At 41.5% G+C, this 144,179-nt stretch overlaps 6 protein-coding genes across 12 annotated transcripts; 3 read left to right on the forward strand and 3 right to left on the reverse strand.

Moving 5' to 3' along the window:
* Positions 1 to 3,304: 3,304 nt before the first annotated feature.
* LOC109866543 (clusterin) lies at positions 3,305 to 20,471 on the forward strand. Its single transcript, XM_020455258.2, has 9 exons — positions 3,305 to 3,512; positions 7,365 to 7,495; positions 7,611 to 7,759; positions 7,916 to 8,086; positions 8,284 to 8,731; positions 8,824 to 8,955; positions 19,490 to 19,716; positions 19,802 to 19,977; positions 20,115 to 20,471. The coding sequence occupies exons 2-9, from the start codon at positions 7,408 to 7,410 to the stop codon at positions 20,125 to 20,127; spliced, it is 1,404 nt and encodes a 467-aa protein (XP_020310847.1). The 5' UTR covers positions 3,305 to 3,512; positions 7,365 to 7,407; the 3' UTR covers positions 20,128 to 20,471.
* A 186-nt stretch (positions 20,472 to 20,657) lies between these two features.
* Positions 20,658 to 44,821, reverse strand: LOC109866405 (ralBP1-associated Eps domain-containing protein 1-like). Of its 5 annotated transcripts, none has more exons than XM_031800496.1 (19): positions 44,139 to 44,821; positions 42,457 to 42,580; positions 37,384 to 37,577; positions 37,051 to 37,213; positions 36,685 to 36,749; positions 34,740 to 34,905; positions 34,205 to 34,268; positions 33,828 to 33,982; positions 33,568 to 33,689; positions 33,062 to 33,142; positions 31,283 to 31,370; positions 30,997 to 31,095; positions 30,767 to 30,839; positions 30,471 to 30,669; positions 27,210 to 27,383; positions 27,011 to 27,097; positions 22,497 to 22,636; positions 22,259 to 22,364; positions 20,658 to 22,100 (listed from the first exon to the last, which is right to left on the reverse strand). In XM_031800496.1, the coding sequence occupies exons 1-19, from the start codon at positions 44,289 to 44,291 to the stop codon at positions 22,032 to 22,034; spliced, it is 2,322 nt and encodes a 773-aa protein (XP_031656356.1). In that variant the 5' UTR covers positions 44,292 to 44,821; the 3' UTR covers positions 20,658 to 22,031. The 5 variants fall into 5 exon arrangements, with proteins under 5 accessions (XP_031656356.1, XP_031656357.1, XP_031656355.1 ...); XM_031800497.1 differs by having other exon boundaries at positions 37,051 to 37,207; positions 44,139 to 44,812; XM_031800495.1 differs by having other exon boundaries at positions 36,616 to 36,749; positions 37,051 to 37,207; positions 44,139 to 44,810.
* A 689-nt stretch (positions 44,822 to 45,510) lies between these two features.
* On the forward strand, positions 45,511 to 59,021 carry LOC109866613 (costars family protein ABRACL). Of its 2 annotated transcripts, none has more exons than XM_031800500.1 (3): positions 45,511 to 45,676; positions 53,603 to 53,668; positions 57,614 to 58,812. In XM_031800500.1, exons 2-3 carry the CDS (start codon positions 53,608 to 53,610, stop codon positions 57,796 to 57,798), a joined length of 246 nt encoding a protein of 81 aa, XP_031656360.1. In that variant the 5' UTR covers positions 45,511 to 45,676; positions 53,603 to 53,607; the 3' UTR covers positions 57,799 to 58,812. The 2 variants fall into 2 exon arrangements, with proteins under 2 accessions (XP_031656360.1, XP_020310955.2); XM_020455366.2 differs by lacking the exon at positions 45,511 to 45,676 and adding an exon at positions 52,492 to 52,605 and having other exon boundaries at positions 57,614 to 59,021.
* A 116-nt stretch (positions 59,022 to 59,137) lies between these two features.
* LOC109866763 (headcase protein homolog) lies at positions 59,138 to 64,223 on the forward strand. Its single transcript, XM_031800499.1, has 4 exons — positions 59,138 to 59,782; positions 61,126 to 62,214; positions 63,301 to 63,455; positions 63,736 to 64,223. Exons 1-4 carry the CDS (start codon positions 59,620 to 59,622, stop codon positions 63,898 to 63,900), a joined length of 1,572 nt encoding a protein of 523 aa, XP_031656359.1. The 5' UTR covers positions 59,138 to 59,619; the 3' UTR covers positions 63,901 to 64,223.
* Positions 64,224 to 70,726: 6,503 nt separating this feature from the next.
* On the reverse strand, positions 70,727 to 92,802 carry LOC109866403 (beta-taxilin). 2 transcript variants are annotated; one of them, XM_031800502.1, is made up of 10 exons: positions 92,663 to 92,802; positions 91,111 to 91,452; positions 90,270 to 90,361; positions 89,444 to 89,614; positions 77,580 to 77,774; positions 75,084 to 75,203; positions 74,701 to 74,775; positions 72,630 to 72,722; positions 72,317 to 72,412; positions 70,727 to 72,105 (listed from the first exon to the last, which is right to left on the reverse strand). In XM_031800502.1, exons 1-10 carry the CDS (start codon positions 92,796 to 92,798, stop codon positions 71,092 to 71,094), a joined length of 2,334 nt encoding a protein of 777 aa, XP_031656362.1. In that variant the 5' UTR covers positions 92,799 to 92,802; the 3' UTR covers positions 70,727 to 71,091. The 2 variants fall into 2 exon arrangements, with proteins under 2 accessions (XP_031656362.1, XP_031656361.1); XM_031800501.1 differs by lacking the exon at positions 74,701 to 74,775 and adding an exon at positions 74,814 to 74,888.
* Positions 92,803 to 95,824: 3,022 nt separating this feature from the next.
* On the reverse strand, positions 95,825 to 98,631 carry LOC109866607 (cbp/p300-interacting transactivator 2-like). The gene is made up of 2 exons (XM_020455360.2): positions 98,470 to 98,631; positions 95,825 to 98,130 (listed from the first exon to the last, which is right to left on the reverse strand). Exon 2 carries the CDS (start codon positions 98,120 to 98,122, stop codon positions 97,418 to 97,420), a length of 705 nt encoding a protein of 234 aa, XP_020310949.1. The 5' UTR covers positions 98,123 to 98,130; positions 98,470 to 98,631; the 3' UTR covers positions 95,825 to 97,417.
* Between the last annotated feature and the right edge of the window lie 45,548 nt (positions 98,632 to 144,179).

The raw sequence follows: 144,179 nt of genomic DNA on the forward strand, positions 1-144,179 counted from the left end.
TCTGTGTCCATTGCCTGTGAATGTCAGTGGATATGTTGGAAAAACATTGACCAAGGCCATCATTTTACATCAAATGATATGTCTTTCATTGAGCATGATATTGGCCTGAAAAGTAACCTAACTGTACATCGTTGCCCCGAGGCACCAAAAAGAGAACTACATTTTTTGAATATATCTAAAAGAAAAATATGTTCATAACCTATCAAATATGCTTCTTAAGATGTTCCTACACAAGTGCATATGATTTTATTGTCACGTTCTTTATTTAAACATGCAAAGCAATCAAATGTATCTTACCCTTTGCTCACACCATGTGGTCGTGTCGCTCTGCGATTGATACATCACATCAACTTTTGCACCTCATTGGATTGTGTACAGACATGTCATCACATATTGTTTAAGCCATCTTTGATTGAGCTTTACAACAATGTTACTGGCGGCCATCCTGTAATAACCTAAATTCCAATCCAGTTTCATGACTTTAGAAACAGGGGCCATTTTGTTTCAATTCATAGCAGTTTTATGTTGATATAATCTGTTATCAAATAAATAGCCTGGCCACTGATTAATGGGAAGTTCATGACTGCTTTGGTTTTTCAGTGATGCAGAGAGATGCCATCTTTGGCTCTAGTTTAGAGGTCACTATTTTTAACACTTTCAGTGTTTACATCCATACAGATGTTGATGCCTGCATGTTTCTAATAGCAGCTGTGATTCAGCTGTTTGTAGAGAGATCTTTTAATGATGTGTCTAAAGGTCAAGAGCAATTACTGAAGTTACGTGATGTTAACTATGTAAATAGGACATTGACTTACTGTTAAGTAATGTTATGCAGCAGTATTGTAGGCTACATCAAAAAAGCGGTAGCTGGTAACACAATATTGAGCTAAACTGAGGGCATGTGGTTCTAAAGATTGAGAGTGAATATCAAGTTAGGATGTTGAGTCTTCCATTAGCAGATTAGGAAGCCCCAACATAATTCAATTTGTGGAGTTGTGATTTGGGATAGACTATAATGACTTCAAAGAGATTTTGATCTCGAAGCCAAACTTCAGAGACAGTGAAAACAATTGTCCCATGCAGTCATAAGGGACTAGGCTACAACCCAGAATGGTTTAAATGACTTGGAAGAAAAAACAGAACAATGATGAAACAATGAACACACTGAGAACATTGCTTTACTGAAAGCACTGAAGATGACATTTTTCACAATTTATTTTTGCATTTCAAACATTTTGTATCTGGACTGCATCTATTTATCACACTGCAAAGATAATTGATCTACGTTTTGACACACCCAACATGTCCAGTCCTTCGTTTATAGCAGCAGCTACTGAGAACGTACACATCTCAGCATTTCTTACGTCAGATCTACTGCCACCCAGTGGGCACTATGTGAAATTACTAGGAACCTTCTTGATTAATACTGCAGGAGGATACATTACATGATGCTGAGAATCAGCAGAAAATATAGATTACTGTCATTTTTCATTGTCCTAGAATATTTTTTTGCCTTACTGTACATATACCCTGATACTGATGGAAAGCATCCTTGCCAAAGGCACTTGTATCACACAGACACCAGCCATCATAATAATCTTACATCCACCAAACTTAAAGGCATTCCAAACCCACTGCTGTGGTCAGACACTGTATAACAAGGCATGAGCAATTAAAGTGATACAAATCAATAGCATGATTTGCAATCAGTGTTATTTTGGGAGTAACGCAATAGAACATTTCTCAGAGGTAGCAGCTGTTGTCATTCCCAGCAGCAGTTTATCACTGTGGGAGAGAGAGTGTCTACTGCATGTCTCAAGAGATCCCTGTGTTCTGTGGGAAGTGATAGTCACACGTCTGCCTGTGACTGTGTCTCAGTCTGTGAATGACCTTGACTGGTCACATGTACTTGGAAGGAAAGGAGGAGAGGAGGAGAAGGATGGAGGATGAAAGATGAAAGATGAGAGAAGGGAAGAATGGGAAGGGGAGAAGGGGGTGGAAAGGGAGGAGGTAGGAGAAGCTACAGGCCCAGGCACGTCTTGCTCTGCCCTGGTCTGGGCCTGCTGGAGAGTGGGAGAGAGGAGAAGTGGGGGAGAGAGGAGAAGTGAGGGGGAGAGAGAGAGGAGAGGGGGAGGAGACGTGTCTGCCCGCCTAAACACAACAGCATCTCTCACAAGGGCCAGACACCATCACAAATCAACCTTGAGCTCGTCTGGATGTGGATGACAAATCATGTCTGTGGACTTGAGCGTAGACACTAAACTTGGCTGAGTCCTTTTCTATTCTTCACAAAACCAAACATCAGGCCATGAGGACCGATGCCAAGGGCATTATTCAAGTTTGTTTATATATGATCTCATTTATATCCTTCAAACTGGTGTGTCAAGTGCATACCCACATTCGAAATCAAAATGTGTCTTTGCGTGAGAATAACAAAAATAGGAGAGAATTAATATTAAACTGGACCAATTGAGGTCTTGTTGCTAGGACGCTCCAGCTGTAATGTCCTGCACAAATGAACTTTCACCTTTCCTCTTATTTGAAACCACAAATCAGCCCCTGAAGACTGCTGACACAGTGCCAAGGTATGAGTGTGTGCATACAGTAAATATCACCCGAGCAGACATTCAACATTAGGGCCCAGAACTTGTTATTCTCTGTGTGTTTTAGGTGGAGTGTAGCCAGGAATCAACTTTTTCCATTTCCTCCTTTTATATCGTTTCATTTCTGAATGAGCTTATGTAATGATCTTGCGTCACAGGAAAAAATAAAGTGTACTCCTAACTGGAGACATCTGGCCACTGGCCTGGCTTTAGAGCTCAGCTTGGCAACAGGATGATGAGAGCATAAAGTAAGAGGTTTACATTTACAGGGCTCATTAAATAACCCTTTTATAACCTGTTGCATTCAGCACCAACACATCATCAACATTCCCGTACCTGTGCTTGGTCATGATTTTGTGTGAAGCTGGAGCCTGGGACAGTTGTGTTTTGAGCCAAGTGTGGAGTTCATGGATATGTTTTGAATTTGAGCTACAAGGTGTTACAGTAAATGTTTGCATTTGTTAGGCTGATAACATTATAATTTGAATTTGACTCCTTGTGGATGATCCATGTGTGTGTGCGTGTGTGTGTGTAATGATGCGCAGATGCACTGAGTCATGGGGATGTATATATAATATAAGGATCAATCATCTTGAAAGCCCCCTCCTCCATGTGCCCAGACCATGTTCACTGACCCACAAAGATGACACAATCCTCCCTCTATTGACATTGTCTCCCAGGAGCCAGAGAGTAGCCAGAAGGAGCTTAGTGACACACGGTGCAACAGTGCCCACTCCTGGCTGCTCCACATTTCTGAGCTGTGACTGGGAATTACACAACTTCTGGAAAAGTCCAAAGCCACAGGGCGTGAATCAGTGTCAACATCACTGCTAGGTCCTGTATAAATACCTAGCGGAAGACAGCCTCACTGCACTTCATCCGCTCTGAAGAGGCAAGATCAACAGGGAGGTGAGTGATCCTCTTCTGCCTGGCAGTCCCGGCTGGCTGGGAGGAAAACGCATATTGTGTGTCTTCAGGGTATCAGCCCTGTGCACAGCTGCCTTCTGCGGTGCTAGACAAAACTGCAGTAGGAGTATCCTTGAAATGCTTGATTTGTCTTTAGAATTGTACCTGGGGCTGATGCTACTATTTTTTGCCATGTGGTTTATTATGATAAATATTGTTTCTATTTGATTCTGCAGAAATTCTGCACAGTGATGTTACTGCTATTCCTCATTCTTACTCATGGGTGACCTCTGTTCAAAACTGCCGCTGCCTCTGCCTGTGAATGACCCAGATATGTACTGCGTATATCGCAACATTTTAAGGCTGCAAGCTTTATCCAATGCATTTGCTATAAAGACTCCACAATTGGATAATTAAATTCAACACCCTCAAAAGCACAAAGTCTCTCTGAGTTAGAGTGCTGTTATTGCGTTGATATTGTAGCTGCACAGGGCATGTTTGCGTGAGATGGACAAGCAGAGAGCAATTAAGTCTGGACGCTGCAGTTCTCAAGCCCCATTTTTTTCCCCTTGTAGGAGTATACTAGAATGTGCAAATCCCTTTTAATACAGAGCTCAGTCCATCTGCTGGATTGAGCAGAATTGTGGGTTCTACTTCTGGGTTCTATTAATGGTGTTCTACTTTTTCCTGCAAGTCATACAAGTGCTATTGGACCTTATTTATGAGTAGGACATTGTTTGAAACTTATTTTTCTCCCTTGATTATTTTCCCTTGTATCCACCCAGACCTGTAAAATATGTAAGGCTAGTCCTGTGTCTGAAAATGTCAACATTATGACTGTATCTTGCCATTTCCCTTAATGGCAAGATATTTCCTCCAATGGTGACATTTCAACTGAATATCTGGCACCACAATTGGAAGGATGTGCAATGTTTTCCAAATCTAAACATTGGGCTTTATTTTTTTTCCAACAATTCAGTGTTTTCTGGGAAGTTGTACAGTGAGCGTGTTCAATACACAAGGGATTATAGGGCTGCCTGGAATAATCACAGAGATTAGTGGAGAAGAATTTGTGTTTGTTTCGGCTCCATTCCAACAGGGAGATCTATCAGATAAACGCCCACTAGGGCTGGATTCAATCTCTAGCGCCGAAGATCAGCGTTGTAGCGTGATTACATTTTATAGGCAATGTTTCTGTGTTTGAGGAGACTGCATTCACAGTAAACACTGCATATGTCGACTCGATCGAAAATGACCTTTACATTTCAACCGCGCTACAACGCTGCTCTTCGGTGCTAAGGGTTGAATCCAGCCCCTAATCTCTGCATTGTATCTGTGTCACAGGGTTTATCTTGAGCCTAATGTCAATACTTTTATCAAATTAAAAAAGTATACAATAGGATAAATGTCTATGCTGCAATGCAGTATAAACACACTTTATCGTTTGGAACAAATCAGCAAATGTCAGCATTAAAGAAAAAGGTTTCAAATGATGCTGTGTCACAGTATTGTCATCGTTATATGGGCAACATTACCCTCTAGTGGGTAATATCAACATCACAACAACACCAAGGTCAGACGTGGACTATACAGGTATTCCCAAACTGGGGTAATACAGGTATTCCCAAACTGGGGTAATACAGGTATTCCCAAACTGGGGTAATACAGGTATTCCCAAACTGGGGTAATACAGGTATTCCCAAACTGGGGTAATACAGGTATTCCCAAACTGGGGTAATACAGGTATTCTCAAACTGGGGTAATACAGGTATTCCCAAACTGGGGTAATACAGGTATTCTCAAACTGGGGTAATACAGGTATTCCCAAACTGGGGTAATACAGGTATTCCCAAACTGGGGTAATACATGTATTCTCAAACGCGCAATTACGTCGGCGGTACGCCAAATAAAAATGTGATTCACATCTATTTTTCACATTTTGAAACAGTCCATTTATACGGGGCTACACATTTGGGTGTTTTTTCTCGCCTGAGTAGCCTCGTTTCACTTCCAAAAATAAAATGAAACCATCTAGTGTTCAGCGAAATAACAACACAATGTCAAATACAGGTAGCCTAGTCAAATAATTAACATCCAATCACATTAACCGTTACTCTCTCACTAACGGGCCCGTATGTATCCAAACTTAGCTGCTGCTCATTCAGTTTGCTTGAAAAAGGATAAATGGTTAAAGGAAAGTAAGGCCCGTATCCATAGAGAGACATACAGCTCTACTGGTAGTACTGCTACTGCCATCAGTACTCCACCTGCACCTGTCGACGACACAAGTTGATCTGCTTCCACAAGCACATCCATAGAGACACATACAGCTCTACTGGTAGTACTGCTACTGCCATCAGTACTCCACCTGCACCTGTCGACGACACAAGTTATTCTGCTTCCACAAGCACATCCAATGCTTAGCATCAGTATTTCTACGTGTTGTTGCTAGCCCAGCTAGCATGGACACTGACAGCTGTGAATCTGATGCAGCTACTGCCCCCTTACCCCGGAAAGCACCGAACAACAGACAGGGACGTTGGACCATCGAAGAGCAAATATGATGAGAACTACATTGATTTGGGGATATTGGGAGTAGTGCCAAAAGTACTATCTCACAACTCGATGAAACCTTCACTCTTGCGCAGACATTTAGAAACAAAACATGCCAATTTGAAAAATAAGCCATGGGAGTTTTTTGAGCAAGAATTAAGATGACTTTCAAATAGTAAGACATGTATAAAAGCAACAGATACCATTAACAAGGAGCTAGAAGTCATATATGGTGAGCTACCGAGTGGCTAGGACAGGTAAGCCCCATACTATTGTGGAGGACTTCATTCTCCCTGCTGCCGCGGATATGGCTGGGACAATGCTGGGGGGAAAGGCCAAAAGAATTATACAGACAATGTCTTCATCAAACAAAACTGTTTCACGACGCATCAGGGACACGGCAGGAGATGTTTTGAAACAATTACTGCTTTGCATACAAGCCTGTGAATTCTATGCGTTACAGCTGGATGAGTCAACAGACATGGCGACCTGGCACAGCTCCTGTTATATGTCTGTTACGTTTATGGGGGGTCAATTAAGGAAGACATCCTCTTCTGCAAACCACTGGTAACCAGGACAACAGGAGAGGATATTTTTAAAGTACTGGACAGCTTTGTGACATCAAATGGACTTTGGTGGTCAAGATGTGTTGGTATCTGTACTGATGGAGCAAAAGCCATGACAGGGAGACATAGTGGAGTGGTAACGATGTGCAAGCAGTTGCTCCCGACGACACTTGGGTACACTGCAGCTTCCACTGAGAGGCTCTTGGGTACACTGCAGAATCCACTTAGAGGCTCTTGCTGCCAAGGGAATGCCTGACAGCTTGAAAGGCGTTTTGGACACTACAGTGAAAATGGCTGACTTTGTTAAAGCAAGGCCCCTGTACTCTCGTGTATTTTCTGCACTATGCAATGATATGGGCAGCTTGTAACGCTTTTACAACATACAGAAGTGGGTTGGTTATCAAGGGGCAAAGTATTGACACATTGTTTTTTTTAAATTGAGAGACGAGCTTAAAGTTTTCTTTACTGACCATAATTGACACTCATTCTTATGTTTAATAAATGTATCGTATAGTGTGTGTGTGGCAGGCTTACAATGTTGGCAACAACAAAAAACATTTGAGAGTGCGCTGACCTTGGTGCTAGAGAGTGTGCGCAGCTGAAGGTTGAATGTTTGAAAGGGTATGGGACTATAAAAAGTTTGGGGACAACTGGACTATGAGGTCACTTTGCAGTGCTTTTCATAAGAGGCATTATGATTACAACCGAAATACCCTAAGCCCCCTCTGTTTTTCAGGTGTGTACTGCATCAGTCGCTTGGTATCTAAGAAACAGTAAAGATGAGAGTCTTTGGGTCACTAGTGGGCCTTGCTTTGCTTCTGGTATCTACTGAGTGTCTGCTGCCTCCATCAAAGGAGGATCTAAGCCGTAAGCCATCATATAACTAAATATCTTCAAATTGTTCAGAATAACCGTATACTGTATAATGCAGGATATTTTTAAGTCGCTGGGGAGATTTATTTTGAGCGATTGTTCTCTGCAGAGATTTCTCTCCTGGGGGTGAAGTACCTGGACAAGCAGATAGAGAATGCCATCAGTGGGGTGAAGGAGATGAAGACAGTAATGGAGAGGTCTGGAGATGATCACAATAAGTTCTTGAGTGCCCTGGAGAAAACTAAACAGCAAAAAGAGGTACAGTGCATTTGAGCAACGCACAGTACCATGAGCTTTCATCACTGTTTTGGACAAAAATAAGTTAAAGATCACACTACATTTCGTGTTCAATTCATCAGCATTAGTCACCTCGTTATTTAGACCACTGACTCAGTTGCTGTGCTTGTTTCCCAGGATGCTCTGAAGGCAGCTCAGGAGATGGAGACTAAACTGAGTGAGGAGCAGGAGGTGTGTAACGGCACCATGCAGTCTTTGTGGGAGGAGTGCAAGCCCTGTCTGAAGAACACCTGCATCAAATACTACTCCAGGACCTGCAGCAGTGGCGCCGGACTGATCGGCAGACAGGTATCGCCTCAACTACACAGAACTATCATCAATCAATCTCCACATTGGTTTGCAATTGTAGTTCAAATATGTTGTGTAAGCTAGACTTACACAGAGACATGCACAACCACTGATCAATGTGTTTAAGCTATTATACAATCCTTCCAAATAAAATAGGTCACTGTTGTACTAGCTGCTTTCTCCTGTTTCCCTCTCAGCTGGAGGAGGTTCTGAACAGGACCTCTCCATTCTCCATCTGGATCAACGGGGAGAACATGGATGTTCTGGAGAGGGAGGACCAGGAGCAGAGCCAGAGGTTCCAGAACCTGGAGGAGCGCTACTCCGACGTGGCCGATGGGGTGGACAGTATCTTCATGGACAGCTTGAGGGTGTTTGACCACATGCGCTCCCTCAACCCTCCCATGTTCTCCAGCCCCTTCCACATGCCCAGTATATGGGGTCATAGTGAGAGGGCCAATGAGAGAGCAGAGATGGCAGAGACGGGCGAGGTGCACTCCCGTATGGTGAGGTCCGCTTTGCAGGATCCAGACTTCCATGGGTTCCACAACATGTTCGCTCCTATGATGGACATGGCCCGGAATATCTTCGGCTCCATGGGGCCTGTCATGGACGCAGACGCTAACTTTGACATCAACCCCTCAGAGGGTATACCTCAGTCCTAATTAAACAACTGTTATTATACAATAACATGGTGTTAATGTTCACATAAATGATATTGGGCTTCTTTTTTTCCACAGAGGGGAGTGTGAATGAGGATGTTGTTGTGACAAAGCCTTCCGGTATGACCTGCAGAGAGATACGTCGCAATTCTGCTGGCTGCATTAAACTGCGAGGAGAGTGTGAAAAATGCGTAGCGATCCAGGATATTGGTAAAGCCCATCAGATTTTCTTTCTCTTTCTTACCACAAAGTCATGCCTTGGCTGAGTCAGGTATTTTTTAAATTGTTTTATTTAAGCTTTATTTAGCTAGGCAAGTCAGTTATGAACCAATTCTTATTTACAATGACGACCTAACAAAAGGCAAAAGGCCTCCTGCGAGGACTGGGATGGGATTAAAAAGAAAAATATAGGACAAAAAAACACATCACGACAGTAGAGACACCACAACACTACATAAAGAGAGACCGAAGACAACAACATAGCATGGCAGAAACACATGACAACACAGCATGGTAGCAGCACAAAACATGTGTTGTGACGTATTGATTTATGTGACGACTGCTGTTCACCTATTTATTAACTGTTTATAATTACGTCTTTCAATTAATCAGGTAATCATTAACTCAGTAACCTGGGGCACCATGGGAAAAGTTTGTTTTTTATTGAGTTTCCGTTTTCCCTCATTAATTATCAGAATATAGAATAGAATATAGATTTTACAGCAGTCGCTAATTAATTAATTTCCTCTACAGTCTCATCCTGAACGTCGCATAATTCGTGAATCTGCACAAACCCGAGTCTCACTAAATAATTCTGTACCACACCAATTGAGTTTATCATTTATTTACTAACATGCTAAATGATAACATAAGATACACATACACAAACAAACAGTCTAGGCTATTGATTAAAACTTAGTACAATGAAAAATGTTCCAGTTTCACCTGTTACACAAAATGGGGATTTAGAAAGAGAGAGAAAGAGAGAGTGCACGAGAGAAAAGCACACTTGAATACATTTGTAAACTATGCTTAGTTTAGCCCTTACACATTGCCCCGAACTGCTGCTCTTATGGGTTAGAATATAATGATGTAATTACTTGTCGAATGTCTCTTCTCTGATGGTGGCACTTCTTTCGTTACCGGGTGTAAGTCTTTGATTGTCCACACGATGTCAGTGTCCTTTCTCTTAGTAGTCTGTTTTCTTGCCCTCGTTATGAAAAGGGGTCTTCTCCGGACGACTAATTAGCCGTGTACAGTCGTGGCCAAAAGTTTTGAGAATGACACAAATATTAATTTTCACAAAGTCTGCTGCCTCAGTTTGTATGATGGCAATTTGCACATACTCCAGAATGGTATGAAGAGTGATCAGATGAATTGCAATTAATGGCAAAATCCCTATTTGCCATGCAAATGAACTGAATCCCCCAAAAACATTTCCACTGCATTTCAGCCCTGCCACAAAAGGACCAGCTGACATCATGTCAGTGATTCTCTCGTTAACGCAGGTGTGAGTGTTGACGAGGACAAGGCTGGAGATCACTCTGTCATTCTGATTTAGTTCAAATAACAGACTGGAAGCTTCAAAAGGAGGGTGGTGCTTGGAATCATTGTTCTTCCTCTGTCAACCATGGTTACCTGCAAGGAAACACGTGCCGTCAGCATTGCTTTGCACAAAAAGGGCTTCACAGGCAAGGATATTGCTGCCAGTAAGATTGCACTTAAATCAACCATTTATCAGATCATCAAGAACTTCAAGGAGAGCGGTTCAATTGTTGTGAAGAAGGCTTCAGGGTGCCCAAGCAAGTCCAGCAAGCGCCAGGACCGTCTCCTAAAGTTGATTCAGCTGCGGGATCGGGGCACCACCAGTACAGAGCTTGCTCAGGAATGTCAGTAGGCAGGTGTGAGTGCATCTGCACGCACAGTTAGGCGAAGACTTTTGGAGGATGGCTTGGTGTCAAGAAGGGCAGCAAAGAAGCCACTTCTCTCCAGGAAAAACATCAGGGACAGACTAATATTCTGCAAAAGGTACAGGGATTGGACTGTTGAGGACTGGGGTAAAGTCATTTTCTCTGATGAATCCCCTTTCCGATTGTTTGGGGCATCCGGAAAAAAGCTTGTCCGGAGAAGACAAGGTGAGCGCTACCTTCAGTCCTGTGTCATGCCAACAGTAAAGCATCCTGAGAACATTCATGTGTGGGGTTGCTTCTCAGCCAAGGGAGTGGGCTCACTCACAATTTTGCCCAAGAACAGCCATGAATAAAGAATGATACCAACACATCATTCTAGAGCAACTTCTCCCAACCATCCAGGAACAGTTTGGTGACGAACAATGCCTTTTCCAATATGATGGAGCACCTTTCCATAAGGCAGAAGGGATAACTAAGTGGCTCGGGGAACAAAACATCAATATGGGTCCATGGCCAGGAAACTCCCCAGACCTTAATCCCATCGAGAACTTGTGGTCAATCCTCAAGAGGCGGGTGGACAAACAAAAACCCACAAATTCTGACAAACTCCAAGCATTGATTATGCGAGAATGGGCTGCCATCAGTCAGGATGTGGCCCAGAAGTTAATTGACAGCATGCCAGGGTGGATTGCAGAGGTCTTGAAAAAGAAGGGTCAACACTGCAAATATTGACTCTTTGCATCAACGTCATGTAATTGTCAATAAAAGTCTTTGACACTTATGAAATGCCTGTAATTGTACTTCACTGTTCCATAGTAACATATGACAAAAATATCTAAAGACACTGAAGCAGCAAACTTTGTGAAAATGAATATTTTTGTCATTCTCAAAACTTTTGGCCACGACTATAGACGGTTCCAGTTTGGGAATGAAAGCAGTGTAGACACATGATTCCTTGGATAGAATGGTCCGTAGCATAAATTGTTAAGAGGTTCTTTTGTCTTCCTCAACCTCATGTTGCGTTTTGGGATTGCGACTACTCAGACCGTAGACAACTAGTTTCACAGTTCACTTTTCCAAAACATTCTTTTTGATCTGGACATTTTCCACACAACATACAATATGTATACATCATGTGCATATTATGGAAACTCTTGTCGTCATTTAACCCTTAATAAACATCACAAAAACTACATTCATTTTCATATTCCATCTATCGTTATTACCACCATTTTTGCTGATGAAATATATTTACCTAAGTCCATTTATTGCATGTATCGTTCTGAGTTAGATTCTCCATAGGGCCCACTCACACATTCCAAACCTCCACACCGAGTTGACAAAGGATTTTGTCTGCTGCCTTAAGATTTACAATGGGCATGAGGTGTCATAAAACCCCTCATCTCCCCCCTGTGGTGGGTGTGAGAGATATATCTGTAGGACTGTGGTCCATGGTAACCTGACCCGAACAGGACCAGTCATGACACATGGTACAAACATTATTGGGCACAGACAATAGCACAAAGGCAAGAAGGTAGAGACAACAATACACATGTGAAGCATCCACAACTGTCAGTAAGAGTGTCCATGATTGAGTCTTTGAATGAAGAGATAAAGAGAGAAAACTGTCCAGTTTGATTGTTTTTTTGCAGCTCGTTCCAGTTGCGAACTGAAAAGAGGAGCGACCCAGGGATGTGTGTGGTTTGGGGACGTTCAACAGAATGTGACTGGCAGAACAGGTGTTGTATGTGGAGGATGAGGGCTGCAGTAGGTATCTCATATAGGGGGGAATGAGGCCTATAAATAAGCATCAACCAGTGGGTCTTGCTATGGGTATACAGAGATCACCAGTTTACGGAGGAGTATAATGTGCAGTGATGTGTCCTATAAGAAGCATTGGTGGCAAATCTGATGGCCGAATGGTAAAAGACATCTAGCCGCTCGAGAGCACCCTTACCTGCCAATCTATAAATTACGTCTTCGTAATCTAGCATGGGTAGGATGGTAATCTGAATCAGGGTTAGTTTGGCAGCTGGAGTGAAAGAGGAATGATTACGATAGAGGAAATCAAGTCTAGATTTAACCTTATAGCCTACAGCTTTGATATTTTCTGAGAGAAGGACAGTGTACCGTCTAGCCATACTCCCAAGTACTTGTATGAGGTGACTAACTCAAGCTCTAAAGCCTCAGAGGTTGTAATCGTACCGTTGGAGAGAGGGGCATTCTTCTTACCAAGCCACATTACCTTTGTTTTGGAGGTGTTCAGAACAAGGTTAAGGGCAGAGAAAGCTTGTTGGACACTAAGAAATCTTTGTTGTAGAGCATTTAACAAAAAATCAGATGAGGGCCCAGCTGAGTATAAAACTGCATATATCATCTGTATCATCTGCATATAAATGGATGAGAGAGCTTACTGCCGAGCTATGTTGTTGATGTAAATTGAAAAGAGTGTGGGGCCTAGGATCGAGTCCTTGGTGACAGGCAGTGGCTGAGACAGCAGATGTTCTGACTTTATTCACTGCACTCTTTGAGAGAGGTAGTTAGCAAACCAGGCCAAAGACCCCTCAGAGACACCAATACTCCTCCCACAAGTATGGAATGGTCTAGCATATCAAAAGCTTTGGACAAGTCAAAATAATAGCAACACAACATTGCTTAGAATCAAGGGCAATGGTGACATAATTTAGGACCTTTAAGGTGGCAGTGACACATCCATATCCTGGGCAGAAACCAGATTGCATATGAGAGAATACTATAGACATCAAGAAAGCCAGTCAGTTGATTATTGATAACTTTTTCCAACACTTCTGAACGCGGAATGAGGGAGAGCTCGGATTTGTTGTTTTTAAAAGTTTGTTGTTTTTAAAGTGTATTAGTAGCTAGCTAACCTTTTTAGTTTGGATTCTGCAACGTAGTTGTTGGGACAGCTAGTCTCTGTCCAGTGATCCTGCCGAACAAGGGCGGGTCTGAGGAGCTATTTGGCATAGCAGCTAGCCTATTCATACGAAATGGCACTGACAGAGAGGGCTGCCATGCTTCTAGCTCTTAGGAAACTTCGCAGTATTTAGTTTAAGTATTATTTCTTACATTATTAGCCCAGAAAATGTTTTGTGTTATTACATACAGCCGGGAAGAACTATTGGATATCAGAGTGGCGGTAAATTTCCAGCATCAGCAGCATTACGACCAGGAATACGACTTTCCGAAGCGGATCCTTTGTTTGCACCCCCCAGGGCAATTGAACTGATTCCAAAGGCCGACCCAAAACACCGCCGGCGGAGGAGAGGTACTCGGAGTGGTCTTCTAGTCCGACTTAGTAGGCATGCATACCATCCACCGCTTTGGAGTATATTACTCGCTAATGTTCAGTCTCTGGATGATAATGTTGATGAGCTTAGGGCGAGGGTTTCTTTCCAGACAGACATCAGGTATTGTAACATACTCTGTTTCAAGGAAACATGGCTCTCTCGGGATATACTGTCTAAGTCGGTCCAGCCAGTTGGGTTCTCAGTTCATCGCACAGACAGGAATAAATATCTCTCCGGGAAGAAGAAGGGCGGGGTCGTATGTTTCATGATTAACGACTCATGGTATGATTGTGATAACATACAGGAACTCAAGTCCTTTTGATCCCCCGACCTAGAATGCCTCACAATGAAATGCAGACCATATTATCTCCTAAGATAATTATTTTTGGTTATTGTCACAGCCCTGTATATCCCCCCTCAAGCCGATACCACGATGGCCCTCAAAGAATTTTACTGGACTTTATGCAAACTGGAAAAAACATATCCTGAGGCTGCATTTATTGTATCTGGGGATTTTAACAAAGCAAATTTGAGAAAAAGGCTGCCAAAGTTCTATCAACACATCGACTGTAGTACTCGCACTGCTAAAACACTCGACCACTGCTACTCCAACTTCCGGGATGACTACAAGGCCCTCCCCCGTCCTCCTTTCGGCAAATCTGACCACGACTCCAGTTTGCTCCCCCCTTCCTATAGGCAGAAATTCAAACAGGAAGTAGCCGTGCTAAGGACTATTCAATGCAGGTCAATCGGAATCCACGCTTCAAGATTGTTTTGATCACGCGGCCTGGGATATGTTCCGGGTAGCTTCAGAGATTAATATTAAAGAATATACTGATACGGTGACTGAGTTTATCAGGAAGTGTATAGGAGATGTTGTACTAACTGTGACTATTAAACTAGAAACCGTGAATAGATGGCAGCATTCGCGCAAAACTGAAGCGCGAACCACCGCATTTAACCATGGCAAGGTGACTAGGAATATGGCAGAATACAAACAATGTAGCTATTCCCTCCACAAGGCAATCAAACAGGCAAAACGTAAGTATAGAGACAAAGTGGAGTCGCAATTCAACAGCTCAGACACGAGAGGTATGTGCAGGGTCTACAGACAATCACGGACTACTAAAGGAAAACTAGCCATGTTGAGGACACTGACGTCTTACTTCTGGCCAAGCTAACCACCTTCTTCGCCCGCTTTGAGGATAACACAGTGCCACTGACACGGCCCGCTACCAAAGACTGTGGGCTCTCCTTCTCCGTGGTAAGACATTTAAGAGTGTTAACCCTTGCAAGGCTGCCGGCCCAGACGGTATCCCTAGCCACGTCATCAGAGCATGTGCAGACCAGCTGGCTGGTGTGTTTACGGACATATTCAATCTCTCCCTATGCCAGTCTGCCATCCCCACATGCTTCAAGATGCCCACCATTGTTCCTGTGCCCAAGAAAGCAAAGGTAACTGAACTACATACATGACTATCACCCCGTAGCACTCACTTCTGTCATCATGAAGGGCTTTGAGACTAGTCAAGAATCATATCATGTCACCCTAGACCCACTTCAATTTGCTTACCACCCCAACAGATCCAGAGACGATGCAATCTCCATCGCACTGCCCTATCCCATCTGTACAAGAGGAATACCTATGCAAGAATGTTGTTCATTGACTATAGCTCAGCATTCAACACCATAGTACCCTCCAAGCACATCATTAAGCTCATGGCCCTGGGTCTGAACCCCGCCCTGTACAACTAGGTCCTGGACTTCCTGATGGGCAACCCCCAGGTGGTGAAGGTAGGAAACAACACCTCCACTTCGCTGATCCTCAACACTGGGGCCCCACAAGGGTGCATGCTCAGCCCCCTCCTGTACTTCCTGTTCACCCATGACTGTGTGCCCAAGCACACCTCCAACTCAATTATCAAGTTTGCAGATGACACAACAGTAGAAGGCTTGATTACCAACAATGACGTGACAGCCTACAGGGAGGAAGTGAGGGCACTGGGAGTGGGATGCCAGGGAATTAAATTCTCATTCAAGGTCAACAAAACCAAGGAGATGAATCGTGGACTTCAGGAAACAGCAGAGGGAGCACCCCTCTATCCACATTGACGGTACCGCAGTGGAGAAGGTCCTCTGCGTACACATCACTGACAAACTGAAAGGGTCTACCCACACAGACTGTGTGGTGAAGAAGGTGCAACAGTGCCTCTTCAACCTCAGTGAGCTGAAGAAATTTAGCTTGGTACCCTCACAAACTTTTACAGATGCACAATTGAGAGCATCCTGTCGGGATGTATCACCGTATGGAACAGTAACTGCACCGCCCGCAACCGCTGGGCTCTCCAGAGGGTGGTACAGTCTGCCCAACACATCATCAGGGGCAAACTACCTGCCCTCCAGGACACCTACAGTACCCGATGTCATAGGAAGGCCAAAAAGATCATCAAGGACAACAACCACCCGAGCCACTGCCTGCTCACACCGCTATCATCCAGAAGGCAAGGTCAGTACAGGTTCATCAAAGCTGGGACTGAGAGACTGAAAACAGAAAACAGCTCAAGGCCATCAGACTTTTAAATAGCCATCACTAGCACATTAGAGTCAGCTGCCTATATACATAGACTTGAAATCACATGCCACTTTAATAATGGAACACCAGTCACTTTAATAATGTTTACATGTTTTGCATTACTCATCTCATATGTACAGTGGAAGTTTGAAGTTTACATACACTTAGGTTGGAGTCATTAAAACTAGTTTTTCAAGCACTCCACACATTTCTTGTTAACAAACTATACCCTTGGCAAGTCAGTTAGGACATCTACCTTGTGCGTGACACAAGTAATTTTTCCAACAATTGTTTACAGACAGATTATTTCTCTTATAACTTAGTGTATCGCAATTCCAGTGGGTCCACTGTGCTTTTAAACAGCTTGGAAAATTCCAGAAAATTATGTCATGACTTTAGAAGCTACTGATAGGCTAATTGACATAATTTGAGTCAATTGGAGGTGTACCTGTGGATGTATTTCAAGGCCTACCTTCAAACTCAGTGCCTCTTTGCTTGACATCATGTGAAAATCAAAAGAAATCAGCCAAGACCTCAGAAAAATAATTGTAGACCTCCACAAGTCTGGTTCATCCTTGGGAGCAATTTCCAAACGCCTGTAGGTACCATGTTCATCTGTACAAATAATAGTACGCAAGTATAAACACCATGAGACCACGCAGCCATCATACTGCTCAGAAAGGAGACGCGTTCCGTCTCCTAGAGATGAATGTACTTTGGTGCGAAAAGTGCAAATCAATCCCAGAACAACAGCAAGGGACCTTGTGAAGATGCTGGAGGAAACAGGTACAGAAGTATCTATATCCACAGTAAAACGAGTCCTGTATCGACATAACCTGAAAAGCCACTCAGCAAGGAAGAAGCCACTGCTCCAAAACCGCCATAAAAAAGCCAGACTATGGTTTGCAACTGCACATGGGGACGAAGATTGTACTTTTTGGAGAAATGTCCTCTGGTGTGATGAAACAAAAATAGAACTGTTTGGCCATAATGACCATTGTTATGTTTGAAAGTAAAAGGGGGAGGCTTGCAAGCCGATAAACACCATCCCAACCGTGAAGCACGGGGCTGGGCAACATCATGTTGTGGGGGTGCTTTGCTGCAGGAGGGACTGGTGCACTTCACAAAATAGATGGCATCATGAGGTTAGAAAATTATGTGGATATATTGAAGCAACGTCTCAAGACATCAGTCAGGAAGTTAAAAGCTTGGTCGCAAATGGGTCTTCCAAATGGACAATTACCCCAAGCATACTTCCAAAGTTGTGGCAAAATGGCTTAAGGACAACAAAGTCAAGGTATTGGATTGGCCATCACAAAGCAATAATCTCAATCCTATCGAAAATTTGTGGGCAGAACTGAAAAAACGAGTGAGCAAGGAGGCCTACAAACCTGACTCACTTACACCAGCTCTGTCAGGAGGAATGGGCCAAAATTCACCCAACTTATTGTGGGAAGCTTGTGGAAGGCTACCTGAAACATTTCACCCAAGTTAAACAATTTAAAGGCAATGCTACCAAATACTTATTTAGGGTATGTAAACTAATGACACACCTGGGAATGTGAAAGAAATAAAAGCTGAAATAAATCACTCTACTATTATTCTGACATTTCACATTCTTACAATAAAGAGGTGATCCTAACTGACCTAAAACAGGGAATTCTTACTCGGATTAAATGTCAGGAATTGTAAAAAACAGAGTTTAAATGTATTTCGCTAAGGTTTATGTAAACTTCCGACTTCAACTGTAGTTAAGCTGCAGCAGGCTCAGAACAGAGCTATAAATACTTTGCATGCCAGTCTCTCTTGGCTAAGAGTTGAGGAGAGACTGACTGCATCACTTCTCTTAATAAGAAACATGAATGTTTTGAAAATCCCAAATTGTTTGCATAGTCAATTAACACACAGCTCTGACACACACACACTTACCCCACCAGAGGTCTTTTCACAGTCCCCAAATCCAGAACAATTTCAAGAAAGCGTACATTATTATATAGCATGGAACTCCATTCCATATCGTATTGCTCAAATTAACAGCAAACCTGGTTTTAAAAATCAGATAAAGCAACACCTCACGGCACAACGCCTTTCCCCTATTTGATCTAGATAGGCACACAAACTATCTGTGTAGTTCTGTCCTTTCGCTGTTCTGTCTATTCATGTTCTATATTATGTCATGTTTCATGTTTTGTGTGGACCCCAGGAAGAGTAGCTGCTGCTTTTGCAACAGCTAATGAGGATCCTAATAAAATACCAAAAATACTTTTGATAAACAGGGAAAAATAGAAATTGGCCTATAACAGTTAGGATCAGCTTGATCTCCGCCTTTAAATAAAGGACGCACCGTGGCTACCTTCCAAGCAACGGGAACCACCCCAAAGAGGAGAGACAGGTTAAAAAGGTCAGAGATAAGCTTGGTGATGATAGAGGCTGGAACCTTAAAGCAGAAAGGATTTAAACCATCTGACTCAGATGTTTTTTGGGGGTCAAGTATAAGGAGCTCCTTTAGCACCTTAGACTCAGCGACAGCCTGCAAGGAGACACTTTGTAGGGGGGCAGGGTAAAAAGAGGAGCATCGGGGCTAGTTGCATTAGAAGTGGTGGGAGATGAGGAAATGTTGTACAGGCAATGAGGGATGGCCGAGTCAAATAGGAATCCTGACTTAATGTAGTGGTGATTAAAGAGCTCAGCCATGTGCTCCTTGTCAGTAACAACCAATTCAACACGGGCAGCTGTGAGTAGGGTTTATTCTTCAGTTCTTCAACAGTTTTCCAGAACTTCTTGGGATTAGACCCAGAGAGAACTGCTCCTTAAGCTAACTTTGGCCTTCCGAATAGGTCAAACAAGTTGCTAGTACATCACACCAAAAGTTGCTGATATGGAGCTAAAGGGACACCAGTGACTCTGTTGACTATAGAGTTGTGTATTACATGAAATGTGGTTCTCTCCTCCAGACTGCTCAGGGAAGAAGCCTCTGGCTGGTCCTCTGAAGAAGGACCTAGAGCAGGCCCTGGCCATGGCAGAGAAGTTCACTCAGGAGTACAGCAAGCAGCTGAGGAAGTTTGAGGAGCAGATGTCCAACACTTCCAGCCTGCTAGACCTTTTCAGCAAGCAGTTTGGCTGGGTGTCTGCCCTGGCCAACAACACCAACAACAAGGATGAAATCTTCAAGATCGAAACGGTGAGACTCCATAGGCTGCAATGCGTTGTATCCTATTTCTTTTTAACATGGTCTTATGAAGACTTACGTCTTGAATTCCTCCAAGGTCATGTCTAAGGACACAGAGGACCCTGAGAAGCCAGGGGACACCAATGTGTCTGTCCAGTTGTTTGACAACCCTGCCATGACATTCAGTGTGCCTGGAGACATCCCCTGGAATGACCCCAAGTTCTCTGAAATGGTGGCACAGCAGGCCCTAGACCTCTACAAACAGACCACTGTGTGAGTGCTTCTGTGTCATTGGACCAATAATAATCTTACTAATCACACCAGGCTTTATAGCAAGTACATTTTAAAGTGAGATAGGAGACAAATGTCCTGAAGTGATTTCGATTTTTTAATTATCTTTTCCTTTCCAGAGTGGTGAAGTAGAAATCGGAGGACACCCCACCGTGCACCACTACACAAAGCAGAATGTTCAGGATGACTTCACACTGTCAACTAGAAAAAGTGAAACCTGTACTCATTGTTGATCATATTTTAAGTAATTGTATATTCCTGTGTAACTAGAGCTCGTCCTGCTGTAAGAACCGAATACATAAACACACCAAGTCCTGTTGTCTTGAGGAGAAAGAATATAGTACTGCTGTTGCCCTAGAGTAAAACCTGGTCACAGCTCTTCACTTCATGTTAATTGCTACTGTTCCTTTTGTAGTTCTGTGCTCTTCTGCACAGCAACGTGCAATATAAATAAATGAGACCTGACAAAAACACCACCACTGTATCTCTGATTATTTACTTTCCTAAGTTCTATTAAAAATGTCACATCAGCTGATAAAGGATCTTATTAGACTGGAATGCATCATATTTTACTATCAAGTGTTCAAAATTTAGCAATACAAGGTATTCCTTGGGAGTGCTTGAGTCAGTCACATCAACAATAACATTTGAACCAGAAAAAAGGTGGTTAAAATATTGTCATTTTATTTTGTGTAAAAATCACACAGCTGCTAGTTCATTCTGCAGAGATACATCCATGCAGTCATCATCCCACAGCCATAATAAGCAATTAAATAGAATATTTGCTGTTAGTCAGCAATTAATGCAAATGTACATATGAGATCAAAAGGTGTGTATCATATACAATATACAACATAACCCTTTTACAGTACATCAACCTGAACAGCAGGGAAAAGAAGGTTCACCTAGGGAGAATACAGGGAGAATAGAATCAAGTGGAAACCTGAACGCCAGGAGTAAGGCATTTGAGGACAGGTTGAGAAAAGAAACAGGAAATTCCAGGAAAACAAAGACAGTTATACAATGTTTAGGTACCACCACAATGTCATACTAGGTAAGATATACAGGTAGAAATCAAGTGGTCTATTTTTAAGCGCAGTCTTCATACTAGATAAGAACATGAACAACATGCAGGTAAAAATAAAAATGGTGTCAGAGGGGAAACAAAAAGAAAAACAGGGGGGGTGCAGTCTTTTCAGTCAGGTCTCACTTCCATAGTTGGTATCTCACAAGGACCTCTCTCACAGGCAGCGGCAGCATGAGCAACTACAGAGCCAGGAGCGAAACTTAAAGGTGTCCCGTCATCTGGGGGTCGATCACTTCACAAGGTAATACAGCTCACTGTGTTAAGGATCAAATCGCAGAAGACTAGTGAAAAAAACTAAGAGAACACATACATACACTTGTTGCATTGTGCAGTTTGTAACCGTTGCCTGCCCACATACATCCACACACACAGTAATAAACTGGAACATTAATAAATTCCTGTCACATGATCAGTCCAAGGTGCTCCAGGATAGAGCATCATCTCCCATAGACTCCTCCCCTCTCCTCACCCAATGCCCTCGCTGGTATGATTATCTGTCCTTGACAGGGCCCGGGCGGCCAGGCCCACTCACACTACAGACAGACCACAGTGTGCTCCTCTCATTCAGTGAACTGGACACTTGTCATCACGGGGAAGAATGGGGAGGGAACTTGGCCTTCAGTACCGCATGACTCAAGTTCCAGTTCTATGCGTGCCTGGCTAGCCTCGGGGGCCTGTCCTGTTATAAGGGATTGACGTCTACAATAATCTTTATTTCTTTGATAAATAAAAGTGCCAATATTTGTAACATTCCCATCCCAGCCGCTCTGGTAAGACTGTACTCTGTCTGATGAGGGCGACTCAGGGTGTGTTGTTGCAGTCAGTCAGCCGGTGACAGAGTCTGTTTCCCACAGTAGAGACAGCAGAACACAGAGGGAGTGGACATCGGGAGAACAACATGTGCATCTCTCCTATCTGCTCTCATGGACTTATCCTCCTCACAAACAGGTTACAAATGGGAAAATGGTCTAAGCTGTTCCAGTTGAACCTCCAAAGATATCCTCTCTTCTAGCAAGTCCTATGAATGAAAAACAACAAGATAAAATTAGGAATGAAGTTCAACCTTTGTAAAGGCTTAGATTTTTTTTTATGCCAAAATGTTCAAAATCAAGCCTCAGGTTCAGTTCAATAACAAATCGGTTAGTATGCATGTACTGTGTTTAAACACTCCCCTACCTTTAGCTGTTGCTGTAATTCACTGTTGAGCCTGGCCAAGACTGTGTTGGTCTCCTTGTTTCTTCTGATAGAGGCTTGAATTGCTTTTTTATCCTTCCCAACCGACCTGCAATTATTTTATTTTTTTTACTTTTAAAACTTACATTTCATTTCAATGCCAATTAAGTGATCGAAGATATATAAATCAACAATGAAAGACCAGTCACTATTCAGATTCATATGGAGCCACTGTTCCTACCTGGGAATGGATGGCTGTGCAGCTAAAACAGTGGCTATGACGTTAGACTTCAGGGGGAGGGCCTCTTCCTGGAGTTCATCCTCAGACTTTAGTCTCCGGCGGACAGGCTTAGGTGGGGGGGCCATGATGGACCCTTTGGCCTGACAGGGAAAAAAATAAAACACTGTATAAATCTGAAAATAACCATTTGCAAGTACAAACAATAGTACGCAAGTATTAACACCATGGGACCACGCAGCCGTTATACCGCTCAGGAAGGAGACGCGTTCCGTCTCCTAGAGATGAATGTACTTTGGTGCGAAAAGTTCAAATCAATCCCAGAACAGCAACAAAGGACCTTGTGAAGATGCTGGAGGAAACCGGTACAAAAGTATATCCACAGTAAAACGAGTCCTATAGGGGGAGGCTTGCAAGCTGAAGAACATCATCCCAACCGTGAAGCACGGGGGTGACAGCATCATGTTGTGGGGGTGCTTTGCTGCAGGATGGACTGGTGTACTTCACAAAATAGATGGCTTCATGAGGAAGGATAGTTATGTGGATATATTGAAGCAACATCTCAAGACATCAGTCAGGCAGTTAAAGCTTCCAAATACTAATTGACTGTATGTAAACTAATGACCCACTGGGAATGTGATGAAAGAAATAAAAGCTGAAATAAAATCACTATTATTCTGACATTTCACCCTTAAAATAAAGTGGTGATCCTAACTAGCCTAAGACAGGGAATTTTTACTAGGATTAAATGTCAGGAATTGTGAAAAACTGAGTTTAAATGTATTTCGCTAAGGTGTATGTAAACTGTATATATTCACCCCCTTTGCTATGACACCATTCTGTATACTTCCGGCCCTTCTTTGGACACTGTGTTAACAACCCTCCAGGCAAGCTTCAAAGCCATACAACTCTCCTTCCGTGGCCTCCAATTGCTCTTAAATACAAGTAAAACTAAATGCATGCTCTTCAACCGATCGCTACCTGCACCTACCCGCCTGTCCAACATCACTACTCTGGACGGCTCTGACTTAGAATACGTGGACAACTACAAATACTTAGGAGTCTGGTTAGACTGTAAACTCTCCTTCCAGACCCATATCAAACATCTCCAATCCAAAGTTAAATCTAGAATTGGCTTCCTATTTCGCAACAAAGCATCCTTCACTCATGCTGCCAAACATACCCTTGTAAAACTGACCATCCTACCAATCCTCGACTTTGGCGATGTCATTTACAAAATAGCCTCAAATACCCTACTCAACAAATTGGATGCAGTCTATCACAGTGCAATCCGTTTTATCACCAAAGCCCCATATACTACCCACCATTGCGACCTGTACGCTCTCGTTGGCTGGCCCTCGCTTCATACTCGTCGCCAAACCCACTGGCTCCATGTCATCTACAAGACCCTGCTAGGTAAAGTCCCCCCTTATCTCAGCTCGCTGGTCACCATAGCATCTCCCACCTGTAGCACACGCTCCAGCAGGTATATCTCTCTAGTCACCCCCAAAACCAATTCTTTCTTTGGCCGCCTCTCCTTCCAGTTCTCTGCTGCCAATGACTGGAACGAACTACAAAAATCTCTGAAACTGGAAACACTTATCTCCCTCACTAGCTTTAAGCACCAACTGTCAGAGCAGCTCACAGATTACTGCACATGTACATAGCCCACCTATAATTTAGCCCAAACAACTACCTCTTTCCCAACTGTATTTAATTTTTATTTATTTATTTATTTTGCTCCTTTGCACCCCATTATTTTTATTTATACTTTGCACATTCTTCCATTGCAAAACTACCATTCCAGTTTTTTACTTGCTATACTGTATTTACTTTGCCATCATGGCCTTTTTTGCCTTTACCTCCCTTCTCACCTCATTTGCTCACATTGTATATAGACTTGTTTATACTGCATTATTGACTGTATGTTTGTTTTTACTCCATGTGTAACTCGGTGTCGTTTTATCTGTCGAACTGCTTTGCTTTATCTTGGCCAGGTCGCAATTGTAAATGAGAATTTGTTCTCAACTTGCCTACCTGGTTAAATAAAGGTAAAATAAATAAAAAAATAAATAAATGAAGCTCCTAAATAAGATCTGGTGCAACCAATTACCTTCAGAACTCAAATAAAGTTAAATAAAGTCCACCTGTGTGCAATCTAAGTGTCATATGATCTCAGTATATATAAATATGTAGCCGTTCAAAAGGCACAAGAGTCTGCAACACCACCAAGCAAGTCGCACTATGAAGACCATGGAGCTCTTATAACCCAACAGATCAGGGTTGGGTTATAAAAAATATCCGAAACATTGAACATCCCACGGAGCACCATTTAATCCATACATTTTTTTTTAAATAATATGGCACCACAACAAGTCTGCCAAGAGAGAGCTGCCCACCAAGGCTCACGGACCAGGCAAGGAGGGCATGAATCAGAGAGGCAACAAAGAGACAAAAGATAACCCTGAAGAAGCTGCAAAGCTCCACAGTAGAGATTGGAGTATCTCTCATACACTCCACAGAACTGGGCTTTACGGAAGAGTGGCCAGAAAAAAAGCCATTGCTTAAAACCTCTCTGGGATATGTGGGACGCTAGCGTCCCACCTGGCCAAAAGCCTGTGAAAATGCAGAGCACCAAATTCAAATAAATTACTATAAAAATCAAACTTTCATGAACACACACATTTAAGATACCAAATTAAAAGCTACACTTGTTGTGAATCCAGCCAACGTCAGATTTCAAAAAGGCTTTTTGGCGAAAGCTAACGATGCTATTATCTGAGGATAGCACCTCCCTAAACAAAGAGAGAAAAGCATATTTCAACCCTGCAGGCGCGACACAAAACGCAGAAATAAAAATATAATTCATGCCTTACCTTTGATGAGCTTCTTTTGTTGGCACTCCAATATGTCCCATAAACATCACAAATGGTCCTTTTGTTCGATTAATTACGTCGATACATATCCATGGCGCGTTTGATCCAGAAAAACACTGGTTACAACTTGCGCAACTTGACTACAAAATATCTCAAAAGTTACCTGTAAACCTTGCCAAAACATTTCAAACTACTTTTGTAATACAACTTTAGGTCTTTTTTTACGTAAATAATCGATAAAATTGAAGACGGGATGATCTGTATTCAATACAGGAGGAAAACAAACTGTAGCTAGCTTTCTGGTCATGCCCCTCTATCTAACAGTACACTACAAGTGACCCTCGTTCTGAACAGGGCTACTTCTTCATTACACAAAGGAAAGACTTCAATCAATTTCTAAAGACTGGTGACATCCAGTGGAAGTGGTAGGAACTGCAAGAAGGTCCCTTAGAAATCTGGATTCCCAATGAAACCCCATTGAAAAGAGTGACCTCAAAAAAAATCTGAATGGTTTGTCCTCGGGGTTTCGCCTGCGACATAAGTTCTGTTATACTCACAGACATAATTCAAACAGTTTTAGAAACTTCAGAGTGTTTTCTATCCAAATCCACTAATAATATGCATATCTTATCTTCTGGGGATGAGTAGCAAGCAGTTGAATCTGGGCATGCATTTCATCCGGACGTGAAAATACTGCCCGGCAGTAAATTAGCAAACAGGTTTGGTGTTCGCCAAAAGGCATGTGAGAGACTCCCCAAACATGTGGAAAAAGGTACTCTGGTCAGATGACATAAAATGTAGCTTTTTGGCCATCAAGGAAAACACTGTCTGGAGCAAACCAAACACCTCTCATCACCCCGAGAACACCATTCCCACAGCGAAGCATGGTAGTGGCAGCATCATGCCGTGGGGATGTTTTTCATCAGCAGAGACTGGGAAACTGGTCAGAATTGAAGGATGGATGGCGCTAAATACAGGGAAATTCTTGAGGGAAACCTTTTTTTAAAATCTTACAGAGATTTGAGACTGGGACGGAGGTTCACCTTCCAGCAGGACAATGACCCTAAGCATACTGCTAAAGCAACACTCGAGTGGTTTAAGGGGAAACATTTAAATGTCTTAGAATGATCTAGTAAAACACCAGACCACAATCCAATTGAGAATCTGTGGTATGACTCAAAGATTGCTGTACACCAGCAGAACCCATCCTACTTGAAGGAGCTGGAGCAGTTTTGCCTTGAAGAATGGGAACAAATCCAAGTGTCTAGATGTGCCAAGCTTACAGAGACATACCCCAAGAGACTTGCAGCTGTAATTGCTGCAAAAGGTGGCTCTACAAAGTATTGACTTTGGGAGGGGGTGGATAGTTATGCACACTCAAGTTCTGTTTTTGTCTTATTTCTTGTTTGTTTCACAAAAAATATTATGCATCTTCAAAGTGGTAGGCATGTGTAAATCAAATGATACAAACCCCCTCCCTAAAAAAATACATTTTAATTCCAGGTTGTAAGGCAACAAAATAGGAAAAATGCCAATATTTTCACAAGCCACTGTATAGGTATCAAGACAGTGTACTGAGTTACGAGGTAGTTGGAGTGATTGATTGAGGTGCATCATGGTCTAAATAAGTCAATTACTTACAGAGTTCACAGTAGCTGCAGCTCGCTCTTCCTGGTTGTCACTCTTCACAGTTCTCAAAGGCCCAGCACCTTCTAAAGACTTCTCTACCTGTGAACGGAGAACGAACAGTCTGTCTTATTATAACAGGAGTACAGATGATATAACCGGGTTAGGTTCACCAACTGCAAGGTGGTTCTGTATTTTACGGTGTTTGACTTACCGGCAGACTCTCTGGGTGCTTCTCCCCGTCATCGCTGGGCTCTTCTGAGGCAGCAAACACCTGGAACTGACTGAAGTCAGCAAAGTTGGGCTGCTCCGGGATCTGCTGGGGCGAGGTAGTGGAATGAGCTGCCAGGCCCTCATCTGAGCGATGCCCACTGTGGGGACCCGAGGTCTGGGGAAAAAACACAGGGTTCAGACTAAACACTGCATATTGAAAAACGGAACACAACCTTGAATAGGAGATTACTTAGTCAATGACTTAGATGTGGATTGAAATTTACTGCATAGGTACCTGGAGAAAATTGGGGGAGGGTCATGTTTTTTCAATTTCAGTCAAGGGGAGTGTTGAGTATTTTTTAAAGTTAATTTGTGGAATTTCTTTCCTTCTTAGCATTTGAGCCAATCAGTTGTGTTGTGACAAGGTTGGGGTGGTATACAGAAGACAGTCCTATTTGGTAAAAGACCAAGTCCATATTATGGCAAGAACAGCTCAAATAAGCAAAGAGAAACAACAGTCCATCATTACTTTGAGACATGGTCAGTCAATACGGAAAATCAATAACTTTTCTTCAAGCGCAGTCACAAAAAACATCAAGCACTATGATGAAACTGTCTCTGATGAGGACCGACACAGGAAAGGAAGACCCGGAGTTATCATCAACTGTTCAGAGGAGACTGTGTGAATCAGGCATTCATGGTTGAATTGCTGCAAAGAAACCACTACTAAAAGGACACCGATAATAATAAGAAACTTGCTTGGGCCAAGAAACACAAGCAATGGACATTAAACCTGTGGAAAATTGTCCTTTGGTCTGATGTCCAAATTTGACCTTGTCCACCATGTCTTTGTGAGACGCAGAGTAGGTTAACGGATGATCACAGTGGGAACCACACATGCGGCAAAGGATGGAAGTGATGCATTGCTGGTGACAATGTCTGTGACTTATTTAGAATTCAAGGCATGCTTAACTAGCATGGCTACCACAGCATTCTGCAGCAATTCACCATCCGATCTGGTTTGCACTTAGTGGGGCTATCATTTTTTTTTCAACAAGACAATGACCCAAAACACACCTCCAGGCTGTGTAAGTGTTATTTGGCCAAGGAGGAGAGGCCAAATAATGACCAGGCCTCCACAATCACCCGACCTCAACCCAATTGAGAAGGTTTGGGATGAGTTGGACCGCAGAGTGAAGGAAAAGCAGCCAACAAGTACTCAGCATATGTGGGAACTCCTTCAAGAGTGTTGGAAAAGCATTCCTCGTGAAGCTGGTTAAGAGAATGCCAAGAGTGTACAAAGCTATCAAGGCAAACTGTGGCTACTTTGAAGAATGAAATATATTTTGTTTAACACTTTTTTCATTACTACATGATTCCATATTTGTTATTTCATCGTTTTGAAGTCTTCACTGCAATGTAGAAAATAGTAAAAATAAAGAAAAACCCTTGAATGGTTTGATCTGTCCAAACTTTTGACTGGTACAGTGTGTGTGTGTGTGTGCGCACGCCTGATGCCGCCCCTCATCGCTGATTCTCCGCCTGGCATGCAATATCAAGTGAGCCGCCTACAGGCTATTTAGTGTAGTCTCAATCAAATTATCCATAGCTTATAGGCTACGAAGTGCATGGTCGGAGAAGCACAGATCAAAGTTATATTACAAAGATAGCTGCTGGGATGGTATAAATAAAACTAGGCTGCATTACACACTGCAATGGATATTCCAACCCTGAGCCCCGGGCTGCTCTGCTCTTGCTGATCAAAACCTTTTTTGTGTGTCGTCTCACCAATGCTGTGCAGGCCTACAGTGGCTGCAGTTCAGGAGGTGAGTCAAAAGCTTCTTCCAAACATTACTTCCGATTAGGCCTAGTCCAAATCTTGTGCGCGGAATAGCCTATAACCTATGTTCCGTTATTGAGTTATTGATTCGAGTAACATTGTGGTGCTGAAATTTGAAGCAGCAGCACAACCAATGGACAGTAGGCATCATTAATATAAAGTTTTAATTCGACTTTAGTAACAACAAGAGGACTTTGTGTTGGAGCCTATTTCTTCCTATTTAAGAAAGAGGTAGGCCTACCTGTTTGACAAATAAAATTAGGCTATTTGGCTGCTATATCCATAGATTTGCCATAGGCCTACCTTTTATTAAAGAAAATGGCAAAAAGCACATTGTTATCTTAAGATTTAGAGGGGGAAAAAAATTACAGAGCCATTATATAAAGTAAACTATAACAGTGGTTAGGTCCGTGACGCTTTATGATAGAAACAAGCGGTAAAATACCCGGGATATCATTTAGTTTCTACAGCTGAGACAAAAATGTACTTTGCTTGGGAGGTAATCAAATTCTGTCACTATCAATTGATTAAGCTATTCACTTTCTGTACAATAGAAGATATTTAAACCCAAGACAGCTTTTAGGGAAACACTTGTGACCTTCTCTCGTTGGGTTAAGCCACAGAAGCAGAGTAGCCAGTAGTTAAAAGCTTTCATTTTTATGCATCGGTAGGACTACCCTGTTTGGGGTGGAAAGGTAGGCTTAACTTTTGAAAGAACCATTCTCAGATTCCTAATGATTGTTTGCAGACATGAACAGTTTTGTTGAAAACAAAACACACTGATTTGGCATTGAAGAAATGTGACAAGATGAACACACATCTGTCCATTCTTAGCCTGTAATTTATGTGGTATTAAAAAATATTCTGCTAATAAGTAACATTATGTAGAATTGCATGAAATGTTTCTATAAGGCCATTTTTCTCTCTGACCTGCAAATATGATAGATTTTACTATAAAGGACATCTGTCCACAGTAGTCTCTGAACTCACAACCTTCTGGCCCGCAGCCCTGTGCCCAAAAAAATATTTAAAAATCCTGCGTTGCCATGTAATGCTTACAGAAGAAAGAACAGTTTCTAAAACTGCATATCTAAGGCTTTGGTGTGTCCAAGAAGTGAGGTTAAACATGTTCTCTGCTATCCACTTCGTTTTAATTATTATTTTGGGTGTGTGTATATCACTTTTTTTCCAAGGGAAGGCGATCCATTTTCATTTCAGAGAGGTTCTCTTTTCTCCATGTAACCCTTATTATAAATGACGTTCACTCCCTTGGTAGTAGTAGTAGTAGTAATAGTCTGTGTAGAGTGAATAGAACATAAAGAAAGGAGATTTCTTGATTTTCAATATGTACATTTCCTATTAAAGACTACACAGAGGCGGCAACATTTTGATAAGTCTTCAGGTCTGTGCTGATAGTTCTACCTGTGTGGGTAGTGGTCTAGGAGGCACGGCTGGAGGGTAGGCCACGACTCCAGCCGACTGTGGCCCGGGGGGGACAGCCGCAAAGCTTCTGTTCATGTCTAGAGAGGAGGAGCGGGAGTGGGAGGCGTGTGGTCTGGGGGGTGGCGGTGGGGGAGCAGTCACCACCTTCAGTCCTTCAGGAGACGTCCCAGAATGAGACCTACAACACAGCTAGTGAGCTTACCATTCAAAAACTCTTCAATTAACAAAGCATGTGTTTTGACATCGAATATCTCTAGATATTGAGACCAACTTACCTTTGTCTTGTTACAACACTTGTAATTGGGTCTTGATCTGAAGTATAGGAATCTGAACTGCTATAACCATCACCTTTAGGAGAGAAATATGAGTATTGTATCTTGAACCATGTCTCAAGGAAATGCAATATAATTATGGTCACAGATTTATTATAGGAAATATGGCCTACCTAAAAATTGCAACTGTCCTAAATTCTTTGTGATAATGGCACATCCCTTGAGACACATACCAGAGTTAGCAGTTACAAACTTCATAGAGGGGGCAAGCTTGGTTTCTTCAGAGAGGTCAGGTGGTTTAGCCATCAGGGGACTTGTAGGATGTGTGTGGTCTTCAGGAATGAGAAAGACGGTCAATTCCCTTAACAGTATTTAGAAAGAGGTACAGTGCATCCCTTCATTACTTCTCAGTAAAATTCTTGAGAGTTGCTAGTCTCTCCAGTCTCCACTGCTTTAGAAGACAGAGCTCGGTCTTCTGATATGTTTACATGCTCTTATCATATGGGGAAAGTATCTTACCACTTCCGGTTCTCTTCAGCTCCATCTCTTGCATATGGATCTTGCTTGGGGTCATGCGGATGGGGACAGGGTGGACAATGGCTGTATCCTGTAAGGACAGAGGTGTTTGATGATCATAAGCCCATATACTGCCATTAGGATAGAAATATTTCATATAGTGTCAGAACAGTTTGTAAAAGGCTAGAAAAGGCTTCCATTCATGGCAATTATGCAGATTGAGAAAACTGAAGCTCTACAGTACCAGTCAAAAGTTTGGACACGTACTCAAAGGTTTTTCTTTATTTAAAAAAAAAAAAAAAGTGTTAAACAAATCAAAATATATTTAACATTTGAGATTCTTCAAAGTAGCCACCTTTTGCCTTGACAGCTTTGCACACTTGGCATTCTCTCAACCAGATTCATGCTTTTTCAACAGTCTTGGAGTTCCCACATATGCCGAGCACTGCTTTTCCTTCACGCTGCGGTCCAACTCATCCCAAACCATCTCAATTGGGTTGAGGTCAGGTGGTTGTGGAGGCCTGGTCATCTGATGCAGCACTCCATCACTCTTCATCTTGGTCAAATAGCCTATACACAGCCTGGAGGTGTCCTTTTGAAAAACAAATGATAGCCCCACTAAGCGCAAACCAGATGGGAAGGCGTATCGCTGCAGAATGCTGTGGTAGCCATGCTGGTTAAGTGTAACTTGAATTCTAAATAAATCACAGACAAGTGTCACCAGCAAAGCACCCCCACACCATCTCCTCCATGCTTCACGACGGGAACCACACACACGGAGAACATTCGTTCACCTACTCTGCGTCTCAAAAAGACATGACAGATTTCCACCAGTCTAATGTACATTGCTCATGTTTCTTGGCCCAAGCAAGTCTCTTCTTATTGGTGTTCTTTAGTGGTTTCCTTGCAGCAATTTGACCATGAAGGCCTGATTCACGCAGTCTCATCTGAACAGTTGATGTTGAGATGTGTCTGTTACTTGAACTCTGAAGCATTTATTTGGGCTGCAATTTGAGGTGCAGTTAACTCTAAAGAACGTATCCTCTGCAGCAGAGGTAACTCTGGGTCTTCCTTTCCTGTGGCAGTCCTCATGAGAGCCAGTTTCATCATAGCGCTTGATGGGTTTTTGCAACTTTACTTAAAAACTTTTAAAGTTCTTGAAATTGTATGGATTGACTGACCTTCATGTCTTAAAGTAATGGACTGTCATTTCTCTTTGCTTATTTGAGCTGTTATTGCCATAATATGGACTTAGCCCTATTTGGTAAAAGGCCACCTGTTTACCAACCCTACTTTGTCACAACACAACCGATTGGCTCAAACAAGGCACACCTGTTAATTGAAATGCATTCCAGGTGGCTACCTCAAAGCTGGTTGAGAGAATGCAAAGCTGTCATTAAAGGCAAAGGGTGGCTATTTTGATTTGTTTACCACTTTTCTGGTTACATATGATTCCATGTGTTATTTCATAGTTTTGATGTCTTCACTATTATTCTACAATGTAGAAAAGAGTTTAAAAAAAAAATTACCAAAAAAAAAAAAAACATGAAGACATTAAATATTGCTAACATTTAAAATATCCCAGGAACTTATAGGGCCCACAATGTCATTCTTAATCATAGTATGGGACAAAAAAAGCTAAGCAAGCAAAAATCACATGGGTACTGCTGTTATGGTAAATTCAGTAGCACTAAGTACATGCACTCAGAGCGAGATCTTAATTAGCCCTTGGGTTAATTTCATAATTTATACTGAAATAGGCAAACTAAGCGATGGACTTACAGGGTCAGCTGGCGCAATGTTAGAATCAAATTGGGTCAGAGTTTGTGAGCTGGAGGAGCGCTCACTAAAAGTCTCCCACTGCTAGAGAGACAAAGCAGAAACACATCAGCACACAGGATGATTCCCCACCCAGTTACAAACCCCACTGCTCTCACACAGGCGGGGTGAGGAACTGCATTTACTATCACTTATCCATTCATTATAGTGAGGAAGGGATGGATATTGACTGGAACCATGATAACTAACTTAACAGAAATGGAGCAAACTGACTGATTGAGAATTGTAGCTTTTGTAGGTTTCTTTAAGTACTAATCTGTGTTTCTTAAAAATGGATAAGAAAGATACTGAATTAGGAAATTACTGCAAGAGGACAGCTACTAAAACCGAGCAATGGAAAGATCCTTATCGATCACTTAATTGAGAAGTAATTTGCAAAATGCTGGAATGGCAAAAGTTCAACGATGACCTATTTTACAGTGACTACATGTGGTGGTTCGGTGTCCAACCTCGTTGCCCTGGTTGAGATCAGGCCAGGTCTGGTTGAGTGAGGGCATGGAGGGGGACTTGTTGGGTGTCACCTCCACGGGGGATCCCGAGTAGCCCACGTCAGGTGCCTGGTCTGGAACCTCTGGAACATGGAACATTTATATCAGGATGACGATTCCATTTCTCTCTGTGTTTCATAAATCAACTGTCTGCAGCAGACAGTCCCAAGGCCAGGTTTGGACAGATTCTGATTATATAGCAGGAGAGCGCCAGCTTTTACCTGCTGAGTCATCCAAGTCAATAAGCTTTGGCATAAGACTCTCCGGCAGCTTTTCGGGAAGATCATAGCTGTTTTTCCGAGCAACAACCAGATGAAATGCAGCACAGAACTCATCCAGTGTCAACGCCCCGTCTTTATCGAAGTCTGACAGCTCCCTGTAATGCAAAAAATGTGAGTCAGCGAAAAATACTAAACATACTTGTGAATGGAAAACTGCTCGAATCCCTTGTGAATTCAATAACTGAAGAGTTATTTATTCCATTCTTTGGTATTACTTCCTGGATTAAGAATAAATCAGGTGGTTCATAACACAATTCCATCATTACATATGGGGAGCATCTCAACTAAAGCCAATAGCCCTCTTTCTAATAACTTACCAAATGTGGGACAGTTCAAGAATAGGTAGCTTTGATTTTGTGAAAAATTCTTTTGCGGCAGAACCTGAAATATAGACGAAGGGAAAAACTGTTTGTGCTGGGTCAATCACTGTAGCATAACAGCCAGTCCCTGTAACCTTTAAAGGGCCAATCCTTAATTGAAACAAAGTAGTTCCCTGCCTATATTTTGGTAAAAAGCTGAGTGATATGCCTGGAGAAATGTAACCACTAAAATTGAATGGGCAGAGCTATGAATACAAGGACTGACCAGCCAATATATTAAAGATAGTTTTTAACATGTTGAGAGGCTATAAAATGTTTGTTTACATGTACAATGTTTACAACCATTGGTGTAAAAAAAAAAATGTGGGTCCTGATGGAGTATGACAGTTAAACTAAGCTCATTAGGCATTTCTAATGTATATACCCTTTGATTCTTGAATAACATTAATTTATTAGTCCAAAAATGGATGAAGCAACTGCAGATTGAAGGTAAATGTGTAAAAGCTGGTTTCACACAAAGCTCACTACTCACCAGGAATGAAACCATTGAGGTCTGGTTGGATGGTCTTGAACTGATTTATGTAATACTGTCTCTGCTCGTCTGTGATTTTCCAGGGGTCGTCATAACCACCACTGGACTGTCTTTGGGTTTCATTGGCTGTTGTCGCAGATGCAACCGTTCGTATCGAAGAGTTCTCCTAAAGCCAGTCATGTGAAACATTTAGAGAGAAAATAACCATTCCTGACTTATCACAGTAGCTACAGTGCATTCAGAAAGTATTCAGACCCCTTGACTTTTTCAACATTTTGTTACGTTACAGCTTTATTCTAAAAAGGATCAAATATTTTATCAAGCTACACACAAAACCCATAATGACAAAGCGAAAACAGGTTTATTTTTTTAAATACATTTGCAAAAATGTGTAAAGTATTCAGACCCTTTGATATGAGACTCGAAATTGAGCTCAGGTGCATCCTGTTTGCATTGATCATCCTTGAGATGTTTCAACCGGTGGTAAATTCAATTGATTGGACATGATTTGGAAAGGCACACACCGGTCTATATAAGGTCCCACAGTTGTCAGTGCATGTCAAAGTAAAAACCAAGCCATTAGGTTGAAGGAATTGTCGAGCTCTAAGACAAGATTGTGTTGAGGTACAGATCTGGGGAAGGTTACCAAAACATTTCTGCAGCATTGAAGGTCCCCAAGAACACAGTGGCCTCCATCATTCTTAAATGGAAGACGTTTGGAACCACCATGACTCTTCCTAGAGCTGGCCATTCAGCCAAACTGAGCAATCGGTGGAGAAGGGCCTTGGTCGGGGAGGTGACCAAGAACCCGATGGTCACTCTGAAAGATCTCCAGAGTTCCTCTGTGGAGATGGGAGAACCTCCCAGAAGGACAACCATCTCTGCATCACTCCACCAATCAGGCCTTTATCGTAGAGTGTGCAGACGGAAGCCACTCAGTAAAACGCACGACAGCCCGCTTGGAGTTTTCCCAAAAGGCACCTAAAGGACTCTCAGATCATGAGAAACAAGAGTCTCTGGTCTGATGAAATCAAGATTGAACTCTTTGGCTTGAATGCCTAGGGTCTCGTCAGGAGGAAACCTGGCACCATCCCTACGGTGAAGCATGGTGGTGGCAGCATCATGCTGTGGGGATGTTTTTCAGCAGCAGTCTCTGGGAGACTAGTCAGTGTCGAGGGAAAGATGAACAGAGCAAAGTACAGAGAGGTCCTTGTTGAAAACTTGCTACAGAGTGCTCAGGACGTCAGACTGGGGAAAAGGTTCACCGTCCAACAGGACAATGACCCTAAGCACACAGCCAAGTCAACGCAGGAATGGCTGCGGGACAAGTCTCTGAATGTCTTTGAGTGGCCCAGCCAGAGCCTGGACTTGAACCTAATCGAACATCTCCGGAGAGACTTGAAAATAGCTGTGCAGCAATGCGCCCCATCCAACCTGACAGCTTGAAAGGAACTTCAGAGAAGAATGGGGAAACTCCCCAAATACAAGTGTACCAAGATTTTAGCGTCATACCTAAGAAGATGACTGTAATAGCTACCAAAGATGCTTCAACAAAGTACTGAGTAAAGGATCTGAATACTTATGTAAATGTGTCTTTATTTTTACAAATGTGCAAACATTTATAAAAACCTGTTTTCGTTTCGTCATTATGGGGTAATGTGTGTAGATTTAGGGGGAAAAACACAATTTTATACATTTTAGAATAAGGCTGTAATGTAACAAAATGTAGAAAAAGTCAAAGGGTCTGAATACTTTCAGTTTGTGGGGGAAACAGCCAATGAAATAGAGCATCTAGTGAAATAGGCCATCTCCATCTCTATGCCTTCAAGCCATTACAAGAAATATGACAGGTCCATGGAAGCATTTGCTGCACTACCTGGACCGGTGAGGAATGTATTGCTGGGAGTGTGCTGGAGGAGGGGGGATGAGCATCTTTCAAACTGACCCAGCTTTCCTGAACAGGGGGAGGAGAGTTGGCAGACCACATCCCATCACCTGACACCACAGGTCCTGTAGAGAGAGGAGAGTTACACAGCCTCAGGACAGGGCAATTAGATTACACAGGGCTCCTTCTCGCTGATGCAGTGAGCATACTCAAGCATTCAGTGAGTGGATTAAAGACACTTATCAATATTCCTATTATCAATAATCATGTTGAACCTCACTTATCTAGCAAGCTATGTAATAGTTGTATGACTGGTGAAAGCCAAAACGATGCATGACAACTGTGTACAGATATTAATACACATCTACAACTGAAACTGTAAACAGACTAACATTGAGGATACAGGTTGTTGTGTGGAGTGTGTACCTGCTTGTGGTTCTCTGAAAGGTGTCCAGACAGCACCTGCCACAACCACAGGTTGTCTCTCTACGTTCCCCCCGCTGGCCTGACGTTTGTGCTTTCTCCAGTGGGGCGAGGTGGGAGGGGACTGGTGCGGAGACACCACAGGGGACGTGGTGTCAGGCTGCAGCTTCAAAAAGTGGCAAATAACATCAGATTAAAACCTAAATGTCTATCAAAGTTTGAATTGTAATTCTGACAGATCAATCTGTCAAGAAACTAGCTCATTCAAATAGTTGATCAAATATATTTCTCCACTAGAGATCTCTTAATAAGAGAAACGCTCAGAGGGGCAATGACCTGTGGTTCTACTGTGGGCACGCAGGGCTGGATGACCTCATGGGCAGACAACTTCTTGACATGCCCTCGGCCTGGGGGTCGTGGGATTACGCCCTGGTAAGACCCCTGGTTCTCAGAGTCTGGGTACATGGCTGTGTGTCTGGCCTCCTGTTCATTCTTGGCCACAACAAAGCGAGGCAGAGGCAAGTCCTTGACTGTAGATGAGAAACTGTTAGATTATAGCACTGCCTCAAATCCCTTCTAGCTAGCTAGTTGTTTCAACTAGCAGGACTTAACTAGTCAGTTGTTGTCGTCTAGTATGGCCTATTACAACATGGCCTACAAAAGTGTTGAAAATGATAACCACAACATTTGTTTGCAGCTGCATTATTAACCACATCTAGTTAAAGTGTTACCCAATTTACTTAAGTGATGTATCAAAAGGTGCTTTACAAAGCCTAATGTTCAGGTTTTAAAGAGGTACTTTGAGTCTTTTCCTCCAATAGCTCTGGCCCAGCTTCCTGTTTAGGCTGTGCAATTTCCTGTTGAATTTGTTCTCTATTCTTCGCTTGTACACTACATTACCAAAAGTATGTGGACACATGCTCATCGAACATCTCATTCAAAAATCATGGTCATTAATATAGAGTTGGTCCCCCATTTCTTACTATAAGAGCTTCCACTCTTCTGGGTTGGCTTTCCACTAGATGTTAAAACATCGCTGCAGGGACTTGCTTTCATCAGCCACAAGATCATTTAGCGATGTTGGGCAATTAGGCCTGGATTCGCAGTCAGCGGTCCAATTCATTCCAAAGGTGTTCGATGGGGTTGAGGTCAGAGCTCTGTGCAGGCAGTCAAGTTCTTCCACACTGATCTCGCCAACCCATTTATGTCTGGACCTCAACTTCTGCACAGGGGCACAGCCACGCTGAAACAGGAAAGGGCCTTCCCCAAACTGTTGCCACAAAGTTAGAAGCACAGAATTGTCTAGAATGTCATTGTATGCTGTAGCTTTAAGATTTCCCCTTCACTGGAATTAAGGGGCCCGAACCATGAATACAGCCCCAGACCATTATTCCTCCTCCATCAAACTTCCCATTTGGCATTATGCTTTGGGGCAGGTAGCTTTCTCCTGGAATCCGCCAAACCCAGATTCGTACGTCGTACTGTAAGATGGTAAAGCGTGATTCAACACTCCAGTTTCCACTGCTCCAGAGTCCAAAGGCGGCAAGCTTTACACCACTCCAGCTGGCGTTTGGCATAGCACATTGTGATCTTAGGTTGGTGTGCGGCTGCTCTGCCAAGGAAGCCCATTTCATGAAACTCCCGTCGAACAATTATTGTGCTGACGTTTTCAGAAGCAGTTTGGAACTCGATAATGAATGTTGCAACCAAGGACAGGCAATTTTTACACGCTGCGCACTTCAGCACTTGGCGGTCCCGTTCTGAGAGCTTGTGTGGCCTACCACTTCGCGGCTGAGCCGTTGTTGCTCATAGACGTTTCCACTTCACAATAACACTTAGTTGACCGGGGCAGGTTTAGCAGGGCATTATTTTTTTATTTTTATAAAAAGACTTGTTGAAAAGGTAGCATCCTATGATGGTGCCACATTGAAAGTCACTGAGCTCTTCAGTATGGCCATTCTGCTGCCAATGTTTGTCTATGGAAATTGTATGGCTGTGTGCTCAATTTTATACACCGGTCAGCAACGAGTGTGACTGAAGCAGCCAAATCCACTGATTTGAAGAGGTGTCCACATGCTTTTGTATATACAGTACCAGTCAAACATCTAGACACACCTACTCATTCAAGGGTTTTTATTTGTACTATTTTCTACATTGTACTATTTTCTACATTGTACTATTTTCTACATTGTAGAATAATAGTGAAGACATGAAAACTATGAAATAACACATATGGAATCATCTAGTAGCCAAAAAAAGTGATACATAAATCTAAATATATTTGAGATTTGAGATTCTTCAAAGTAGCCACCCTTCCCGTGACAGCTTTGCACTCTTGGCATTCTCTCAACCAGATTCATAGAGGTAGTCACCTGGAAGGAATTTCAATTAACAGGTGTGCCTTGTTAAATTTGTGGAATTTCAGTTGTGTTGTGACAAGGTAGGGTATACAGAAGATAGGGCTATTTGGTAAAAGATCAAGTCCATATTTTGGCAAGAACAGCTCAAATAAGCAAAGAGAAATGACAGGTCATCATTACTTTAAGACATGAAGTTAAGGGTAAGTCAATATGGAAAAAAAAACTTTGAAAAGTGTTGTCACGTGCAATCGCAAAAACCCTTCAAGTGCAATGATGAAACTGGCTCTCATGAGGACCGCCACAGGTAAAGAAGTCCCAGAGTTACCTCTGCTGCAGAGGATAAGTTCATTAGAGTTACCAACCTCAGTTTCCCGTCAAATGCTTCCCAGAGTGAGACACATCAACTGTTCAGAGAAGACTGCATCAACCAGGCCTTCATGGGTTGAATTGCTGCAAAGAAACCTCTACTAAAAGTACACCAATAAGAAGAAGAAACTTGCTTAGGCCAAGAAACATGAGCAATGGACATTAGGCCGGTGGAAATCTGCCGTGTCTTTGTGAGACGCAGAGTAGGTGAACGGATGATCTCCACATGTGTGGTTCCCACTGTGAAGCATGCGAGGTGGTGGTGTGATGGTACTTTGCTGGTGACAATGCCTGTGATTTATTTAGAATTAAAGGCACACTTAACCAGCATGGTTACCACAGCATTCTGCAGCGATACACCTTCCCATCTGGTTTGCCCTTAGTAGGACTATCATTTTGCTTTTCAACAGGACAATGACCTCAAATACCTCTGGGCTGTGTATAGGCTATTTGACCAAGAAGGAGTGATGGAGGGCTGCATCAGATGACCAGGCCTCCACAATCACCCGACCTCAAACCCAATTGAGATGGTTTGGGATTAGTTGGACCGCAGAGTGAAGGAAAAGCAGCCAACAAGTGCTCAGCATATGTGGGAACTCCAAGACCATTGGAAAAGCATTCCAGGTGACTACTTCATGAAGCTGGTTGAGAGAATGCCAAGCTGTCAAGGCAAAGGGTGGCTACTTTGAAGAATCTCAAATATATATTTTTTCTTGATTTGTTTCACTTTTTTGATTACTACATGATTCCATATGTGATATTTAATAGTTTGTACAATGTAGAAAATAGTAAAAATAAAGAAACACCCTTGAATGAGTAAGTGTGTCCAAACTTTTGACTGGTACTTTATAGTGGTCTTCATTTCCTGCAAAATCACACTCCAGCTCTGATCCATCCATATCTCTGCATCCTGCTACTTATTAAATGGACGGACTCAGATATGAAACTTGGGTGACGTATCCTCTATGTTGACAGTATATGCATTTGAAAACAGCTCATCTCTAGGGAGCACACATGGCATTAGGAAAGTATTCAGACCCCTTCCCTTTTTCCAGGTTTTTAGACATTTTGGGAAATGTATAAAAAACAGAAATACCTGATTGACATAAGTATTCAGACCCTTTGCTCTGTGACAAAAAATTGAGCTCAGGTGCATCCTGTTTCCAATGAGCATCCTTGAAAAGTTCATACATCTTGATTGGAGTCCACCCGCAGTAAAGTCAATTGATTGGACAAGATTTGGAAAGGCACACACCTGTCTATATAAAAAAAAAAACGTCTCACAGTTGACAGTGCATGTAAGAGCAAGCACCAAGCAAAGAGGTTAAAGGAATTGTCCGTAGACAGGATTGTGTCGAGGCACAGATCCGGGAAAGGGTACCAACAAATTTCTGCAGCATTGAAGATCCCCAAAAACACTGTGGCCTCTATCATACTTAAATGGAAAAAGTTTGGAACCATTAAGTCTCTTCCTAGAGCGGGCCTTGGTCAGGGAGGTGACCAAGAACCCAAGGGTCACTCTGACAGAGCTCTATAGGCCCTCTGTGGAGATTTGAGAACCTTCCAGAAGGATATCCATCTCTGCAGGACTCTAGCAATCAGGCCTTTATGGTAGAGCGGCCAGACGGAAGCCACTCAGTAAAAGGCATGACATGTAAAAGGCATGACATACCAAAAGGCACCTAAAGGACTCTCAGACCATGAGAAACAAGATTCTCTGGTCTGATGAAATCAAGATTGAACTCTTAGGCCTGAATTCCAAGTTTCACATCTTGGGTATACCTGGCACCATCCCTACGGTGAAGCATGGTAGTGGCAGCATCATGCTGTGGGGATGTTCTTCCAGTGGCAGGGACTGGGAGACTAGTCAGGGTCGATGAACAGAGCAAAGTACAGAGAGGTCCTTGATGAAAACTTGCTACAGAGTGCTCAGGATCTCAGACTTGGGAGAAGGTTCACCTTCCAACAGGACAACGACCCTAAGCACACAGCCAAGACAACGCAGGAGTCGCTTCGGGACAAGTCTCTTAATGTCCTCGATTGGCACAGCCAGAGCCTGGACTTGAACCCGATCGAACATCTCTGGAGAGACCTTTAAATAGATGTGCAGCGACACTCCCCATCCAACCTGACAGAGCTTGAGAGCATCTGCAAAGAAGAATGGGAGAACCTCCCCAAATACAAGTGTGCCAAGCTTGTAAAATCATACCCAAGAAGACCCGTGGCTGTAATCACTGCCAAAGGTGCGTCAACAAAGTACTGACTAAAGGGTCTAAATAAATACATAAGTAAGTAAATGTAATCCGTTTTTTTTATTTAAATAAAAACTGTTTTTGCTTTGTCATTATGGTTGTGTGTAGATTGATGAGGGAAAACCACAATTGTATTTATTTTAGAATATGGCTGTAACATAACAAAATGTGTTAAAAGTCAAGGGGTCTAAATACTTTCCGAATGCACTGTAATCAGTTTTGTTTTGAAGTCAAATGTGTGCCATTGTGAAAAACACATGACTATGATACTCTCCCTTCAATATAGGCGACTGAATTTAACTAAAACCGCACCAAAGGCAAACATAAAAAGATGTAAACATTGTCCAGTGTGCCCCCAGGTGCTAATACCCTCTCTCATACATTAGTGGTGAATTCCTAATAGATGGAGCATTCCAGACATGTTTACTAACCAGAATTGAGGCTCTCTACTCGGAGAGGCAGTCCGGACTGGGCTACAGCGATGAGTTTCAGTGCAATGTAAAACTGGCTCCTTCCAAAATGGCCCAGGCGAGTGGCTCCACAGAGCTCTGTGATCTGAGACAACAAATTTACATTTCAGTCTTTTTGAGGAGGGGGATTATTTAAGATACTCTTTGAAGAGGTAGGGTTTCAGACGCTTTCAGAAGATGGGCAGGGACTCTGCTGTCCTAGCATCAGGAAGCTGGTTCCATCCTTGGGATACAAGGACAGAGAAGAGCTTGGACTGGGTTGAGCAGGAGCTGCCGTCTCGTAAGGGTCAAGAGACCAGAGGTGGTTGGGGTGTAGGGTTTGACCATAGCCTGAAGGTACGGAGGGGCAGTTCACCTTATTATCAACATACTGTAGAGTGATATAAACTCACTATTGTGTTCACACATCACTGTTATGTGCCAAATAGTTGATCATGGGAGGGAATGTTGCATTTTCTCACAGAGAAAGTTCCAAGGACATTGCTTCCTAACTAACACAGGAAGACAGATGTTGCTTTGTGTGCTCACTGAGCAATGTGACTTGTGTCGTCATAAAAGAAAATGGTCTGACATTTCTACAAGGATGCATCAGAATTAGATGTATACGGCAAGTTGGCGACCTATTCCCTGAGACTTTGCCATTGCGTTGGTAAGAAGTATAACTACCAGCCAAGGCCTAGTGAGTCTGCATCATTTCAATGGGAAATAGGCCACAGACAGACCCAGGCAACATTTCACATCTCAGATTTATGGATCATGGATTAGGCCCATTCTTCAATATAATGAACAACCAAAACAGAAACCTTTAGTCCTGTGTTTTTGCATTAGGGAGGAAATAAAAGCACATCATGGCCCACAAAAGAGCACAGTAACTGTTGAAACAAAAGTCTGAGTCACACCCCTTCCTAGCACATGAATTCTATAGCCTACACCAGGACAAGTGGCCTAGGAATTAGACTGAGCAGGTCAATAAATGACACATTGAAAGAAAGACAGCAAACCTTCAACCGCAACAGAAATGTTGGCGTCAGCCCACAAATTGATAACAGCACGAATATACAAAGAAATAGCTAAACATGACTATGTTCAAGTAACACAGTCGTTGCTACAATGCACATTCTACTGGCTTCACATCTTGGATTGGATTCATGTTAATCAGTCAAATGAGCACTATGACCTTCGAATAGTATCAAGGCGATACAAATAAGATTATCTTATACTGTACATTTTGTATCCAGTCCAGCAAGCAACAAAGTATTAAATACACAAGAGAGGAAGTGGGCTGTCGACTTAAACTGGTTAGCTCCAAAAACAAGTGGGGATAATTAAGCTAGTTTATGATTGAAATTGCAAGAATATCAAGCAGAAAGACAGCTAGAAAAACATTGAAAATAAATAGATGTGGTGTTGAGAGAACATGTATAAAATGTAATGCTAGCAACTTAACTATATTCTTGGTAGCATGCTTTGCTAGTTAGCCTGCTGCAGGAAATACCTTTCTCAATTTGCTAACTGGCAAGTATTAAGGTGTGTCTCGTCACGTTAACCACTGTCAACATGAACGCCACATACATGTCAAACACACCCCTATCACGTTTGACAGATTGATACGTTTAGCTGGCTAGTTAATTTAGGTAGCCCACCTGCAGGACAACCTCGCTGGGTAGCTGGGCCGCCCGGAAAAGGTCAAGAACTCTGCCATTGGAAGCCACTTTCTTTGTGTTGTCCGTATCGCAATAAACGAACAAATCAGAGTAATACTTCTGCTCTCCATCAGTTAATGTTAAACTTTCCATTATGGCATAAAAAGTACCCGTTTAGCGAACTAGCTGTTTCGTTATCCTTACTTGCCTGAACTGGACCCAAAAAGTGCGAAAGAGCGACGTTGCTGGTTAGCTTTGCTAAATAGCTTAGCGAAATGCTGGTTATGGCAAGAAGGGGTCTTGTATGTCCCCAGAAACTAAACCAGTCGCAATATTACGTACCGACTGCTTAGAACAATTGACTATTTCGGGTAATTACTTTGCTATTTATCAATGGATAAAGTTAGACTTTCTGGCCTCGCTACTAACGTTACAAGCTGTTAGCAGCTAGCTAACGTAGCTGGCTAGCCAGGTAGAAAACCAGCCTCAAGTCAGCAATAGTCAACTTCCGAGACTGGGTGTCGGTATTCAACGGTAAATGAAACGGAGTTCTTCCGGTTCTATTCCGTTGCCGTATGTTTCAATCAAGTCTGAATAATTCAAAATTATATTAGACGTGAAGTTTTAGGGTCTTCTGGCTCTTTTCTCCACCAGTCCTATGCCCCGTGATGTCATCAACAGACGTTGTGAGTGAGCGGCGCCCGGATCACAAAAAAAATGCCATAGTTAATGTATATTTGTTTGTCATATCTGATGCACTAGTAGAATGCCATGGCTGTGATTTACCAGGCATAGGAGGTCCATTGCGGAAGGTTTTGCCTTTATAAACGGCTGTTGTTTCCCTCGTGTATGATGAGAGGGGACAACCAGAACCTGGCCTTACAGGAGACATTGATACAGGGACTTCACAGAAAGTATTCATACCCCTTGATTTATTCCACATTTTGTTGTGTTACAGCCTGAATTCAAAATGGATTCAAAATCTCTCACCCATCAACACACCACCATTATGACAAAGTGAAAACATATTTTTTGAAATGTTTGCAAGTGTATCGGAAATTGAGTACAGACACTCCAAATTGAGCTCAGGTACATCCAATTTCCTTTGATCATCCTTGAGACGTTGATCAGATCAAATGTTATTTGGAACATGCACCGAATATAACAGGTGTAGTAGAACTTACAGTATATTGCTTACTTACAAGCCCTTAACCAACAATGCAGTTTTAAGAAAAATAAGTATTAAGATAAACTGAAAATGTTTTAATTTAAAAAAAAATCAAACAAAAATAACAAACAATTAAAGAGCAACAATAAAATAACAGACCCGAGGCTATATACAGGGGGTACAGGTGCAGAGTCAATGTGTCGGGGAACAGGTTAGTCAAGGTCGATACAACTTGATTAGAGTCCACCTGTGGCCAATTCAATTGTTAGGACATGATTTAGAAAGAAACCCACCTGTCCCACAATGTCAGTGGGTTGAGAGGTCTTGGAACACTAATCGTAAAGAAGGTTGAGTTTGCTTCGTTTATTGCGTAAGTAATTCATTGTACAGGACAAACTAACCAAACATCAAAGAAACTGGAAATCCTTGAGAAAGTGATTAAAAGGTTATTGGATCTCCAGGACTTCACAGTCAGAAGTCCTGGCAAATCTAATAGGAGTGACTTACTATTGGAGGCATTAATGTTATTATGGTGAATTGAGGGACTGGGTGTACTGTAGTAGTGAGCTTATGTTGGGTCCCAGCCCATTTGGGTGTGGAAGGGAATGGCCATTGGTTCTACAACTTTTAAATGGGCTTTAAAATGACGTGATCATTTTCCACTGGGTAGAGGTGAGGCCAAATGTAACATCGGAGCCATTTTGATAGCTGTGTGGTAGAAGAGATGGGACTCTGAGCCCAAGGTCTGGCATTTATATGCCCTCAAAAGAAAAGGTTGGTGGACCAAGATTCAAAGGTCAGATTATGGAGGTGTTGGTGTTTGCTTGATTGCACCTACATTGAACTCGTCATTACATCTGGTTGGTAAACATGTATGGTCGATGAAACGGTGGCTCATGTTATATTGTTGAAGAGAGGGAAAGATTTAAGTGTAGGGGGGTTGGAAGGGATTTGGGGGTGGGTCTGTTAGTAGGACTCTTATTTTCTCAATGTAGAGAGTTAGGTAGAAGGATTTAGAAATGTGGAGATAATGTTTTAAACTGTGATTGACACACAGTCCAGCACAGGTGGTGGCATGTACCTTTTAATATTTTGTTTGCAGACTGCCATTATATAATCAGATTTCGCAGTTGAAACATTGCAGGGAATACTGTCTGAAGATGCTCCCCCTCTCAGGCCCCAGAGCCTGTGTGGGAGCTGAGTACATTTGACCAAGTGAAGGAGTACATTTTTGTTTTGTGAGAATAATAGCGCTCTGTTTGAATACCCGTATGGTATACTATTAGTTCATTTTAGTATACTGTTGTTGAATGGCGTCTTTTCAGTTGCGTGTACTAGCGCTTTGCCTGTGTACTGGAAGTTGATGCTGTTGTTATGCAATCTTTTGTTAGCATAACAAATTACTAGCTAGACATGTTTGTAAATTCAATATGGAGTGCTTTAGCTGAGGAGTAGAGTTGATCCGAGAGAGTCAGAACGTTTGACTCGCAACGGCACTGTAAATAAGAATTTGTTCTTAACTGACTTGGCAATTTTAAATAAAGGTAAAATAAAGTAAATTGTAGCACCCAAGATAACTTGCAAGCTACTTCCAGACACAAATGAGAACCTCACTCGTGACTATTTTACTCACCCTAGCAGAGCTGTTTTCATGTTATCCAGAGCGTTGGTGACTAACTATGCTGCTGGCAACAATTTAATTAGGCTTTTTTTGCTGAGGTTTACTGACAATTGCAACATTCAATGAGTGAGCATTTGTAAATTCATCAGTTATTCTGAGCTCTGGCACCGTTAGAGGAGAGTGCTCTGAAATCTGACTAGATGGCCAGAGTGAATTTACAAACACGCCTGAACCACTATACCACTTAGCAAAGCTATGAATTACGTGAATAATCAAGTCAATAAATGTTGGGTAGATTGCATGAAGTAAATATACTGGTAAGTTCGATGTATTAGTAGCCAACTAATGTTAGTAGGTTGCTAACATACCTGGTACATACTGCTGTAATGCTATGTGTAAGGATAGCGTAGCTAACATTGTCTGCCAAGACAACTTATTTGAAAAGTCATTACTTTATTACATTGCTCAACATTTTCTTAACATTTGTCATAATTAGTTAAAGCAATACATTTGAATCCGCTCTCATCAGACTTCTGTTGCATATTTTCCGCCATTTTCTTCAAATCTGAAAATGTTGTGAAGCCATGCCCATTTCTGAAGAATTCAAATCAAATTTTATTTGTCACATACACATGGTTAGCAGATGTTAATGCGAGTGCGGCAAAATACAAAAGCGCGGAAATGGTGTCCATTGCTTGTATACTTCGTATTTTGGCGACTGTAGTACAACATCCGGGAACTTTGTCATACTAACTATATCCACACTCTGACCACTAAGCATACTACATACTCAATTTACATCAGACATAGTATGATTAGTGAGGTTAGTATGAGTATTAGAACCCAGCTTATGAGGTTTATTTCATTACCCTATTTTTTTTTTTTGTTAAACTATGTTTTCATCCCACCAAGCGGTGGCAATACACCTCTTTGGATATAGTCTGCCAATAAAATCTTGAAGAACCACCTAGGTCCAACAGTGCATGTCAAAGCAGAAACAATTAAGTCCAAGGAATTGTCCGTAGATCTCCGAGATATAATTGTATTAAGGTATATCTGGGGAAGGGTATAAAAAATGTATAGAGTGTTGAATGTTTCCAAGAGCACAGTGGTCTCCATCTTTTGAGAAATTTAAGAAATATGGAACTACCCAGACTCTGCCTCGAGCTGACCTAACTGGGCAAGAAGACCTTTAGTCAGGGAGGAGACCAAGAACCCAATGACCACTCTGACAGGACGATAGACTTCCTTGGCTAAGATGGGAGAACCTACCGGGAAGGACAATGGTCTCTACAGCACTTTACCAATCTGGCCTTTATGGGAGGATGGCCAGATGCAAGCCACTCATGAGAAAAAGGCACATGACCACATGCCTGGAGTTTGCAAAAAGGCACATGAAAGACTTCAAGCATAAGGCAAAAGATTCAGTGGTCTAATGAGACAAATGTATCTCTTTGACCTGAATGCAAAACGCTATGTCTGGAGAACCAGGCACAGCTCATCACCCGTCTAACACCATCCCTACTGTGAAGCATGGTGGTGGCAGCATCATGCAATTGGGGATGCTTTTCAGCAGCAGGGACTGCGAGACTGGAAGGGATGTACTATTGTCATTTACTGCTGTCATTGCTGGAAGTCTACAACAGCTCAATACATTGGAGATGCCAATGAGGCATTAAAAAAAAACTTTTTATTTAGACTTTTTGGAAGTACATACAGGCCCTGACGGCAGTAAATGGCGATAGTTGCTATTCAAAACTCCATATTTGGTGAGTAATGAACGTATTTTAACATTACGTTTTAAGCTGGCCAATGGCAAGTTGAATGGATGCTTCCTGGGCTTAAAGGTGATTCACCTTATCCACATCTCCTGCAAGGCCAGATTCTGGTTCAAGAGACTAACCAAGAACAGGAAGTGGGTATTTTGAGTCCTGCTGCTAATTCTGCCAGCTGGGATAGGTGTGTGATTGTCAGGTAGGCTACAGTGACCAAAGAGAAACCGGGGACACTGGTCAGAGAATATTTCATAAGCCTAACTTACCTGACCAGTTTATAACATTTTGGTCAATCTGCATGACCACCTGTTCTTAAGAGCCAGTTTGGGCAGAGCCCTCTGGCCCTCAGGGTTGTCCTGCTGAGTATCAAATATTTTAAAAACCCTTCGACATGATTGGAAGGAAGACTCAAAACCAGTACCCTGTTCTGTAGTTATCTTTGAGGTAGCAATGTGACCCCCAAAAATGAGTTTGCCAATAAATAAAAAGATATGGGTTGAAACACAACCTTAGTTCAAACACACTCAGATGCCAGTAGCCTTTTTAAAAGCTTTTTTTTCTATATGTTTTTTAAATGAATGGCTTTGTTTGCAGTAGTTAATGGCTAAACCAAGCACATGCATCAACATAGACGATAGAGCCACCGTGCATATTAGTGCAGTGGAAAAGGCAAAATGTAGATATGCTAATCGTGTCCAACAGCGACGCTCAACCTCTTATTTTTTTCATAATACCAAATTATCAATTTACATCCCTACATCAAACATGTCTAACAAAACACAGATACAGACAAAATGCATACACCACCGTTCAAAAGTTTGGGGTCTCTTAGAAATGTCCTTGTTTTTGAAAGGAAAGCACTTTTGTCCATTTTTAAAATAACAAAATTGATCAGAAATACAGTGTAGACATTGTTAAATGGTGTAAATTACTTTTGTAGCTGGAAAGGCTTTTATTTTTATGGAATAGCTACATAGGCGTACAGAGGCCGTTTGTCAGCAACCTTCACTCCTGTGTTCCAATGGCACGTTGTGTTAGCTAATCCAAGTTTATAATTTTAAAAGGCTAATTGATTAGAAAACCCTTTTGCAATTGTTAGCACAGCTGAGAACTGTTGTGCTGCTTGAATCTGGAGCATTTGTGGTTTCGATTTACAGGCTCAAAATGTCCAGAGATAATGAACCTTCATCTGAAACTCATTAGTCTATTCTTGTTCTGAGAAAAGGGAGGCTAATTCCATGCGAGAAAATGCCCAAAAATTGAAGATCTCGTACAACGCTGTGTATTACTCCCTTACAGAACAGCGCAAACTGGCTCTAACCAGAATAGAAAGGAGTGGGAGGCCCTGGTGCACAACTGAAGAAGGCCAGCATCCCGGAGTTGCCTCTTCACTTTTGATGTTGAGACTGGTGTTTTGCGGGTACTATTTAATTGCCAGTTGTGGATGTATGTTTCTCAAACTAGACACTAATGTACTTGTCCTCTTACTCAGTTGTGCACTAGGGCCTCCCAGTCCTCTTTCTATTCTGGTTAGAACCAGGTTGCGCTGTTCTGTGAAGGGCGTAGTACCCAGCGTTGTACGAGATCTTACGTTTGGCATTTTCTTGCATGGAATAGCCTTCATTTCTCAGAATAAGAATAGACTGTTTGAGAATAAAGTTCTTTGTTTCTGGCCATTTTGAGCCTGTAATTGAACCCACAAACGCTGATGCCCAACTAGTCTAAAGAAGGCTAGTTTTATAGCTTTTTCTTTTTTTAATTGGCTCAAGTTTTCAGCTGTGCTAACATAATTGCAAAAGGGTTTTCTAATGATCAATTAGTGACTTAAAATTATAAACTTGGATTAGCTAACACAACATTCCATTGGAACACAGGAGTGATGGTTGCTGACAATGGGCCTATGTAGATATTCCATTAAAGTCTGTTTTCAGCTACAATAGTTATTTACAACATTAACAATGTCTACACTGTATTTCTGATCATTTTTATGTTTTTTTTTTTTTTTTTTAAGCATTTAAATGACCCCAAACTTTTGACTGGTAGTGTACACCCAGAAAAAGAAAGTCCTCTCACTGTCAATTGCGTTTATTTTCGGCAAACTTACAGAAATTGAATGTGTCCCTGAACAAAGGAGGGGTCAAAGGTAACAGTCAGTATCTGGTGTGGCCACCAGCTGCATTAAGTACTGCAGTGCATCTCCTCATGGACTGCACCAGATTTGTCAGTTCTTGCTGTGAGATGTTACCCAACTCTTCCACCAAGGCACCTGCAAGTTCCTGGACATTTCTGGGGGGGAATGGCCCTAGCCCTCACCCTCCGATCTAACAGGTTCCAGACGTGCTCAATGGGATTGAGATCTGGGCTCTTCGATAGCCGTGGCAGAACACTTTTTGCCAGTCCTGTCTGGTCCAGTGACGGTGGGTTTGTGCCCATAGGTGATGTTGTTGCCGGTGATGTCTGGTGAGGACCTACCTTACAACATGTCTACAAGCCCTCAGTCCAGCCTCTCTCAGCCTATTGTGGACAGTCTGAGCACTGATGGGGAGATTGTGAGTTCCTGTTGTAACTCGGGCAGTTGTTGTTACCATCCTGTCCCGCAGGTGTGATGTTCAGATGTACCAATCCTGTGCAAGTGTTGTTACACGTGGTCTGCCACTGTGAGGACGATCAGCTGTCCGTCCAGTCTCCCTGTAGCGCTGTCTTAGGCATCTCACAGTACGGACATTGCAATTTATTGCCCTGGCCACATCTGCAGTCCCCATGCCTCCTTGCAGCATTCCTAAGGCACATTCACACAGATGAGCAGAGACCCTGGGCATCTTTCTTTTGGTGTTTTTCAGAGTCCATAGAAAGGCCTCTTTAGTGTCCAAAGTTTTCATAACTATGACCTTAATTGCCTACCGTCTGTAAGCTGCCAGTGTCTTAACGACCGTTCCACAGGTGCATGTTCATTCATTGTTTGGTTCATTGAACAAGCATGGGAAACAGTGTTTTATACTCTTTACAATAAAGATCTGAAGTTATTTGGATTTTTACAAATGATCTTTGAAAGGGTCCCGAAAGGGCTGTTTTTATTTTATTGCTGAGTTTTATATACAAAAAAATACAATTCTAGTGCAATTTGTATTCACTCAGAATATCTCCCTGAATCATTGAGATTTTTATCTTAATCTTAAAGATGATTCAATCAAAAATATTTGCTATTTTGGTGTAGAATTCTGGAATTTGTCTTGTTTAAAGCAACAAGAATAAAAAATAAGTCACAATAATTTAGATGGTCTTGTTATCATTGCAATAGTAACACATCATTTGTCAACAACATGGGTGGTGTTCAAAAAGGTAAATAAGTATTCTGCAAGGTTTTTCCCAAAAATCTATCATAGATATATGTTACTATTGCATTGATAACAAGACCATTCACATTCATAGAACAAGTGAGTCAAACGTTCACTTTTTCGCAGATGTCATCATTATTCACAAATTTGGACAACACAGAATTACATGGATATATCTTATGTACAATCTTAAAGAGCACTTCCTTAAAAAATTTTGCTATACAATATTTTGTAATGCATCAACCAAGCTTTTTTTTCCAGACAATGTCAGGAGTAAGCATGTTCCAGAACATTTTTTCCTCTAGGCGTAAATTGGTTCCGGAACATTTGCCTTATGTACGTATTAAAACAAGATTTTTCACGTAAGCCTATGCCTTCCAAACTGAGCTCTGTATAAACTAGCTAAAAGGAGTTTTAAGCTCCCCCTCCCTGTAGCCAAAGAAGGAGTGGTCTTGACGTCGGCAATACTGCCTTTTATGGTACAGTTTTAATTTGCTTCGTCCCTCTTTCTCTTCCTGTTGAATTCTACTCAGGCATCGTGTTATATCGGGATATCGCTCTTACTCAGGTAAATACCGCAACATAATAACAATTAAATGTGAAATAGAACATGCGCATAGTCTGTTGGGTTATTAGCCTACATTTAAACTCTATCATCACTTTAGCCGGCAGCCTCTCGCATTTCCTTCCATTGTCTGCCATAGCCGTGTTTATGTAGTCTATAATCAAATGATTTTATTTTATTTTTTAAAGGATCGAAATAGTCATGCTGGACAGGGGTCAAGTAATGGGTCTCGAAACGGATTCACCGTCTATTTCAACGTGATTGATTCTAAATTCCCTTAGGTAGTGATCGGTCGTCACTAGTTATCACAGCAACAAAGTCATATCTCGCCTATTTCTACAATTTCTCTTCTTAAAATGTGACTGTAACCCAAACCACACTTCTAATTTTTGCTTAAACTTTATATGTAGACAAAGGGTGTGTTTTTTTTTGTCACGATACAGCCCATTTTGACTTTGCGGCTGTGGTAAATAGGTTAAACCCTACTGAGCCCAGCTAGCCTACTTCCGCATTGATAGTCTTTTTTTTTTCTTCCCTTTTTATTTAACTAGGCAAGTTAAGAACAAATTCTTATTTACAATGACTGCCTAGAAACAGTGGGTTAACTGCCTTGTTCAGGAGCAGAACGAAAGATTTGTACCTTTTCAGCTTGGGGATTAGATCTAGCAACCTTTCATTTACTTGGCCCAATGCTCTAACCACTAGGCTACCTGCCGCCCCACTTTTCATATGGAAGGCAATTTTGTTGCAGCTTGTCACAATGTGAAACTGACTTGTTTCTGCTGCTGCGTAGGCTACATTTTTGCGAAACGGACCATCTTTATAATACTGTGATGGTGTATCCTGTCTTAATCAGGAGCCCATTTACCCTATAATACATTACAAGGGATGTTATGACACATGTTTACATTATGACACCCCCTCTCCCTTGCTGCTTTTGGTTTCTGGGAATGCCCATATAATATTGGCATGTGACACTTACATTTTGTTACACTTCTAGTTGCAATGAACGTCCAACATGAAGTATCTCTGCTTGTTGGAGAGATCCAACGGCTTGGCAGTAAAAGTAAGTATAGTTTTGTTTTACAGTGCACTTTGCTTATAACAAATAACCAATGCAATGGGGGTTGCCCTATTGACCGGGGCAAGTGACCCGAGTTGTAATAATTCCAGTAGTCTGGTCCTTCTAGTTCCGTATGTGAAGATGAAAATAGATACTTAATTCAGGCAAGTGATCATAATCTTCAGGCGTCCTTTCAGACCTCAATGTCAATCCCAAGGATGAAACCAACTGGATGAAGTGCTTAATCAATGTACTTTGCAAGACCATCTGTTTTATAATAATCAAATCAGCAGGGATAGGTGGTGTGATTCCTGTAATAGAGGTTGTGCTGTAATCTGAAACTTCTACAATTCTCTCCAAATAGGGTGTGTAGACTTTTTTTTCTTTTTTTTTTCTCTTCTTTTTTTCCCCCCCTCCCAGCTAAATTCTAACTAATGCTGAGCCATTAACCATATTTTCAGGGGGTTTTCGGTTATTAAACACATTTCCAACTTCGGTTCAATTACTTGAATTCCATTTAGTTTCTCTAGAGAGAAATCAAATCATGAGAAATTAAGTCAGTATATGGGATGCTGGTCCAAAGGGAGTCGTAGTTTTTATTAAGCAACATTTCAACCTATACTGAACAAAAATATAAATGCAACAATTTTAAAAGATTTTACTGAGTTATAGTTCATATATGGAAATCAGTCAATGGAAATAAATTCATTAGGCCCTAATCTATGGATTTCAGATGTCTGGGCAGGGGTGGAGCCAGGGTTGGCTCTGGGAGCCAGTAGGTCCAGCCACTGGGGAGCAAGGCCAAGCCATTCTGAATTGCCCCCCCCCCCCCCCCCCCCCCCCCACACACACACACACACAGGACTGGTGGTTATTTCTGCAGTAAGCATGCCAATTGCATGCTCCCTCCACTTCAGACATCTGTGTCATTGTGTGACACAACTGCACATTTTAGTGCACAAGGTGCACCTGTGTAATGTTTATGCTGTTTAAACAGCTTCTTGATATACCACACCTGTCAGGTGGCTGGATTACCTTGGCAAAGAAGAAATGCTCATTAAAAGAGTAAACTAATTTTCTGCACAAAATTTGAGAGAAATAAGCTTGTGCATATGGAGAATTTCTGATATTTTATTTCAGCTCATGAAACATGGGACCAACACCTTACATGTTGCGTTTTATATTTTTGTTCAGTATATGTTCTTTACCGGCTCAGACACAGATGCAGTTGTTGTTAAACTACCCAATTGTCATACTTGAGTAAAAGTAAAGATACTTTAATAGAAAATGACTCCAGTGAAAGTCACGCAGTAAAATACTAGTGTCAAAGTATTTGGTTTAAATATACTAAAGTATAAATCATTTCAAATTTGTATAGCCAAAACTCAGACATAATTTACAAATTAAGCATGTATGTTTAGTGAGTCCACCAGATCAGAGGCAGTAGGGAGGACCAGGGATGTTCTTTTGATAAGTGTGTGAATTGGACAATTTTCCTGTCAAAATGTAACGAGTACTTTTGGGTGTCAGGAGTAAAAAATACATTTTCTTTAGGAATGTGGTAAAGTAAAAGTTACCCCAAAAATGACTTGTAGTATTTTTACTTAAGTACTTTACACCACTCATTTTATGCCTGTTTGTTTAGATGCACACAGTCCCCATATGCCACCGTATGAGAGAGAGACAACATAAAGAATGATAGGGATAGAGTTATTGAAAGTATGCCTGATCTACTTTGAAGAACTAGTCAAATAATATCTTCAGAGAGCAGCCTACTTAGGCAGGCTTGCCTAGCTACAGTAGCCTACAGTATGGGAAGAACAGAAATGTCTGGCTGCCTGAGATGAGATGATGACTTTAAGTAAAATTATAAAGCCATGTAAGATAAAACTATCTTAAAATAGTTAATTACTATGTGGACCTGACTGAGATGATGGAATATTTTCAATGGATCTCATTGAACCCTAATTGCATGTTTTTGGCTTTGGCATTTCCATTAAAACTCTACTAATTTTAATGTCAGTATTTCATAATGCAGTTGTTTTAATAAAATGTATCAAATCGAAATCCATGATTTTGTTTTCAAATAAGCATAACTGAACCGACCTCAGCATTAATTGCTCAGCACTAGTTCCAACAAACAAACGTTGCGTAGAGGCATGTTTGTTCTATATAACATTTATATCCAAAATGTTGTCCTGCTGAATGCTCCCCTGGTTCAAGGGCTTGGTGGATAGTTGAGTTCATTAGCACTGGGGTGGAACCAAAGTCTGCATACCATGTGGATCCCCAACACCATCATGCAATTAATGTGATCCATAATTAATTGGTGCACTGAAAGTAAGCCTGTTTTGTCTTCATTTGGACACCAACTTTATCCTCCGGCAGTGGAGCATCCAGTTTGAACTCCTCTCAGACTTTTCCAAATAACCACCCCATATTAGCTCCACTACCTCCATGCTCTCTCCTGCTGTTAAAAATCCCCTGGCTTTAATTCCTTGTTTACAGAGCCATGCAGCCCCCTTATTTGCTCCTCAGCTGCCGCAGCCTATTTGGGACTGGATAGTTTCAGTGTCATCCCCTGCCAATACTGTGCAGTGCTAGAGGAAACACTAAACGTGGTACCAGTCAAAAGTTTGGACACACCTACTCAAGGGTTTTTCTTTATTTTGACTTATCTACATTGTAGAATAATTGTGATGACATCAAAACTATGAAATAACATGGAATCATGTACTAACCAAAAAAGTGTTAAATCAAAATATATTTTAGATTCTTCAAAGTAGCCACCCTCTGCCTTGACAGCTCTGCACATTTGGCATTCTCTCTACCAGATTCACTTGGAATGCTTTTCCAACAGCCTTGAAGGAGTTCCCACATATGCTGAGCACTTGTTGGCTGCTTTTCTTTCACGCTGCGGTCCAACTCATCACAACGAATCTCAATTGGTGAGATTCATTTGAAATAAATCAGACAAGTGTCACCAGCAAAGCGCCCCCACACGATCACACTTCCTCCATGTTTCACGGTGGGAACCACACATGCGGAGGGCATCTGATCACCTACTATGCGTCTCACAAAGACACCAAAAATCTCAGATTTGGACTCATCAGACTAAAAGACAGATTTCCACCGGTCTAATCTCCATTGCTTGTGTTTCTTGGCCCAAGCAAGTTTCTTCTTCTTATTGGTTTCCTTTTGTGGTTTCTTTGCAGCAATTTGACCATGAAGGCCTGATTTGACACTGTCTCCTCTGAACAGTTGATGTTGATATGTCTGTTACTTGAACGCTGAAGCATTTATTTGGGCTGCAATTTCTGAGGTGCAGTTCATTCTAATTAACTCATCCTCTGCAGCAGAGGTAACTCTTTCCAGATTGACTGACCTTCATGTCTTCAAATAATGATGGACTGTTGTTTCTCTTTGCTTATTTGAGCTGCTCTTGCCATAATATTGACTTGGGATTTAGCCCTATTTGGTTATCTTCTGTATACCAACCCTACCTTATCACAACACAACTGATTGGCTGAAACGCATTAACAAGGATATACATTCCACAAATGAACTTTTAACAAGGCACACCTGTTACTTGAAATGTAATCCAGGTGACTACCTCATGAACCTGGTTGAGAGTGTGCCATGGGTGGCAAATTTGAAGAATCTCAAATATTTAGATATTAACACTTTTTGGGGGGGGGGGGGGGGGGGGGGGGGTTTACTACATGACCCCATATGTTATTTCATAGTTTTGATGTTTTCGCCAATATTATTCTACATTGTAGAATATGAAGAAACCCTTGAATGAGTAGGTGTGTCCAAACATTTGACGAGTATTGTTTATGTGATAGACATTTTCAGGTGTTTCAGGAACGTTTCGTTTTCTTTTTTTTTCCTTATTGAAGGAATACAGGATTGTATTTTTTAATACTACCTTGCCTTGTTTTACAGATGCAGATGGACAAACTTGTGTAAAATTTGGTGTCCTCTTCAATGACGATAGGTGCGCAAATATCTTTGAGGCTTTGGTTGGGACTCTGAGGGCTGCCAAGAGGAAGAAGATCATCGCATTTGAAGGGGAGCTGCTCCTGCAAGGTGTCCATGACAATGTTGACATCACACTCCTACAAGAATGAAACTGACGGCTATCGTTATTCAGATGCAAAGTCCAGTTTCTTTGAGGCGTTACTATTACATCTACCAACCAGGGATCACAAATCAACATTTTGATACATTTTTAGGACTACAAATGTACAGGCTGAGAATGTAACACTTTGTATACCACATTAGGAGAATATTGTTCATAACGAGTATATTCTAGGGGACGAAATACACCTAGATGTTTTAGGAAACAAATTACCTTACAGGAATCACCAAATGGCAACTTCATTTATTGTTTACATGGTCATTTTGGTACCTCTTGTGGACTTCCTTAGAAAAACTAAGATGGCAGTGTTTCAAGAGAGGCTTTTGCACATATTGATTTTTATTTTATTCATGCTAATGTTAAGCATTTGAGTATGTATTATTCAAGCTTTTATATGTTCGCATGACTGTCTTTTCTCTATCGACCACTCGCAAACCTTTTGCCTTCGCTATAACCAAGGGGGATTAAGCCAATGGATTTCCTGTGTGATTCTTAGTAGTATTTAATGACAGGGTGATTTGTGCCAAATAAAAATTAGGTTTTGTAATGTTCCTCAGGACCAAATGTTAAACTGACCTTTGAAATTAGACTCGTTTATTTAGAATACAAGTTTGCCTCATTCCAGATACAGTGTTGTATATTATGCAAGCATAGAATAGTCTTAATAAGAGACATATTGATAAAGTACTCAAATGTTGTAGATGGATAGAAATTATGTATAAGATGTTCTCTATTTTACAGGCTAGGGAGTTGTTGATCACATTTCTATACCTGCAACATGTATGTTGTGGCTTACTTAATGTGCCCCATATCACGAATAAGACTCTGTCATCAAATTCTGTGGGTTACCATGAACTGTGAATATAGGCTTATCATGCATGGTGTTAATGTTCAAAGAAGATACACGATGCTTAGTATTGTGTCCTGGTAGGAAATACATTTGAAACTTGACATGGGAAGCAATAGTAACTCTTCAAAAAAAAAAAAAAAAAAATAGGTTTAACAAGAAAAATAAACAAATGACAAATTGAGCACAATACATGTATGATCATCAAAGTGCAGTTCCTTTCCAAAGTCCAATAATTTCCAAATTATTGACAATAATGTATTCCAAAGAAAGTGTTCTGAGGATGAAATACTCAGTTAATAAAGAACAAACCTTCACTTTTCGGCCTGATTTAAAAAAGAAATAAATCTATAGGCTCCATACTACAGAAGGGTCATGTGTGCGTATATATATTTTTGTAACCTTATGCTGTGCTATATAACATCGCATTCTTGAAGAAAATGTGAATATATGTATTGTGAAAAGAATAGTAGGCTATAGTACCACCAGTCTATTAAGTCTGCACTTTTAGAAGTAATCATTAGATAGCTGACAATGCGATAGAGTATGACTTCAATTGTTGCCACAGATAACCCAAAGAAAGCATTGACTTGTACCTGAGGAATTACTTGAGTTTTCCTTTCCTACCAGGACCCTTTACGTGGGACTCCCTTGTGAATTCGAATAATTTACAGCAAGGTTCGGGGGGCGGAGCCGTGTTTCGTCATGGCGGCAGGAGGAAAACAGAACAGCGCCTGACGGATCTACATTCAGAGCAGGAATCAAAACAAGAAACGGACACGCCTTCTTCGTAGGTTACCTTTGCTGTCACAACTGCATAAACCTGGATGGAGATAATATAGCTGTAAACAGTACCACCTGCAATCAGAATCATTGCATCTCTCAAGTAGGATTCAAATGGAATCCGCAGAAATGTCAGCCAGCCGTTGATGGGTTGAAAGTATTCATATCTGGATCAGTAAAATGCCCAACCAGAAAAGCAACAAGGGGAAGAGAAATAAAAGGACTAATAGTAGTGGAGATGAACAAGAAAATGGAGCCAGTGCTGCCGCAACAGGAGGAGCACCAGGGATAACAGCAACATTATTAGGGGCTACAGCCGCACCGTTCAACGAGCATAGAAGTGGTAAGAGTGAAATTGTGTCAAAACATGCGTGACCGAAGTTATTGCAATGGATTTTATTTTATTATTGCCTATGAGCCAACGTACGCTTTACGGTGCTTCACATTTTTGTTGTTATCGACTGTAGGCTTCATAACTCACGCGTTATAGTGTAATTGCCAACGAGCATTATGCATTGATCATTTAATGATGCGTCGACATGGAGCTCTATGCACTGTCATATCACGACGCACACATGTACAGTGTCAGTTGTGGCCTTGTTCATGGGTAGTGCTGGCACCTCGCCGCTTGCCTGCTCAAGTTCAACTTAATTTGATACATTGTCGGTATTGCAACGTCTGTTTCCTGAGTCAGATAAAGTAACACAGAAACGATATAAGTAGGCTGTGCATATAGGCTGCATATACATTATAGTTGGCATCAAAGTTATACCAGGCCTAACTTACTATCTGAATGAAACATATTCCGGTCGGCTCTTTATAAACAAAATATTACCAATTAATAAAATGTGCTGGGGTAGGCAAATAGCTGAACAATGATGGAATTCATTGTACAGAGCCTCAGGTTTATGTTTGAATCACCCTGGCAGCCTGAAGTTGGTGACTCATAATCATGTTGCAGAGGCATAGACTAGTCCTGTTCTTGTTATTTATTTTTAACTGAACTGAGTTTTGATGCAGGTATAGTTAGGCACATTACAGTGCATGCATGGGATTGTTTCTTGATACACTGTGTAGAAACTATGAGGGCTGAGAGATGACAATGAAATACAGGAAATGAAAGGAGGAAATTGATCTACCATACAGACACACACACACACACACACACACACACACACACACACACACACACACACACACACACACACACACACACACACACACACACACACACACACAGACAGAGAGAGAGAGAGAGACAGACACTGAGGGTTTCCCTATCTGACGGGTATTCAGGCACCACTTCTCAGTGATCCATACTCAATAATGATGGCTCTTATGTTGCAAGATAACACAGATCCCACTAGCCTTCTTCTTCTTATTGAATGTTCACACAGTCCATTACCGTTTTAAAGTTAAATTCCAGACAGGCTGTGCATTGATGTTTGAGTCCTGAATCGTTCAGTAACAGCATAGAATTTTGTCAACATTGCAGTCCAAGGAGCTAGTCCTGATAGCATGAACACAAATCTATTCTGTTTAATATTGTTTTGTTGCTCTGTAATATGTCCAAAGTGAATGTTGAGCATCAAAGCATGTTTGTTTTTTATTTTCAAGTCATATTTCGTATGGAGATGTTATAATATATTTATGAGTGATATAGTAACTCTGTTTTGTGTGCTGCAGAGGCCCCCTGTGCTACCCCTCTTGTGTGCAGTCTGGCCAGAGACATTGACCTTGACAAGGATGACTATCAACGTGTGGTGTGTAACAGTGATAGCTGCCCTTATGGCAACTGGATGCACTTGCAGTGCTTCTACGAGTGGGAGAGTAGCATCCTGGTCCAGTTCAACTGCATTGGAAGGGCCCGCAGCTGGAACGAGAAGCAGTGCCGGCAGAACATGTGGACTAAGAAGGGATACGACCTGGCCTTCCGCTTCTGCTCCTGCCGCTGTGGCCAGGGCCACCTTAAGAAAGACACGGACTGGTACCAGGTGAAGCGCATGACAGAGGTGAAGAAGAAGGTGCCTCTGGAGAAGAGTCTAGGGAAGTTGAGCAGCTCAGCTGGAGGGGGTGCATGTGGAGGTGGGCTGGATCCCCCTGATGATCCTAAAAGGGGCAAGCTGCCTGGGGGCAGTAAGCTGGCTCACAGAGCATCCAGTCAGGAGCTGCCTCGCCGACAGTCAGTGGATCGGCAGAACTCTCAGGAGAGGGGTCACGGAGGCCTATTCTGTGGAAGCAGCCTGGGGCCCCGCTCACCATGTGACTCCCCGGGTCAGTCCCCTCCGTCAGGCTTCTCCTTCTTCTCCCCGCCTGCATTCACAGGGCCCCGCAGCTCCCGGCACCTGGGGGAGTTCCTGAAGAATGCGGTGCACATGGAGAGTCACCGGAAGCACATGCTGGCAAGCGGCATGCTGGGTCGCGGAGGCCACCTCGATCACACCATCCTGCCCCTGCCCAGACTCACACCAGGGGACAACCCAGTGCAGTTCTTGCGGAGGCTGGACCTCACAGAGCTGCTGACCCACATACCCAGACACAAGCTGAACACCTACCATGTCCGTATGGAAGATGATGCCCAGGCGGGCCAGGGAGAGGACCTGAGGAGGTACATCCTGTCGGCTCTGAGCGCCAGCCACAGGAACATGGTCAACTGTGCCCTGTGCCACCGCACCCTGCCTGTCTTTGAGCAGTTCCCCCTGGTGGACGGAACCCTGTTCCTGAGCCCCTCCAGACACGATGAGATTGAGTACGATGTGCCGTGCCATCTGCAAGGTAGGTCTTTGGAACAATGTCCATCTCTGAGAAACAGAATTTGAAACACTTAGGCTATCAAAACCAGCAGACTGCCGCAACCATTGCGCATGCATGCATGTATGTATGTTGTGATTGGGTACAAACTCAAATATTGCAAACTGGAAATTACATAATTATTTTTTAAATATTCTATGGACATATTTTCCCACAAACAATCTGATGACCTGTAATTAAACATTTGAAAATGATTGTCTTGAACCCGAGTTTAAGAGAAAGATCACTTTATTGGTGAATTGCACACGTTCCATCTGACGTTTGACTATGAACCCAACCCTGCAGAAAAACACATGCATACAGATTTTGTAGAGGTGCTGCCACACTGGACCCCCAAGAGCTGTTGTTGTTGGGGGGTTAAGTGCCTTGCTCAAGTGCACAACGGCAGGCAATGTCATCTAGGATTTGGTTCCGACAGCAACCCTCTGGTTGCCAGCTCACTTCCCAACAGATTGTTCCTCGTCGAACCTGGGTCGGACATGCTAGCTCGCCTCTTTAACCTCTAGGCTACCTGACACCGATATGCTGGTTCCTGTTGTGGTAGAAGAAATGTGGACAGTGAAATGTTCAGGCTTACTGTTGACAGCTGATCAGGCCCCAGGAGTTACAGTATGTTGCTGCAAGCAAATGATTTGGACCACAGCTGTTTCCAGATATGCATGTTTTAGTGTATTTCAGAATAACTCGTTTGGTTGTGAATTTTCATAATTGTTATTTTGGTCAGCAAGGGTGTTATCCCTTGCATATATTTGAGATAAGAACACACCATAATAAACCTGGCACAATATAATTCATTACTTTCATTGAGAACTAAACAAAATTATTATGGCACATGAATGTGATCAAGCATGACATGCATATCAATCAAGTCAATCTATACTGTTTTCCACAAACAGGTTCTTAGTAGCTATTCACCACATGGATAAGAATTAAATCCGTGGCTGAATGCTGTTGCTTTGATCTTCAGGCTTTGTAATGCATGATTATTTTTCACGCTTTAGGGATTATTTGTGGAATCTATTAAACAACCCTATTGTCTCTCTTGTAAAGGGAGGCTGATGCATCTGTATGCAATATGTGTTGACTGTCTGGAGGGAGTCCACAAAATTGTCTGTATCAAGTGCAAGTCCAGGTGGGATGGGAGCTGGCACCAGTTGGGGACGATGTACACCTACGATATACTGGCCGCCACACCATGTTGTCAGGTGAGTAGGCTATTAGTATTTATCAATATATCTTTTTTTTTCTCCTCACGATGAGTTTGAAAGTCATATTTGAGTTAGCATCCAGATGGTTCAGGGGTGTCATTTAAATATGGCAGGCTGCCTGCCATAAGGTAGCTTCATGGGCCAAAGTCAGTTAAAAAAAAAAATCTGGTTTTGTGTTGGGGCTAGATCTCCTCCTATCAAATCGTCTCAATGACATTATGCATGGCAAAGTCAACTACTGCGGATCCTTAGCCATTTCCTCCATTTGTACCCTTAGGCCCGTCTGAACTGCAAGCACTGTGGCAAGCCAGTCATAGATGTCAGGGTGGGGATGCAGTACTTCTCAGAGTACAGCAACGTGCAGCAGTGCCCCCACTGTGGGAACCTCGACTACCACTTTGTCAAGCCATTCTCCTCCTTCAAAGTCTTGGAAGCTTATTGACAAATGTGCATGCATGCTAGTGCTGTTTCTGTTTTTTATCTAGGCAACTTTATTTTTGTCCCTTAAATACTTTTTTCTGGGCTTTAGTTATTGTTTTATTTTGTATGTATAGAAAGAATATGACTCGACTAAAAATGTCCAAGACAGCATCTATATGATTTCAGAAAAAGTTATATTCATAAGACCTACAACGGTTGGAATTGTCTGGCACTTAAAAAGATGAAACACATATACTGTGACAACAAGTGAATGTATCTGTATGCCAAATTTGCTTTTTTACAAAAGGATGACAAATATATAATAAAGGAGAGAAAGAAATGTTGCATGCTCTTGTTCATCATAATTGCCAAACAGCAAAGAGTAGGCAGAAATTAGTCAATATAAATGACACTATGAATCTTTTCACCAGTTATGTTGACTGAGAACACATTCTCATTTACAGCAACAACCTGGGGAATAGTTATAGGCGAGAGGAAGGGGGATGAATAAGCCAACTATAAGCTGGGGATGATTAGGTGGCCATGATGGTATGAAGGCCAGATTGGGTATTTAGCCAGGACACCAGGGTTAACACCCCTGCTCTTACGATAAGTGCCATGGGATCTTTAGTGACCACAGCGAGTCAGGACACTCATTTAACATCCCATCTGAAAGATGGCACCCTACACAGGGCACTGTCCCCAATCACTGCCCTGGGGCATTGGGATATTTTTTTTAGACCAGAGGAAAGAGTGCCTCCTCCAACACCACTTCCAGAAGCATCTGGTCTCCTATCCAGGGACTGACCAGGACCAACCCTGCTTAGCTTCAAAGCAGGCCATCAGTAGGATGCTTTAAACATTTTTAGGGTGCTGGACAATGTGACCAGGAAGATTTTAAATGACCAGAAATTTACTGACCGCCCATATCCATTCACATTGGACTAAATGAGGGATATTGGCCAAAACATTATAGCCAATTAATTTGTATTTTTTGGGGGCTGCTTTCCTAAAATAATAATTGTCCACCTCACGATTCAGCTGTTGGAGATGTGAGCACTAAATGCATCAGGGCATTGCATGCATAGGCCTATAGGCTTAGGTGTCCACTGTATGATATTAATATATATAAATATAGCCTATATAATGGAAGAGAATGTTAGGCCTAGCCCCAGAAAGATAGAGATATGCCCGGCAGGATGCTAGGACACCAACATGCATTTCTTTGAGTGATGGTTATAGAGATATAGATGTACAGAAGGAGGCTAATTCATTCATTTTCAATCAGAATATGCTGTATAAAGATAAGCGTTATAGTGTAAGATTATATGAGTAACTCTAATAGGCCTGAAACATTCTTGCTCACCTCAAGTTCAACTGTTGGAGTTGTTTGGAACGCCAGTGCACACTGCCTTCATATCATAGGCTTGCAGTAGCTAAAGCTTAATAATAGCCACAACAAACCTTCACAAAAGTTCCTAAACTTTTTTTAGGGTAATATGAAAAGTAAGTCAAGCCATTGTTTATAGGAAAAATAAGAGCAGGCTATTATATTGCTGCAAACACAGCATTACAGTTTGAACTTTTTAATTTGTTTAACCTTTATTTAACTAGGCAAGTCAGTTAAGAACAAATTCATATTTACAATGATGACCTACCGCGGCCAAACCCTTACCCGGACAACACTGGGCCAATTGTGCGCCGCCCTATGGACATCCCAATCACGGTCAGTTGTGATACAGCCTGGAATCGAACCAGCGTCTGTAGTGACTCCTCTGGCACTGAGATGTCATGCCTTAGAATGCTGCACCATTCAGGAGCTAATTTAATTTGGCCAAAGACAATGGCTCAACAGAATGGAGCAGAACACTTCCAAACTGGTTTAAACCTTTTGAACAGGCTATATTGCAGCAATTTCCAACAAAGGCAGGTGCCTACCATACCCAACAAATTACAGATATAGGCTAAAGGCTAATTATATTTATTTTACACCTACCTATAACCTATCTTAAACTAAATACAGAGCACACAATTAAAAAGACAGATCAAAGTTAATTTAGCCAATAAATATGTCTCGAGTTAAACAAAACAGGTGTTGCATGTTTAAAGAACTGGTTTAAACATGCAGTCTCTCATGGATCAAAGCGGAAGAGAGATTGACTTCCTCATTACTTGCTTTTGTAAGAGGTGTTGACAAGCTGAAGGTACCGAGCTGTCTTTTTAAAATACCAGCACACAGCTCATGCACACATGTATACCCCACAAGACATGCCACCAGAGGTCTCTTCACAGTCCCAGAGTCCAGAACAGACTATGGGAGACACACAGTACTACATAGAGCCATGACTAGATGGAACTCTATTCCTCATCAGGTAACTGATGCAAGCAGTAGAATCAGATTTAAAAATCAGGTAAAAATATACCTTATGGAACAGCGGGGACTGTGAAATAACACCAACATAGGCACAGACACATGCATACACACACATGATAACATACGCACTATACACACATGTACACATGGATTTTGTGTTGTAGATATGTGGCAGTGGAGTATGGGCCTGAGGGCACACACTTAGTGTATTGTGAATTCTGTAAAGAATGTATTGTAATGTTTTTAAACGCTGTGTACTACTCCCTTCACAGAACAGCGCAAACTGTCTCTAACCAGAATAGGAGTGGGAGGCCCCTGTGCACAACTGAGCAAGAGGACAGTTTGCGCTGTTCCGTCTCCGGGATGCTGGCCTTCTAGGCAGAGTTCCTCTGTCCAATGTCAATGTTCTTTTGCCCATCTTAATATTTTATTTTTATTGGCCAGTCTGATATATGGCTTTTTCTTTGCAACTCTGCCTAGAAGGCCAGCTTTCCGGAGTTGCCTCTTCACTGTTGACGTTGAGACTGGTGTTTTGTGGGTACTATTTAATGAAGCTGCCAGTTGAGGACTTGTGAGGCATCTGTTTCTGAAACTAGACACTCTAATGTACTTGTCCTCTTACTCAGTTGTGCACTAGGGCCTCCCAGTCGTCTTTCTATTCTGGTTAGAGCCAGTTTGCGCTGCTCTGTGAAGGGAGTAGTACACAGCGTTGTACGAGATCTTCAGTTTCTTGGCATTATCTCGCATGAAATAGCCTTAATTTCTCAGAACAAGAATCGACTGATGAGTTTCAGAAGAAAGTTATTTGTTTCTGGCCATTTTGAGCCTGTAATCGAACCCACAAATGCTGATGTTCCAGATACTCAACTAGTCTAAAGAAGGCCAGTTTTATTGCTTCTTTAATCAGAACAATAGTTTTCAGCTGTGCTAACATAATTGCAAAATGGTTTTCTAATGATCAATTTGCATTGTAAAACGATAAACTTGGATTAGCTAACACAACGTGCCATTCGGAACACAGGAGTGATGGTTGCTGATAATGGGCCTCTGTACGCCTATGTAGGTATTCCATAAAAAACCTGCCATTTCCAGCTACAATAGTCATTTACAACATTAACAATGTCTACACTGTATTTCTGATAACATTTTAATGGATAAAAAACACTGATATTTCTAAGTGACCCCAAACTTTTGAACAGTAGTGTGTATTACATTTCACTATAGGCATACTCTTTTTCATCTAACTTGTGTTTTACTTCAATGAAAAAGGACTCAATGTTCGCAATCAACAGTAGACTAGGCTGAGGCTCTTTGGTTGCTCTCTCTCTCTTCAGCAGCAGGTGCATTTGCACACAAGGTGTGAGAGAATGGGTCAGAACAGCGTCTCCTGGACAATCTGGCTTGCTGCAATTTTATTTATTGGCTTTTTATTTTTTCAATTACCAGCTGAGGTAAACCCTGGACCATTTTCTCATCAGAGTTTGTGTTTCCATCAAATTCATAAGTTTGTGCGGTAAATATGTAGTGCACATAAAAAATACCTTTTGAGGTTAAATTCCCATGTACTGAATAAAAAATACAAGTTAAATGCGCATTTTCAACTCTAAGCATACTGATGGTTTTGTCACAGAAAATGTTGCATAGCTATAGCGAATATGCCCACTCTGGTATTGGCACGTGCGCTCTAGCCAGCGGCTTGCAGATACAGTGCAGGTATATTGTAGCCTACTACATGATGAGATATTATGGACAAAAGTGCAAGATTATTTTTATTTGTCAAATAGCAGCCAAGCATCGATCATCATGTCACCAGAATAAGACCCTTGATATTTATTGAAAGGAGCATGAAGTAAGTTATGATGAAATAAGTTATGATGAAATAAGTTATGATGACTTTCACAAGGTGGTGAAAGTGCACAGTGATGAGGTTCATCACCCTGCACTTTCACCACCCTGTGAAGATCATCATAACTTATTTAATCTGTAGCCTAATAAACTGCATGCTTTCCTATGATGGGGTGACATTATTTTATTATACCCCCTTTTTCTCCCCAATTTTGCCATATCCAATTACGATCTTGTCTCATCGCTGCAATTCCCGAACGGGCTCGGGAGAGGCAGAGGTCGGGTCATGCATTCTTCGAAACATGACCCCACAATCCGCGCTCCTTAACACCCGCCCGCTTAACCCTGATGCCAGCCAACACAACACCATTCAACTGACAACCGAAGTCAACCTGCAGGCGCACGGCCCGCCACAAGGAGTCTCTAGAGCGCGATGAGTCAAGTGAAGCCCCCCGGCCAAACCCTCCCCTAACCCGGACAACGCTGGGCCAATTGTGCGCCGCCCTATGGGACTCCCGGTTACGGCCGGTTGTGACACAGCCTGGGTCTGTAGTGACGCTTCAAGCACTGCGATGCAGAAATCTGGTTATTGTCAAACAATTTTGAGGATGCTGGAATTATATTTTGGAGGAATGTGCACATGCCTACAGGAGACTTTTGAAGTAGCCTAATCAGATTAAAACATTGTGACTGTTTGTGTTTATGCCACATATTATGGTAATTCCTTTTAAAAAGTTAAATGATAAATATTTTGACTGTATTGAAGCATTAGGTTCTAGGTGTCAAAGGAATAGCCGCTCAGATTGGAGAGGAGGCAGAGCATGTGTTAAGCTTTCCTGAATAACTGGGCCTGCGGGGAGTATGTGGTCACATTATTATAGGATGACTTGGGAGAGTGATGATCTGCAACAGACAGCGCATTCAGTATCAGAAGTAAAAATACAGCTAGACTGGAGTGCTTCTGTGCCTTTCTCGACCTTATAAACTGTCGAGAGTCGACCCACAACTGATCCAAATCGAATGAAGCATTGAAATCACAGGGCTTTTGCGTCGTTATTCAAATTACATTTTCACTGCAGAATTTTGCACTCATTATTCATTGCAATTATTCATTGCATTGTGGTGATGTAGGCTAGTCTATGTCGGATAATTGTATTTCCCCTAAACACGATCAATAAGGGAGAATTTTGAGCTGTGTGTCTCATGTCTTCACTGTTCTTTCATGTGCATTGATGCACCTGGCCTCTCCGCTGCCTATCAGCTATTTGTTCTTGAGATTCATATGAACAATTAAGGCAGATTTTAATATTTTTATGTGTGGTATGATTACTAGTTAGCCTATTGCAGGTCTGGACAAATGACCCATCTACTACTATTTTATTCGTAAATCTCACTCAGATATCATATTCAAAACTGCACATTTTTCTCTCTGCCCCATGGCAAAATTAGTAGAATTGCAGCAAACTTTCTCTAAAACAAACATTTTCTCTACGCCCCATAGCAAAATGTGTAGAATTAAATGAACTCCAAAATGTACATGTTTCCTCTCCGCTGTCAAGAGGGGGACAGCTAAAATGTTATGCTCGCAACAACATTTCGTTTAGGCCCCTCAAAAGGCTGATTGCATGACATACTGTACAAATCCACAGTAATGTGCATGGGAATGCAAAGGAGAGGGAAGTCCGTGTGGAGGTTTCGGTGGAATTGTGAATGGTTTCAAAGGCCTCATCTGGTGGTCACAACCATGAAGTAAAAGCCTTGAAGCTTTGTCATCCTCTTGGTGAAACTGAATATACTCACGTCACTTGGAGGTTTGCGGAGGCTATTTCAGGCATCAAGATGACTTCCATAGGTTGGTGTAGATATGATCATAAAGTGGGGCATTGGATAGGACTCGAGTTTGTCCTACTTTTGTCAGTATCTTTATTGAGTGACAACTAGGTGCTTTTGTCCTAACAGAAGATATTGTATACAATTTGTGTGCGGTGTGCAATCTGCTGAAGCAGTACTACAATCCAGAACATAAACATGATATTCACAGTGGTCTAATTTGTTTTCCCTGGGGCACTCAACACGGATCTGTATTTATTAAAAACCCAGGGTCCTCTGCACTATTATATTATCATGCACACCTTAATGGTCCTCCTCAACGAATAAGCAGATGGCGTTGCCGTGGCGACTTGGTGCCTGTCATTCTAATGTTGTGTCCTTGGTGGAGGAGAGTTTGTGTAACTTTGTTACTTTCCCAGAACACAGACAGACCACGGCCTGGCCAAAACAACCCACTCTGGGGATAGAGACTGTCTGATACAGATTATATTTAAAAAAAATGGATGTGCACTGTCCGCTTGGCTTTTTTTGGTTGGGTTGCCATGGAAACTACAGTAAGGATCCATCCCTAAATTATCGTGAAAGAGTGTCTTCTGAGACGTTTTTGATGTCCAGTTAACAATTCATACAGAGAGAGAGAGAGACTGGTCCAAATAAAAGGGACATGAAAGCATTGTAGTGCATTTATCTAGCTACTTTGCATCTTCCAATATTTGGTCATATTAGATATGAGTTTTTATTGTGTAAACCAGAGAAGTGGGCCTATAAAAACATTCCAAAGAGCACCAACATGTCTACATAAATTTCAATCAGATATTTATTGAAGTTACATTATAGGGTTCAGATGGAAAAAAAGACAGTGGCTTTTATGATGCTGTTTTGCAAACCACATTTGGCATTGAAAGGTTTTTAGGCTGCAATGTCCTGAATAACCTTGCTGCCCATTCTTTGGTTATGCCAGTGTATTTCTAAATGGTAAAAAACAGTAAATCTCTGTCGTCATCTGATATACAATTTAAACAAACTTCTACTGCACGCCATGACTTTGGATAGACTTTGGATACACCAGTATATAGACAAACCAAGCTGGATTAGATATCTCAACTATAACACCAGGCACAGGGACTACAGTCCTAACGATCACACAATGACACATTTGTCGGTTCAGCTGGTCTTCCTTGCATTCTTCTTCTTTGGTGTCTGCTTTTTGGCAGAGGGCTCTGGCTGTTTTGGGGGCTCTGGCTGGACTGGTGCTTCTACTTGAGCTGGAACCTGTGCTGGTTCTTCTACCGGTGAGGGAGCCTGTACTGGTGCTTCTACCTGTGAGGGAGCCTGTACTGGTTCTTCTACCAGTGAGGGAGCCTGTGCTGGTTTTTCTACCTGTGAGAGAGCCTGTGCTAGTGCTTCTACCTGTGAGGGAGCCTGTGCTGGTGCTTCTACCTGTGAGAGAGCCTGAGCTAGTGCTTCTACCTGTGAGGGAGCCTGTGCTGGTGCCTCTACTTGTGCTGGAGCCTGTGCTGGTGCTTCTACCTGTGAGGGAGCCTGTGCTGGTGCTTCTACCTGTGAGGGAGCCTGTGCTGGTGCTTCTACCTGTGAGGGAGCCTGTGCTGGTTCTTCTACCTGTGAGGGAGCCTGTGCTGGTGCTTCTACCTGTGAGGGAGCCTTTCCTGGTTCTTCTACCTGTGAGAGAGCCTGTGCTGGTGCTTCTATCTGTGATGGAGCTGGTGCCTTTGCATGTGCTGGTTCCTCTGCCTTTGCTGGTGCCTCTACCTGTACTTGTGCTGAGGCCTGTGTTGGTTCAGAGATGTTCTGGGTCTCAGCCGGTTCTGTAGACTCTGGCTCTTCCTCGCTGTCAGAGTCATCGTCATCATTGTCTCCTGTTGACGGGGACAGTAGAGAGGCGGCGAACTCCGCCAGCCTGTTCTGCTCAGCTCTCAGACGGGCCATCTCCTCTGTCATCTCTGGCTCCTCAACAATATCCATGAGGCTGTGGACTGGTTCAGGGGCCTGCTCCTGTGTCTCGTCCTTGGGTGTCCCCTCGGGGGCATTAGGGGTTTGACGGATGCCTTTGATCTTGGAATACAGAATCTTCCTCTCATCCTGGAGTGCTCGGCAGAGCCTCTCCAGCTTGTCAATCTTCACAACGAACATCTCATACTCATTCTCCTTCAGAGTCCTCTGTGGGAAAAGAGAGTGAATCAGAGAGTCAGGGACACTGTTGTTCATGCAGTTAAACTGTAGGCCGCCATTGTAAAAAAGAATTTGTTTTTAACTTACTTGCCTAGTTAAATAAAGGTAAAATACATTTTTACAAATTCAATTAAATAAACTTGTTGTAGCTCATTTGAATAAAGGCTCTCTTTTTTATGTGTTTCAGATAAGTAGTTACCTCTTCAATCATCTCAGAGAGAGCCTTGTTAGTGCTCTCAAATCTGGTCTTCCAAACAGTTGACTCTTTGTCTAGTTTCTTCATCTTCTTTGTCATCTATGAAGCAAAATATTTGTTGGGTTAAAACGTATCTGAAAATAAATGTAGCCTTCATCGTCTTGAACATGTTTGATAGAAGCTTCTATCCCTCCAGAAAATAGTTGTTTTCTCATTTCAGGATGATGCTGACCTTATATCACCTCCGAGCACTTGGCCCTAAAAATACACTGTATATTGTAAGGAACAATGATTTTATTTTAAGGATGCCAAATACCTTCTCCATTTCATTTTTGAAGCTGGCATACACATCGTTGCTCTTAGACAACGTAGTCTGGAACTCTTCAAACTTCTGGGAGTACAGAACAAGCTGCATAGAAACAGAGAAATTGATTTCAGGAGATTGCATGTTGACTTCACATGTAGCAATAATATGCATCTATTCACCCCGGGAACAATCAGATCTATGATTTTAACATAATGTCACACCAGAAACAAATGTTCTGAACTTTAGAGGGAGATGAGAGAGAGAGAGAAAGAGCCAGGGGGGTTCAGCAAACATTTGGTAATTCATGAGGAGGCTGACAATTTTTTTCCTCTGTGTATATTTTCCACGGGAACAAATAAGCACTTCCAATAAGGTCACTTATTGTTGGTATGCCTTGCCAGGCAGTCTGTCCAGCTAGAGTTAACAGGCTAATCTCTGGAGGCCCTCAGGGGAAAGCAGTATTGCAGACACAGTCAGTCTCCAATATTCAAACATGTCTCTGTAAGCCACCCTGTTCAACTGAGATCAACTGTCTATATTTTGAAGCTACTGGTTTGGCACAAAAGCAAAACAAATGACTTGACACACTTTATAAAAGAGGAAAGGCTTTTTGATTGAATGTGTTTTGTATATCAGATCAGTTTCTGTCTGAAGGCTGTTTGTGTGATCTAAATCTGTCTGTTACTGGACAGAGAAATTCAGTTTGACATTCCCCGTAAATTAGATTGGAAATGTGACATGGCTTGGTACCCATATGTAATGAATCGTATGGGTACTGAAATGCAATATTAACTTCATTGATGTTTTAATATGACTTTGTCATTTGATTTAGTTGGGAGCCAGGCTAAGGTTTCTATTGTGACAACCCAAGGCTTTACATAATGGCAAGGTTTCTCTGCAATTAATTATAACCATATGAACTGTCAGCGATAAATGCTTTTCCGATGGATTCATAAATTATTTTTGTATGATTTATCATTTATTAACATGGTGTGTGTCAACCCAACTAATTTCATTGTATAATTTGCTTGCACCCAAACAATGATTGTACCACATCCAATAAACATAGCAATTGTAATTTTATCATAATTTTCAAATGGAATAATCAATGGTACTGGAGTATGCACTCAATGTTCCAACAGAAAAACAGTGCTGCATTGCATTGATGCAATCATCACCTTTATCGACTCCATGTCACATTAATTGCAAAGCAAGAGTTTTTTTTCGTATCCCCATGATGCAGTGGGTCATGCTGCTGGTTCAGGGAAACGAAGTTGCTCTTGCCTTGCCTGCTGCTATCATGGGAATTATGACTGCTCTCTTTGCTGGTTTGACCGTGTACAAAAAAAAAATGCGTACAGTAGCTCAGCTAACAGGTGTTCCTTCCTTTCATATTAAATGCTATGTACATTAAGCCATATAGTTATAAGAGAGGAGAAATACGATTTGGGATTACTCTCAAATGAGGGGGTCACTTTGCCAATGTTTGGGGTGATATTGAAGGGCTTTAGATCCCAATGGACAAATACACAGAAATAGATTAGTTGTCTTTTAAAGGCCCAGTGCAGTCGAACATCTGTTTCCCTGTGTTTTGTATCATATTGTACAACAGCTGATGAAACTAACACTGTAAAAGTGTAAAAATATGTTAGCAGCGTTATTTCCTAATAGTTGCTGGTTGAAAATACAATCTACACAGGACCTTCTAATCAACAGGTTTTTGCATAGGTGGAGTTTTTGCTTGCCTGGTGACATCGCCAGGTGCTTTAAGTTAATAAAGACAAATAACAGAGAGATCCAAAACCCTCCGCCAACAACCGCTAGTTTTCAGATTACATATGCCTCCCATGCCCTACGCAGATCACTCCCAAAAATTCTTGCTTGAGATTTTACCATTTTAATGGAAAAGTTTTACAGTAAGGTACTTAACTGTAACCGAGAAATTGTTTGATATTGAGATAAAAATGTATGCATTGGGCCTTTAAAACACCTTAATGGGACTGTGCTTGCCTTTGGTAGGCTTGGACCTGAAAGAAAAGGTTTGAATAAGAGTGCTTGGCACCATATTGGATATATTCACCTGAGCCTGCATGACTGTCTCCTGCTCTCTCAGAAGTTTAGCTTGTAGTTTCCACTCAGCTGCGTGTACCAGTAACTGGTTAAAAACAAAACACACGCAAAGCACAAATGTACCTTTTTCTTCAACTGCAACTCTTGCTCCTTCAATGTGTAGCATTTCTTTGTTTTGTCAATTGCCTCCCTAAGCAGCTAACAACAGAGACAGTGAATGGTTACAATACTCATTTGTGTGAGCATCACATGCACAGTAAGACTTATTGGTTGTATACTTGAAAGTAAACCAGAATTAAAATGTAAGGCAAATGATTCTCAACTATATTGGCATTGCTTTACAGTACGTTGTGGGTAAGGTCAGTAAAAGTTGGTTAAAGTATAGTAACTCACGTATTCCTTCTCTCTCTTGTGCTTCTCATCAGCCTCCTGCAGCTGTGCGTGGGCTTGCTCCAGTTTGGCATCAGACAGTTTCTGCTGCAGGTCGTGGTGCTTGAAGATCTTCTCCAAGCTCTGGGTGATAGACAAGGTGAGATTGGACACTTTGGTTTGAGAAGGGCCTCTGAGACATTCTGTACAGGTTATGACTCATCAATTAGGATACATTTCACACTTTTTTATCTAGCTAAAAACCACCACCGCTACCCTATGTCTGTCTATGAGAAATGGTCATAAATGTGTGCCTTGATAAGTAATTAAGACCATTGTTGTTTGCCTACAGTATTTCATTGGGAAGTTCAGACACTTTTTATGATGCCAAGGAGAACAGACAAAATAGTGGGTGGAGAACCAATTAAAACCGGTGACTTACTGAATTACTGTTTCACATTTATCAGGAGAGTAAATGGTTTAAAGTATTGTCTTTATCGGGATTTTTATTATTATTATTATTATCATCATCAGGGCACACATTCTGATGAGAATACTGACCCAAGATGAGTTCAATTGCGGAAAATAATTGTTTCTATACATATTGTTTATTTTGCGCGTAAGACTCATCTATTTTGTTTACTATGGGAAATAGCCATATGCATAAACAGTGTGGCATAATTCACAAGTTTTCTGCCAAAAAGAGCAGAGTTCATTTATGTCCATCAGCATTTAGCCAACTATCAAAGGTCAACTTGTATCCATTTTATGTCATAATTGCAATGTATGGATCTAATCACATATTTTAATAAGACACTTTAGATGTTATTTGGATATCAAATAATCATGTCTTTTTGACACTTAAGTGTGGTGTCAGGAAAATAACCCCTCACTCAACGTCAACAAAACAAAGGAGATGATCGAGGACTTCAGGAAACAGCAGATGGAGCACCCCCCTATCCACATCGAAGGGACAGCAGTGGAGAAGGTGGAAAGTTCCTGAGCATACACATCACAGACAAACTGAAATGGTCCACCCACACAGACAGTGTGGTGAAGAAGGCGCCAGTGCGCCTCTTCAACCTCAGGAGACTGAAGAAATGTAGCTTGTCATCCAAAACTCTGATACAATTTTACAGATGCACTATCGAGAGCATCCTGTCGGGCTCCGCAAGGCTCTCCAGAGGGTGGTGCGGTCTGCACAACGCATCACCGGGGGCAAACTACCTGCCCTCCATGACACCTACAGAACCTGATGTCACAGGAAGGCCAAAAAGATCAACAAGGACAACAACCACCCGAGCCATTGCCTGTTCACACCGCTATCATCCAGAAAGCGAGGTCAGTACAGGTGCATCAAAGCTGGGACCGAGAGATTGAAAAACAGCTTCTATCTCAAGGCCATCAGACTGCTAAACAGCAATCACTAACTCAGAGAGGCTGCTGCCTGCATTGAGACCCAGACACTTTAATAAATGGATCACTAGTCATATTAAACAATTCCACTTTAAATAATGCCACTTTAATAATGTTTACATATCTTTCATTACTCATATCACATGTATATACTGTATTTTATACCATCTATTTTACTGTGCCTATGCACTTTTCCTATGCCGCTCGGCCATTGCTCATCTATATGCTATATGTACATATTCTCATTCATTGTGTATTAGGTAGTTGTTGGGGAATTGTTAGATTACTTGTTAGATAGCACGGCACCGTCAAACTAGTAGCACAAGCATTTCGCTACACTCGCACCAACCATGTGTTTGTAACCAATACAATTTGATTTGAAGTGTTTATACTGACTACAACCAGCAGATGGCACTCAAGACAAATTATTAGAAACTCACAAGTAAAAAAAAAAAGTTAAAAATAAGAAATTGAAATCTTCTTCTGTTTTACCACACCAGCTGCAGCTGTGTGTGGGCAGCAGAAGTGGTGCAACAGCCTCAGTGGCAACCAACTGCATGACAGATCCTGTTTTTCGTGCGTCACTTTAGGCTTGTCATTTTCCTGGTGTATTGTTGTGTGATTACATATGACATGCTATAGTGTTATTCAATGAGCGCCCTTGGCTGGCTATATCTCTGACTGTTGATGTGCGTAGGGAGCAATAATACCTCTAAGTGTCTCTGAGTGTCTTTATTCAATGATCTGACTCAATTCTTTTGTCACAGCTATCTCACTAAACATGACGTACAAGTGTCTACTTCCTGTATAGACTTTTGTTCCTTTTGGGGACAGATGAATTATGATCAATAACAGCTTTGGTTATCAAATGACTCCATGACTGGAGCCTGCATGCATGGTGTTAGTAGGCCAGGGATTTTATTTAACCTTTATTTAACTCGGCAAGACAGTTAAGAACAAATTCTTATTTACATTGACAGCCTAGGAACAGTGGGTTAACACTGTTACTGGCCCAACACTCTTACCACTAGGCGGCCTGCCACCCCAATGAGAGTGTACAGACATATAACAGTGAGGTTAAGGTTACGTATTCCTGTTGTGTACCTCCTCTCTCTGCTCGTACTGGCTGATGATGTGTTTGAGTTTGTCTGCTAGGTTGGCGTTCTCCAAACACAGCTTGTTGTTGCGGTTACTGTGCTGCTCGATCTGAGCCTGGATGTCTGTCAGTGTGCTCTGGAAGTGAGTGGTGATCTCCCTGCGCTTCTCCTCGTCCTCACAACAACGAGCTAGGGTCTCCTCCTGAGAGATTAAGGGAGATAGAGAGGGACAAGGAAGGGAGAGAGAGAGAAACAGAGTGGGAGAAGGTGGGAGAGTGGGGGAGAGAGCGGGAGAGAGAGAGAGACATTCAGAAGCAGGGGCTTATTGGCCATCTGGCATTTCGGGCAAATGCCAGGTGGGCTGGTTCATTTCTGTCCCAGTGGGCCTGTCTAACTTGGTTTTTTTTTTGCGCAAAATGATAATTATCTGGCTAATAATGGTGGCCTCAAGGAAAATAATTGGTCAGTTTGGTGCCTCAGGGAAAATAATGGGCTGGTGTGTTAGAAATGCCAATGCCAATATTTGGTCCCATACTGCGCATAGTATAGAGCACATACATGCTTACAGAAAAACCACCCAAAGAATTCCTTTAATATACAAATTGAGGGTATGTGATGTTTAGGGTAATTTAGACCATATTGCTAATGATAATGGATCAGGAGCTATTGCTCCCACAGACATCCTGTTTGACTGTTTAGGCTTGTATTTCTGTTTTGCCTACTTTTTTTCCCCTTATCTCTCCTTTTTTTCTTCATTAGCCACCCTAATTCATCAAGTCTGCAAACCTAAATGTAAAGGTCTGAAGGGGTAAATGGTTATTTATTTATTTCTCAATACCTTAAAACTTCTAGGGTTAGGCGTCCCGTCAGCGGGACACCTGTCGACAACTTCCGGTGAAATTGGAGGGCGCGCAATTCAAATAAATAATCAAAGAAATTATGGATATTAAACATCTAGGTACATACAAGTGTCTTATATCAGTTAAAAGTTTAAATGATTGATAATCTAACCGCATTGTCCGATTTACAATAGGCTTTACAGCGAAAGCATGCCATGTGATTGTTTGAGGACGGCGCCCCACATCAAAATATTTTTCAAACAGCACAGGCTTCGTAAAATCACAAATAACGATTAAATATTCACTTCTATTCAATATTCAATCGTTATTTATATCCCCAAAAAATCAGTTTAGTTGGCGCCATAGATTTGAGTAATCCACTCATTCAACATGCAGAGAAAGGAATCCAAAAATCTACCGCTACACTTTGTTGAAACAAGTCAATCTATGTTTCTATTTAATTTTAGGTACCCTAAAATGTCATTAAACTATAATATTTCATACGGAAAGAAGTATGTTCAATAGAAAACATACGTCACATGCCAACAGACTGATTTCCAACTCTGACTCCCAGTACCAAAACTCAAAATTCTTCCTCATTTGGGAACAAACAAGCCTGAAACCTTGAACAAAGACGGTTGACATCTAGTAGAAGACATAGGAATTGCAATCTGGGAGATGGAATTGCATAGGACTCATAACTTTCCATTGAAAGAGCATGGGCTCTCTTTGGATTTTCCCCTACCACATCAATTGTGTTATAGTCCCATACATTATTTTAAAATTTCGACAAACTTTAGTGTTTTCTATCCAATTTTACCAATTATATGCACATCCTGGCTTCTGGGCCTGAGTAACAGGCAGTTTACTTTGGGCACGTCAGTCAGACAGGAAGTGGAGAAAAATAGACCCTAGCCTGAAGAAGTTTTGAGACCAAAAAATATGTTGCTTAAGAGATTTCATAGGTATGCTGCAATACTGTAAAGGCATTAGCATGCTTCGGTTCGGCTGTTGCCTAGCCAAACTCGGCTAGCCAAACCGAACAAGTGTGCTTGCATACTCCCTTAAAAAACCCTCGCTTGAAAAATAAGAAAAAAGCGGCAATGGTACTGTTTGTCCATTTTGAGACGCCATAGCCAGTATATGCTTGCTGAAAATAGTTTGAATTAATCTAACATAACTCAAGAAATATGTCATTAATTTTGACGTTTTTGCTAAATAGATCTTAGTCGCGTTTGGTGCAGTATTTTTCAATTTAAAAAATTGCATGAAAACAAGTAATCTCTCATTGAATGACAACAAAGACTTTATTGAGGAATCCTTACTGTTGACCAATCACCGACGAAGGGGCGTAAAACTTCGGTTCCAAACTTCAGCTTGCCTCCAGAAAAATGTTGTGTGCCACCAAAACCCGCTTTTTTTTCACATCCATGGGCTTATTAACACTAAATAAAACAATTACATTATTAATAAAACATTACTTTTGTTTAAACAATGGCAACGCTAGCTTTTCTCTATTGGAATTTGAAAGGCCGAAACTGTCCTATTAAACATTCCAGTTTTCTTGATATCCTAGCAAGAAATCAGGTTAATACAGCAATGCAACACACTTGATTCAAAAGGACGGACATAGAAAAGAGAACAATTTTTTCAAACTGACTGATTTTTCACAAGCCCCAAACATAACTAAAGGTGTAATCATTATGATACATAAGAAACTAAAAAGGATCATCTTGGTTAAAGGCGGAGATCAAGAATGCATTATCCCTTTATTTATGGATAGAAAATGGCCTTTATTAATGTGTACGCTCCAAATTCATATCATCCTATGATTTTTGATTCTCTGAACAGCATATTGTTAGAATTTAACTTAATTCCATCTGGTTATTGGGACAGACATGAATGCCATTTTGGACATGTGGGACAACTTTAATAAAACCAAATATACAATCCATATGAAACCAAGGCTCTCCAGCATATACTCTCTGATTAGAATCTCATTGATGTCTGGAAAGTACATCATTTTAAAACAAAAGAGTACAATTCAGAGGGGATGGGTTAAATGCGAATGACAAATTTCAGTTGTACAACGGACTAGGTACCCTTTCCTTTTTCCTTTCCTTTCTACTGAAACAGGCATAAATCATTCTCACAAATCGATTTCATACAATTATCTGCACCTGTAATTTCTTTAATTAAGAAAATGGACATTAGACATATGCGCTTGTCTGACCACCACGCTTACTACTGCCAACTTCAAATTTCTGAATCCGCTAAAAGAGCCACAAGATGGAGTTTCAACATTTCATTACTACAAAAGCCTACATTCTGTGATCAATTTGAAATTGAACAAGATTCTATGGGATGCCACCAAAGGTTTTATTAAAAGAATGCAACCACATTTGTATCTGGGTTAAATAAATCACAATTAAAGGAAATATATTTGGAAATGTTGTGTTAGAATGTTTTCAACAAACACTCTTTTCAGACCAGGTAGCTATTACACTTTCCAAAGTCAAGACAAAACTTCATTTATTGATACGACGGAGAGCAGAATTTGCCATCCATCAAATAAGACTCAACCATTACTTCCATGGTAATCATCCCAGTCGTTTACTGGCCAACAAGCTACGCAGTCATGATCAATTAGCTGATATAGCAACTATTGCATCTAAAACAGGGGAATTATGATCAGAACTCAGATTAATCCATCACAGATTCTCCCGCTTCTATAAAGAACTGTACACAACTGATTTTAAATCTACACCAAGCAAGACTAAGTCATTTATAAAATAATGAAGAACTCTTCTTCTCTCATCAGAGGAAACCACCTCACTGGGAGCACAAATCTCTATCAATGAACTCAAAGGGGCATTGGATATCATGAATAAAGGCTTAATCACCTGGATGGGACAGTATTCCTCCTGAGGTCTATTTAAAATGTTGGAATCAATTAGGTCCACTATTGCTCATAATTATTTATACAGCCATTCACGAAGGTTAATTTGGGAGAAATGTGTATACAGGACTAATTTAGCTTTTATTTAAAAAAGGTGTTCTCACTATTGCTCCCTTTCTTTGATACACACATATATTAAACTGTTTTCTAAAATGTTGTCCCATCTCGAGACTTACCCAAATTGGTTCAAAGCGAGTTTGTTAAAAAGTGTTTATCCTCAGATAACCTCTGTCGACTATTAAATCTTAGATGCTTCATCAGAAATAACAGCTCCTTGGGCTGTTTTATCTCTCGACGCAGAAAAAGCTTTTGATAGACTAGAATGGTCATATCTCTGGTCTGTCTTGGAACATATGGGAATTGGCTCCAATTTCATTAATATGATTGAAATACTATATGCCAATCCCTCAGCCATAGTTATAACAGACAATATCTGTTCTGCTTCGTTCAGAATCATTAGAAGAAGCAGACAAGGCGATCCAATTTTGCCTCTGTTATTCTTACTATCCATGGAACACTTGGCCCAGGCAATTCGTCTATCAACGGAAAATAACACAAATGTCCTTAATATCTGATCACTTCATCTCATTATGCGCAGACAATATTTTTTACTTTATCCAGCCAATGTATCTCAATTGTCCCAAAACAAATTGAAACTCATGGATAAATTCAGCTTAATCTCAAGCTATAAAATGTCTCTACCCAAATCATCCCTACTGCCTCTCAAGACTCCAATGGATGACTCCATTTCTACTTATGGAATCCCAATTGTTTTAAATATTTGGGAAAATATACATTTCCTTCCTTAGATAAAACCATTGCCAGAACTTTAACAGAACGCTCAAATCAATTCAATCCAACCTCAGTAGATGGAATAATATCCCAGTTTCTTTAACTGACAGAATATCTATTGTCAAAATGAATATATTGCCAAGGCTGAATTTCTGTTGTTCAATGCTTCCCATGGCTTCTCCTTCTGGCTATTGGGATAAAATTCACAGTGCTGTTTCAAAATGTATATGGGAAGGTAAATGGTCCCGGATACAATTAACACATTTACATAGATGGAAATAAGTAGGAGGACTATCCGTACAAACTGTAAATTGTATTTCCAGGGACTAGCATTTCACCCCATCTGCAAAATAAAAAAATAAAAAAATGTAACTGGAATCAAAATGTCATGCCCATACTCTAATATGTTACAATAATGCCTTGCGATCTGGAGGGTGGCCTTTTGCATCCCCCCAATGGTCCAAATATGGAATTCGTACCCTTATCAATATCATGGATGGTAATGGTTTGAGATCATTCTAAGATTTGAACGACACACACATTACCAGGCAACTCCTTCTTTTCTATATTTACAACTATGGAAAGCCAACTACCATCCAATGATGGGATTTATAAATAAAGTATCTGTGCTCCCGAAAGGACTGATCTCCATAATATGTATCATTATGTATTATTATTATTCTGAGCTAGCCATTACAAAACCGTAGTCCACAAATCTCATTGAATCTCAACCACCTTTTAACTGGAACAGAGTATGGAGAAATATTAACTTGGCATCCCGTAATCTGAACCAACAATTTATACATTTTAAGTTTGTTCACAGACTGTATTTAACACCAAGGAAACATTTTACGATGAAATTGGCACCAACTCCCTATCTGTTCCCTGCATCCCCTACATCAGGTAGGCACATTCCTTCATATGATGTGGGAGTGCCCTGCAGTTGAATGCTTCTGGGGCAAAGTTACAAAATGAATTTCGAAGTGCATGAATTTAAATATTCAATGCTTTGCTTCTATTATGTTACTTAACGATGATAGTCCCTTGAATCTCTCCATCAATCAGAGAAGATTACTGCTGGCAGACAGCACTCACTCTCTCCCATTTAACCAGTGGATACAGTTACTACTAGATGTTATAATATCAGAATTATCGACAGAGAAAATAAATGGTGCTAGTCAAGGAACAACTGAAGCCTGGACAAATATACGCGACTCTGTAAAGAACAATATAATGCGCTGGGGTTTTATATGTAGGCATTTCTTTGATTGTTTTTTGTACCTGTAAACCCCACTCAGAAAAAATAAACTAAATAAAAAATGTGTCAAAAAAAACATTCAGTTGCTGGGGTCAGGATTGTGAAATGCCAGTTTCCAGACTTAGCTTACTGAGAAGTGAACCAAGCATTGCCAGAGTTTCTATCTTAAGACATGGCTGTTTATTTGACTGTGTTTACAAATGACACAGGCATAAGCTCCAAAATGGGAAATGTACTGTAGCGCAATTACACCCACCGATAAGTGCACAAATACAGAGCTCTTACAACTAAAGGAGCAAAGCACATGAATGCCAAGCCTCCTCAGACTCTCGCTTACATCATGAGCTACCAGATGACAAGACATGATCTTCCACTTTCAACAGCTGTCCCGTTCCAATTCAGATGAGCACATTTTGATTAACTTTTGTTAGCATGTAGGATTCTTGTTCAGATATTTGTATATTGTTTGTTTGATTGATTTAGGATGTATAAAGAGCTGGCTATTTACACAAATCTGCATATTAATCGATTATACCCAACAGTCAAATGATCATCCTAACTCTGCTTTAACCCTGATTTCCTCTATATCTTGAAATGTGAAGATGCTAGAAGGAGCAGGAAGAGATGGGTCAAGGCATTAGAGCCTCTTTCTCTCGCCTTTGATTTATAGTCGAAGAGCAGATGCCACAAAAGCCCAATGAAACCATCCTTCTTGTCAGAGAGCCGCGTCACTGGTGCCCTGTGTCTGAGGGGTCTCCTCTCTGAGTGGGAATCACACACACACACACACACACACACACACACACACACACACACACACACACACACACACACACACACACACACACACACACACACACACACACACACACACACACACACACACACACACACACACACACACACACACACACACACACACAGTGCCTTGTGGCGGTGAGAGACGAGAGAGGGAGAGCGACATGGAGTCCAATTACCTCCCAAGGGGAGCAGAACAGGAGATTCAATACGTCCCAGAGATTGTGTAAGGGTTGCACAATAGATAGGACACTGATCCAGTAAAAAGGGACTATTTGTTTACAGATCATTGAGCATTATGCCATTGACTTATAGGGTGATTTATGATTCATAAACATGTCAAATGGCCAAACTGTGTACATAATTATTGGCTGTGAATCAAAGGATAAGTGAACAGCGGTTTCATTTATGTTGATTAAGGCATAAACTTTATCAATACCTAGAGTTTAGCTGAAGAGGTTTCACCTTTTGAGAGGATGAACAGCAGTGGCAATGTGTCAACTCACAATAGAAAGCTTTCATTGTGCTAAACCTGTGACCTTTGCTAAAATTAGGTAGTGCCATTGGTCATGCTCTTTCTGTGAAATGTTACACATGAGCCACTTATAATGGGATGACTAAACATACCGTATGCCAATCTATTATTTATAGATGTAACAGGACACTCACTCATGTAAGGCCTAATTGAGATATGACCCCCTCACATTGAGATCCCTCTGACTCAGGGTAGAGAGTCAAGGCGTTTTGGGAGTGGCGCCTTTAAGCATCCAACTTTCGAATGACAATACCAGTAGAATGTATTTTTTAAGCACATTTCTACAGTGGGGTAAAGACATTTGAATTCAATCACTTTTTGACAGCACCCCTTTAATTTGAATGAAACCTTCCATACGTATTTGCCCATGCCAAACCATTCAAGAGATAAAGCTGCTCAAAGTTCACCTATTTTGCATATCCCACCATACAATGAGACATCTATGTCTTCCTCATTGGAAATTGTCATATTTTTTACCTTTAATGTCAATTTGTTTTTAAAATTGGAAACTCAGATTTTTCATATTTACAGATGTTGTAGCTTAGACCCTATTTTACATAATCTGAGCTTTTCGTGTTGTGTCTGCCATCAGTTGAGACACAACATGCTTTTGAATACAGGGTGGCTGATAAATGTACTAAAACTGGAATAAAATCGAAATTACAACTTTCAAATGGTACCACAAAGATGGGTAGATGTCTACACATCAGATAATGTAGCCTTGAATGCAAATATGTGTGGTTTAAATTATACTGTCAATCCTCCATAGGATACCTATTGAAATCATAGAAATATAGATTTAAGTTGAAATTGGACGGTGGGTGGGTGGACTGGTGGCTATCTTTGTGGTTGTAATTAGAAGTTACAATTTCAATTCAATTTCAATGGTGTACCAGCTAAATTACAGTGGTCTGAAGGGATATATCCATTCTATTAATGATATTTCTATGAATGAAATGACACCCGAGAGCATGTTGTGTCTCAACCGATCAGCACAACACAAAAACCTCAGAGGACGTAAAGTAGGTTCAAAGCAACAACAAATATGATTAGAACAATTTTATTTTTAAAGAAATGATCAAATAGTTTGACAACCCTGTTTGTAGGTGTTTATGTGATATCAAACTCTACCGTTGATCTTTTCCAGTGATGGAGACATGGATGTCTCATGGTATGGTGGGGTATGCTAAACGGGTCAACTTTGAACACCTTTATCTCCTGAATGTTTTGGCAAAAGTCACATTCTGACCTCTTCTTCCATTGGCAAACATGTACGAAAAGTTTTGTTTAAATCAAAAGGGATGCTGTCAAAAAGTGATTGAATTCAAATGGATTCATCCAACGAGTATAGTTGACAAGCATTGACAGTAACATTTTCACTCTCCTACATTTGATGTCTTATTTCCCTCATCAAGTCTATTTGAGTTTCAATACTCACAGCTACCACCAGCAAGACATTCATAGAAACTTTATGGATAATGGGCTTTTTCTATTAATGCACCAGTGTGTCGCCAGTGATTATGTTAATGTGAGCTCTAGTGGTGTTTTTTGGAACTGTGTTTCCATATAGCTAGGGCTGTAACGAGTGCGCTGAGAGTCGGGAAGCAAGTTCAGGGAGTGAGTGTTTTAATAAATAAACGTAATATCATACAAAACAAGAAAGCACAAACAACGCAGACATGACACAGAAACAGAAACAATGACGCCTGGGGTGTCACATCTGCTCCTGCCACACCCCCTAGTGGTCATCCGGTGTCTGCTTGACCTGCAGCCATTCCCCCAGTACACTCCCCCCCCCCCTCCCTTTCTGTTTGTGTGGTTGGAGATAGGTGTGCGGGAGTCAGAGCAGATCCCAAACCAGCTACAACTCATTCCATTATCAAGACCTCTACAAATACTCAGTTCTGCCACTTCCACTCTGCCAGATCGTAATCTCTGCTCAGTCAGTTTAAGCTTCTAGCCATTATTATTATTGAAGATCCTGTTAGCCTGCTGTACCTGCTTCCCTGCTTGACGCTGTTTATCTTCTCACTGCAGTTTTGCCGCCCTGATTCTGTCTCCTGTTCCACATCTCACCACCCTGCTACTCTGTTCTGGACTCACCACACCACCACTCCCTTGGATTCCCCTCTGGACCTGTTTACCCTGTCCCAAACTAGCTCACTCCAACCTCAGCCTCCACATCTGGTTTCCCACAACTCATCCAAACCTCCCTGTATCTGCACTTCATCTCTCCCTGTTACAATAAATATCTTGGTTCATTCATCCCTGTTTTCTGGTCTGAGTCTGCTCTTGGGTTCCTCTGTGCTGCTCCGCTTAACATGGGGAAGGAACCAAAGGGAGTGACATATATAGGGAAGGTAATCAGGGAAGTGATGGAGTCCAGGTGAGTCCAATGACACGCAGGTGCGCATAACGATGGTGACAGGTGTGTGCCGTAATGAGCAGCCTGGTGACCTAGAGGCTAGAGAGGGAGCACACGTGACAAGGGTTGACACTAGGGTGTTTTGAAGAGCAGAATGAACAATCTCTGCAACATCAGGACAGTTATTTGTGAGAAGGTGTTAACTGTGACATTCAACAATCTAGGGTTGGCTGAGGTTGAGCTGTAGCAGAGTGGGTGTGTGCAGTTAAAATTGACAAAAGAAACATTTATTTCCACAAGGCTGTGGGGTGAGACAGGGATGCAGTATGAGCCCCACCATCTTAAACATATATATCAACGAATTGGCGAGGCACTAGAACAGTTTGCAGCACCCGGCCTCACCCTGCTAGAATCTGAAGTCAAATGTCTACTGTTTGCTGATCTGGTACTTCTGTCCCCAACCAGGGAGGGCCTACAGCAGCACCTAGATCTTCTGCACAAATTCTGTCAGACCTGGGCCCTGACAGTAAATCCTGACAAAAATATTAGTGTTCCAAAAAAGGTCCACTTGCCAGGACCACAAATTCAATCTAGACATCGTTGCCCTAGAGCACATAAACAATATCTACCTTGGCATAAACATCAGCACCGCAGGTAACTTCCACAAAGCTGCGAACGATTTGAGAGACTAGATAAGAAGGGCCTTCTACGCCATCAAAAGGAACATAAAATTCAACATCAAAATCCAGGAAAGAGCTGTTAAAATCTACAACCACCTAAAAGTAATTGATTCTCACACCTTTCATAACAAAGCCACCCCCTACAGAGAGATTAACCTAGAGAAGAGCCCCCTAAGCAAGATGGTCCTGGGGCTCTATTCACAAACAGACCTCACAGAGCCCGAGGATAGCAACAAAAACATAATTAGACATAACCAAATCATGAGAAAACAAAAAGGTAATTACTTGACACATTGGAAAGAATTGACCAAAAAACAGAGCAAACTGGAATGCTATTTGGCCCTAAGCAGAGTACACAGTGGCAGAATACATAACCACAGTGACTGATCCAAAACTAAGGAAAGCTTTGACTATGTAAAGACTTAGTGAGCATAGCCTTTCTATTGAGAGGCCGCCGTAGGCAGACATGGCTCTCAAGAGAAGACAGGCCATGTGCACACTGCCCACAAAATGAGGTGAAAACTGAGCTGAACTTCCTAACCTCCTGCCAAATATATGACCATATTAGAGACACGTATTTCCCTAAGATTACACAGACCCACAAAGAATTTGAAAACCAATTCAATTTGGATAAACTTCCATATCTATTGGTGTGAAGTATCACAGTCTGCCATCACAGCAGCAAGATTTGTGACCTGTTGCCACAAGAAAAGGGCAACCTGTCACGGATCCCTCCGGAACTTTCATTACGCACACCTGGCCCCTATTCCCAGTGATTAGTAATTGTATAAGTGTGTCCTTGGTTTACCATTGTCCTGTCGATTATTGTTACAATGTCAGTTGGTGCGTGTGAGTACCTGCGCTGTGTGTTTTGGCTTTCGTGCCATTGTGGATTGCGCAGATGATTACGGGTCTCGTCCCGTGTGTTAATCATTGTGCGCTGGTGTTATTTATTTGAGGTACTCCTCGCTCTTTTGTTTGGGTTCCTACCCTGTGTTGTGTATAGTGTTTGTTTGGTCTTCGTCTCCGTGCCTTTACACGGCACGTCGTAATTTGGGTGTAATAAAAAACCTTATTACGCATTCTGGCGCCTGTCTCCCAAATCATTCATACCAATGTGACACAACCGGAGAAGATTTATTTTTCCTTTTGTATTTGAACTATTTGCACATCGCTACCTTGCCATAATATGACTTTTGAAAATGTCTCTATTACTTTGAAACTTTTGTGAGTGTAATGTTCTATTGTTTATTTCACTTTTGTTTATTATCTATTTCACTTGCTTTGGCAATGCAAACCTATTTCCCTTTCCAATAAAGCACTTTGAATTAAATGACATTGAATTGTGGTACGTAATCTTGCTTGAGGCCTGATTCATGCTTTCTTTCAGAGCTAATGCCTATAGGCTTTAGCTCAATGGTCTAACATAGTCTTATGTCATGTGGATAACCTGGGTTCAAAACCTAGTTGGTCTTATGAACACCCACCCCGATGGTGTTGAACCCATAATGTTGAGTAGATTAGTGTAATGTGGAGTTAGACTGGGCTGTGAGAAACCACCTCAAGGGTCTTGAGGCCATTATGTTGATTAGATTAGTGTAGTGTTAATTGAAGCTGAGCTGAGCAGTGAGCAGTGATCACACACCTTGAGGGTCTTGTTGTGCCTCTGGAGCTCCCTGCAGAGGCCCTCCAGTTTGCTGCGGGCCAGGATGGCTCTGCTGTGCTCGTACTGGAGCTGGTCCCTCTCCTTCCCCACGTGGCCCTGCTTCTTCTGCATGAACCTCAGCTGCTTCTGTTCCCCACGACGCTCCTCCAGCTGTGGACCGTGCAGACAGATGTGCTATATATATTACACTGGATCACAGCCTCTGCCCTCTGTACAGACTTGGGCTCTTTAAGCTGCTTTTGGCTAACAACCGGCTAGGTGACTAAAAGCAGAAAGAATGCCCGAAGAGGATTTGGTATGGCTGGGTGGGTGGGTGTATATGGATGAGTATATATTTGTTTAATCTCGACACCCAACATCTGTTTATACGTTCTGTTTCCTTTTCCTGGTGATACTATGAACTGTATATTAGGATGGCCTAAGGAACTATCCATTTGTTAAAAATGAAACTGACTGCGAGAGCCGATGTCTTTGATAATATTATTCATAATGCATAGTGTTCTTGATATCTCTGTCGAGGAATTAGAGAGCCATGTTATAGCTAGCTGTATCACATGGCATATGACCTTGTGTTCGGATTCGCTTTTGCTGCCGGAGGCGAAGAATATTTAGGTCATCACGGTATGAGGCTGAACCCCTTCCAAGATCTCACCAGGCACTCTCTGTTTTCCCCGTTGATTCATTTGTGTGTTTTTATTTGTTTCCTTTTAACTTTCCCTCGCCTGTTTTTATTGCCGCTGGTTACTGCTGTGCTGAAGGACTCTACTCTCTGGTGTGCTGATAGAGGGGAGAAGAGAACACTCACCAGTTCGGCATACTTCTTGAGGAGAGCATCCAATTTCTCCTGTGGTGTGTGCAGCTTGTTCAAACTTTGCATTAGTAGCGTGCCCTCCTTTCCTGTGTGGATAGAGATAAATCATGTAATGTTTGTTTCTGTAGGACTGATATTAAAAAAAAGAAGGATGGAAAAAGCCCACCAGGGATCATTCTATAAATTTCTTCAAAATAAATACTCTTCAGAAGCCATTTCCTCAGCATGAAAGCCACTGCTTCTTGACAACTATGGCTTTGGAAAAGCAAATCAAATCAAATTGCTGAAAATGTGCAAGGAAGATGTTTATAACCCTCCGTTGCTGGCCCGGTTTCATGTTGTGGCAAAGAAACCAACTGTCTGCTGTTGGTTAGAAAATACATGTTTGTGTTGCTTCTGCCCAGGACTTGTGTAACCTGTCCTCAAAACAGAATCTGTCATGGTAAGATACAGTAACAGCATGACTCTGTTATTTAGTCTACTCTTCCCTTTGTGAAAATGTGATGATGAATGGGATTAAGTGTAAACTGACATGCACTTTGTCTTAGATTGGAAGGGAAGTTGTTTAGTTGTGACGAGAATATTTCCTCTGGAATCTCTCATCAGCACACTGCTCTGTCTATGCCCTCACAGCAACTGCTGTCAAACAACAGATTACAGCACAGCTGTGTCGAAAAACAAAGCCATTCTCCTGCTGAATGCAAAGGCTAAGTGAAGACTTGACTGTATGTTTTCAATAGAAATCACTGTGGATGTTGTCTTTAAAAGCAAAACTGCACAATACAAATAATGCATGAGAGAAACAAAACAAAACAGTGACACTAAAACCACTCACCTAAAGCTTTCTGCAACTTCTTTGTATCCTTGTCCGTGCTGGCATCCTTGGTGGCTGTGACTTCATCACCTTGCTCTCTGCTGGCCTCCTCGTCCACCTCCTCCGTTTCCAGGACGATGCACTGTTTCTCCATCAGGCTGGCTGCGGAGCCATAGGTGCTGATGATCTCCTCCAGCTGACGACCAAACTCCTCCATGGGGTCCATGTGCTGGGCCTCCTGGGCCTGGGGTGGAGGGACCTGGGTCTCTGTGGTGACTGGGGACTGTGGTGGAGTCACCCTGGTCTGGGCTGGAATGACCTCTGCAGCAGACTGGACATTGGTCTCCATTTTCACAGATGTGGCTGAGAGGGGACGGAGATGTTAGATACTAGTACCCATGTGGTAGATACATAGAAACAGTGTAAAACAAACAAACTGAAAAGTATACTAATCAATGGTACCTGTCATCTACATCTATAACCAAATCGCCAAACTGCAATATATTTTTGATAGACTAAAAGGTCAACAATATTTGAAAGAAATCTCATATATTTAATGTCTAATGTTTAATCTGATGTTCAAGCTCCTGTTCATCCTCATACTAGTTAGAGTATTACTTCCAAGCAAAGTAACTTTCAGTCTGATGCATGTGGTACAAATCACTAGGGGTGGTGAAAAATAGCACAAAACCCAGTAGCCTGTCAGGAGTCAGGACACAATACCACTGTGAGGATTTAAATCTGCCCTGTCACAAATAGACATCAGACCCACCAGGCTCCCTTCCCACTTCTCCCCTTTCATTTAATATGGAATGAACTTAAAGTATCCAGAGGTTGTTTATCCCCCAGCTCTATTGCAACATGATTGCCCCCTGCTTATCAGGATAAAATTATCCCTAGTCCCCCTCTGCAGCCCTCTTCCCCCCTCCCTGCTTCCAGCGGGCAGGCACATGGCACCTGTTATGAGGCTTCACTCTATTTTAGGAGCCTCTAAATATGGTCAAGCTATTTCGTATTCTAGACACGTATCTACTGATGTCAATGACTGTGCTTTTACGTAGAAGTGAGAAAAACAAAGTTGACATTTTGTTCTGAATGTCTGCATTCATTCTTGGTTAGCTGTTATAACACCTGATGAGATTACACATATTTTCTAAACGACTGTGTGTTTCAGGTGATCATTTGGAACAGCTAATCACCTCCTCTGATAATGTTGAATTAAGAACGCACATCAAAAAACACTTGTCATCAGTGTTTGAATAATTTAGTGTGACTTCAGGCCAAATCAACTTGGCAGAAAACTTCCCTACCAAATCAATGCACCACCATGGTACAGAACATTTATCATTACACATGTCGCACTAGCACAACACATTTGTCACTATGGCTTGACAGTAACGGCAAGAAACTTTGTCACCACATATCATGAAGCAGGTTTAAAAAAATATTTTTTATCAACCATCATCTCTAAACAGTCCAGGAACACTTAGCACTAAGACCAACAGAAACTCAAACTTAACATGTCATTTCTGTACCTGAAAAGTATGTAAAATAGTATGGGACAGCCACTTACCAGGTCCAGCGGGGAGAGAGAAGTGAAATGGGTCCAACAGGACTCTGGTGACTGAGACAACAACTGTGACAGGCAAGCCCCTTAAAATAACTTCCTGCAACTCAACTCGGCTCACACCAAGAGGATGTCGGCCCATCGAGGGGTGGAGGGGGGGGGGGGTACAATAATAGCCTTTCTGATCAGGCTTTCCAGGAGGGCAGCGCCGAGGACCACCCTTGACTGTCCTTTCTGGAATCTCCAGGGGCTGTTTTTAAATAAATGTTTGGTGTAGGTCTACAGTACACGTTTAGATTGTCTGGTTATTATATCTCTTGTTTAGGGCACAGAGTTTTTCCTGACCTTATCACATGACTACGAAATACTCTGGGCCCTGGATAGCTTATAAGTAGCGGACAGTTTTTTTCTGGTCATGTCATGTGGCCAGGATAACCCCCTGGCCCTAGTTAAAGCTCATGTTGTGTTGTGACAGCTGTAAAAATGGTAATGTCTCATCATGTTATGTTGAAGTTTTTTATAGAGCTGTTTGTAGGACTCGTAAAATCTATACACATTTCATTCCATGGAATATGTGAATGTTAGCTATCAAAACTTACAGGAGGCAGCCAAAATGGCACTTGGCCATTTAAATGACCTCTTTTTAATTAAAACTTTATTGAATGACTCGCTATGATGAGCATTTAACTGCTCCAGAGTGCATTTTGTTACTGCGCTGGCTCCCTGATTTACCACCAGCTGCAGTACTACTTCAACTTCTTGCCAAGTCATAAATGTTAATTATTTAACTTCATGGATTTCATGTGGAAGCTTTTCCTCTGCCCCATCTATTTCATAGGTCAACACTGAACTGTTTATTTAAAATGAATTGTATGTAGCTACTGACCCCAAACCCTCTATATGGTCAAATTTAAATGACTGGCTAAACATATCTGATTGGTGTGGATTGAGCAGGAGAATATGTTGAATCCCACTGCTGGACTGGGATTATAATCTAGTAATTCAGGACGTGACTGAGGTGGTCAATCATAGAGTGGGTGTGGGGGATGGGGTGATGTCTCCGTTTCAGCCTCTGTAAATTGGGGGTTGATAGTGAAAGCCATGGTTTGTCTGTTGTAAAGGATCCTACTGCACTAACGTCGCTATCAGGAGAGAGCATCAGCGACTCAGACATTCATTCACATGTATTTTCTAAATGGGAGATAATTAATACAGCATTACTGATCTCATACCTTTTCTTAGTTGGGGATCCTTTAACACACAACACCATAGATAAACACTAAAATGATTTCCCACATATACATACACATTTGAGTAAAAACTGTTGGGGTGTCTGTCCTTGCATTCGTAAGTTTGTCTGTAAATTTGAGAGTGGTTACATTGTCACAGCCTCGTCTGTCAGTTTCCAAACAGTGTTAGGGTCAGGTTTTGAAATTACAGATTGGGCCTTTAAATGGTTTGGATCAAGTCGGATCAACGAAAATCCATGCACACCTGTAAGCAAAATTAATCACTGAAAGCATTTAGCCTTTTTTAAGGACAGATAATTTTATTCCTTCTTCTAGACACTGTAAACATACAAATCAGGGGTTGTTTGCACACTTGACAAGGTGTTAATGGCACACAGACTGACCAGCAGAGCAGCATCTATGTTTTTTGGCACAAGGATACTCCTCGTCACTGTTATACGTCCCTGCCAACTGTCCCTAAGACAGTTCTGTGTCTATGATCGGGCTGAAGCCGAGGTATATTAAAGTAAATATTTAATGTTTATGGAAATACTATTTTTAATGTCCTCTGTCATTCACTGTATATTTTATTTATTTGGGAGCCAAGAGAGCCTATCATTTTGTCTGAGTGAAATTAATATTTTCAAGGGTTTGCACAGCACACTTCACAAAGACAAGTGTCTCTATTGCTAAGCTACTGTATTGGTGTGTCAATTTGGTTTTCTATAGTCAAAGACACCAATTTCAGGATTCATTGCAATTTACTGATAACCCTTCAAGTCTTCCGAACATTTTCTTGCTAACAATTCAAGCTTCTTTTAAAGTGTCTCTTTTTCTGAGAATCTAATCCCTTTTCCCATATAAAAGGGATGACTGAATCAGAGATTTAAAAAAAAAAAGAAACTCAAGGACAATACAGGGTAGTATGCCTCTGGGATGAATGAATCTCTCTACCTTAATATTCAGTGAAAATCTCACATGGGACTCATCTTCCACACTTTCATTAGTCTCAAGTTTTGATTTAAGATGTGTTTAAAATTCGCTTCACATTTAGTCCCTGTAACAGATACATAAATTAGGAGTGAATCCTCACTATTATAACTTCCTTCGCTGAGAAACGGTTCAAGGTCTCATTAGACGGTGAGAAAGAGCTCAGCATATGAAGCTGCTGAACATTGGCATGGTAAAGGTTGGCCGCTTACAGCGTTACACCTCAGGGTTCATCTCATTGAGCACTTCCTTTTGGTTAAGTGTTTGGTTCCTCACGCTCCCTCTCAAAGAGAGACAGCTGGCTGCAAAGATCACCATTAAGGATCCATAAAAACAGGTATAATGGGCGGAAGAGTCCAAATGTAATTTCATAGTTCAAAGTGCTAAGTTTGTTATTTATTACAGTTTGGCTAAATTAAATAGTATTAACTACTAACCTATATCTACTAGAAGTGTTACGTTGTCGGCTATTTTGAGGCTTTATGTCTCACCAGTAGTATTTCCTCACAACAACCCTAACTTTGAATCCATGTGAACCAAACTGTTGTCTGAATGTAAAAGGATAATCCTGGGCAATTCCACTAACAGAATGATGCACATTTAGTTGAAGAACAGTACATTGGTGACTGTTATGTCATACTGTTACCAAACTTTGCATCTGCACTGTTCAAGTGAAATGTGTTTTTGTAAAGATGCCAGTGGAAATTGTTAAAAGTAGTCCTTGTGCATACAGTTGTATGGTTTATCTTTGCTGTCATTGGTTTTTGTTTTGACATACATTTTAAAAGTGAAAAGAAAAAAAATCGGAGTCTCAGCATCATTCTGTTACGGTGGAATTGCCCTCATTCTTTGGCCTGCAACTGTGCAAAAGTGGCAAAAGTGTGCAACAACAAACCCCACAAACTGAAAACACATGGAACGGATGCCAACACCCACAATGACACCATGATCACTTCAGTAATGCACTTCAGCTGCTTTATTCATGTTTGCAAATTAAAATAGAATAAATTAACAATTTTCTTCTAAAAAAAAAAAAAAGTTTAAAAAAAAGAAGAAATGTACAAAAATACTGTCAAACTTTCCTGGAAAGCTTCAACACAGTAGTATTGCCTTGTATCGCATACACTAAATAAGCACAGTGGTGTCAATTCTGAGGACTGATGAGAAACAAGACGTCCTGTGAAATTATACTCTTTACCTTGACAACATTCCACACTGTTTATTGTCCACACATGAAAGAGCAGGGGGGAGGGGTCGGATATTTAAGCGAAGGAGTATCCCTTTTCCAAAGACTCATTTTTTTCTCTCTTTCTAAACAGACATTGTTCCCATTTAAGCATGTGGAAAATACCCACACATCACCCCCTCTGTTATTGAAGGATCCACATCTCTGTAAAGACAGTTCCATTCCTACCATTAACCTTCACAATATCAAAGAAAACCATGTTAACTCACAGTGCATCCTGGCTGTGATACAAGCAATGTTAAAAATACATTTGCAGCAGATGAGGAAATTAAAAAAACAAGCACAAGTTTCAGTTTTCCTCCATGATAGACAAATCATTTTAAAGCACAGATATCTGGTAAGTATATGGCCACAACATTGTACAGTATAGTATTGTAGGGAACAATTACACAGTACTTGTCTACAAGCATGTTTCTTAACCACTTCGAGCATTTTGAATATGGTTCATTTGCAATTCATAATTATTCAACGTTTTCTGTCATCCAAAATGTTTGAATGAGGCAGGAAAATAAATATACCAAGCACGCTATTGTACGGCTCTATTTTCCTCCAGAACTAGGCCTATTCAAATAAGCAGACACACTCTACTCATCTAAAAGGTTTTCTTGATTTCACATGTTCTGTTGTCCAACTAAAGCTAGAATCCTTAATTGAAACAATAACAAAGTGGGCACCCCCACTGTTTTGGTTTTTAAAAAAGCTGAGGAATGGGCCAAAAGAACCACTCTGAAATTCATAGACATAGCTATTGGTGCAAGGACTGACCACCCATTATATCAAAATGATAGTTAACCATGTTGAGGCTATACAGTGGTTGTTTATATTAACATTGCTAACAAAAAAGGGCTTATATTTTTCCTTTGGGTGATGGGGTATCACAGTTGAACTAAGCTCATGAGGCATTTATAAGTTATATTCTTCAAGAATCAATTGGTATATATATATATATATATATAATTTCTTAGTTAAATTCTCCAAAACTTGATGTAGCAACTAAGGATTCTAGCTTGAAGTAATGATGCATAGCATGGATGTAAAGATTTGCCTTTCTGACAAAGATTCAATTGAGATTGTAGTGCATTCCTACATCAAACAAACTCATTTCCATTATATCTGCAGTATAGGTCTATTACCCCAAAATATTTGAGGAATATATCATCTGGTATAGTACATGTTTGAATGGTTTTCCATTGGTATATTGCAGATATTCTCTCTCAATGTTCGAGTTTAGGGGACAACAAGGAATGCTTTAAAGTCTGTTTGAGTAGAGGACTGTATAAGTCCACTTAGTGAGATTTAACAACTCACTCGGCTTGGCTGTTGCTTACATACAAAGTCTGTCATGAAATCAAACTCGTTCTGTCCTAACCACAGCTCAGGTAGCTCCTTTATTCGGTCCAGCCCCATCTCAATGACCAGAGACATCAAGACCTCCTCATCAATAAAATCCGTGTCAATGACGTTGGGGGGCAGTATTGCTGCAGGCACATGATGCGCTTGTTGAGGCAAACTGGACGTGCTGTGTTTCGCGTTGCTGTCTCTGAACTGTTGTCCCGTCCCGTTAAGTTGATGATTCGCAGGATGCAAATCATGCATATAATGATGGTGAGAGGGGTGAGTATGGTGGCTGTAGTACTGCGTGTTGAGCTTTTGTAACTGCATACTTGCCGCGAGCTGTCCTTGAGTGGGGACGGCGGCGGCAGGTCCCACAAATTGAGAGCTGTAGCGCGCTCCGGGAGGCATGTTGCCGTTTGGGTGTCCAGCGTTTACATTCCCCACAGAATGCCGAATTCCGTGGTTAGCTGTTACATTGCCCCCTCCGTAGGCCAAATTATCTCCCATTATACCAGTAGTGTAGCCATGCTGCTGCTGTTGTTGCTGATGGTGTTGTGGGTTCGAGAACTGCCCCATGCCCATTCTGCGCGCTGGGTGGTGATGGTGGAGACCATTCACAGCTTCAGGGAATCGTCCATGGTTCATTGCCATCATGCGGTCTACCATTCCCCAAGCTGTCACAAATTAAAATACAAACATTTAATTTGCATCGACTGGATAAGAAAAACAGGCTATCCAACAATTTACGCGCAATGAAAACGATTATCACCCAGTAAATAGTTTTGCAGTTAAAGCCTCCAAAGTATTATATTAAAACTACTTAGAAACAAATCCCATGCAAAACATTAATCTTAGACACTATGTATGTATACAACGTAACTGCAGACTGTCACAATAAACAGAGCTGCAAGGTTGTATCAAATGTCTCCGTGACATTGTAATTACTTTCCTTTTTCAGTGAATCAATTTCCGCAGCTCACTCCACTACTCCAAACACAAAACTCGTTATTTACCTCTTTGACGGGATCCCTTGGATGTGGCTCCGCTGTCAGCACAAGGCGAGTGTCTGTATCAGTCCAGTTTTTGCAATCACAACTCAGTGAATGGTGTGCATTCTGGAAATCAAGATGGTGTACTTTCAAACTCAGCTCAAAAAAATACTAAACTGTTTCAACCGCTCTCATCCAGTGCTGATATACAAGCAGTCATGGGCGGAGCAACCGAATCTTGACTCTGACGAGACAAAAGTCTGGATTCAGGATCGCGCAAAACGTGGAGGAGAGTCTTCGCACAAAACGTCTCCCGCGTTCACAGCAGCAACACGGAGGCACACATTACCTCATTGCAGCTATTTCTGTTCAAGGCAAGAGTGGCAAAACGTGGATTCACATTTCACAGCTTTGGAAAGATCAACATGCATAGAAGCTGTCCCTCACTTTTGCGCATAGAGGTAAAAAATGACCTAATGGACAGAGTATAATATATTTAGTCTTGTGGCAGAGGTCCAGACTTTAACATGCATCAACTCATAAAACAATATAATTAGGATAAGCATAGGTGTATCCACAGTTGATCAACCTAAATACAAACTAGATACAGTGAATTTCAAAAGTATTGGGATCGTGACAAGTTTTGTTGTTTTGCCTCTGTACTCCAGCCCTTTGCATCTGAAATGATACAAAACCAGGTGAACCGTTTAGAAATGAAATAGTCCCCCCCCCCCCCCCCCATTTTAGGGGACCAACATTCTTGGGACAAATTAATTTATATTTGTATTAAAGTAGTCAAACGTTTAATATTTGGTCCCATATTCCCCGCACAAAATACATTTTGGGGGTATGATATTGGTGCATCTATCTCTCACTATGGATGAAAATACCCTATATAATCTGTCCTGGAAAAGTAGGCTATACGGAGGATATACAGTATACAGCCCTTTAATAGTCTACTAGTTCATTTGCATGACTTAGTATTTTCAGTATTTACAAATGACATGTGAAGTGACATTAATCCACATTGAACAATGGAAATCTGTCCACTGCCCCCTGAGTCCTTGCACATTCCATGTTTTACACATATCCAAACGCTTCTGTGGACTTGCACTCTGCTCGTAGCAGTTGCCACCAGTGTCTTGAACAGCCAAACTTCTCCATGCTCTGTAAACAAACCTGATCACCTCAACCCCGATGATGCCCACTGCTGTACACAAACACATCTACCATGGCTTCTCATGAGAGTACAAAGCCAGCTCCATATTACACAAGGCTCTTAAAGTGACCTGCCAATTACCTGTGTCACACTGGAGGCAAATTAGCAATGCATGATTGTACACAGCGTCTTCTTTGCAGAATAGTATGTAAATACTAAAGTGATGGTGGCCCATGCTTATGAGGATGGCATGATATCAGTGAATTTAAATTCATCTTGGAATTTGCTTGGGTGCAGCATCATTTTAGCCTGGTTATAATGTCGTAGAAATGTAATTCATACCTAGAATATAAGTCCTCTACTCTGAGTCACCATCTCCAATGCTTTTGGATGTACCATTTGACATTTGTTTTCACCTCGTCATGACAGAGTGACTAACTGTTCTCTTGAGTTCCGTTGAGTGTGTTTGGAAACCAGTGTTGACAGAGAGTGAGGGAAGAGGAGCTCGGTATGTGAGTGCACTCAGCTGACTGTGTGAAAATGAAAGGGGCTAGCGAGTGGAGCACACAGTGTGGAATGGGTGGATTCTGTTTCAGTTAGCCATGCTTGGTTAGAAAGCATGGCTCCTAGCTGGAGGGAAACTCTTTAACCATTATGTGAGAAGTGAGAGCTAGGGATTCGGAGACCCCGGCAGGCGGCGTCTTTGTGAAATGCCATTTGAGTCACAGATCTGGAAAGTGGCTGAGGGAAAATAGAAAACACGTTTACACATTTAGGGTTGAATCAATGTTGTTTCCTCTATAGAAGCACCCAGGTCTCCATTGCCACTTTTCTTTTAAAAGTGAGCCCTAAAGGCGTTTGTTATATTTCCAGTCTCTCACCACATTCCTCCAAGGGATGTTGCATATTCTGTTTGGCAAACAAACCACATGCATTTTACCACCTTAGTTGATATGACTGATATTATTATAAAGTAGAACCCACAATGGTGAACTATTGCCTCTCAGTCACCGTAGACTAAAACATAATACCTGCAGTGCAGTTCTGTACATAATGGTAAAAGAGACTCTTAATGCCTGGCTTTTCCCCCCAGCCAGCCTGTGTTTTGTATACCCATGCTTCTACCCTTTTACTAATTGGTCTATCCTTTTCAAATGTACAGTTTTCTTCCCCTTTCCAACTCTTCAATGTGGAGGGACAATAGCATTCCTCGGTGGTTTAATCCCAACGTCATGCCTCACTCAACCCCAGTGGGGAATAGAACTAATGAGCCTACACCCACTAAACCATACAGTATGTTGGAAACCTACTGCACATTCGTGCCACTAGAAATCACTCGGGTGCTCTGGCTGGCTCTCTCTGTTTGAAAGGAAATGCGACCTGCTTTATTCATGTTTTAATGGACTGTTCACTGTTTAATTCATTGGGCATATTTTATTTCCCTTCCTCTTCATCCGTTGCAAACAAATATTAGACTCATAATCCACACCATCCCCCCTAAATCCACTGTAGTGTGACATTATACTCATCTCTTTAGAAGCCCCTGGGTTTTTATTTACTGCTGTGCAGTGCAACCAACCAACCAGTAAACCCATTGGGGCCATTATGATTTCAATGAATCAGAAAGTACTGCTTTATGCCTCTTAATAAATCAGAGAAAGAAGGTTGCAATAGTCTCCAATAGCACAATTCCATCATTAAGCACAGTAAACTAGTATCCAGCTGAGCCCTCTGGATAAGATTTCCATACAGCCAAGCGCTGTGTGGTTTTAGCTAGGCCTGCACATCCAGGTGTTAAACCTCAGTCTTACAGGTATTAAGCTTTACTGTTGTGGTCTGTTCTGACTGCCCATATCCAGCTATATTAAACCCACCTGAGGATACGGCCCTCCAAGGCACTTGATCAGTCTGAGGGCAACCAGGAGTAGACCGAATCATTGATTTGGTTGGGTTTAATGTGTGTGTGTTAGAGGGGGAAACTGTGTCTCTCCGTGTGTCTGTGTGTGCATGCACGTGTCTTTAAATACAGATTTGAACACTTTGATGGATTTCGTTGATCAAAATACTGTTTTTTTTTCAAACCATGTTAATGTGTGTTTTATAAATATATTCTCACTAGATAATCTCTTCAACAAGGGACGTAAATGATGATAAATGTCAAAGATCATGAAGAGATGCCGTTCTAAAAGGCTGATTTGTAATCGTATGATCACAGGCAGAAAATTCCATTCTGTTTTATTTCGCCTTGCAATAATGGTACACGAGGGAGACTTCCCATTGGGCAAAAACTGGTTGAATCAACATTGTTTCCACATCAATTCAACACAAAAATTCAATGTGATTACATTGAATCAACATGGAAAACCAATTGGATTTGAAAAAAGTAATTAACATAAGGAAACATTGGCCTTTTTTCACCCTACTTTTAACCCCATTTTTTTTTATTTCATGTTAAATTGACATTAGTTGACAACTCAACCAAATGTAAATGAAAGGAACATTTTGAACTTGACACGGTTGTCGTAACGATGAGACCAAGGCGCAGCGTGATTAGAATACATTCTTCTTTTATTAACGAAAAACACAAAGAACACTTAAACAAACTAACAAAAAAACAACAAAACGAACGTCCCGCTATAAACAACTAGTGCTGACATGCAACTACACATAGACAATAACCCACAAAACCAAAATGGAAAATGGCAACCTAAATAGGATCCCCAATCAGAGACAACGATAAACAGCTGTCTCTGATTGGGAACCAATTCAGGCCACCATAAACCTACATGTACCTGGACATACCAAAACCCCATAGATATACAAAAAACCCTAGACAAGACAAAAAAACACATATACCACCCTCGTCACACCCTGACCTAACCAAAATAATAAAGAAAACAACGATAACTAAGGTCAGGTTGTGACAGAACTGACGTCTGTGCCGAGTGGGTTCTTATTATTACATAGTGAACAATATTGAACAGTCACTAAACAGTTACAACTCTCTAACCTCTTTACATGATATGCTTACAAGCAGCATAGCCAGCACATTTGCTCTTGTTCGCAACCCGTTAGCTTCACTCCCTTGCGCTAAGCAAAAAAGTTAAAATATTAGCAAAGCTAAAGTACCTGATCAGCAACTCTGCTGTAGCAATATGAGTGCGTGGACACCAGACTGCAAACATGTGAAATAACAACTTTTATAAAATAATCTCTCTCAATTGGCCTGTGATGCTGCAGCGCTTTCAACGATTGGGTGGCAGGGCTTCGCTCAAATGTCACATTACCGTTGCTACTTGCTACAGGCTGTAAAAGAGCCTGCTCTGTGTTTGTGCTACGTGGGCTGGCTGGCCACCTCTCCCTCTACAGAAAGGTTTTATTCTCTGGCTGGAGTGGCATAAACAAATAAGCGGCCAGATGCACCTGCCATAATCTGAGGTTAAATAGTAAGTTGAAAGTGAAATTTGCCACGGCAAAGGGGCATAGCTAAGACAGCAGCACATGGATAAACCATGTCTCTCTCCCTCTACCTCTCTCTGTCTCTCAACATCAGGAAAACTGTCTGTCGGCCACAGAAATAACACTATGCATTTTTTATTGAGCCTCATGGGTGTGGTATATATTGTACATCCATGAATTATATATTATCTTTATTTCTTTATTAGCTGGCTGTCTCAAGCTCTTAGGAAACTTACTGTGGGAAAATATTGTACATGTTCAGATGACATATTCACTTGTACTGTATTTAACAGCACCTTGTTGGTATTGGTGTACTCTACTTGTTGGTATTGGTGTACTCTACTTGTTGGTATTGGTGTACTCTACTTGTTGGTATTGGTGTACTCTACTTGTGATTTGTATTTATTGTTCAAGACTGAGACTATACATTATGGTTGAAGAACGTCAACCTACAGAAGCCTATATTTTTTTAAACCTTGGACTGCTTTCATTGCAACATGTTGGTTTGTTCACTACCTCACCCTTGTGGGGGGGGGGGGGGGGAAGACAGTCAGTCATTTAGCCTATATATAAAATGTCAGCATTTTAAAATAAACACAACACGCTTTCAGTCATCTTTAGTTGCATTGTGGATAAACATGCCCATTTGTATATGGTCATAATGAGAGAGAAGAAGCGGTCATTTTCTGTTAGCTCTAATTAAAGAGTGAGCTTGAATGTTAGATGGATCTGTATCTGGTGCTGTGGCTGAAAGGGCTTTAGTTTTTATAAAGCTCACAACCACACAATACTTTAAAAGCATTGATTGTTGTCTACTGGAATATAGCCTACCCTGTGCTGCTATTTGACTGTAAAATGTAAAACACACCATCTCTAGGTCCCTCATAGAGGAGGACTCTCCACTTGACTAGATGGATTATCACCTCGTCCGTCCTTCATCAAATGATTGTATTCACATATAGGAGTGTAAAGTAAACACATGGTCTTTTTACTCTCATAAACATACTGTACAATCAATGCCATCACTTTTTTTTGGGTGCTCCACCTCACACGGCTCCCCTCACCCCTCATTTGTAAAGTAATTTACATACTTCAAGTCAACATGCATCAATCAAACAGAACTTGTTCCTATCTGTCCTTTCCTCTAAGTTAATTGTATCCCTCAGCTGACTGGTTCACTGCGTATTAATGTCATTTCATGCTATTCCACATTTCGGTGTGCATGCTGTTAGGCCAGAAGGTGTTTCTCTGTTGGGGTTTTGCAGCAAGGCTTTGCACTCCTTCCCATGAGGTCCCAGTCCCAGTCCCACCCCCGTGATATGAGCTCCGTGCTCTAAAACAGCCTGCAGGGTCAGGGGGGTCAGGCGCACCAGGAATGTGTGCATGTGACCACCATGCCGCACTATGTTCGGCTCTGCTCCTCTCTCTCTCTCTCTCTCTCCCCCCCTCAGTGAGACGCGGCTGCTGGCTGGGGACTTTCATTTGTCTCATTATGCAAAGACAGGATGTTTACACACTCTAGAGTCAATTCAACCCCAATGTTACCATAAATCAATTCACTTTGGGTTGGAGCTGGGCTCTGATCATGGACGAGCAGAGGGAAGGCTTGAGGAGGAGTTTTGCAACACCTCTGCTCCGGATTGCTCCAGAGCTTTTTATTATTAATGGGTTTATGTTGTTTGTTGATGGCATCATTATGGCGGTTCCCCCCCCTGTGCTTGTCCTTGCTGTGTTGGGCTGTCAAAGGAGGCTCTGAGGGAGAGAGCTCTTAATACTTGCATGTGATTTTATATCCATACAGGGAAAACTACAAAGAACCTGTGGAGATAGAAAACTGGGAATTTATTGTGGATTAAGAGCGTTATATGATTCCTACCTCCCTGGATTGGATAACTTATTATGTCAATTACTCGTAGTCAGCTACTTCTCTTATGATCAGCATGCTGCCATCGCTCTACCTTTGTGCTGAAGTATTAGTTCCTTTTCAATGTCCTCTTCTCCCTCTTTCCCCATTTTGAAATAGCTTATTGCATTTCAGATACAGCATTCAAGACAGAATATGTCAACTACTGACTACCACATGTAAATATATTTGGGGTTATTCTCACATGTTGGTCTCACATGAATGTAAGATGAACACTTGCAGCATCTATACAGGTACAGAAAACAATCTGTGGCAAATAAACAAACAGTGTTTGGATCATGTCTTCCTGTTACTACGTGACTGTGATGCTGTCTGATGGCTGTGTAACTCAGCGTAGCCAAACGATCGTGGAATCCCAACAGACTGGCAAGACCCGTCCTGTGCTCGATTCACACTGGCATAACAGAACTGCAGGGTCAACACCAGAATTCCACATGGCTTGACAAATTGGACTGCGGTCTGTGAGATTGTGGCACAGCCTATATTGTGCAGTTGTTACCTCACACTACTAGTGCTATTTCAGAAAACTCACTTAGCTCAGGCACTAGATTTATTTTTGATCTATGTATGTATGTAATGTTGGGTAGCACTTTATGATAACGCCACATAATAAAGGATTTATAATGTACATAGTTTGTTAATAATTTATGAATCATTACTCCATTCATAAGATGTTGAATATAGGTCCTTATAAACCATTTACTAATCATTAGTTAAGTCTTTTTGCGTGGCCTCATCTAAAGTGTGGGCTATTTATACTTTATAAATACTTTATAAGGTTGATTTTGCCAAAACGGGCGCTTTTGGATGTTAAATGAAACCTCTTGAAACCGCTTTGTATCTACCTGAATATTTTCTTCACTCTGTCTGGAATCAAGATTTAATAGTGGTTGAGACCGTACTCTTGAAGAATATAAACATTTTGGTCATATACCCCAATTACCTGAGGGGAAATGTCATTACCACCACGTCATAAAATGTGCTAATTGTGCCTAAGGTATTTCATATAACACTTCACATTTGTTCATGTTTCTTTTTACTGTTTGGAAGTTTGATTAATTATATGTATTCGTCACTGTGATGTCTAAATGTCCATACATGCCTTGATGATACTCAACAACACCAAAATCTTAATATTTTGCATTATTTTAGGAATTATCTTAAGAACAAGCATATACGGGAAAGCACTGGAATTTAATACACCTTGGCCTCAAAAATATGCACTGCGATGATAATGACTGTGGTGGAAATTATATTTCATAAAGTACCCGTCAATGTTTGGACACACATGCTCATTCAAGAGTTTTTCTTTTTTGTATAATTTTCTACATTGTAGAATAATAGGGAAGACATCAAAACTATGAAATGACACATGGAATCATATACTAACCAAAACATTTTTCAAATTGTATATTCTTCCAAGTAGCCATCCTTTGCCTTGATGACTGCTCTGCACACGCTTGGCATTCTCTCAACCAGATTCACCTGTAATGCTTTTCCAACAGCCTTGAAGGAGTTCCCACATATGCTGAGCACTTGTTGGCTGCTTTTACTTCACTCTGTGGTCCAACTCATCCCAAACCATCTCATTTGGCTTGATGTCGGGTGATTGTGGAGGCCAGGTCATCTGATGCAGCACTCCATCACTCTCCATATTGGTCAAATAGCCATTACACAGCCTGGAGGTGTGTTGGGTCATTGTCCTCTTTAATAACAAACAATAGTCCCACCAAGTGCAAGCAAGATGGAATGGCATATTGCTGCAGAATGCTGTGCTAGCCATGCTGGATAAGTGTGCCTTGAATTCTAAATTAATCACAGGCAGTGTCACCAGCAAAGCACCCCCACACCATCACACCTCCTCCTCCATGCTTCACGGTGGGAACCACACATGAGAAGATCACCTGTTCACCTACACTGCGTCTCACAAAGACACTGTGGTTGGAACCAAAACTCTCAAATTTGGAGTCATCAGACCAAAGGACAGATTTCCACCGGTCTAATATCCATTGCTTGTGTTTCTTGGCCCAAGCAAGTCTCTTCTTATTGGTGTCCTTTACTAGTAGTTTCTTTGCAGCAATTCGACCATGAAGGCCTGATGGACACAGTCTCTTCTGAACGGTTGATGTTGAGATGTGTCTGTTACTTGAACTCTGTGAAGCATTTATTTGGGCTGCAATTTCTGAGGCTGGAAACTCTAATGAATGTATCCTCTGCAGCAGAGGTAACTCTGGGTCTTCCTTTCCTGTGGCGGTCCTCATGAGAGCCAGTTTCCTCATAGCGCTTGATGTTTTATGTGACTGTGGTGGACTGTCATTTTTCTTTGCTTATTTGAGTTGTTCTTGCCATAATATGGACCTGGTATTTTAGCAAATATGGCTATCTTCTGTATACCATTCTTACCTTGTCACAACACAACTGATTGGCTAAAATGCATTGAGAAGGAAAGAAATTCCACAAATGAACTTTTAACAAGGCACAGCTGTTAATTGAAATGTATTCCAGGTGACTACCTCATGAAGTTGGTTGAGAGAATGCCAAGAGTGTGCAAAGCTGTCATCAAGGCAAAGGGGGGCTACTTTGAAGAATCTCAAATATAAAATATATTTAGATTTGTTTAACACTTTTTTGGTCACTACATGATTCCATATGTGTTATTTCATAGTTTTTATGTCTTCACTATTATTCTACAATGTAGAAAATAGTAAAAAATAAAGAAAAACCCTTGAATGAGTAGGCGTGTCCAAACTTTTGACTGGTACAGTATAAAACAACTGATGAAAAATACTATTAAACATTTAGTCACAGTTGTACATGTTTAATTTTATTATATATATAGAACAGAACATTCGTTCCAATTCATCCCAAAGGTGTTCGATGGGGGTGAGGTCAGAGCTCTGTGCAGGCCAGTCAAGTTGTTCCACATTGTTCTCAACAAACCATTTATGTGTGAGGGCATTGTCATACTGAAACAGGAAAGCACCTTCCCCAAAACTTTTGCCACAAAGTTGGAAGCAGAGAATCATCTAGAATGTCATTGTTACTGTAGCGTTAAAATTTCCCTTCACTGAAATTAAGGGGCCTAACCCGAACCATGAATACAGCCCCAGACCAGCTTTAAATCATTCCAGCTGACGCGTGGCATTGCGCATGGTGATCTTATGCTTGCGTGCTGCTGCTCGGCCATGGAAAACCATTTCATGAAGCTCCCGACTAACAGTTATTTTGCTGTTGTTGCTTCCAGATGCAGTTTGGAACTCTGTAGTGAGTGTCTCAACCAAGGACAGACAAGTTTTACACGCAACGCGTGTCAGCACTCAGCGGTCCTGATCTGTGAGCTGTGTGGCCTACCACTTTGCGGCTGAGCTGTTGTTGCTTCTTGACGATTCCACTTCACAATAACAGCACTTACAGTTTACTGGGGCAGCTTTAGTAGGGCATACATTTGATGGACTGACTTGTTGGAAAGGTGGGATCCTATGACGGTGCCACGTTGAAAGTCACTGAGCTCTTCAGTACGGGCTATTCAACTGCCAATGTTTGTCTATGGAGATTGCATGACTGTTTGCTTGATTTAATACACCTTTCATCAATGGGTGGGGCTGAAATAGCAGAATCCACTCATTTGAAGTGGTGTCCATATACTTTTGTTTATATACTGCATTTGCTTGTCCTCTACTTGGTTGATTTAGGGGGCATTTTATAGAAAAATCTAAAATAAATCATTTAAGTCAGTAATCACCATAGTAAGTCACATAAATAGACATCAATATCACTCAATCATCCTAACATAATTGCCTTCAAAGGGTAAACACGTGTTACATTTCACTTAACCATGATCATATATGTCATTCGTGCGTCCTTTCAGGTCTTAAGGTATGTAAACATGTATACATTTTGTCATTACCATCACATTCTGTTCTTGCCATCACATTTCATTATGTGGTGGTAATGACGTGTGGTGGGAATGACATTTTTACAGTATTTGGTCATAAATATCAGGGATTCTAGCATGCTAACTCCAGTTGAACAGCCAGCATACAATGTATCCTAAATACACATAATTAAAACATATTTAAAAAAAATCTATTATAGCCTATTTGGTAATGACGTACAATAAAAATATTATCTTCCCAAGTGATATTTAAACTGGTGTATTAAATATTTTCTTATTATAAATACTTTTGTACGTTTTAATACATAGCAGAATGTCAAACGTTTGGGTGTGAGTGCTTAGTGCTTAAGTTTATTTTAGTCTCCAAATCAAATCAAATCAACGTTTATTTGTCAAATACAACAGGTGTACCTTACACCTTACAGTGAAATGCTTACTTACAGGCTCCAACCAATGGTGAGAAAAAAAGGTGTGTGTGTGTGTGTGTGTGTGTGTGTGTGTGTGTGTGTGTGTGTAAGTAAAGAAATAAAACAACAGTAAAAAGAAAAGAGTAGCAAGGCTATATACAGACACCTGTTAGTCAGGCTTATTGAAGTAGTATGTACATGTAGGTATCGTTAAAGTGACTATTCATATATGATGAACAGAGAGTAGCAGAAGCGTAAAAACAGGGGTTGGCGGGTGGTGGGACAAAATGCAGATAGCCCGGTTAGCCAATGTATGGGAGCACTGGTTGGTCGGGCCAATTTAGGTAGTATGTACATGAATGTATAGTTAAAGTGACTATGCATATAAGATAAACAGAGAGTAGCAGCAGTGTAAAAGAGGGGTTGGGGGGTGGAACACAATGCAAATTGTCCGGGTAACCAAACTGTTGAGAAGCCTTTTGGTCCTAGACTTGGCACTCCGGTACCGCTTGCCATGCGGTAGTAGAGAGAACAGTCTGTGGCTGGGGTCTTTCACAATTTTTAGGGTCTTCCTCTGACACCGCCTGGTGTAGAGGTCCTGGATGGCAGGCAGCTTTGCCCCAGTGATGTACTAGGCCGTACGCACTACCCTCTGAAGTGCCTTGCGGTTGGAGGCCGAGCAGTTGCCGTACCAGGCAGTGATGCAACCGGTCAGGATACTCTCGATGTTGCAGTTGTAGAACCTTTTGAGGATCTCAGGACCCATGACAAATATTTTTAGTTTCCTGAGGGGGAATAGGCTTTGCCGTGCCCTCTTCACGACTGTCTTGGTGTGTTTGGACCAATCTAGTTTGTTGTTGATGTGGACACCAAGGAATTTGAAGCTCTCAACCAGCTCCACTACAGCCCCGTCGATGAGAATGGGGGCGTGCTCTGTGCTCCTTTTCCTGTAGTCCACAATCATCTCCTTAGTCTTGGTTACGTTGAGGGATAGGTTATTATTCTGGCACCACCCGGCCAGGTCTCTGACCTCCTCCCTGTAGGCTTTCTCGACGTTGTCGGTGATCAGGCCTACCACTGTTGTGTCGTCAGTAAACTTAATGATGGTGTTGGAGTCATGCCTGGCCATGCAGTCATGCAGTCGTGGGTGAACAGGGAGTACAGGAGGGGACTGAGTACGCACCCCTGGGGAGCTACAGTGTTGAGGATCAGCGTGGCAGATGTGTTGCTACCTACCCTCACCACCTGGGGGCGGCCTGTCAGGCAGTCCAGGATCCAGTTGCAGAGGGAGGTGTTGAGTCCCAGGTTCCTTAGGTTTGTGATGAGCTTTGAGGGTACTATGGTGTTAATAGATCTAAATTAACATTCAATCTTAAAAATCTGACCTTGAGACTCAAAAAGGCCCGTATTTGCACACCCATAAATGTTTTGCCTGACCAGTAAAATGTCTTTTTTTTTCGTCAAAAAGACGGACATGCCATTGGTAGACATTCCGCAGTACCTGATGCTCTTAAAGGTTTAAAAATAGCCTAGAACATATCAATGGTAAAATAATAAGCACACAACACAGGAGGTTATATTCACAAAAGCAATTGTTAAACAACTTTTGCAAGGAATTGAGGGAAAGTTTTAATGTTAATGTTTTGGCTGAGAGTTTTTTTTAGCAAGGTGGAGACGTCGCAGACCGGAACCCCCAATTTCTAACACATATGGATGAGCGGCGGCCGCTGATTGGCTGAATACCCAGGGTGTGAGATGGTTGGAGTTATCAACAAAGCAGTATGACAGAAATGTGATGCCAAGTTCTTAAAGTACCAGACGTTTCTTTGAGAAGATACAAAAGCGATCTGTGCATTTGAACAACAGCATAAATACACCTGTTTATTTTTTTGCATGTCAAACACTGAAGGACCACTGCTGCACATGTTGCCACTGTTTTGAACAGAATAGATTATACTATCCAGAACAAGCAGCCAGCTCACAAAGGAACGAGTGCACCAGGGAGAACGCAACAAGCATACAGATGCAATAAGTGAAAACACATTATCTAATTGGAGATAGCTAGTTAACATAATGTCACAAAGCATGACGCGCTAGCCAGTTACTGATTATTCTGAAATAATGTAATATTTCTGAGTTAGTCAGATAAGAGTTTAGAAAGAGTTTCCTTCGACCCTTGTTGGTTGTAGTTGTCCGGTTTATCAGGTCCCAGGCTCCTATGGCTGTTATGATTATTTATTTGCAAGATAATTACAATTAGCTTTTTGCTTTAGTGACATCAGTACCTGATAGAGCAGATCTACTATAGTCTCAGGTGTGGAAGTAAGCCGACTCATTGGGAAGAGGAGACTAGAGCCGACCCAGAAGTTGTGACTGAATGGACATTTGAGCAGGACGGTCCATTTGCTTTCTGCTGTTATGATTAAAGCTATGAAATCCTCCTGCCATTTCATTGTGACCATTCCCCTCACAGCAAATAGCTGGCAACACAATCCAGGCAATGTTTGCATGGCCTGTGCACCCAAGGAGACGGATGTGCCGCTGCTGGCAGTCACCAAGGGGCAGAGTAGTAAATAACTGAACAGCTTGTTTTAAACAACATATTTTTGAAACAGGAAAATGTACATATTTCCACACTTTTTTGAGCATTTAAAACATAATCCATGAAGTATATAATATAAAAAAAATTACCAATCACAAGTGGGGTGCCGCCTCTAATGCCCTAATGGGCGAGCCGCCTCTAATGCCCTAATGGGTGAGCCGCCGCTGCCACTGGTATGGACCCAGAACTGAATTACAGCTGACCAAATTATTGAAGATTTTAGTTCTGGGTTAACAAGATTAGACTGCTCTAAGGAGTGACTGCAAACCCTTATTTCGGTTTTGGTAGAAAAGTCACTGCCAAGAAATGTTAGAATTTTTTGACTAAAAGCTTTATTTTGCTCAGCATAGTGTGTCTGAAGTTACAAATCACACTATTAGTTGTTTATAAATGTGTGAATAACTAGGTTACTAACATGCTGCTGTAAGTCACTCTGAATAAGAGCATCTGCTAAATTACTCAAATGTAAGTGTGATTTACAAATGTGGGAGTAATAATGACTAAATAATGAGTAAACTATTTAATAATCCTTTATAAATGATTTATTAGGTGGAGTTATTATAAAGTGCTACGGGACGGTTTTTGGCACCATGGAATTTATGAACCAAAATGAAAATAAGCCTATGACTTTTTTTGTTGTATCCTGTCACGTTTTTAAAACGTGTGTACTGCGTGTGTATATGGGTGTTTTGTAACTGACAAATAAAATCAATCAATCAATCAATCCAGCTCATGCATGGGAGGAGGTCCCCGAAAGAAAAGGGAAGAATTGAGTGAGGTGACATTAGGTTGAAGAGAAGATTTGAAGTTGTGTCCTGGTATAACCCACAGTCGTCATGGCAGTGCAGTAATAGCTCGGTTTGTTTTCCCTTCTCTGTTCTCTGTTTACAGTAGTGTAACCTATGAACACTCTATGAAAAGAGCCCACCTCCAAAGAAGCGCTGAGCTTTCGTTTAGGGAAAGTGGTTAATATGTTATATTAACATACACAGTGGGGAAATGTTTGACAGCCTTGATAAAGATGAGCAATAATGACTGTGTAAAATACATCATTCAAATCCTGAGCTATATGGTAAGCTCACATTTTGAGGGAAAATATTGTATTTTATACTAATACAATTGCTCATAGAAAGAGATTTTTGTTTAACAAGTCATATTTTTTTCTCTCAAAAAGGTAGGGGTCAAAATTAGTTGACACCACTAAAGATTCTTATAAATGAAGTAGTCAAAAGTGTAATATTTGGTCCCATATTTCTAGCACATAATGACTTCATCAAGCTTGTGAATCTACAAACTTGTTGGATGCATTTGCAGTTCATTTTGGTTGAGTTTCAGATTATTTTGTGCCCAATAGAAATTAATGCTAAATAATGTATTATAATTTGAGACATTTTTTTTTTGTAAATTAGAATATAATATGTTTCTAAACACTTCAACATTCATGTAGATGCTACCATGATTACAGATTATCCTGAATGAATTGTGAATAATGACGAGTGAGAAAATGACATTGGGTCAAATATCATAACCCCAAAACATGCTAACATCCCCTGTTATTGTTAATGGTGAGAGGTTAGCATGTCTAAAATATGACTTGTTAAACATAATCTCTTTCTCTGAGCAACTGTATTAGTATACAATATAATTTCCCAATTTATTTGAGCATACAATATAGCTCAGTATTGGAACTATTTATTTTATACAGTCATTATTGTTATTCTTTATCAAGGCTGGCAATAATTTCGGATACATTTATGGACTGATGTTATGCATTGGACAAACAGTGAAGCAAAGTCTGTATGACTTTTCTACTGAGTGTATAAAACATTATGAACACCTGCTCTTTCCATGACATAGACTGACCAGGTGAATGTAGGGGAAAGCTATGATTCCTTAAGGTGTTCCTAATGTTTTGTACACAGTGTACATCTCACAAAGACACAATGCTTAGAACAAAACATACTTCTAATTGGCTACATTTATTTCACTGTTTACAATCTACCGCACATCTCGAACAAAAGACATCAAGATAAGGACTGACCACTTTGTTTTTCTCCCACTAAGCCATGAGCGTTTTTCTCATCCCAAGTACATACAGAATATTTTCCTCATCACTTGGCTGAGAGCAGCATGATAAGTAAACATTGAGGTAATCCACAGATAAAAGAGAGGGAGAGAGCAACTTTCCCCTGGTCTCCAAGCAACAAGAGCCATTGGAAATTAATACTCTATCCGACACTCTGGAATTGACAGTGTGCTGGTAGCTATCGCAAATGTAATTGCCAACTTCAAGGTATTAAATTAAGCTGTGTGGCTCTAACTGAAATGTTGGTGATATTACTTAACTTTCCCAGACATCAAGCACTCAGGAATTTCACACCGTATCCTACACATATGCACAATTTATGGCATCTAATAATAGAATGATTAACTATCCTCTTAGGCTACTGTAAATGCAGAGCAATTAACACTCCAGCACACTTAGGAATTCACACAAAGTACATGGATGTTGATTGTGTTTTGGTGGCCATATGGTGTGTCAATATGCAGCAGTAACATGTCATGAGTCACCACCCATTGATATACACATGTGAGTTAAGGGCCGCTAAGATTATAGTTTGCTTTCCTTTGATTTATGTGATCAATTGATTTCAGTAAGTGTGGATTTACAGTGGAGGATCCTTGGAGGAGAAAGGGGAGGGCCATTGTGAATTTAATAAATAAATAAAATAGTGAAACATTAAACAAGTTATTCTTTTTAGATACTAAATATTCACATCCCCAAATAAATAATTAAAACACAATGTCTGCAGTAGCCTTAACAGAACTCTGTAGGGTAGCACCATGGTGTGGCCGGAGGACAGCTAGTTTCCATCCTCCTTTGGGTACATGGATTTTAATACAAAATCTAGGAAGCTCATAGTTCTCACCCCCTTCCATAGATTTACACAGTAATTATGACAACTTCTGAAAGACGTCCTCCAACCTATCAGAGCTCTTGCAGCATAAACTGACATGTTGTCCACCCAATCAAAGGATCATAGAATTAATCTAGTATTGAAAGCATAAGTTACAGCTAGCTAGCACTGCAGTGCATAAAATGTTCTGTGTAGTTGACTCGAGAGAGAGAGAGACAATAGTTGAACAGTTTTGAACAAATTATTTAGCTAATAAAGTGACCATAAAATTTTTTTTTTAATTGAAAACAATCACAGTATATCAGACCTCAGGATAAGAACCAGATGCAGACAATTCGAAGTAACAAAAGTTTATTTCAAAAACAGAGGGCAGGCAAATGACAGGTCCAGAGCAGTGTCACAAGGTACAGAACGGTAGGCAGGCTCAGGGCAGGTAGAATGGTCAAAACCAGGAAAACAAGAAGGCAGGGACAAGAACGAAAACAGGAGTACGGGACAAACGCTGGTAGGCTTGACGAGACAAGGCGAACTGGCAACAGACAAACAGAGAACACAGGTATAAATACACAGGGGATAATGAGGCAAAAGGGCGACACCTGGAGGGGGGTGGAGACAAGCACAAAGACAAGTGAAACAGATCAGGGTCAGATAGGTGAATCAGATCATTTAGCAGGTACAGCACTGTCATTTAAATGTAATTGAAACTTTAACTTTCAACTACTACAGAAAGATGGCTGCCACCCACCGTCGAACGTTGACTTGAATGTCTATTCTATTATATGTATTTATATGACTTCAATAGGTTTCCTACGTTTCATTCAAAACAATGGATATTCCCACTCAAGTCAACATTCTCTGATGTGTGGACCTCCAACCATGTCTGTGGTACCATTTGAAAGTTGACATTTCATTTGTATTCACATTGTAGTACATTTATCAGCCAAAACATGACACACACCCTGTATTTTAGAGTATTCTGTGTCTCAAAACAACACAAAAACCTCAGATGGTGTAAAATAGGGTGTAAGCTAAAATATACAGGTAACGGCCAAAATAAAGGAAACACTTGAGTAAATGAGGGATACAAAGTATATTGAATGCAGGTGCTTCCACACTGGTGTGGTTCCTGAGTTAATTAAGCAATTAAGATCCCATCATACTTAGGGTCATGTATAAAAATGCCCAGTTGCCCATTATTTTGACTACAATGTCTAGAAGAGATATCAGTGACTTTGAAAGAGGGGTCTCAAAGGAGCATAGGGGGTTTAAAGGTGGTTTGTGTGTGTGTCTCAGGAGCGATTCTGATGCCACCCGAGACAGAGTTTTCTACCAGCATCAGATGGAATTTCTTGTGGAAGAATGGTGTTGCATTCCTCCAATAAAGTTCCAGACATTTGTAGAATCTATGCCAAGGTGCATTGAAACCCTATTAAGACACTTTTTGTTGGTATTTTATTTTGTTACCGGAACATGACAAAAACCTGAGTTTACACATTTTTTTTATAATTCAAGTTAAAAGTATTTTTTGTTTATTTGTTATAAATTTTAAAACAGTTTTACAACACTGTTTGCAAGCTTTCCAATGATATTAAATAGGTCAACTTTAAGCACCTCTATCTAGTCCATTTCTGACCACTTCTGCCATGGGCAAACATTGTATGGTAGGTTTCATTCAAATCTAAAGAGGTGTAGTCAGAAAGTGACAGAAATCAGAAAGTGACAGAAATCAAATGTAACAACCTCCGTGAGTTTGTTCTGCTTACCCAATCCCCCTTTAAGAAGCTATTGGACAACAGAGAGTTGTATAGGAAAAGATAATGTTCACAATGACAAACTGACTGCATAGCTTATTGCGTTCCCTGTTAAACAGAAGACATTTGACATTTCACAAACGTCTTGCTATCTAATACCAAGTAGACAGAAAATGCTATTGTTAAAGGGTTGTTTGATTCGCCTTGGAAGATTCCAGCGTGGCATTGTAACTCAGCTTGAGGCCCAGTTTGAGTTAATGAGATTAAGGAGTTTTTTTGTCCTTAATTTTACCAGAGTAATAATTAGCTTCATCTCAGCAGCTTGATTGGAGCAGTGTGGGCTGCTTTCCCATACTTAGCCCTCGCTGCCTGTCGCCTCTCCTCTCTTTCTCTCTCAAACGTTGCCAGGCAACTGCAGCAGAACATCATGTCAAATGTTTACTGCAACAAAACTTGCAGGATGACTCACTTCTCTTTTACTAATCAAATAGCAGGTGAAAGGTATTGTTTGGAGACAATTGGGCTTTTTTTAACTTGTAAACATGTTTCATTTGTATTTTGTCGGTCAAAGCTGAGAGGCTCTTGTTACTGTGAAAAGCACAGGTTTAATTGAGTGTCTTAAAATATATACGTAATAACTAATAAATAACATTGACATGTGATACCACAGACTCCAGAATGTTTCAAAATCATTGTCTGCTTTATTGGTTAGAAGGCACTGTATTGGTTGTAGTGCAGCCATGAACAATATGTCCAGCATACTGAATGGATTGTTCTGTAGTATTTCATTTTATGAGGTTGTCATGATCAGGGTAGTAACTTTTAATATTGGAATAAAATGGACTTACTACAAGTTAGAGAGAGGATTCCTAAGGCTCCCTGTTAAGCTTGAGAGGCCATGTCCTGTATCTAACTTCCATTGTGACCTCAGGCATGCTGTTGCATAAGACCGAATATACATGTTCATGTAAGGACTTCCTTTGAAGCGTCGTGGCTAACTCCAATATGAGTCCATTTCATGTTAAGCTCGGTATTTATTGAAAGTCAAAGTTCAACTCACTGTTAGACCACCGTTTCTCAGCTGGGTGGCTTTTCTCTAACACTTCAGAAATACTGTTTCCGTTGTTGTTGTGAATGAGTTTCCTCGCAGGGAAAAAAGAAACAGAGTGAGAAAAATAACATTTGGAATAGATGAGGAAGGCATGTCACTCAAGATGAGTTCTGAATACTGCAAAAATGTCACACTGTTAAGTAAAACTGTTGTTGTTTGCACAGTTCAGTGCTGTTTTGTATGATGAACATTTCACCCATGGTATTGAATTAATAGACTAAAAGCTCTGTCAATTATAAGGAAAAGTCCATGTACCTTTTGGAGCCCAATCAGATCCCATCAGCTGTCCTTGTAGTAACTTCAACTAATGTGAACTACTGATTTGATTTATGACTGTATAAGTGGAATACAAAGTTGTCTGGTCTAGCAGATCATGAGAGAGGCCTAGCGCTTAATGAGCCACAGAGTTGGCCCAGGGATCAAGACCTTGTAAGCGCCAAGGTCAGTGAAGAAAAACACCTCCTAATCAGGCTTCCCTCAGAGCTAGTGTTTCCCCTGGCACCACGCAGAGAGCACTCTTTATTCATTTCACAGCTCAGCCTTTCTGACATCACAGCATGATTCTCTGACATTCTCTCCATCTTGAAACATAGTCCTCAAATGGAGCCATTTTCTCATTTTTTCACTGCCCTGTGGTCATGCTGCATGACACCATATTTGGATGTGTGTTTATTTGCTGGGGAGGGAGTGTGGACTATCACCTCAGCTCCCAGATGAGTCCCAGTCCTAGTCGAGTTGAGGCACTGTGTCTTTAAAAAGCCTCTGCCAGCTGTCTGGTTCGTGTGCAGGCAGGGCCAGTAGAGAAAGAAGGGGGAAGGGAGAGAGCAGAGACACACTACACTACCATGGCTGCTATACTGACTGTTTTCCTACTCACTTATTTTTTTATTTTGCTGGCCTGTCGCTGTCCATGTGTCAATTGCATGCCAGTGTCTGAGGTGGAACCGGTTGGATCCTCTTGCACTATTAACACCATCTTGTTTTCATTGTAAACTAGCTTTCAATTAGAGAAAGAGGGTTGTTTTCTTTCCCTGTAGAGCTCTATGTGGTCCCACGCACTGAAACAACCCCCCACTCTTCCCAACTGCCCAACACTGGAGCTAATTAAGGAGGAACATTCTGGTATAAACAAACACAGACCATGTTTCGCAGCCAGCCTATGTCACATCAAGTAAATCAAATCAAATTGTATTTGTCACATGCTTCGTAAACAACATGTGTGGACTAACTACTGGCCCTTCCCAACAATACAGAGAGAAAAAAAGAAAAACAATAACACAAGGAATAAATACACAATGAGGAAGGATAACTTGGCTATGTGCACGGGGTCCCAGTACTGAGTCAATAAGTGAGGGGTGTAATGTGTTTGTCACCTTTGGACCGGTAAAGGCTGCCTGTGTCATGATGAGCAGCTCCCCTCAGTGGCTCCAGACACTTGTGGATATACACCGAGTGTACAAAACATTAAGAACACCTAATATTGAGTTGCACCTCCCCCCTTTGCGCTCAGAACAGCCTCAATCCATCAGGGCATGGACTCTAAAAGGTGTCGAAAGCATTCCACAGGGATGCTGGCCCATGTTGACTCCAATGCTTCCCACAGTTCTGTCAAGTTGGCTGGATGTCCTTTGGGTGGTGGATCATTCTTGATACACACAGGAAACTGTTGAGCATGAAAAACCCAGCAGCGTTGCAGTTCTTGACACATTCAAACCGGTACACCCTGGCACCTACTACCGTAACCATTCAAAGCCACTTAAATAATTTTCTTGCTCATTCACCCTCTGAATGGCCCACATACACAATCCATGCCTCACTTTTCTCAAGCCTTAAAAATCCTTCTTTACCCTGTTTCCTCCCCTTCATCTACACTGATTGAAGTGGATTTAACAAGTGACATCAATAAGTGAATATAGTGAATATTTCACCTGGATTCATCTGATTAGTCTATTTTTTGTGTACTTTTGACCCCTTTTTCTCAACAATTTCATGATATCTAATTGGTAGTTACAGTCTTGTCCCATCGCTGCAACTCCACTATGGACTCTGGAGAGGCGAAGGTCGAGAGCCAAGCGTCCTCCGAAACACAACCCTGTCAAGCCGCACTGCTTGACACAGCAGGCGACCGAAATCAGGGTGCATGCACCCGGCCGTCACAAGGAGTCGCTAGAGAACGATGGGACAAGGGCATCCCCTCCCCTAACCCAAACGATGCTGGGCCAATTGTGCGCCGCCTCTTGAGTCTCCCGGTCACGGCCGGCTTCAACACAGCCCAGGATCGAACCCAGATATGTAGTCATGCCTCTAGCACTGCGATGCAGTGACTTAGACTGCTGCGCCACTCGGGAGACCCCATCTGGTCAGTCTGTCATGGAAAGAGCAGGTGTTCCTAATATTTTGTACACACTGTTTATATTGTGTCCATCTTTTGACAAGACAAGAGCTGTCACAGAGCTAATGCGATTCACGCCAGTGTTGTGTAAACAGTACATAAATCACAGCTATCTAAATATGTGATTTTGTGAATGGCTTTGTATGGACACACATTTAGAAATATTTTCAGGCAAGTTATCTGTAAACGTATGCAGCAGTTTCAATAGGTAGACTATGTGTGGATTTTGCACCTTTATGTATTATTCAGAAACCAAAAGGATGTGAAGAGTTAAAACCTGGTTGGATATAGCAGAGCAGTTTGTTGCTTTGTTGTTCTGTTAGCAGACTGCTCATCATGTCAGAAGGGGTGATAAAACAAAAAGGCTATAAGGCAATTTGTTTGCAAACTCACTCACTCACTCACTCACTCACTCACTCACTCACTCACTCACTCACTCACTCACTCACTCACTCACTCACTCACTCACTCACTCACTCACATAAAGAACAGTAACGAATTCTGTATAATCTGGGCAGAAGTCAAATCTACTTTATTGAGCTTCATTAAGCCTCTTTGCATATTGAAGAGCTCCTCGTAATGTTGACTTAATCTGAAGTGAGGACACACTCAAGGTTCCCAGTGACACCTGGTCCCAAAAAACATGCCAAAAATGAAGCGCTGGAGTTAACAAGGGCAGGAGGGGGCTGTATCAATAGAACCTACTTGTGCCTGGAACAGAGAGTCAATAAATGGTGGCTTGAAGGTCAGAGGAGCCAACAACATTGGAATTTCAAAGAAACTCACCCGAGCAGAAATGGAAATGTATTAAAGAAAATTATATTGCAACACATACGTATCTCCAGACTTGTATAAACAGCAGGGAGCTAAGCAGGGAGCTAATGTAATGCATTTTACTCGTGGATGGTGAATTCATCATATTTAAACTATTCACATTTTCCCACATTGTTTTTGTTATGGTTTTTTATTAGTGCTTTAGTCTTTGTTGACATTGGCCCCCCTTTCATTCTTGACACAAAATCGACCTTTGGGTTTTCTAAAAGATACCTCTCGATTAAATGTCAGGGGTGCACAATGCATCCAGCGTGCTATTGACTGTGGCAGGTGAATACGAGCAGGCAGAGTATATTGTTAGTAAATAGAATGTGGAGTGAGACAGAATGCAGACGGAATGCACTGGAACACTAAGCTTTGACGAACCTTCCTATGACCCCTAAAAACCGCTACCAGATGGTATTCATTCTCAAAAGTGAATATGTGGTGAAATATCCTGTTTCCTGAGGGCAAGAGGCAGCAGTGAAAAGAGGGGGGGGGGGGGGCAAGGTAGGAATAAATCAGTGGGGACTGGATTATAAGCTATATGCAAAGTTGTGACAGCACACACTCACATCCTCTGTGGTCACCACTTCTTATTTGTACGGGTTCTCAAATCCACAAAGACCCCTGAAATATGTCCAACGATGCACTCAAAATGCAGGATAAAAAATAAAAAATTCAGGGTAGCAGTGTCTACATTTCATCAGTGTAAAGGCCACAGGATCTGTGAATGATATGAACCACAGCAAGTGGTCTGTATAAAAAATGTAGGCTATTTTTAGTATGTGTTTGTTTGTGTGTGGGATATGTATTTTCATGCACACATAATCTATGATAATCTACATTAGGAAGGATTTACATCATTGCAAATATGAGCTTCCATGTCAGTGTGGCTGATGAGGCTTGTCATGAACAGTCATGGAATTTGCCTGATGATTAATCATAGGCGGATATAGAGAGAGAGAACTTAGGAAAGATCACTGTAATTCCTACAGTCCCCTCAGTTGACTGTCAATGGGCTGTATTGGGCTGTATGACACCTGCAGTTTCAATGGACCACATATGGACTAACATCACCCATGGTCAGTATTTCTTTGCTTATTTGGATCCCCACTATCTTTTGCAGAGGCAGCAGCTATTATTCCTGGGGTCCACAAAAAACACAGAACATGACAAGTAACAAAACAATACAATACAAACAATACAACCACAAAAAAGTATGTGTGTCTCTGTGTGTGCGTGTGTTTGTGTGAGTCCCTTCACAGTCACCGCCATTCCATTTTTTATCTTTTTTTATGTAGTTTTGCTGTTTGCTTGAGTAATTGGAGATGAATGGGAGTTCCATGTGATCAAGGCTCTGTATAATACTGTGTGTTGCCGTGAATTCGTTTTGGGCATGGGGACTGTGAAGAGACCTCTGGTGGCAGGTCTTGTGGGGTATGTATGGGTGTCTGAGCTGAATGTTATTTCATTATGCAGACAATCTGTAATTTTCATTACAGTAATGCTTCTTGCCAATCCTCAACCAGGAAAGACTGACATGCATGTTGTTGATGTTAGTTCTGTGTGTGCAGTTAAGGGCAAGGCGTGCTGCTCTGTTTTGAGCCAGCTGCAGCTTTGCTATGTCTTTCTTTGCTGCACTTGACCATACTACCTGACAGTAATCAAGATGAGACCAGCGCCTGATCAACTAGTACAGCTGATTCTTGTGTAAAAAACATTGTTTAAAAAAAATATACACTGCTCAAAAAATAAAGGGAACACTAAAATAACACATCCTAGATCTGAATGAATGAAATATTCTTATTAATTACTTTTTTCTTTACATAGTTGAATGTGCTGACAACAAAATCACACGAAGAATTATCAATGGAAATCAAATGTATCAACCCATGGAGGTCTGGATTTGGAGTCACACTCAAAATTAAAGTGGAAAACCACACTACAGGCTGATCCAACTTTGATGTAATGTCCTTAAAACAAGTCAAAATGAGGCTCAGTAGTGTGTGTGGTCTCCACGTGCCTGTATGACCTCCCTACAATGCCTGGGCATGCTCCTGATGAGGTGGCGGATGGTCTCCTGAGGGATCTCCTCCCAGACCTGGACTAAAGCATCCGCCAACTCCTGGACAGTCTGTGGTGCAACATGGCGTTGGTGGATGGAGCGAGACATGATGTCCCAGATGTGCTCAATTGGATTCAGGTCTGGGGAACGGGCTGGCCAGTCCATAGCATCAATGCCTTCCTCTTGCAGGAACTGCTGACACACTCCAGCCACATGAGGTCTAGCATTGTCTTGCATTAGGCCAACCGTACCAGCATATGCTCTCACAAGGGGTCTGAGGATCTCATCTCGGTACCTAATGGCAGTCAGGCTACCTCTGGTGAGCACATGGAGGGCTGTGCGGCCCCCCAAAGAAATGCCACCCCACACCATGACTGACCCACCGCCAAACCGGTCATGCTGGAGGATGTTGCAGGCAGCAGAACGTTCTCCACGGCGTCTCCAGACTGTCACGTCTGTCACATAGTGGTGTGGGGGCTGTGCTTTGGCAAAGTGGGTGGGGTTATATCCTTCCTGTTTGGCCCTGTCCGGGGGTGTCCTCGGATGGGGCCACAGTGTCTCCTGACCCCTCCTGTCTCAGCCTCCAGTATTTATGCTGCAGTAGTTTATGTGTCGGGGGGCTGGGGTCAGTTTGTTATATCTGGAGTACTTCTCCTGTCCTATTCGGTGTCCTGTGTGAATCTAAGTGTGCGTTCTCTAATTCTCTCCTTCTCTCTTTCTTTCTCTCTCTCGGAGGACCTGAGCCCTAGGACCATGCCCCAGGACTACCTGACATGATGACTCCTTGCTGTCCCCAGTCCACCTGGCCATGCTGCTGTTCCAGTTTCAACTGACCTGAGCCCTAGGACCATGCCCCAGGACTACCTGACATGATGACTCCTTGCTGTCCCCAGTCCACCTGGCCATGCTGCTGCTCCAGTTTCAACTTCCACCTGACTGTGCTGCTGCTCCAGTTTCAACTGTTCTGCCTTATTATTATTCGACCATGCTGGTCATTTATGAACATTTGAACATCTTGGCCATGTTCTGTTATAATCTCCACCCGGCACAGCCAGAAGAGGACTGGCCACCCCACATAGCCTGGTTCCTCTCTAGGTTTCTTCCTAGGTATTGGCCTTTCTAGGGAGTTTTTCCTAGCCACCGTGCTTCTACACCTGCATTGCTTGCTGTTTGGGGTTTTAGGCTGGGTTTCTGTACAGCACTTTGAGATATCAGCTGATGTACGAAGGGCTATATAAATACATTTGATTTGATTTGATTTGACATGTGCTCAGTGTGAAGCTACTTTCATCTGTGAAGAGCACAGGGCGCCAGTCGCGAATTTGCCAATCTTGGTGTTCTCTGGCAAATGCCAAACGTCCTGGACGGTGTTGGGCTGTAAGCACAACCCCCACCTGTGGACGTCGGGCCCTCATACCACCCTCATGGAGTCTGTTTCTGACCGTTTGAGCAGACACATGCACATTTGTGGCCTGCTGGAAGTCATTTTACAGGGCTCTGGCAGTGCTCCTCCTTGCACAAAGGCGGAGGTAGCGGTCCTGCTGCTGGGTTGTTGCCCTCCTACGGCCTCCTCCACATCTCCTGATGTACTGGCCTGTCTCCTAGTAGCGCCTCCATGCTCTGGACACTACGCTGACAGACACAGCAAACCTTCTTGCCACAGCTTGTGCCATCCTGGATGAGCTGCACTACCTGAGCCACTTGTGTGGGTTGTAGACTCCATCTCATGCTACCACTAGAGTGAAAGCACCGCCAGCATTCAAAAGGGACCAAAACATCAGCCAGGAAGCATAGGAACTGAGAAGTGGTCTGTGGTCACCACCTGCAGAACCACTCCTTTATTGGGGGTGTCTTGCTAATTGCCTATAATTTCCACCTGTTGTCTATTCCATTTGCACAACAGCATGTGAAATGTATTGTCAATCAGTGTTGCTTCCTAAGTGGACAGTTTGTTTTCATAGAAGTGTGATTGACTTGGAGTTACATTGTGTTGTTTAAGTGTTCCCTTTATTTTTTGAGCAGTGTATATAACAGACATACCCCTCCCCATCTTCACAACAACTTTGTAAATATGACTTGACCATGATAGTTGAAGAAAAAAAATCAAATAACCTGTTTTTGCTTTGTCATTATGGGGTATGGTGTGAAGATTGATGGGAAAACGATTTAATCCATTTTAGAATAAGGCTGTAACGTAACGAAATGTGTAAAAAGTCAAGCGGTCTTAATACTTTCCGAATGCACTGTATGTGACCGATCGCCTCGATTCGGTCATTTAGCAAATTTTTAAATTGTGTTTTTTTACATTGGATAAAAGTAGAGACTCGGAGCTAGAAAATGGTGTATCATACACTGCAGTTGAGGAACAATGGGAAAGTAATTATGCTTTGAAAGTTGATAAACCACTATTGAGAAAATGGCCCTTCAATGCTTTTTGTACACCTACTGGAGAGCTCTTTTTTTATGTCTACACCCATTCAGCATCGTTCACACGTTCAAGCCTTAGCCCACCAATATCTTTCTTACAAGCCTTTCACCAACAATGCAGTTGAAGAAATAGATAAGAAAATATTTACTAAATAAAATAAAAAGTAACACAATAAAAGTATATAACAATAACGAGGCTATATACAGGGGGTACTGTTTAGTCGAGGTAGTAAGTACATGTAGGTAGGGGTAAAGTGGCTATGCATAGTATGAAGACACAAGGTGAGACCCAGATGCAGACACAGGAGGCAGATAGTTTGTAAGACTCAATCTTTAATAATCCAAAGGGGTAGGCAAGAGAATGGTCGTGGACAGGCAAAAAGGTCAAAACTAGATCAGAGTCCAGGAGGTACAGAGTGGCAGACAGGCTCGTGGTCAAGGCAGGCAGAATGGTCAGGCAGGCGGGTACAGAGTCCAGAAACAGGCAAGAGTCAAAACCCGGGAGGACTAGAGAAAGGAGAATAACAAAAGGGGTATGGGAAAAACACGCTGGTTGACTTGACTAAACATACAAGACAAACTGGCACAGAGAGACAAGAAACACAGGGATAAATACACTGGGGAAAATAAGCGACACCTGGAGGGGGTGGAGACAATCACAGGACCACCATAGTCCCTGTGCACAAGAACACTAAGGTAACCTGCCTAAATGACTACCGACCCATAGCCCTCAGGTCTGTAGCCATGAAATGCTTTGAAAGGCTGGTCATGGCTCACTTCAACACCATTATCCCAGAAACCCTAGACCCACTCCAATTTGCATACTGCACCAACAGATCTACAGATGACGCAATCTCCATTGCACTCCACACTGCCATTTCCCACCTGGACAAAAGGAACACCTATGTTCAACACCATAATGCCCTCAAAGCTCATCACTAAGTTAAGGATCCTGGCACTAAACACCTCCCTCTGCAACTGTATCCTGGACTTCCTGATGGGCAGCCCCCAGGTGGTAAGGGTAGGTAACAACACATCCGCCACGCTGATCCTCAACACGGGGTCCCCTCAGGGGTGCGTGCTCAGTCCCCTCCTGTACTCCCTGTTCACTCATGACTGCACGGCCAGGCACAACTCCAACACCATCATTAAGTTTGCTGATGACACAACAGTGGTAGGCCTGATCACCGACAACGATGAGGCAGCCTATAGGGAGGAGGTCAGAGACCAGACCGTGTGGTGCAAGGACAGCAACCTTTCCCTCAACGTGATCAAGACAAAGGAGATGATCGCGGACTACAGGAAAAGGAGGACCGAGCACGCCCCCATTCTCATCGACGGGGCTCTCGTGGAGCATGTTGAGAGCTTCAAATTCCTTGGTGTCCACATCACCAACAAACAAATATGGTCCAAGCAAGTCATGACAAAACCTATTCCCCCTCAGGAGACTGAAAGGACTTGGTCCTCAGATCCTCAAAAGGTTTTACAGCTGCACCATCGAGAGCACCCTGACGGGTTACATCACTGCCTGGTATGGCAACTGCTGGGCCTCTGTCCGCAAGGCAGTACAGAGGGTAGTGCGTACGGCCCAGTACATCACCGGGGCCAAGCTTCCTGCCATCCAGGACCTCTATACCAGGCGGTGTCAGGGAAAGGCCCTGAAAATTGTCAAAGACTCCAGCCACCCAAGTCATAGACTGTTCTCTCTGCTACTGAACGGCAAGCGGTACCTGGAGCGCCAAGTCTAGGCTCAAGAGGCTTCTAAACAGCTTCTACCCTCAAGCCATAAGACTCCTGAACAGCTAATCAAATGGCTACTCAGACTATGTGCTCCACCCCCACCCCACCATGCTGCTCCTACTCTCTGTTATCATCTATGCACAGCCACTTTAATAACCCTACCTACATAATTACCTCAACTACCTCGACACCGGTGCCCCCGCACATTGACACATTGACTCTGAACCAGTACCTCCTGTATATAGCCCTGCTATTGTTATTTAATGCTGCTCTTTAATTATTCGTTTTTCTTATCTTTTAGTTAGTTTTTTTTGGGGGGGGGGGATATTTTCTTAAAACTGCATTGTTGGTTAAAGGCTTGTAAGTAAGCATTTCACTGTAAAGTCTACACCTGTTGTATACGGCGCATGTGACACATTTGATTTGATTTATGAAGGAAATTATATTATTCAAGGGCAGGGAGTTGTGAAATCATTTTTCCTTGTCAGTCAGAAATCCATATCTTCCACTCTACTGATGTGAACAGTGTGATGGGTACTGCTGTACGTGTCTAGGATGTCTGGAGCAGGTTGTACAGACCAGGGACAATGTTTGTACTGAAATGATCACTGGTGCAGAACTAAACCCACAATTTCTGTCCTTTTCTGTCCCACACTCTGAGTTCAGTGGTGTGCACACACATTTTGTTCCAGGTGAAAAAAGTCTCAACTCAACAAGGAATGAATGTTAGTTATTAGATGACTGAATAGCGGACCACATAAGAGGAGCTCCATAACCCGTGGCTACGTGTGTCAATAAAGCCAAAGCAGTAGTGATTATTTTCTCTGCAAACACCCAGCTATGTGAGAAGTGCACAACGATAATGATGGAGAAAATGATTTGGACCAGGCTTAATTAGCTGTCCGTCAGGAAAACCATAGGGGATTGAGCCAGAGTAAGAGCTGTGCTTTGAGAGGGAGCGATCCTGGCGCCAAGCATACTGGAAACAGCAAGCAGAGGAGCAGGCTTAATTTGATATTCAGATCAGTGGGCTTAAGGGCTTGTCCTGGCCCTGAGCAGAGCAGAAAGGCTTCAACAGACCTGCCCCAGGAGGAACACTTGGCTTGTCTTGGCTAATCAACTTTTTACCCTTATAACAGCAAATACCACCTCAAACAGATTAAGCCCATGTAATGTCTGGATAGCATATCCACATAATATTTGTAATGGTTTTTGTTTTGTTGTCTTTTTATTCTGTTTATTGAGTTGTGCTTGGCTCCTCCAGTACAAAAAAGAGGTTACATGGTCTTATGCTGGATGCCGTGTTGAGTTGTCTTAAACAAAGACACAGAGACGGGGAGAAACAGGCGCCCGAAGCATCGCAGGGCTTTTCAAAGGGAACACTGGGGATGGGAGGGAGGACAGAGTTTGTAGAGTATTGTTCACCTGGAGCCAGCTAGAGTCTCAAAGTTCTGTCAAAAAAATAAAACGCGGAGAAAGTTGAGAGGCTGCTGGAAGGAATGCTGTTGTACTAAAACATATGGCAGTAAAAAAAAAAACTCATAAATGGTAAAACACATGGTTAAAATAAACGTGCCTTGTAAATAAGGAAAACAAACATCCCTCCACTACTTTTTCCAACCTTCCACTATACAATATACTCAGTCAGGGATCTCTGCTATTATCAAGAATAACCTTTACTCTTTCACTAAAATACATGTTATTTTGAAAGTGTATAGATGTGGTTAACCTAAAATCTAATTGCCTGATACCTAGTAACAAGATGACACGGGTTGGAAATGTTCACGTTAAACAGCACAGCACTGACAGTGAAGAGCATGTTTGCCTAGAGCGCTGTGATGATGCTGGTTTGCTGCGTACGTCTTGTGAAAGACACAAATTACATTACTAATCTCTGAAAAGAGCACTCTGCAGTTTCAATTACAACTACAGACTGAAGACTCTCATTCTGACTAACCATCTGCCCCCACACACTTGAAATGGTAAGCTCCAATGATGTCTGAGAAATTGTGTACAAGTTGTAACCATCTATTTCCTATTTAAGACTCTGGTAAGCATCCTCACTGATCTCTGTTAAGTTACCAAGCAATACCAGAGCCAACAAGGGCTGTTTGTTACAATAAGTGTTGCCATTTTAATGCCTGGCATTTAGCACTGTCAGCAGGAAGTTGCTGTGTAGGGTTACAACCTTTGAAATGCTGGGGGAAAAAAGCCTCCCCTCCCCCATTCTCCAAACAGGCTATTTGTAGCAAAGGCTTACAAACCATGCCAACGGAATCATATCTCAATCTGCAAAAACTGGTTGAATCAACATTGTTTCCATGTCATTTCAACACAAAAAATCTATGTGATGATGTTTAATCAACGTGGAAAATGTTGTCTTTTATTCATCCAACTTTTAACCTAATCCAATGACATGGTGACTTTTTTTTGTTGATTTCACATTGAAATCACTTTAGTTGATAACTCAATCAAAGGTAAAGCAAAACTAGATGGTTAAATGACGTCTGTGCCCAGTGGGATGGCTTGTTTTGTTAGAACCATTTTGCAAGCCAATACAAAGAGGTTTATGAGGTGTAATATTCCAATAGCTTACTATTGGATTTTAGAGGAGATGTCAACAGCAAATTGAATTTAAATATTATCACGTGTGTTGGAGGAGACTACAGATAGAAGCCAGTGGATTTGTCCAGTGGATCCCCATAGACAAAAATGTTAGGACAGTGCAAATAAAATCCCTGTTGCAACCTAGAGAAATAAATGACCATATGTCTCATAAATTCTAGAAGTGAACCATCACCTCGGCCAAAGACAGAAAGAGAGAGAGAGAGAGAAGAGAGTAGAAAGACCTGTGTCTGAGCAATAACAGAGCCAGTCTGCAGCCGCAGCAGCCCGTGGCAATTAGAGGCAGGGTGAAATATTTGTTGAGAGAAAGGCAGAGAAGAGAGGTGAGAAACACCCAGGAGATTCACAGCTCTTAAGGAGGAACATGCAGTTGTGAAGGTGTGGGCAGTGGTGTAAAGTACTTAAGTAAAAATACTTTAAAGTACTACTAGTTATTAAAGTGGCTGTGCATAGTAGTTTTTTGAGGTATCTGTACTTTACTATTTATATTTCAACAATTTTTACTTTTATTTCACTACATTTAAAAATAAAATGATGTACTTTTTACTCCCATACATTTTCCCTGACACCCAAAAGTACTCGTTACATTTTTAATGCTTAGCAAGACAGAAAATGGTTGGTAAAAAATGCATTTGTAAATGATGTCTGAGTGTGACCCTGGCTATTCGTAAGTTTAAAAAAACAAGACAATTGTGCCGTCTGCTTTGCTTAATATAAGGAATTTTAAATGATTCACACTTTTACTTTTGATACTTAAGTCTATTTTAAGTCGACTAAAGTCTAAATGTAACTAGATTTACTTTTGATACTTAAGCATATTTAAAACCAAATGATTTTACTCAAGTAGTATTTTACTGGGTGACTTTCACTTTTACTCGAGTCCGTATCTTTACTTTAACTCAAGTAGGAGAATTGGGTACTTTTTCCACCGCTGGGAATGGGAAAGAAGATGGAGACCGCTTAGTATCTGGACCTGGGGTTCTCCCTCCCCCTGTCCACAGTGAAACAGACCTCCAGAGGATCTGCCTGAAAGCCTTGCCCTCAGACTGCCAGGGAGTTGAAAAGACACTGCAAAGATAAGTGAGAAAAATCTTTGGGCCATAACTACAGGCAACTGTACTTATTGACGTTTAAAACTGATCAAAGGAGCGGTTAGAGATGGAGCGTATTGCCAAGGAATGGGTTTGAGGTAGGAACACGATTTGTAAAACTAGGCAATGCAAAACAGACTTGGCCAACTTTACATGAGTTTCAGATTTGTTGTAGATAAGTCTTAAAGTGATTTATTGTAGATTCATATAAAGTCTGGGTCCTTGATTCTTACTGACATCATCCAGAGGGGAGTATGTAGGTCAAAGCATATCATCTGGAGATGCCAAGGATATCTTAGTCAAAAACACTTCTCTTTCCTGCTGGGTAAGGAAGGTATGGGAGGATTTGAAATGTTACTGTCCAACATAGATACAGTATCTTTCCTCTAAGTAATTGTGAACATGTAAAAAATAATAATAAAACATTTAAAATATATTTGCATCTTCAGCCCTTATGTTCATATGTCAAACATTGTTTACACAGTGTAATCAGTGTTGTAAATCAGTGCCACAAGTTTGGATACAAAAATTAGCAGATATTAATTTGGATGACCATAAATCAATATAATATCTTTACATATTTTCTCCTTTTCCATTTTCATTTTATATTTTTGAATCTAGGCATATGCCCTGCTTTACAAATTCTAACCTCGATACACTACTGTGCAATAAAAATGAAGGCATAAGCTGTAGGCATCATTCTGCGGGAGGTATCCAGGGCAGCTGGGAGAGAGAGAGAAAGGGGGGATAGAGGGAGAGTGTGATAAGAGGGGGGGGGAGAGAGAGAAAGGGGGATAGAGGGAGAGTGTGATAAGAGGGGGGGAGAGAGAGAAAGGGGGGATAGAGGGAGAGTGTGATAAGAGAGGGGGGAGAGAGAGAAAGGGGGGATAGAGGGAGAGTGTGATAAGAGGGGAGGGAGAGAGAGAGAGAAAGGGGGGATAGAGGGAGAGTGTGATAAGATGGGGGGAGAGAGAGAAAGGGGGGATAGAGGGAGAGTGTGATAAGAGGGGGGGAGAGAGAGAAAGGGGGATAGAGGGAGAGTGTGATAAGAGGGGGGGAGAGAGAGAAAGGGGGGATAGAGGGAGAGTGTGATAAGAGAGGGGGGGAGAGAGAGAAAGGGGGGATAGAGGGAGAGTGTGATAAGAGGGGAGGGAGAGAGAGAGAGAAAGGGGGGATAGAGGGAGAGTGTGATAAGATGGGGGGAGAGAGAGAAAGGGGGGATAGAGGGAGAGTGTGATAAGAGGGGGGGAGAGCGAGAGAAAGGGGGGATAGAGGGAGAGTGTGATAAGAGGGGGGGGAAAGTGTCACGGTCGTCCTCCTCTTCATCTGAAGAGGAGAGGCGAGAAGGTTCGGAGGACCAAAATGCGGCGTGGTATGTGTTCATGATGAATATTTAATAAAAGAAAGCACTGAACACTGAATAGAAAAACAAATAACAACAGTGAAGCTATAAATGAGACCTGTGCTGACACAAGCAACTAACATAGACAATCACCCACAAACAAACAGTGAAACCCAGGCTACCTAAGTATGATTCTCAATCAGAGACAACTAATGACACCTGCCTCTGATTGAGAACCATACTAGGCTGAAACATACAAATCCCCAAATCATAGAAAAACAAACAGACTGCCCACCCCAACTCACGCCCTGACCATACTAAATAAATACAAAACAAAGGAAATAAAGGTCAGAACGTGACAGAGAGAGAGAGAATGAGAGAAAGGGAGAAGGAGTGTTATGTTCATGAATAAGAAGACAGGCAGTTAGAAAGAAGCCTTTACCCACAATGCTTGGCTGGGCCGACAGAAATAGTCTGGCCTAAAGTTAGCACAGCCCAGCTCTGCATGCGCAAGACGACTCTGTTGCAGTTTGGAATTTGTTAACACTTGACTAACAATTAGAGCGGGGCTCCAGTGGAACCCGAGCAGACGTATGTATTTCATTGGAGCCGACACATTCCTCACTCACTGTGTCCTGATTCAATTCACATCGCTGACTGATCTGCTAGTTGCATTATTCTAACATAGTCATAACATACATGTTTTGTAGCCTATGCATTTGTTTACATGTTCTGTAAAAGGTTACATAATAATCTCTACCTTCTGTTATCATCTTGTGTTGCACAAATTATGATACATTTTCATAGAAGTATTTTTTACTTTTACAACAGGCATTTACAAATCTCTTCAACATTTCTCCTATATTATCTCTGTATCATTGCGGCTTTTCTGATTGTAAATCTAGATTGAGGATGCACAGACAGGACTAACCATGTAAATTAGACGTGGCAGGCAGCTGTGGTCATTGCCATACTATTTGGCACACCCATTATGAACTCATTGTGACTGTTAAACAATAACACGGACTGGTACAAAGTAGCCCATGTTTCCTGGCACTCCATGGTTAACCATTTCCTGGTCATTTCAACACGGGAAGTGTGTGATTCTCTGTGATTGATGTCCCAGGCAAGCAGGTAGCCCTGCAGTGGTCTCTGTGACAGGGCTTCAGTCACGTCTCCTAAGACAAGGTGACACAGTGATTCTCAGATGCCGCACTCTCTACCCACTCGTCAACTGGGGAAGGGAGGAGAGGGCTCTTTTAGGAAAGAATCTGCAAGGCATGACTGTCTGCCACTAACAAGCTGTTGAACTCCCCTGACAGTTCTGACAGTAAACTGCAATGGCAGAGGACAGATTCCTCCCTGAGAGGCAATAGTTTATAATTTCACAGAAAATGGCAAGAGTATGGCAAGAGTAAGGCCCTTTTCCAAAATCCAAACATGATCCAAGCAATTACAGACCACAAACCCACAAAGTAGCCAGGGAATAATTTAGAGACAATCCGTTATTGTTCTTTCACAATGCAGAGCACAGAGAAGGTTAATGCACCATGTGAAAGAGATTCATCTGTATTCTGCACTTCAGTAAACAAACCAACAAGGAAGGAAGAATCTTTCATTTTCCCTGGCCAGCCTTGATTCCATAATCAGACCAATAACCGTGATGTATAAGGTCAGGTCGTGTGATGGGGACATAACAGGGAAGAGACAGCAGACTTGCCGCTCCACCAATCGCTTCTGTCACTCACTGCACTGCACAAACCAAAGAGATCATTCCACCCAGCAATCTTCCCCAATCAGCTGTGAATCATTTCTCTGTGTGTTGCTTGGGGACTGTAGAAGAAAACAAAATGGTAAATGGCATCACCCCCCCCCGTCATCAAATAATAACAGATCAGTTTCATCCTTAGTTCTAGTACCAGAGTAATTAGAGAGGGCAAAGACAAGTTGCCGTGGTGACTAATGGCTAATTATCACCTACTATAGGCATTATACAGATGGCTTGACAAATTCTAAAAACTGCTTCAGTGCACGATCACCCCGTTCATTCCCAATGTCTCTCTCCCTACATTTTCACTGCATTCCTTCCCTTCAGCCTTAGTTAAAGTGTATATGACAGACATAAGGGCTGAGCAGAGAGAAGGGGATACAGAACGAGGTGCCTCAGAGGACAGAGACAGTCGCTAGCATCACTCAGCCCTGGTATTGTGATTATATTGGCAAAAACAAGAAGACGACTGAGGCCATTGCTATTATTAGCATCTAGGTTGTTCCGTGAAAAGAGTGCCTATTTTAAGTAGATGTGCACCAATATTGAATTTAAAACCTGTATACTTAATGAAGTGCCCTTTAATATAGACACCTCAGAGAATTCAATAAGTCTGTTTTTATATGAATAAAGAAGACTTGCTGAAGTGCCAAAATTCAGCATTTTGACATGTCTCTCCTTGCACCTTCTGAGACTTATAGGAAGACTTTTACTCACTGCACACCAACATTTCTCCAAGTTTTCACCATCATTGTAAAGACCTAAAGTACCAGGGTTTTGCTGTATTTTTTAAAACTATTTTCTACATTGTAAAATAATAGTGAAAACATCAAAACTATGAAATAACACATATGGAATCATGTAGTAACTAAAAACGTGTTAAACGAATCAAAATATATTTTAGATTCTTCAAAGTTGCCACCCTTTGCCTTGATGACAAGCTTTGCACACTCTTGGCATTCTCTCAACCAGCTTCACCTGGAATGTTTTTCCAACAGTCTTGAAGGAGTACCCACATATGCTGAGCACTTGTTGGCTGCTTTTCCTTCACTCTGTGGTCCAACTCATCCCAAACCATCTCAATTGGATTGAGGTGAGGTGATTGTGGAGGCCAGGTCATCTGATGCAGCACTCCATCACTCTCCTTCTTGGTCAAATAGCCATTACACAGCCTGGAGGTGTGTTGGGTCATTGTCCTGTTGAAAAACAACTGATAGTCCCACTAAGCTGAAACCAGATGGGATGGCGTATCGCTGCAGAATGCTGTGGTAGCCATGCTGGTTAAGTGTGCCTTGAATTCAAAGTAAATCACAGACAGTGTCACCAGCAAAACATCCCCAGAGCATTACATGCTTCACGGTGCTCCATGCTTCACGGTGGGAATCATACATGCAGAGATTATCCGTTCACCTACTCTGCATCTCACAAGGACACGAGGGTTAGAAGCAAAAATCTAAAATTCTGAGGCATCAGACCAAAGGACAGATTTCCACTGGTTTAATGTCCATTGATTGTGTTTCTTGGCCCAAGCAAGTCTATTCTTCTTATTTGTGTCCTTTAAGTAGTGGTTTCTTTGCAGCAATTCGACCATAAAGGCCTGATTCAAGCAGTCGCCTCTGAACAGTTGATGTTGAGATGTGTCTGTTACTTGAACTCTGTGAAGCATTTATTTGGGATACAATTTCTGAAGCTGATAACTTTAATGAACGTATCATCTGCAGCAGAGTTAACTCTGGGTCTTCATGAGAGCCAGTTTCATCTTTGCGCTTCATGGTTTTTGCGACTGCACTTGAAGAAACTTTCAAAGTTCTTGAAATTGTCCGCATTGACTGACCTTCATGTCTTAAAGTAGTGATGGACTGTCATTTCTCTTTTCTTATTTGAGCTGTTCTTGCCATGATATGGACTTGGTCTTTTACCAAATCTTCTGTATACTATCCCTACCTTGTCACAACACCACTGATTGGTTTAAACGCATTAACACTTTTTTGAGTAGGTGTGTACAAACTTTTGACTGGTAACTGTAGCTATTTTGTTGATTTGACAACCATTTCTGAATATTGTTATTCATTTAATGTGATTCATTTATGTCTGTCCCTCATTTTAAGGACAACCCTGTTACGTGAACTGAGCTCTCGTTTTAATACGGTGAAACTATTCCTTTAAAAAAACAAAATACAAAGAAACATTGCACATCTAATAGTCAAAACACAGTTTAAAAGTAGGTGAGCTGGCTCTACTCTTTTTGGCCATTTCCTGGTGTTTTGTGGTGGAAAACTGAGCAGGTCGAGCATAACAGGTCAACCCTGTTACCCATAAATAGACAGACTAGAAATGTTTTAACAATTCATTTTTTGCAACACGCTTCTATTCCACCTTCCACAAGGATATTTATGGCTGATTTCCGATGAAATCATCAACGCTGTTACTTTATTTGGCACATACTAGGCACATTTATTTTAAAGGGAGACTCAGCAAAATGACATTGCCAGGAGCAGCACCGGAGTTATTGAGGTGAGTGAGATTCAAGGCTCTCACACAGTCACACATGTGCGCGGGTTCGCTTCACCATGTTACGACGTGGTATGCAGGGCAACGAAACAGCGGAGAAGTTGAGCCTCGTGCTTAAACGCCATATCGCTGAGTCTACCGTTAACTAACTCTTGAGATGGGAAAATGTGTTTTGTATGACAGAATATAAAAATGTGATGACATAAAAAAAACAATTGGTGGGGACCAACTAGGTTCACTTAAGGTTTGATTTAACTGGCTGAAAGGTCTATGTAGTATTTCATATACTTTTTCTATTTTTAATTAGTTTGATGTTTTTGCTTGGGAATTCGCAGTATGTACTACTTAACATAACTGTGGCCCAGGCGTGATGTGCTGGATTGCACTGGGCAAAATGTTCATTGTGAAATCGGGCATCCACAGGGCAGCAAATAATATATCACATTTCCATAAGTATTCAAACCCTTTACTCAGTACTTTGTTGAAGCAACTTTGGCAGCGATTGGGTATGACGCTGCAAGCTTGGCACATGTGTATTCGCGGATTTCTTCCATTATTCTCTGCATATACACTAAAGCTCTGTCAGGTTGTATGGGGAGTGTTGCTGCACAGCTATCTTCAGGTCTCTCCAGAGCTGCTTGATCGGGTTCAAGTCTGGGCTCTGGCTGGGCCACTCAAGGACATTCAGAGACTTGTCCTGAAGCCACTCCTGCGTTGCCTTGGCTGTGTACTTAGGGTCATTGTCCTGTTGGAAGGTGAACCTTTGCAAGTCTGAAGTCCTGAGCACTATGGATCAGGTTTTCATCAAGGTTCTCTCTGTACTTTGCGCTGTTCATCTTTGCCTCGATCCTGACTAGTCTCCCAGTCCCTGCCGCTGAAAAACTTCCCCACAGCATGATGCTGTCACCACCAAGCTTCACTGTAGGGATAGTGCCAGGTTTCCTCCAGATGTGATGCTTGGCATTCAGGCCAAAGAGTTCAATCTTGGTTTCATCAGATCAGAGAATCTTGTGTCTCATGTTCTGAGAGTATTTAGGTGCCTTTTGGCAAACTCCAAGCAGGCTGTCATGTGGCTTTTACTGAGGAGTGGCTTCCGTCTGGCCACTCTACCATAAAGGAGGCCAGATTGGGGTTGTCAGCTCTAGAAAGAGTTTTGGTGGTTCCAAAATTCTTCCATTTAAGAATGATGGAGGCCACTATGTTCTTGGGGACCTTCAAAGCTGCAGAAATGTTTTGGTACCCTTCCCCAGATCTGTGCCTCTATGGACAATTCTTTCAACCTCATGGCTTGGTTTATGCTCTGACATGTACTGTCAACTGCGGGACCTTATATTAACAAGTGTTTGCCTTTCCGAATCATGTCTGATCAATTGAATTTACCACAGGTGGACTCCAATGAAGTTGTAGATACATCTCAAGTATGATCAATGGAAACAGGATGCACCTGAGCTCAATTTCGAGTCTAATAGAATAAGGTTTGAATACTTAAGTTAATTAAGGTATTCCTTTTTTTTCATACATTTGCAAAAATTTGTAAAAAAACTTCATCATTATGGTTTATTGTGTGTATATTGATAAGGATTTTTTTCATTTAATCCATTTTAGAATCAAGCTGTAACGTAACAAAATGTGGAAAAAGGCATCTGAATACCTTCCAAAGGCACTGTACAATACCTTGGGTTTACAGTTTTCAAATACTTACTCCTTATTCCTAGATCTTAACAAAATGCTTCGTGGTCTGGCTGATTGACTCATGAATGTATGTAGGGAAAGAGGAGGACTAGAGTTACAGCAGCAGAACGCCGCTCATGTTCAGGATGTCAATCATATTTACACCATGATTCATATGTAAGGGAGCATTCTGGGACTGAAGATGCTGACGGACACACACACACGCCCGCACGCAGGCAAACACACACACACACACACACACACACACACACACACACACACACACACGCGCGCGCGCACACGCAGCCTGTAAGTGAGTGAGTCATAGCATACTGGGGTATGAGGACGCTCTTGGCCAGTTTTCTCCTGCTATTGTTTGTTTGCAATTTCATGAATATTTCAAATGCCTGCTGAAAAAATGCATTCCCTCTACATTCTCTTCAGAGGAATTAGGACCTGTAGCTTTGACAAAGTTTTCGCTAGCCTTCAGTCCTGAAAACCAGGAACTGAATAATCTGAGTCAACTCTGGGTCTAAAATGAAGGGAACTAGAACACAGCGTGAAATGGCATGGAATGTGTATGGACATTTATTATTGAAAACAATACTGGTGGTTTGATCCATTTTTTATAAATTTAGAACAATATAACATTAATCTTGCCTGTGTATTATCCAATGCACTTGCTACACTTACATAAACAAATGTATTTCTGTAAATTGGCACTATGATTACCCATAATGAATAGGGCTTGAAACACCCTTGATGTTGTGCAGGAGCTCTTACACTAAGAGCTTCATATTGACTAAGATGAGTAAATCAGATGCTGAATGCATGTTTGTGCCATTCAGCAGAGCTGCTAAGCAATATTATTGTTCCCCACCTCAAAATGACATGTCTGGAGAACAGATTTAATCTACCAAAAAGGAAAAACAAGTAAAAGGGATTTCTTCCTCTATTCTCAGTTGCATTATCAACAACATTAAATGTCCATGGAAAACCTGACAGAAGACTAATTGTTTGTGATTACACACTTCCATTGTCTAATGTTCTTGTCTGTCTAGGCTTAATCAACTACATTTAGGACATTTCCTAAGCTGATACTCTGCACAAGCACACAACGCTTTTTACCCACAATGTTCTTCTTCTGGCAGTTGAAGATGTGTCACATCGTAAAAATTGTTAACACGAGGGCAATCATTTATTTTGATTTAATGTTCATTTTGAAATGCACAGTTGCTCTCCTTTGTTTTTCTATACGAATCGGACTAACAGCCCCTTTGAGGATTTTTGTTCTCCACTATGCTGTCAGTCTTCTTTTTCATATAAGTTACATGTTAAAATATGTGAGGCTATTATGTATCGTCTACAATGTTTCATAGAAGCATTCGAACATTTTGTCCCTCCATCAGAAGGAGGACATAGCAAGGATAGACATGATACACATCGCCTGCTACTGTCTTAATCATTCTTCATGAGCAATCAGAGCAATCTAGTCAGCTCAGCTCTGCTATGACTGGCAGATATAGATCACCTCGCAATTCTATTCCTGTAATACTGGCGGAAAAGCAGTGCCTTTGAACATGCAAATTACAGTGGCATACATTTAGCAGAGACTTTTTGGAATAACATCAGTATATTTGGCAGGGATACAGTATGCCTGGTAGAATCTATAATTATCCATGGTTTGTTTCTTTTCAGCAGAATTCTGCAGAGCCTTTACCAAAGTCCTCATTCACAAAACATGAAAGTAATGAGGGGTTTGATATTATGGTAAATGGTATGTACACTCACCCAGAAGAGTTCGGTACTGACTAAATATGTTTAGCTTCCTGCTTATCTCAATTTGAGTCACTAGACTACTGCAATATTGGATTGTGGGGCAACACCAGCAATACTGTATTGGTGATGTCAAGTTCTGTCTGTGCTTGTAAGAATCCGATGAATGATTCATATCATTGTCTTGAAATACAATGCCTGCATCTCCCCCTGGAGAAGTATATTAGACCTCCATTACTTCAGCTCAGATGGTGCTTTCAGTTACAAATAGTTTCTATTCATTTACACCATGTAAACAATGTCTCCTGTCTTCAACATATGGTCTATGTGTCGGTAGTGTTGTAGCAGCTACTTTTTTAAACCCAAAATATTACTACCCCCCCCCCCCAACCTATGTTGAGCATAGAGCCCCACTTCTTTCACCTTCCTAGTTGTTTATGATTGGACAAAGCCAAGCCTGACCATACAGCCACTGTTAAGACACACCAGCTGGCACGTTTATGTCTTTCATTTTCCAGTGTGGCTTCGAGGGGTTCAGTGGATGAGTTCTACCGCTTATGGGAAATCGATAGCAGCAGTTACCCTGCACAACAGCAATAAGCCAGGACTAATTTGGTCCTGGTGGGTCTAGGCTGGCTCCTCCGTCATTGGAATCCACTCTAAACAGATGAAACCTCAAGCATGCCCCAATTTACCCAAAGTTGCCTAGCCGTGGAGTGGGGAGGGATAGGTTGGTTCCTTTTATCTAGTACTGCCAAGACATTTACATATTGATTAGATGGAGCAAGCGACATTGGAGATTGCTACTTGGCTCTAAGCGCCCCTTATTTGTTTTTGAATGCTTCCACCCATACATCAGTTTTCTCCACTGCTGTTATGCACAAACTATAAAGAATAGACATGGAATAAGTCTGAGAAACACACATAGAAACAACAACGGTTCATTTGATGATTCACATGTGTAATAGGAGGAAATATGGGTAGCTGGTGGTGGTATTCTAAATGCAAATAATTGTATAGTCATAAACACCATACATGTTAAAACATGTTTTAATATTTCCTTGGGGATATTCTTATCTGCCTATCCTGAGCTAGGAATGAAAGTGAGCAGAAAACTCCTTTGTTACAAGAGGGAAGGAAGTGTGTAGACATGAAATCCTTCAATGCCGGATGAAAGCCTTTTCCCTAAGGAGCTTCCTGAGGCTGGCTCCTTCCAGCTCCATAGCTTCGTCATCCACATTCTTCATCTAACTCCTGTTTACATGGAATCAGATGTGGGGATTTAAAAAAAAGATTTGACTGTTACTCCCCTCAAGTCTTCCATTATACAATTATACAATGCGCTCCCAGTTTGCTATCGTGCTTATTGCTCTCAGAGCTGTGTGAGCCTGCTGATGAAATATTTTGTTATAGAAAGTGTCACTGAAAGTGTTACTTAGTGCAACATCACTATCATTAATAGTTCATCACAAACTTAGTGTGTATTTGTCCTACCCCCCCCCCTAAAAAAGGTCCTTTTGCAAGATAGTTTGCCTCTCAGTCGACTTAAATGTCCAAAGCTGTACAAAAATAACCAGAACTGTGGTATTTCCATTGAAATTATATTAGGTTTAAAACAGACCAGCCATTGTTTCTGTGAGGTATCCTGTAGTATAATGCTGTTATTCCAGATGTGTTCAAATAACAGTGGGGAAAATGATAATATAGCACTTTGTTTCATATGAGTTGAAGTAAGTGTTTTCAAGTGAAAACCAGTTGCTAGGATTATAAAACTTGTATAAACAATAGATGTAAAATGAGAAATCCAGAGAATTTGTCCAGAGTAATAGCTGTGAGAAAAGTCTCAGATTAAAGTTTAAACAATATGTAATGCTTTTAAATCAAAGCTGCAACAATTTGTCAGTGAAGTACATTGCTAACAGCATAGCATTTGCAGTACAGAGCATTGTCATTAAAATGTTCGTTTTGCATTATATTTTTTGCATGAGTTCATAATTGCGAACTCATTGTCAACAAAACCTGCTTAGTCCAATTTATCAAATTACTTTCAGCTTTGAAAATCTGTGTTTAGCCAGTGATTTGTTACAAACCACAGGCTTCATGATTCAAGTGGTAATTATTCTCATTATTTAACCTCATTGATAGACATGACATTGCCAGCATTAAGATTTGAGTTCAATTTCCAAAAAGACAAGGCTTGTAGCTTTCAAATGATATGTCACTTTCTATTTTCTGATGATTCTTTCAAAAAATGTTGGGGGGGTACCACTCTGGAGCAGTGGAAATGCATTCTCCTGAGTGATGAATCACACATCACCATCTGGCAGTCCGACTGACTAATCTGTGTTTAGCAGACTCCAGGAGAACGCTTACTGCCCAAATGCATAGTGCCAACTGTAAAGTTTGGTGGAGGAGGAATAATGGTCTGGGGCTGTTTTTCATGGTTCAGGCTAGGCCCCTTAGTTCCAGTGGAGGGAAATCTTAACGCTATATCATGACTTTCTAGACGATTCTGTGCTTCCAACTTTGTGGGAACAGATTTGTTACGGCCCTTTCCTGTTTCAGCATGACAATGCCCGTGTGCACAAAGCGAGGTCCATACAGAAATGATTTGCCGAACATATTGGTGCAGCTGTCTTCCGGGTTAAATTAAGAACGGCGGTTTGGCGGGTCATGTTTCGGAGGATGCATGTCTTGACCTTTGCCTCTCCCGAGCCTGGTGGGAAGTTGCAGTGATGAGACAAGATCGAAATTGGTGAGAAAAAGTGGGGTAAAAAAAAAATGGTTTGTCGAGATTGGCGCCAAAGAACTTGACTGGCCTGCACAGAACCCTGACTTCAACCCCACTGAACACCTTTGGGATGAATTGGAATGCAGACTGCGAGCTAGGCCTAATCGCACAACATCAGTGCCCAACCTCACTAATGTTCTTGTGGCTGAATGGAAGCAAGTGCCCGCAGCAATGTTCCAACATCTAGTGAAAATCCTTTCCAGAAGAGTGGGGGCTGTTATAGCAGCAAAGTGTGGATCAACTCCAAATGAATGCCCATGCTTTTGGAATGAGATGTTCGATGAGCAGGTGTCCACATACCTTTGGTAATGTAATGTAGTCCGCAAAGGTCGCAGGTCTGTGGAGATCTTCACAACTGCTGCAATAATCTGCACAGAATCTCGAATATCATTGAGCACTTGCACCATGTACTTTTAACGTAATCTCAACTGCAATCCAGGTCATTTGGTTCTGCTACTACCAGAAGCACAGTAATAACACACTACATTTTATAAAATAAAATTTTTGTGCTTTTAAATGGTTGAAGCGCAGTGATAAGACATTCCGATGACAACTAAACCAAAAATCGGACATTGTTTTTGCAGTGGAATTTGGTTGTGCTTTTAGATGGTTGAAAGCATAGTGATAACACATTGGGAATTCATCAAACTTCTGGCTGTCTTTTTGAGTGGGTGAATAAAGGTTCAAATCTCATGGATCAACGTCTCAACAAAATATTACCCAAATGTCTACGTTGAAATGATGTGGTATGCCCAGTGGGCCATTACTCTTGGTGTTCAGGCATTATCTTATTGTTGATGAGTAGGTGAACAGTGCCTAGATGTATTCATCAGGAGCAGTAGATAGTGGAGTTGTCCAGACCAGTGTGGGTTAGCTACGGCTCTGACTACCAGATCCTACTAATAGGATCTGAGACCTGGAATGCCTGGCTTCTCTATGGCTCTGAGTCACGACAGCGACAGAAGGATGAAACCCAAGGCGTATCAACCCCCTGTGTTCCAAAGCCACAAAACCTCCCGAGCTCTCTGACAGTGCTTATAACCTTTAAACCAAACATGGAGTTCAGGAAATAACTTAATAGGCTTTTAGAGGCTTTGGACGGTTATTTTGACAGTGATAACTCCCTTTAACTGTCAGTGCCCACCGAAGAAAAAAAAGAATAGCACATATTTTATTCATAAATATGACATTTCTGTTCTCCTGACAGAACACAGAAGACTTGCAAACATACAATCCTGTCTGCCTAAGATATGGAAATATGGCACATTGTAATATATTATCAAGATAAAGCTGGGAGAACCGGAGGGTCTGGAGTTTACAACAGCTATGAAATGTAGTGGATAAAATAGTGGCAACAAAGCTTATATCACAGCTATTCAGAGCAATACATTTGAAACCATTGATTTACTGCACATCTTTCACAGGAAGAGGCACATTAAAGAATGAAGGAGGAAGAATGACGGTCACAATTTAAACAACATGTCTTCTGCATC

Source organism: Oncorhynchus kisutch, linkage group LG21 (assembly GCF_002021735.2).
Source record: "Oncorhynchus kisutch isolate 150728-3 linkage group LG21, Okis_V2, whole genome shotgun sequence".
Taxonomy (NCBI): Eukaryota; Metazoa; Chordata; class Actinopteri; order Salmoniformes; family Salmonidae; genus Oncorhynchus; species Oncorhynchus kisutch.

Coding starts and splice junctions, on each gene's coding strand:
- LOC109866543 (XM_020455258.2), top strand. CDS start 7,408: ATGAGAGTCTTTGGGTCACTAGTGGGCCTTGCTTTGCTTCTGGTATCT. Junction 7,496..7,610: donor ATCAAAGGAGGATCTAAGCC/GTAAGCCATCAT, acceptor TGTTCTCTGCAG/AGATTTCTCTCCTGGGGGTG. Junction 8,087..8,283: donor CCGGACTGATCGGCAGACAG/GTATCGCCTCAA, acceptor TTTCCCTCTCAG/CTGGAGGAGGTTCTGAACAG.
- LOC109866405 (XM_020455079.2), bottom strand. CDS start 44,291: ATGGAAAGTTTAACATTAACTGATGGAGAGCAGAAGTATTACTCTGAT. Junction 37,578..42,456: donor AGTAGAGAGCCTCAATTCTG/GTTAGTAAACAT, acceptor TCTCATCTACAG/TCAAGGACTTGCCTCTGCCT. Junction 27,384..30,470: donor CTAGACCACTACCCACACAG/GTAGAACTATCA, acceptor TTTTTTCCCCAG/ACCTCGGGTCCCCACAGTGG.
- LOC109866613 (XM_031800500.1), top strand. CDS start 53,608: ATGAACGTCCAACATGAAGTATCTCTGCTTGTTGGAGAGATCCAACGG. Junction 53,669..57,613: donor CCAACGGCTTGGCAGTAAAA/GTAAGTATAGTT, acceptor CTTGTTTTACAG/ATGCAGATGGACAAACTTGT.
- LOC109866763 (XM_031800499.1), top strand. CDS start 59,620: ATGCCCAACCAGAAAAGCAACAAGGGGAAGAGAAATAAAAGGACTAAT. Junction 59,783..61,125: donor GTTCAACGAGCATAGAAGTG/GTAAGAGTGAAA, acceptor TGTGTGCTGCAG/AGGCCCCCTGTGCTACCCCT. Junction 63,456..63,735: donor CCGCCACACCATGTTGTCAG/GTGAGTAGGCTA, acceptor TTGTACCCTTAG/GCCCGTCTGAACTGCAAGCA.
- LOC109866403 (XM_031800502.1), bottom strand. CDS start 92,798: ATGGGCCGACATCCTCTTGGTGTGAGCCGAGTTGAGTTGCAGGAAGTT. Junction 91,453..92,662: donor CTCTCTCCCCGCTGGACCTG/GTAAGTGGCTGT, acceptor GTCCCCTCTCAG/CCACATCTGTGAAAATGGAG. Junction 77,775..89,443: donor GGCACAACAAGACCCTCAAG/GTGTGTGATCAC, acceptor TTAATCTCTCAG/GAGGAGACCCTAGCTCGTTG.
- LOC109866607 (XM_020455360.2), bottom strand. CDS start 98,122: ATGGTAGACCGCATGATGGCAATGAACCATGGACGATTCCCTGAAGCT.